General features: G+C 34.4%; 9 protein-coding genes across 13 annotated transcripts; 5 read left to right on the top strand and 4 right to left on the bottom strand.

The window, feature by feature from the left end:
- Positions 1–16,926: 16,926 nt before the first annotated feature.
- Positions 16,927–19,354, bottom strand: LOC132314434 (beta-amyrin 28-monooxygenase-like). The gene is made up of 3 exons (XM_059813302.1): positions 18,391–19,354; positions 17,538–17,725; positions 16,927–17,220 (listed from the first exon to the last, which is right to left on the bottom strand). Exons 1-3 carry the CDS (start codon positions 19,352–19,354, stop codon positions 16,927–16,929), a joined length of 1,446 nt encoding a protein of 481 aa, XP_059669285.1.
- Positions 19,355–39,923: 20,569 nt separating this feature from the next.
- LOC132312334 (protein PAT1 homolog) lies at positions 39,924–54,388 on the bottom strand. The gene is made up of 6 exons (XM_059810669.1): positions 54,259–54,388; positions 53,889–53,983; positions 52,987–53,132; positions 50,787–50,843; positions 48,747–48,810; positions 39,924–42,981 (listed from the first exon to the last, which is right to left on the bottom strand). Exons 2-6 carry the CDS (start codon positions 53,968–53,970, stop codon positions 40,802–40,804), a joined length of 2,529 nt encoding a protein of 842 aa, XP_059666652.1. The 5' UTR covers positions 53,971–53,983; positions 54,259–54,388; the 3' UTR covers positions 39,924–40,801.
- Positions 54,389–62,012: 7,624 nt separating this feature from the next.
- Positions 62,013–71,065, top strand: LOC132312335 (protein NARROW LEAF 1-like). Of its 4 annotated transcripts, none has more exons than XM_059810670.1 (7): positions 62,013–62,154; positions 63,516–63,620; positions 65,519–66,021; positions 66,299–66,442; positions 68,223–68,463; positions 69,316–69,816; positions 70,394–71,065. In XM_059810670.1, exons 3-7 carry the CDS (start codon positions 65,527–65,529, stop codon positions 70,789–70,791), a joined length of 1,779 nt encoding a protein of 592 aa, XP_059666653.1. In that variant the 5' UTR covers positions 62,013–62,154; positions 63,516–63,620; positions 65,519–65,526; the 3' UTR covers positions 70,792–71,065. The 4 variants fall into 4 exon arrangements, with proteins under 4 accessions (XP_059666653.1, XP_059666656.1, XP_059666654.1 ...); XM_059810673.1 differs by having other exon boundaries at positions 63,516–63,570; XM_059810671.1 differs by having other exon boundaries at positions 62,013–62,138.
- Positions 71,066–72,095: 1,030 nt separating this feature from the next.
- On the bottom strand, positions 72,096–78,984 carry LOC132312336 (uncharacterized). 2 transcript variants are annotated; one of them, XM_059810675.1, is made up of 2 exons: positions 74,186–78,984; positions 72,096–72,470 (listed from the first exon to the last, which is right to left on the bottom strand). In XM_059810675.1, exon 1 carries the CDS (start codon positions 75,783–75,785, stop codon positions 74,577–74,579), a length of 1,209 nt encoding a protein of 402 aa, XP_059666658.1. In that variant the 5' UTR covers positions 75,786–78,984; the 3' UTR covers positions 72,096–72,470; positions 74,186–74,576. The 2 variants fall into 2 exon arrangements, 1 of the variants encoding a protein (XP_059666658.1); XR_009483246.1 differs by lacking the exon at positions 74,186–78,984 and adding an exon at positions 72,597–74,179 and having other exon boundaries at positions 72,224–72,470.
- A 12,697-nt stretch (positions 78,985–91,681) lies between these two features.
- Positions 91,682–98,944, bottom strand: LOC132312337 (protein Iojap, chloroplastic). Its single transcript, XM_059810676.1, has 5 exons — positions 98,693–98,944; positions 95,918–96,044; positions 92,642–92,780; positions 92,452–92,540; positions 91,682–92,147 (listed from the first exon to the last, which is right to left on the bottom strand). The coding sequence occupies exons 1-5, from the start codon at positions 98,891–98,893 to the stop codon at positions 92,026–92,028; spliced, it is 678 nt and encodes a 225-aa protein (XP_059666659.1). The 5' UTR covers positions 98,894–98,944; the 3' UTR covers positions 91,682–92,025.
- A 622-nt stretch (positions 98,945–99,566) lies between these two features.
- Positions 99,567–100,201, top strand: LOC132312338 (large ribosomal subunit protein eL27x-like). Its single transcript, XM_059810677.1, has one exon. It carries the CDS (start codon positions 99,652–99,654, stop codon positions 100,057–100,059), a length of 408 nt encoding a protein of 135 aa, XP_059666660.1. The 5' UTR covers positions 99,567–99,651; the 3' UTR covers positions 100,060–100,201.
- Positions 100,202–104,536: 4,335 nt separating this feature from the next.
- Positions 104,537–105,352, top strand: LOC132314969 (auxin-responsive protein SAUR78). The gene has a single exon (XM_059813732.1). The coding sequence runs from the start codon at positions 104,573–104,575 to the stop codon at positions 105,017–105,019; it is 447 nt and encodes a 148-aa protein (XP_059669715.1). The 5' UTR covers positions 104,537–104,572; the 3' UTR covers positions 105,020–105,352.
- A 14,324-nt stretch (positions 105,353–119,676) lies between these two features.
- LOC132312339 (large ribosomal subunit protein eL27) lies at positions 119,677–120,365 on the top strand. Its single transcript, XM_059810678.1, has one exon. It carries the CDS (start codon positions 119,754–119,756, stop codon positions 120,159–120,161), a length of 408 nt encoding a protein of 135 aa, XP_059666661.1. The 5' UTR covers positions 119,677–119,753; the 3' UTR covers positions 120,162–120,365.
- Positions 120,366–131,312: 10,947 nt separating this feature from the next.
- Positions 131,313–132,892, top strand: LOC132312340 (probable BOI-related E3 ubiquitin-protein ligase 3). The gene is made up of 3 exons (XM_059810679.1): positions 131,313–131,610; positions 131,726–132,056; positions 132,160–132,892. The coding sequence occupies exons 1-3, from the start codon at positions 131,552–131,554 to the stop codon at positions 132,793–132,795; spliced, it is 1,026 nt and encodes a 341-aa protein (XP_059666662.1). The 5' UTR covers positions 131,313–131,551; the 3' UTR covers positions 132,796–132,892.
- The last annotated feature ends 11,287 nt before the right edge of the window (positions 132,893–144,179 follow it).

Genomic DNA, 144,179 nt, shown 5'->3' on the forward strand with positions numbered 1-144,179 from the left:
CATTCATTTGTGGGATACATGCTTTGTTGATTATTGAATTGGTTATATCCCAATTGAGCTAGTAGTGCATTGAAAGCTTTCATTTTGATAAAGGTGGATAACAACCCCTTTTCACTAAGTAGCCGGGATTCTAGCCTCATCAAGTACTGAATTTCTCGCGCCAAAAGGTGAAAGGCCCAAACTCTAGGTTAATAATTGAATTAAAAAAATAAAATAAAATAAAAAGTTGCAAAAGTAATAAAAAGTGAGGACTTCTCCCAAAAGGTGAGAAGTGGGAAATGATTAGATGGAGGTTGTCTTGATTTGTAGCCTAGTTGATTTGAGCTTGTAAGTCCGTAGGGGTGTTTGAACACCTAGTGCCCTAAAGTCGTCTGGTTTAGGAGTCATTGACCTAACTCTCGACCTCATGGATCGCTAGAAAGCTTAATAGATCAACACATTGCACCATGTTTCCATCTTTGATCCTAAAAAAAAAAAAAAAAAAAATCGAATGAAAAGAATAAGCGCATCTAGAACAATAAAGCTTTAATAAAATGTCCACTTTTTGTCTTAATGATCGGTACTAGATTTGTGTGCTAGTTTGAGGGTAAGGATGTGATTAATTCTTTAGTTAGCTTAGATAGCAACACATTTGATGCTGGTCCACTCAAAAAGGATTCTAGAGTTGTTTTGATTTGTATGATCATTGTCTTGATGTGTGGAGGACCATACTTGCTTACTTGATGTTGAGATTTTAGGAGATTGCTTATAAATGTTTGAAAAATTGCATACTTGAAGTAGTTTTCTCCCAATACTTGTTTGCAATATTAGTACCTCTTTTGAAAGAATGAGCTTAATGTTTGTGGGTATCATTTCTGAAAACCCTCACGAGACTTTACTCGTCCACTAAGGGTAACTTAGGGGATTAAAAGGCTTGTTGCATATGCTAAATGTAATCGTATTCCCTACGAAAGTGGCGTTATCCAATTATTGCTTTCTAGTTTATAGTTGTATAGTTGTTCATTTCATTCCTTTACTTTCTAGTTCATTACTAAGTACTAGCAATATTTCAGTTTGGGGGTATGATGAGGGCTGAAAAGTGCGTATTTAAACCCCTTAAACTTAGGTATTCTAGAACCTTTATCTATCTTATTTTACCGTTTTGTATTGATTTTGTATTATTTTGATTTTCAGGTACTTATCCCCAAAATAAGCTAACTCAGCCAAATAAGAGCATAATTGAAGCAATTCTGGGATGAATCAAAGAAATGAGCAAAGTAGAGCAAAATGAAGCAAATGATGGAATTTCAGCAACTTCGATCGATCTCAAGAAAAGTTCGATCAATCCAACTTTCATCGATATCAACACTTCAAGATGGATATGAGCCATGTTTGTCCCTGTTCAAAGATCTCAAAAGTTCAATCGATCCAACTTCCTTCTCTAATCGATCGAACATTCTTGTCCTTATCCAAATGATTGATCTTATTCAGTTGTACCACCCTACCAACCACTTTTGTCCTTTTCCCAAAAATATCTTCAAAATATCTCAGATTTATTTTTATCCAAAAAGGCACTGCCATTGAGGATCGATCCAACTTAAATTCGATTGATCTCAGCCATATTCGATCAATCCAAGTCCAAGGTTCAATGGATCGAACTTCCTCCAGTGCGAAAAAGTTAAATTTTCACCTCACAAAAGTTATCCTTTATCCAATCTTTGGGGAATAATTATTGTACGACCCCAATTCATTTTGGGTATCATTTGACCTATCTATATAAGGATAAGGATTACTTTTTGTATCATATCACATCATATCATATCATACCTTGCAGAACTCTTAGGGAGGAAGAAAAGAAGAAGAGGAGGCTAGAGACACCATTGGAGACTCTTTATCAACCAAGGAGCAGATTTCTTCCATGGAGCTTGCCCTTAAGGGTTAGAGGACATCATCCATAAGTAGCTAGACAGCCTCTTGGGGCTAGAGTTAGCCCTAAGCATGCTTTTTACTTCTTGATTTATGTATTTTTGAGGGGATTTGTATTATGATTCATGTCTTGACACTTTTATATATATATATATATATATATATATATATATATATATATATATATCTTGTTTATTCAATGATTTATGTGGTTTAATACTTCCAATTGACCATTTCATTCTATCCATATGTCTATGTATGCTAGAATAGATGTTCATGTATTTGTCTCAATTTCTTGTGTTATTGATGCATGTCTATGTTTGTTAATGCTATAAATCTAGAGATTGTCAAGACATAGTGCTTAATGTCATGTTCTTGTGGTTTATTTGATAGTTCATACTCATTACTTGATGGATTGTACCTCTTCCTGAGTTTAATTAGTTTAATTTCATGTCATTAGCTTAGTTGTGGAGTAGTTGTTAAATGGGAGGACAATCCATGCTTATTGTTGATGTTCCATACTTATGAAAAGCAAGTAACATGTATCTCTAACCTTGTGATGTGTTTAAATTGTGAGCTTAAAGAAAGGATTCATGGCTTAATTTGATATGTTGTGCTATCCACCATGTTGTTTAGACAATATATGCTTAATTTGTCATTCATGCTTGTTGAAACAACCACACACACACACTTTGTTACAATACATTTTTTTTTCCCTCATTAATCATTCATTAAAGGTGTAGAAAAGTTATGCTTAGTGGTGATCTCTAAACCCCAAGATCTCTCTCTCTTTTATTGGCTTTATTGCATTATTGTTTACTTTAATTTAATTTGCATCTAATTTAATTCAACCAACCAACCACAATTTTGATCACTCGACCTATTAACCCTAATCTTGATTCCTCAACCTAGTACGACACTCAATCCCTTGGGACGATCCCTTCTCACTCATACTACATAGTATAGGTGTTAAGCGGTTTATAAATTTAAATTATGGTGCCCACTTGACACTAATTTCCAAACTCAAAGTTTTATGCATTGTTTTGTGCACCGCCCGAGAAGACACCAGAGCATGCTCTGTTCTGAAAGGAGTAGGCTCTATCCAAAAGGAGCAGGCTCTGCCCACAGTGGAGCCACCTCTATTCCCAATGAAGCTACCTCCATTCGAATAGAGCCGCCTCCACTTCAAATGGAGCCGCCTCCATTCCTATTACTCTCTGTCTTCTTCATCTCCGGCGTTCTTTGATCATTCTAATCATCTTCCTTAAGGTTCCTAACCTTCTGTTCCAAGCCACAGATGATCCCAATAAATTTATAAAGTCCATACACATCTTAAACACGAATTAAAACAAGGTTTCATATAAGAATTTTCAATATCAAGCAAGAACACCTTAAACATATAAACTCAGTTTTAATTCTAATTAAACATGCATAAAAGATCAATTTATTATCATACTCCTGGAATTAACCTAGGCATGCATAGAATAGGAATCTAAGGGAAAGAGTAAGAGAAGAACTTGCCTCTAAGTTTCGGATTGAAACCTTAACCTCTTTTTCCTAGCTTTTCCGGTGATCCTTGGCCGCCGTCGAAGCCTCCTACTATTCTGGTTCCAACCCCCAAACAACCCTCAATCTTCCTCCTTGGTCTGGCCTTAAGTCCTCGGCCGAAACCCTAGTTTCTTTTCTCTAAAAAACTATAAGTTTTCTCTCAAACCTTCTCTACCTCCAATAGTATGCAAATAGGGTTCTAAACCCTTGACAGACACATATCCTATGTATATATAAGTTAAATTCCAACCCTAATCCTATATAAAAACCAATTTTTCTAATAAAAGGAAAATAAAAGAAAAAGAGAATATAATAAAATAATACATATATATAGCACACTAACGTGATTTATAGATAGATATATATAATATATATAATTATCTTAATATTACTATTAAAAATAAATAAATAATAATAGTGATAATAACTATCCCAATATACACATATATACCCATATATATATGTACACCATCCATGGATAAATATCCGTACCCATTAATAATCATATCCAAATAGTCCATGTGACCCATTTACTTGATCCATTACTACTATCCAAATTCGTTCCTTTTACAAATATAAAATAACATTTAAATTAATAAATAACTACTCATCATCAAACAACACTTAAACAAATAAATACAACCAAATAAACACATAAATAAAGTAAGCACACCAGATAACAATTTAATTCAAATAATCCATTTAAGCACACCCAATTTAAATTAAACAACTAAGTCAATTAAACATATAACAAATAGCCAAATAATCAATTAATCAAATGAAAATACAATTAAAATAATTAAATAAATACCAAGACTATCCTTTTAAAATTAAGGGTATTACAATTTCTGATCGAGGGCTGACGAAGCTTGATCTCGAACAGTATTGTTTGGTGATTCTTCAAACTTGTTGAATCGTAAGGAAAGAACAACATAACTTTGATGTGTTTGTTGTTCTTTGTTGAATTTGAGGAAGAACGGTACAATGGATCTGCTTGTTATTCTTCGTCTTCAGAGAATTTGTTGAATTTGTGGAAAAATGGCACTACTTTTGATGTGCTTGTTAGTCTTCTTCTTCAAAGATTCGGTGTTGGGGATGGATGTCGGCAGAGCTTTTATATTTTACTCTGGAATTCTAAACCCTCTGGATTTCTAGATCCCTCTCAATTTCTACACACCTTCCTCCATGCCCCTACTTATATAGGCTTCTTGGATTAATAAGATAACAACATGTATTTTCTCCTGATAAAGACATAATTATAACTGGACCGTGCCAGTTATATTGTGATAATTATCCATAAAAAAATTATTCCAAATATATTTTATTAGGAATAATTATCATTTTATTTAATCATCTGGACTGGACTATTTAAATAATTTAAGTAGACCAAGTTTAGGCTAATTAAATAATTTAATTAAACATGATACTCGTATTTGATAGGTCAATTTGTCAAAACAAAAGTCCATCAAAATTTTAGTTTCTACACTTATCACTTTGGTTATTATAAATTTTTAAAGAAATATAATAATTAATATATTATATTTTAAAAAATTTATCAAGTTATCTTTTAGTTTAAATATGTATAATTAAGAAGTTTGGAAATTTTTTTTTAAATAATGGACAATTATGAAAAGATGGTATTTTTTGCTTTGATTTTTTAAATGAGACAATTTAGTTTAGAACATCTTTAAATGAAAAGTAGGAATATAAGACTTGTATTATTAGTACTGTTAGTTGTGAAAAGAAAGGAGACGAGGACTTTTGTAAAATTGATCAAACGTCCTAACTTAATCTAACCATGCCAACATTAAATTAAAAAATATACATAAATTGTTATACAAGCTTAAATTATTAATTAGGTTTCAAATATGTCACAATGTCCATTCAAATCCTTGATGATGGATATATGAAAACTAAGTTAAACTCACTTCAAACAAATTAGGGGGACTCGAATACAGGTACACACTGTTTAAGACAATTGAGCGCCCAACCAAATTACATCACTAAAAATGTGACATGACATTGTACCACCTGGCTTTCTGTCCTCCGGTTATGACCATAAGAGCAGCTCCGATGGCTCTTATGTTTATTTTTATTTTTATTTTTTATGATTTTGCGCCTTTCTAGCGTTTTGGGTAGTCCAATGGGATCTCCAAAATGTGGATCCAATTTTTTGGGTCGCGGAATGGGTCGCCAAAAACGGCGACCCTGTTAGCGATTGTGAGCCAGCCTTGCGCTGGCCTGCTTCCTTTTTTCTTTATTTTTTAAAGCCCATATCACTGTAGCCCTTAGCTTAGAATTGGGTTAAGAGCGTGTTTGGCTGCAATAAATTATTTGAGAGTATTTTTGGCCTCTTTTTTTCTTATTCTTTTTCTGTTCCGTTTTTTTTTCCCAAAACAAATGAACCAAACAGTGCCTCAAAGATTTTAATGGGTAAAAAAAATTAAAAATTTTATTTAGTGATAAAATAAGAGAAAGTAGACTTAAGTGGTATGAATATATACAAATAAGGCCTTATATATGTAACCTAATATATACAATAAGAAGAAGATTTAGGTAGATTAATTTGCATATAAGGTTGGAGATGGAGAGGTTACCAAAATCAATACAGACTGAAATATTGGGAATGACTTTAAAAACTTAAATATTATTGAATATATATGACTTGTAATAAAATAGAATGAAAAATCAATAGTCCACAAAGTATCAAATGTTGTGAATATACTTTTGATGATTCGTTCATGGGATTTTATTTAATTATGATGCATATATCAGATGTTGATGTTGCAAACGTTCTCATCTCCCAAGGTTGCAAGTATTGCCGTCACTAGAAGGTGTACGAGTTTTTAATTATTAATTAATTTTTATTTATTTATTACAATTATAATTATTTTTTTATTATTTTTGGGCAATTCAGGTTAATGTATTAAATGTAAAAGTCTATGGGGCAGTCGAACAATTTTTTTTTTTTTTTTTTTTTGAAAGGTAACTTGATTGTATAAATGAAAAGTTAATGTACAGCTCAAAAATAGGCGACCCCCGGCAACAATACAAGAGAAACCCAAGTTTGAAGGCCAATATAGAGAAGCCCCTAAAAGAGAAAAAACCCCAAACCAAAGTTGATAGCCCAAGGCCCAAAACCAATAAACAAAACAAAGGCACTAACAGACCCAAGCCCATAAGGGAGCACTGAATTGGCCCAAGCCTAGTCTTCAAAAGACTGTTAGCAACAACGACCCAAAAAACAAAAGTTGGCATGTAATTAGGGGTTCTATTTCAACAAACAATACCTAGTTAGCACGAAGTAGGGGTGGCGATTCTTGTTCGTGGATCGTATTCGGGTGTTATACTAAATAGGTAAACCTAACCCATTTAAGAATTGTGTCAAGAATTTTCAATACTAATCCAACCTATTTATTAAACAGGTAAACGTGTTAACCCATTTAATGACCTGTTTATCAAATAAGATATTTAATATTTAATCAAATATTAAATAATAGAAAAAAAAAATTGTCATAATTAACCCAAATATTCACAATAAAAAGAAAAATCGTAAGGCATAGAAAAGGTTTATATTGAAATGACTTAATTATCCATATTAATTGGGTTTAAACAAGTAATATATTATATAGGTCATATTCACGATTATAACATGTTGAGTTAATGGGTCATAAACGGGTTATACAGGTTGAATCCATTAATCCTAACCCGACACAGTTAAGTAAACGGGTTAATCGTGTCGACCCTTTTATGATCCAAACTCATTTATACCAAATTCAAACCCTTTTAATTCGTGTTGTGTCGTGTTGTCTTATCGTATCGTAATTTGTCACCCCTAAACTAAACCTTGGGGCCCGTTTGGGAAGTGTTGTGTGGTGTTATGTTTTGTTTTAGCCTAGAACAGAACAAGTGTTTTATGATGTGATGTTCTGAAATGAGAACAAAACATTTTTGACAACGAAAATTTGTGGTGAGAACTTTGGAACAAATACATGATAGAACATGTTTGGCAAGGTATTTCGTTCCAAGAAATATGATAACAAAACATGTTTAGCATAGTGAAAATGTAACCAAAATCAATAAATAAATAATAAAATATGCTGAGTAAAAAGTGTTTTTAAATAATGTTTTCATCAATACTCTTTTTATAACTTTATTAGTTATAAAGTAAAAATTAATTATTATATAATTTTAATATACAATTGATATAACTTTTAATATATATATAACCATGTTGGTAAACTTTGATCATGAAAGTAACTCTTTGGTGTTTAGTAGTAATGATAGCTACGAACAACAATAAGTAGGACACAGTGAATGTGTGCTTGAAGGTATGAGATTGAAATATTGAGCCATAGTGATTGAAATATATATATAAATGTATGCGTGCACACAATACATGTGTGTGTATATATGTGTTGGTCATAATTAAGAACATTCTGCTGACATTAGATAATTTGGATGAATCAAATTGTGAAATAGAGATAGACAGCTGGGGAGAGAGGCGATGAACACAGAGCTCTTCAGATCTAAGGTTCCAGTCGTCGATTTGAGTTTGAATCTAGCCAAATCTTCGAAATTTTAGAGACAGATGAAAGATTGTATGTTAGACATGAAACCAACTCAGATTAAGAAGAGCTCACCACGAATCGCCTCGCTGTAGTGGAGTCGCCACGCGCTGCAAGACAACCTTCTAGCCCTAGAACATGTCTGAATTTTTTGTTTATAGTTGTTCTCAAATCAAAACAAGTGGGTGCATTTGTTGCACCTGCTACAGTTAATGTTGGGCCTGAAATAAAGTCGGAACAAGCAAGAACACCAATTTGGTGTTCCAAGATTTGGCCCTTTATTACAGAATATTCCGTCACTGTTCAAACCAACACAGCCCGGCCCAAATGTATTTTGTTCTGAAAATGGCCTACTGTTCACATCCTGGAGCATTACAGCACACTACATCACATTTACCAAACAGGGCCTTAATGATCAGTTTAACAAGAATATTTTTAAGTGCGAGGAATATTGAAACCTTAATAATAATAAATAAATTAGAAATACAGTGGACGATCATCAAATGTTGTGAATATACTTTTGATGATTGGTTCATGGAATTTTATTTAATTTTGATACATATATCACATGTTGTAAAAGTTGTAGATGCCAAGGTTGCATGCAAGTATTGCCATCACTGGGAGGTGTAGGATTTTTAAATTTTTAGGCAATTAAAGTTAATGTATTAATTGTAAAAATCTATGGGGCCAGTCAAACTATTATTATTATTATTATTATTTTTTGAAAGGGGACTTAATTGTATAAATGAAAAGTTAACGTACAGCCCAAAAATAGGCGAGCCCAATAAGGCAACAACACAAGAGAAACCCAAGTTCGAAGGCCCAATATTGAGAAGCCCCTATAAGAGCAAGAACCCCGAACCAAACTTGAGAGCCCAAGGCCCAAAACAAGGGCACTAACAGACCCAAGCCCATAAGGGATTGGCCCAAGCCTAGTCTTCGAAAGACCGTTAGCAACGACACTAAAAACAAAATTTGGCCTGTAATTAGGGTTCTATTTCAACCAAGACTACTTGGTTAGCACCGAGAAGAGTAAGGATAGTGAAGTGGAGAAGAATATGAGAGCTCCATAATACTCTCTGCAGTACTAGAAGATTTGCAAGTAATATTAACTGGGAATTTGCTCCTTTAAATAGAGACTTCATGGGGGCATTTAAGTCTTCTTTTTTTCAAAGTCTTGATGCTGCAATTTAGTCATGCGCAGGTTTGTGTCTTTAAAACAACAACAGTTTATAAGCAAACCTTTTCTCCTAATTTCATTTCTTTCAAAAACACAAGTTGATTTTGACCAAAATGCTAGCCCATAATCGAAGGATACAAGTTTCTTATTCCACTACCATTTTAATCCATATATATAAGAAAAAAACATGTCCAAGTAATAAATAAAATAAAATAAAATAAATGACTATAATTTTTTTTTTTTTTGAATTTATAAATGACTATAACTAAATTAAACTATTCCAAAACAAAACTAATATAAATTGGATTCGAAAGAATATCCTCTTTTTGTGTAGATTTCTTTTCTTAAATTCACGTGTGAGCACAAATTCTCTTTTCGTTTGTCAATCAAGTCCCACTCGATTGTTTCCCTCTTTTTCATCTCTCATTCCCTCTTTCTCTCTTTTATTGTCTAAAAGAAATTGCTCTAATTGGAGACTAGTAAATTGCTCTAACTACATGAATCTACTAATATATATATATATATATATATATATATATATATAAAAGTAAGCCCCACTCGTTTGTAACATACACAAGGTTGTTGAAAATACTATAATTTAATAATATCTTTGTCTCATATTAATTGTCTATTTTAAAAACTTTGACTTACAATTTTTATCAGTCAAAATTACTAAAGTAGACATCTAATATGAGGAATAGATAGTATATAAAGAAGAGATTATATATTTCATTCTTTTTGTTCGGTTGGATAGAATAAAAGAAATACGTTCATAATTTACTATATTCGTTTTGAGAGAATAAAAAAAAATTAATTATTTTCATTATTATAATCAATAATATTTATAATATTATAATTTATAAAGGATAATACTGTAAATTAAAATTTGTATAGTTTAAGATATTATTTAATTTAAAACTTGTATAATGGTCCGCTTGTCTTATCTCATTTCTTCGGTCTACTTTTTGGGGATGAAAATTTACAAAGGAGGAGGGATGGGTTATCCTTTCTATTCTTGTATCATTTATATTATTTCTCTCCACACCTCTTCTTTCTTCCTTACCAAACACAACATTAGAGAGCAATTAAATTAAAAACAAAATACCAATCGGAGCAAAGGGGTGTCCAATGCAAGTAGGGACGGAGCCAGAAAAAAATTTCAGGGGGGGCATGTTATAGGTCCCACTCGACTGTTTCCCTCTTTTTCATCTCTCTTTCCCTCTTTCTCTCTTTTATTGTCTAAAAGAAAATTGCTCCAATTGGAGACTAGAAAATTGCTCTAACTACATGAATCTACTAATATATATATAAGTACACCCCACTCGTTTGTGACATACACGAGGATGTTGAAAATGCTATAATTTAATAATATTTCTGTCTCATATTAGTTGTCTACTTTAAAAAATTTGACTTACAAATTTTATCAGTCAAAGTTATCAAAGTATACATCTAATATAGGGTATATGTAGTATATAAAGAAGAGATAAGCTCGACTTACCCTTTTACTTGATTTTTGTAAAATATTAATTTTACTGAAGTAAAGTAAATGTAGGGTTGGAGCTTGACATCAGAACTTTAGCAAGTAAACCCTAATTGGAGAAAATCATTCAATTATGATGAAAAATCTCGAAAACTATCTCGAACGAAAAGATCTAGTATAGTTGAAGGAAAGTATAATAAACTTCGACTCAAACTGACACACATTCACTCTACCAAGAACCAATTGCTGAATGTCTTTGGCTTTGGATTCCCTATCCAAACATGCTTAACGTTCGGCTTAACTCAGTTGATCCCTGTAGAAGGATAGTTAATTGATCACGAATAATTCGCGAATGTTTTGACCCCTTCAAAATGTGATATCTTCCTTATTTTCTTCAAATTTGAACTGTTGAAGTTGAAAGAATAAATCTGCTTTAACAGCTGGTAGTAATAGATATTCGATTGGTACGAACTCTGATCATTAAGAACACCACATCATGAATCACTCGTGTGTGTAGTACATGTATTCTCAATGTGAAAAATAAATAATCCCTGCAAAATCTCACTCTAGATGTTTAGAGAGACCTAATAAGTTTTGAAAAACTAACCAATTTCATATACCAAAGCTACTCTCTAAAACCTGATAACTTTCATTTTCTATTCGAATAAGTGCAACTGGTATGTTCTGTTTGTAAATGCAACCAATTGTACTTCTACTCTGAGCTATTTTTTAACCTATGAAAAGTGCAACTGAGTGTTCTAAAATAAAACCGGTCGGTTGAACTTTAGTTGAGGGCTAAAATAACATGTGTTTTAATTTAAAATTTTCAAAGCTCTCAATCCAACATAAAATATAATATGTGCAATGCGTGTCCTCACTCCCTTATAATGATGTTCTCATTTATTCAAAATAGACTTGCATATATAATTCCCCTACCGAAATCGAAACTTAAAAAGAAACTAAATATTAGATGGGACATGTTTTGACAATAAAATATGTCAATTACAAAATATATACTTCACACATGCAACCGTCAAAACTTCTAAGTTGCATTACAAATTCAAAGATCCATATTACACCTAGGTGGCGTTGTGTAAGTTTAATGCGTCGACAGCCCCTTCAAATAGACATGGATATTGATCTAATCCCTGTGAAAGGAGTATCATCTTCTCAAAAGTTCAGATCATGGAGCATATTCACCAAAAATGAAAATTCGTATGCAACCCATGATTTCTGTTGCATATCGCAATGACTATTCAATAGTTGAGCCCTTTAGCAAATAATGTACTGTTTTCATAAAAATATAATGGTGAAAATTGATGGAGATTTTGTGTCAAACCAAACCGACAAGGATATAAAAGATTCATAAGAATTAGTTCACAAGAAGTGCATGAAAGTGAGAGACAAAAATATTGAGTGTAATTTATGCAAATGAATAATATTTTTTTATGTCTACGTCAAACTTTCAAAAAAATACGCGTTTGAAGTTTGACTCTATAAACTTTAAAATTGCCTTGCCAACCCGCTGAACTATACTCTGTTCTCATCGGTCTTTGTTGGCAGCCTCTTTGGAGAAAGAAAAAGGGTTAAAAGAGAAGAGAAAAGAGAAAATGAGAGTAGGGGCATTTTTGGAAGCATAAAAGGGTAAAATAGGTATTATATTAATTGAGGGATGTTTTCGCACAAATTGAAAAGAACAGAGGTGTTTTTTGCACTTTTTTTTTTTTTAACTAGGGGATAAAAGTGCTATGAAATGTATACTTTATGGGTGTTTCTTGTATTTCCCCATTTTTTAATCTATGAAAAGTGTAACCGATTGTATTCTAAAATAAAACCGGTCCGATTGAACTTTAGTTGAGGGCTAAAATAACAAGTGTTTTAATTTAAAATTATCAAAGCTCTCAATCAAACATAAAATATAATATGTGCAATGTGTGTCCTCACTCCCTTATAATAATGTTCTCATTTATTCAGAGTAGACTTGCATATATAATTCCCCTACCGAAATCCAAACTTAAAAAGAAACTAAAAATTAGATGGGACACGTTTTGACAATTAAATTTATCAATTACAAAATATATGCTTCACACATGCAACCGTCAAAACTTCTAAGTTGCACTACAAATTTAAAGATCCATATTACACCTAGTTGGAGTTGTGTAACTTTAATGTGTCGACAGCCCCTTCAAATAGACATGGATATTGATCTAATCCCTGTGAAAGGAGTATCATCTTCTCAAAAGTTCAGATCATGGAGCAAATCCAATTGTATGCACCCCATGATTTCTGCTGCAGATCGCAATGACTATTCAATAGTTGACCCCCTTTAGCAAATAAAATACTGTTTTCATAAAAATATAATGGTGAAAATTGATGGAGATTTTGTGTCAAACCAACCCCACATGGATATAAAAGATTCATAAGAATTAGTTCACAAGAAGTGCACGAAAGTGAGAGATAAAAATATTGTGTGTAATTTAAGCAAATGAATAATATTTTTTTATGTCTGCATCGAACTTTCAGAAAAATATGCGTTTGAAGTTTGACTCTATAAACTTAAAAATTGCCGGAACTTTCAAGTATTTGTAAATACATCCCAAAAGCTAAACCAATTAAATATTTATTCCAACAGCAATCTGGTATACATCATAGTAACATGATTCTAACAAACAAAGAAACAGAGACTTTAGCTTCCACATTAGTTCTATTCGGAGGCATACACAGATATCATTGAACCATAGCAACCGTGTATGGTTAAAATATTAAAGCTGCATACATTCTACTAGCGTCATGAAAAGTACTATGGCTACCATAAAACACCATTGCGTCGAATTTCATGTAGTTGTGGATTTTCTTATGTTGACAGAGGATGGAGGAGGACGGGGAACCCTTTTTTCCGGCATAGGTATGATGGTGCCAATCATGTTCACGAGATTGTGGAGAACTAGTATATTCTTTTCCTAGGACTGGTGAATCCTGACATAACTAAGCCTGAGGCCATGATTGCGATTTCGCTCTCAGACCCGAACCAGGCAGCCTCTGAGTTGCTGCTGAGGATAGCATATGACAGAATGTCATGTGTTTGTATTCCACTAGACGTGGCAGCTTTCTTCTCCCTAATCAGTTGCTGAACCTCCTTCCTCATTGTGTCCGCGGCTTGCTTCCTATGATAAAACACAGTTTAAGGAAACGTGTTAAATCGTTTAATGACGTGTTTATAGACATTTAATATTTAATCAAATAAATAATAATAAAAAATTATCACAATTAACTTAAATATTCAAAATAAGAAAACAAGGTTTATGTTAAAATGACTTAAATATATATAATAATTGAATTTAAATAGGTAACATATTACATATGTCATATTCACGATTATAACATGTTAAATTAAATAGGTTACACGAATTGAACCACTCAACCCTAACCCGGCACGCTTAAGTAAATAGGTTAATCGTGTCGATCCGTTTTTTATCCGAACCAGTTTAAAGTCAATGAAAATCCTCTTATCCTGTACTGTATTCGAGTCGTGTTGGCAGGTCGTTTCGTAATTTGCCATTCCTAATTACTAGATTGCGATCAGAGGCCAACCCCCAACCATAAGCCGTCTCAACAAGAATTTGCTCCCCCTGTTGTGGGGTCGGAAGATTTAGCGGCTACAGCTACCTTTTCAAGTTCTTTTCAAGTGTGTGAGTTCAAGACTTTACCGAAATGTTGAGGGGACGAATATTATCGACCCCCTTTATTTTATTCTACAATTATCATATTCATCAACTTTTCTTAATCTACTAATTTATATATGTATATTAAAAATGGTATTGAATTGTCTTCATGAGTTGTACATATGGAAGAATGAAGATCCATTCATTAAGGGACTTGTGGCCTAGTGGTATTTATTCTACCTCTTAAAGTGATGGTGAGGTTCGAATTTTCAAAAGAACAAATTGAGTGTGCGAATGATCTGTGTAAGTTATGCCAATGACAAAAAATAATAATAAAAATAATAAAATAAAATAATATTCATTCCTTTTTCCTCTAGATCAATCTAGACATATTTTTTTTTGGTATTTGGTTTTTTTTTTTTTTCTTTTCTAAATAGTAAAATAATTCTCACACACATGATCTCCATTAAAACTTGAACCCACAAGTCTCTTCAAAAAAATATGATTGTGGTTGGTACTTCAATTTAGGGACACACACACACACATTGGATTGAGATACATTAGAGCCCCCTTAGCAGCATTGTTCGAGTGAAAAAAAAGATGATACTCATCAAACTAATTTTTTCCCCTGATACAGATGAAATAAAATAAAATGAAAATTTAATGGCTGTACATAATTTTATCTTATCACGTGAACGTGTGGATTGAAATAGACTTATTGAATCACATGATTTAATTTAAATCATGGCAGCTTTCTTCTCCTTAATCAGTTGCTGAACCCCCATCAATCTCTCTTAGGATTGGGCTCATAATTGAAAAACACCCATCTCTAAAATAATGTCACATTTCATTTTTTAAAATTATTTCTCACCGATCAAAAAAATTAAAAGAATATGACCGTCCAAATGGTCTAATATCGCTGCTCCAGTGTAGTACACGCAACCCCTTTCCATCTACCACACATCACCTCCACAACTGTAACTATATAATTATGGGTCAGGGTTACTTCTTATGGTCCATTTAATTGAGCTTACCTAACAAACAATTTTAAATTCTCTTTGTTATCATTCAATTTTAGTGTGGTCAAGTGTACAAACCATTCTTTACACCACTTATATATTGATTCTTTTTTCTTTTCTTTTTTTTTTTTTTTGGTAAATCACTTATATATTGATTCTCCTAATTTGTGGACTAGAGAAACCATGTAGAATTTGAAAAGAACACTACTTGTATGTCTCATTTTTTTATTTGACGCGTATATACTCTTTAGGTCGATCAGAATAATCTACTTCAAAAATACCATTTGGATAGTCACAGACGATACGATTCTAGTTACGGTTAAAAAGTTATTGACATTTATATATATATAAATGGTGCACGAAAAAATATCATGAAATAGCATTAACAACTTGTTCACTGACCATTTATATCAAAAGAGTCTGCTTCAAAAATAGTGACAGTTACATGGGCACGGACAATATGATTCAAACCACTCTGACCTTGAAAATTTTCAAGTTATGGTCTGAAATTTATTGACGTTTATATAAAAAGTGTATAAACAAACATCAAAAGATAAGGCAGTATTAGCAACTTGTTTATTTATATCAAAAAAAATCTGCTTCAATAATAGTTACAATTAGCCGGATAGACTAGAAAATATGATTCAAACCACACCAGCATTGAAAATTTCCGAGTTATGATTAGAAAGTTATTAAGGAAAAACATCAGAAGATGAGATAGTATTAGCAACTTGTTCACTGACAATTTATATCAGAAAAACCTACTTAAAAAATAGTGACATGCAGTGCGGAAGATACGATTAAAACCGTTTCGGTCTTGAAAAATTCCAAATTACAGTTAGAAAGTTAATGAAGTTTATAAGTCTATATAAAAAGTGCACCAAAAAACAACAAAATTGAGGCAACATTGGCAACTTGTTCACTGAAGATTTGTATTAGAAGAATCTGTTTTGAAAATAGTCACAGCGTGGGCCTTAAAAAAATTCGGAGTTATGGTTAAATATACTATCAATCGTAAAATAAGCGTTAATTAACTTTTTTTTGTTTATTCACACAATTCATTTTATTTTATTATTTAAATCACACACAAATGACAGCTTAATCAAATCAGTAATTTAAAAATCTCACTCTGAAATATAACCGCATCTGAACTTTTATTCCACTTAAACGTACATTAAATATATATATATATATATATGCATGAATATTAATACTGCCTATTAGCTTATACACCAGTTCAACAAGATCCGTATACATCATAACATACTTTTAGTATTATTATTATTATTTTTCATTAAGATTTGAACCCTTTACCTATCTTTAGAAAAAAAAAGAAGGAATTAAGTACTACCACGCCACTAGCATGGGTTAATCATAAAATACTTCTAACAAAGAAAGACTTAGCTTTCACATTATTTTTATTCGGTGGCTTACCGATATATGAGTACTGGATAATAACAACAATAGTTACAGTACTACATCTGCATGTATACCATTGTTGATCTAGATACATATATATTATACTACGTTCACGAATAGTACTGGCTAGCATAAACACCATTGCTTATGTTGAGAGAGGTTGGAGAAGGATTGGGAACCCTTTTCCCGGCATAGGGATGACAGTGCCAATCATGTTCTCGTTAGGAGCCAACACCTCCCATTTGAATTTTTTGACAAGATTGTGGAGAAAAATGAGCATCACTAGTCGACTGTACTCTTTTCCTGGACACACTCGTAGACCACCGCCAAATGGGACGAAGGTGTAAGGTGGAGGAGTCTCAAACCTCGTCGGAGATAACTTTTCTGGTTCTGGAAAGCATTCCGGGTTCTTGTTTGTGGTAGTCACGCTCCAATACACCTTCATGTTAAGATAGAGACAGATTAATTTATTACCGCATACACGCCCCAACTCTTCAAAATTTATGTTAAAAAACCAAAGAGATTTTCATGGGCAGGTAATTTCAATCACATGATGTGACGAACTGATGGTGATTATGATTCGACGGTCACATGCAATAGCCAATAATATATACGAGATTAGGTTTATGTTGAAAAAAAATTTAAATTTCTTAAGATGATTGTTACTGAAGGACACATGAATTGATCAAGAATCGAGATGGTGTAAATAACAAATCATATGAAGAATTTTAATAACGGAGGTTTAGTTTTACTTACTTTCCAACCCTTTGGGATGGTGTAACCTTCATATGTGAAGTCCCTTAAGGCCTCCCTGAATCCTCCTTGAAAAGGTGGTATGATTCTCATCACTTCCAGTGATGTGTGCCATGTGTATTTCATCTTCTGTATGTCCTCCCAATTAAGCAACTCGCCTAATTTCTTGGAGCTGCTAATCTCCATTTGTTCTGATATTGAAAATTCCACCGCTCAATCAATGTCAATGCCAATTTCAATTTCAATTTGTAAAGGATAAAGAAAAGAAGGTTTGAAACCAGAGAACCAAGATTCTCTGTTGTTATTTTTGTCATATGTCTATTATGTGCCTAATACAGCACCTTTACATCTTCAACATAAAAACTTTAAATGAACAATGCAACAAATACCTAAATGTGTTAAAATTTTAATTTAATAGTAATATAACAACGCAACACAGTGTGATATGTTATATGATTCAAGTTAAAATCAAGATTGTTTCATTTATATATGATGGGTTGTTTAGAGGGATTATTACAAATACATGATATTATAAACTCATATTTACTGATAGAATCAAAGTCATGATGTTCCAAAAATATATTTAAAGGAATTATTATGAATGCATAATATTATAGACCCATATTTACTATTTACTATTTTATGTATATAGATATATACAATTTTTTTGTATATACCATGTCATCTTATACCACTTTCTCCACAAAAGTGGTACTGAAAATAGTAAGAGTAGTTTGGACAATGAATAATATTTTTTCATCTCCACAGTTCAGTATTTTGATCATAATTTTCACTCCATGCCAAATGGTAAATATAGGTCCATAAGTCCATCTTAAAATTATTGTCAATGACATACCTGCACGAATTTTATCATATATGTCGGGTCTTTCTGCCAGGTATTTCATGATAATGGCTAGAGCAGTGGCAGGTGTGGTGAATCCAGACACGACTAAGGCCGAGGAAAGGGTTGCTATTTCTTTCTCCGACTTGAACCGGCCAGCAGCAGGGTTGCTGCTGAGGATCATATGTGACAGAATGTCCTGAGTTTGTATTCCACTGGACATGGCAGCTCTCTTCTCCATAATCAGTTGCTGAACCTCCATCCTCATCGCGTCCGCGGCTTTCTTGGCGCGGTAAAACACAGTTCCAGGAATATTTATAGGGAAAGAATGGAGCCCGACCGTCATTCCATCTGATAGCCTAGCAAACTTTTCGATACGAGGATCATTCTCTTCGAACCCTAAGAAGAACCGGCTCGATAGAGTCGCGGTCATTCTGTGCATGAGCTCATAGGCCTGCACTTTTTGTTTTCCCTCCCAGTGCAAGTTGAAATGTTGTTGAATCATGGTGTCCATTTTCCCCAAGTACCCGATAAGTGCCTCCGTCTTGATGAAACCCGGGGCACGGGTGACATTGACCATGGTTTCCCGTGGGATGGAGGCCGAGGCATTGGGGAGGAATGGGGCGCGGAAGAGCTTTTGGAGGGAATGTGGGCGCCACACCCTGAAAAGCTTCTCCTCGTTAGCGGTGATGAATTTGTGGCCGGCAACGCCACAGAGGACGGCGGTGGGCTCACCGTACACTTTTGTCTTGAACACTTTGGGAGAGTACTTCTTCATTCTGTCACCTATGAATTTCTCAGAGTTCCCGTAGAGGAATTCATAGGTTTCTCCAATAATTGGCCACCCAAAATTACCCGGTGGATAGTTCGTTTTTCGCCGGTTAGTTTGGTGATAGATAAAAATATAGAGGAAGACACTAACAGCAAGAGTAAAGACAGTGAAGAATATTTGTGGTGAAGAAAGGAAAGAGAGCTCCATGTTTGATGATAGTTATGCATGGAAATGAGTTTGAGATTTGCTCCTTTTTATAGAGACTTCTGGTGGCATTTATGTCTTTTTGTTGGGGTGAATTGATGCTGCAATTTAGTCAATATATGATGCAACATATATACTTGATCATCTCATAATATATAAAAGAGTATCTTTGAATTTTTTTGCACTCGGAAAGAAAATTCAGATTGTTGAACCATTATAAAAGCAAAATGTTTTTCATTTCTTAATAATGTCTTGATGCAATTTTAAGATAGAAACTTCAGTTCATTTAACCTTTATAATATACATTAATGATTAGTCTGCTGAATTATTTAGGTACATAACGCATGTCATTAATTCCTTTATTTAATTGGCACACATGTCTTGTTGTAATATGAGACTTCTTTTTCTTTTACTTGCTAGCAAAGATTTTAGAAAGTGGTGCTCGCATGACATGTTTGATTGCAATTTATGGGTGGGGCCGCGGGGCGCGGGGCTAGAGAGAGAGTTATATATATATATATAGGGGCAAAGGTAATTTTTACCTTACACAGGCTATATATATATATATATATTTGAAACTTTTTTATTAGTATAGGTTCAAAACAAAAAATTAGTATAGCCTGTGTAAGGTAAAAACCTACCTTATATTATATATATTTTAAAAACATTTATTTGTTTATAGGTTCAAAAAAAATTTAGTATAGCCGGTGTGAGTTAAAAAGTATCTTATATTAGTTATATTTTTTTAAAAAAAATTTATTAGTATATAGGTTCAAAAAAAATGCCTCATTGATGGTTTGTTTGTTTATATATATTATATATTATTTTATTTAATGTTTTGATCATTTTTTTGTTTGTTTCCTTCCTGGATCTACTCCACCCCCACTTTTTCTTTCCTTTGAAATATGGCTCAATTTTGGGGCTTTTTTTATTTTATTTTTTATGTTTTTTTACAAAATGCGAACGCGATTCTCTGACTCAGTTATGTCCTCAATTAAAGTTTAATATTAATTGAATAATTTCTAATATTATATATATATATATATATATATATATATATCAAATTGTACTCTTTCATAATTCATTTGTTTTTTGTTTCAAGCTAAAGTTTGTGATTCAACTGTTACTATTGATTTCCCGATGGGGACGACAAGTGGAAAAGATCCAACGATGGAGACTATCAAATTGATTTCCCAACGATGGTGACGACAAGTGGAAAAAATCTAACAATGGAAACCATCAGATTTAGACCAGACAAACACCGGTTCTGATCTATGATTTTGAGCACACTGCATCTAAAAGTATAGTGTCTCTCTTTATTTTTCAATCACTCAAAGTGTAATATTATTTTCCAAAAATAATAAAAATCAAACTGCTCTCTCTCAAGGACCGGATAGCGGAATATGCAATCAATTTTTACCAATTTTTGAAAATATAATTTTGTTTGACGATTCTGGTATTTTTTTTTCATAAGCAAGTATTAAATCGTGCTATTAGTACATGAATTCATAAACTAAAGTGTTTATTTTTTTAAATTGAATGTTCTTTGAATTTTGATCTTATTTGTGTTTTTAACGGGTTAGTGCTTTTTAAAAAAAAATAATAAAAAAATCTTCTTGAAAAAATTTTGCGTTATTTATATTTTTGTATGAATATAATGAATAGTAATATCGATCCCCCCCCTCCCCCCAATCACAAGATTCTGGCTCCGCCCGTGATTATATATGATAGCATTTGTTTGGGGGCTTGATGAGTCCATGCAAATATAATTGAATACTTCTTCTATGATAATTTACGCAAGTAGAAAATTAAATCGTTTTTGTACCATATTAGTTATTCATTTTTGTTATTATAAATTTTTAAAGAAATATATAATTAATATATTATTTTTTTGCTTTAATTTTTTAAAGAGTAAACTACACTCAAACTACCGATGTTAGGTCATTTTTTAACTAAATTAATATTTTGATTTTAGATTTCATTTATATTTGAATTAGTAGTTTAACATTTCACTTACACCCCAGATGTCAATTTTTGGTGGGGTCATGGTACTTTTGAGGTGTTAAATGACTACGATACCCTTTGACCTCATGTTGACTATTATTGTGACCAAACTACGTACTCCTAACATACACCTTTCCTCGACTATCATCATCCCCAATTAACCCATCAATCTTGCCATATACACACAAATACAAAACAACCATATATATAGATATATATACACACACACACGTACAAAACAGCCATATATATATATATATATATATATATATATATATATATATATAAATGTATACACACACATACAAAACATCAATTCCAAATTAAAGAAATTCCATTTTTTTAATATCATATCTTGTAAATCCGTCATTCCAAACATACCATTAAGACTCCATTATTGCAATGTTAGGTGGGTTTATTCAATCAGCTTAAAATAAAGTTGATATTTAGATACAAACACAATTGATTTCAACATAAAGTCAATTTATTTTTAACAATCACAATATTTATTATTTCACTATATATATATATATATATAACCTATATGAAAAGGTATTAATTATATATAAATAAACAATTATAAAAAAATGTGTTTATTTAAATTTGGAAAATGAGAAAAAAAATTATAAAATAAAATAAAATAGCACGTAAAATGTCAAAAAAAAAATACCTAAGCCATTTCATGATGAAAAGGGATCTTCTGATCAAGAGGAGACTCATTGGCAGTGAAAACCCGACCAACAACATTGGTCGAAGGGGCAGCGTCACCCATATAACGACGTTGGTCGAAGGGGCAGCGTCACCCACATATAACAGTTCATCGAAGCCGAAAGCTTCGACGACGTCGTAAAGTGAGAAACTGTTGTTAACAGAAATCCTCTGTGGAAAAAACCCCATGTTTTGTGAAGAATAGAGTCCAACCATGACTTCTGAGCTTTGATTTCTTCTACAACAATAGAGAGATTGATTAGGACTGTGTTGGGGTTTCGAGATAGAACTGTAGGGAAGAGAATTGTATTCTTGTAGGTCTTTTGCTAAGGTATTCTAATTGTATTCTAATTTCTGTGAAGAAAGTATTTTCTGGCATTTTGCTTATACGGAATCCTCTCTCTCTCTCTCCAAAATTCTGATATATATATATATCTCCTAATTCAAGTTATTATGTTCATATTATATGTGTAAGAGATATAAATATAAATAAAGGAGGAAGATGTGTGGTGGTTGAGTTGTGGCGGTGGTGTGTTGGTTGTTGTGGGATGAGGATTGTGGTGGTAGTTGAAGGGGGTGGGTGACAGAGACCGCAGACGAAATACATGAAACTCAAAATTGTAAAGGGGGAATTTATTTCGTTTAAGATTAAAGATATTTTGTGTTAAAATTTTGATGGTAAAAGGGTCTAAAGACACCGAGTACGGCGTGGATCGGATACGGCCCACCTGACAGAAAATGGGCCAAGTAGGTGATCCTGATCCGAACCAACCAGTCTCAAGCTAGGCCCAAGATTGAATAGTGATGCTGAAGGCCTGCTAAAAATGATCGAGCCCATGTCAAGGGAGGCCCGGAACATGGCCCAGTGTGAGAAATTAGTTAAGAAACCTCTAGGACCATTGTAACAGTCTATAAATAGACTGAAAGTAGAGGGGAAAAGGAGGAGGAAAAATTATTGAAGTGTAATAAAACTCTGTCAAAATTAAGAGAGAAATTTCTTGTATCTTCAATTGGTGCCATCTTTGGGAATCGATGAAGATTGATTGATGATCGGTCAAGAGTGATTCGATCGCGAGTGATTCGCAAGGAAGAAGCTGAACCAAGGTCGGCAAAATCATTATCTTTTATGCGGAACTTCGATTCTGGTTGTTTATGAGATATTTGCGTTCGATTTACGTAAATCTGATCCGTGTCTGTTCAGTCGATCAATACGATTGTGTTTTGTTTAGCGGAAATAAACCTGACTAGTTCACGGTGGAAGAAGTTCGGATCTGGCCTAGAGAGATCGGAATTCAGCTGATTTGAGTCTAGATCTAGTGCGATCGCATTAGCGAAACTCATATTTGATTAGAAATTTGCAGTTAATGACTTTGCTCCGATCAGGAATGATGATAGGAGATGAGAGCTCAAATCCATTGGATAATGGCCAGCAGTCGAAGCTCGATGAGTTGATGAGTGTAATCGAAGCACTAAGAAGAGAGAATGCAGAATTGCGAGCTGGAATGGAGCGTCGTGAGCCTCTGCTATTCCAAGGCCACCTCTAATAGGAAAAGGGAGTTGTGCCATCCAGTGCTGCTCATCACGATGATCCAGAAGGAAACAATTGTATGGATCTTCATCGCGAGGAGATTGTGCCAAACGATTTACCTCCAAACGTCCGTCAGATGGAGGAGAGGGAAGAATCTATCCACTTGGATCCGCATCGCGAATGGATCATACAAGAAAAAGACGCCGTTTTTTATCCAACTCATGGAAGGTTACGGCGTGATGAAGCAATAGAGTTTGACCATTATAGAGATCCATCACCGTGGCATAGGGGATTCACGGATGATAGATCATTTGATCCACCCTACCGGCCTTCAATGGCGACGTATGATTACAAGAGTTCAGAAGGAAAATCTGCAGATCCAAAGATTCCACCACGATTTTCAAGGGAGAATGAAGCACTCCATTCCTCTGCAAAAACGGTTGCATCACCGTTCACTAGCGAAATCCTGAACGCTCCGAATCCGAGGAAGTTTTCCATGCCAGTATTCATTCTATTCGATGGAACAACCGACCCGATCGATCACATTTACCACATTCAGTTGAAAATGGCTTTGAATACGAACAATGACCCTTTGATGTGCAAATGCTTCCCTACAAACTTGGCAGGGCCAGCCCTCAACTGGTTCAAGAATTTGACTGAAAGCTCAATCGTTAGCTTCCAAGACTTGTGTGATAAGTTCATCAGCCAGTACTACGGGAATAAGCGCCCAGCAAAAGATGTTTTAAACCTTTTTACTATGAAGCAGCATGAACATGAACGATTTCAAGCTTTCCTCACCAGGTTCAATCTTGTCAAGAGCATAGTAATGGAATGTCACCCGTCCACGACGGTTCAAGATTTTAAGCTAGCCATGAACCGAGGGAACCATTCCACACAAGTCTGGTAGTGGATATGCCGAAGACCATGCATGAGCTGAATGAACGAGCTAATGGTTTCGTGCGTTTAGAAGAAGAGGAAGCAGCTAATGCGAGAAAAACGTCGATTATTTCAACAAAGGAGAAGTCTAAAGCTAAGATTCGACAAAAACAAGCTCCACCACAGCGTCAGACCTCCTAAAAGGCAGAGAAAATGCCTAGGGAAGAAGTGTTGGTTACTCCCTTCAAAGTCACTCTAGCACGACTGTATCAAGAGAACAAAGATAAGTTTCGTCCTCCATTACCAATCAGACAACCTCTTGAACAGAGGGACCAATCTAAACATTGTGCTTTTCATAGTAACTTTGGTCATCAGACTAATGGATGCAGGAACTTAAGGAGGCAAGTGGAGATGCTGATCGCAAGGGGAGACTTTGCAAGATATGTTGAAGGGCCAACACAGGAGCAGAACAGACCAGCTGAGCAAGTCAAGAGAAATTAGAAGCCGAATCACCATAACACTCAGCCCGTTTGGATTATAAATACAATTCATGGCCGACCTGAACAGACAGCAGAGTCTGAAGAGTTACTCCGAACGAGTCTCCATCAAGCACAAATGAAGAAGAGGATAGGCAGCGTGAACGTTCTGCACCAGCAGCATGCATCAATACAAATAAAGTTCGACAGAACGGATTTGCTGCGAGTTCTAGTTCCTCATGAAGATCCTTTGGTTATTAGCTTGACAGTCGCAGAATGTCTGGTGTAAAGGGTGCTAATTGATCCAGGGAGTATTGCGAATGTTATGTCAAGGGTCACTTTTGATCTGCTAGAGATCAAGCCGGAGGTGCTTAAATACACTGGAAATCTCCTGTTGGGATTCGATGGAAAATGAGTAGAATTGATTGTCACAGTAGAATTGCTTGTCCGAGCTGCCGAGAGAGAACTTGTTGAAAGCTTTGTGGTAGTTGAAATCTATCCATCGTACAATCTGTTAATGGGAAAATGGTGGATTCATAGGGTCCAGGGCGTCCCATTGACCGTGTACCAGGTAATGCGGCCCGATGATGAGTACTGAAAAAAGCGCATTTAAACCCGTTAAGCTTAAGCATTCTAGTACCTTTATCTATCTTACTTTGCCGTTTTAGACTTATTACGTGTTATTTATATTTTCAGGCACTAATCCCAAAATTGAGCTAACTCAGCCAAATAAGAGCTTGATTGAAGCAATCCTGAGATAAACCAAAGGAGGGAGCAAAGTGGAGAAAGAAAGGAGCAAAAAGGAAATAAGTTGTGCAGCTGAAAAGTTTAATCGATCCAACTTAGAGTTCGATCGATTGAACATCTATGATCGATCACAGTACTTCTCGATAGATCCAACCTTGGCCTTTGCTGAAATTCCAAGTTCGATCGATCCAACATCACCTTCGATCGATCGAACCCTATTTTGTCCTATTCAAATGATTGATCTTATCCACAGCTGTACGCCTACCAACCACTTTTGTCCTTTTCCCCATAAATATCTTCGAAATATCTCAGCCTTGTCCTTATCCGGAGGAGTCAGACCACTTCGATCGATCCAAGATGCAGTTCGATCGATCGAACCCATCTTCTATCGATCCAAGTTAAGGTTCGATCGATCGAACTTCCTCCAGCGAGAAAAAGTTAAAGTCCAGCTCATTTATTCCATCCTTCACCCAATCATTGGAGAATATGCCTTGCACGACCACAGCTCATCATAGGGTGTATTTGACCTACCTATATAAGGAATATGATACACTTTTTGGAGAGGAGCCTAGAGTCTCTTGTCACACATTGAAAATCATTTTGGAGGCTCTTCTTGGAGAGGAGGAAGGAGGGAAGCTAGAGCACCATTGGAGGAGATCTTCACCAACAAAGAGCAGCCATGGAGTTAGCCCTTGAGGGTTGGATCATCACTACCATGAGTGTCTAGACATCCTCTTGGGGCTAGAGTTAGCCCCAAGCATGCTTTCTATACTCTAATCTTGTGTATTATTGAGGGATTAGTGTTGTATGATACATCTTGATATTCATGTATATATAAATCTTGATTATTTCATGGTTTGTATGGTTTAATGCTTCCAATTGACTATTCTATTCTACCCATATGTCTATGTATGCTAGAGTAGGATATTCATGTGCTTATCTCTAGATTTAGTATTTTTGATGCATGTCTATGTGTATTGATGCTATAGATCTAGAGATTATCAAGATGATATGCTTAATGAATGCTATTTTGGTTCATTTGATGGTTTATGTCTATTCTTGATTGCTTGTGCCTCTCCCCTAGTCTAGATAGCTTTATTTTCATGCTAGTAGTGTAGATTTAGTGTAGTGGTAGTATAATGTTAGATGGGAGGACAATCTACTCTTGATGTTTGATGTTCCATGCTTGTGAGTCCAAATGGCATATTCCTCTAATATTGTGTTGTATGTGGATTGTGAGCTTAATGAAGGATTAATGACTAGTTATAATATGTTGTATCTTTCACATGTGTTTAGACAATTTGTTCCTCTCCCAATAGATAAATTGTGGCCTCTCACATGATGTTTAGATAATGCATGTTTAACTAAGTCATCCTTATGGATTGCTTGGACTATGAGCTTAATGAAAGGTTCAATGACTTGATTTGATATTTTGTTCTCTTCACATGATGTCTAGACAATATATTCCTCTACCAATAGATGTATTGTGGCCTCACACATGTTGATTGAGACAATTTGCACTTGTTGAGTCACCCTTACCAATTGAATGTCTTTTATACACACAACATTGTTGCAACACATTCATTTCCCTAATTAGTCACTTGATTATGGTTTGGAATAGTATTGTTTGGTGGTGATCTCTACACCCCAAGACCTTTCCTTCTTACTTACTCTTTATCTTATTGCATTTTAATTAATTATTTTCTAGAAGTAAGCAACCAACCCAATTCTCTTTTGCAATCATTTGGTACGCTAGAGTCGAAGTTGAAATTCCAACACGTATAATCCCTTGGGATGATCCCTACTCACTCTTGCTACGTTAGTAGTAGTGTTGGTAGTGGTTTTTATAAATTTAAATTTGACATAAAAGGCTTTTCTTGAACCACACATTCACTACATTCAGTTTGGCGTATTGGAACGGCCGTCGTCACCCGAATGAAAGCAAGGTGATTGATATCCATGGGAATCAATTTGCTGCCAAGGAATGTTACTCAGTAACTCTAAAAGCCGCAGGGAAGGGAAAAGCTCTCGTTCGCTCTGCTAGCCCATGATAGCAATTACAAAAGCCTCCCCCCAGCAGGAACGAGGAGGAGGAGCCTCCGGTGTTGACCGATGAGCCTTTAATTGATGTCCAGATTGATCATTTGAGGCCAAACCGAACCACAAAAGTAGGTTCAGGGCTTGCAGAGGAAGAAAAGCGCCAGTTAGTTGATTTTCTCTCTTAAAACGCAGATGTGTTCGCTTGAAGCCATTCGGACATACCGGGGATCAACCCCTCTGTCTCTTGTCATTCCCTTAATATAGATCCGAGCGTTAAGCCCGTACGGCAGAAGCAAAGAAGGTTCACCCCGGAACGCAACCAGATCATCACTGATGAAGTTGATAGATTGTTAGAAGTTGAGTTCATCAGAGAGATTCAATATCTGTCATGGCTGTCGAACGTGGTTGTAGAGCAAAAAAAGAATGAAAAGTGGTGAGTTTGCATTGACTTCACCAATCTGAATAAAGCCTACCCGAAGGATAGCTTTTCACTTCTAAAGATTGATCAAATGGTGGATGCTACGACTGGATATAAACGACTAACCTTTCTGGATACCTATTCAGGCTACAATCAAATCCCAATGGATCCAAACGATGAGGAAAAGACCTCTTTTGTCACTGAACGAGGGATTTATTGTTATAAGGTCATGCCGTTCGGTCTAAAGAATGTCGGAGCTACGTACCAAAGGTTAGTCAGCAAGATTTTCAAGAATCAAATGGGCAAGACTGTGGAGGCTTACATCAATGACATGGTAGTAAAGAGCAAACAGAAGGACCATCATTTGCAACATTTGCAAGAGGTGTTCGGAATATTGAGAAAATATGGAATGAGGTTAAACCCAACCAAGTGCTTGTTCGGCATAGGATCTGGGCAATTTCTTAGCCACGTAGTCAATAACAGAGAGATTGAAGTTAACCCAACCCAAGCAGAAGTTCTACTAAAAAATACAGAACTAAGTACTGTTAAGGAAGTATAAGCTCCCACCGGACGCATAGCGGCATTAAGTAGATTTATCTTTAAGTTGTCAGACCGATGCAAGCCATTCTTGGATACAATAAGAGGTCACGAAAAGCAATCTTGGGGGGATGAGCAGAGGCAACCATTGACCAGGTTGAAAGAATATATGCAAAACCCACCAGTCCTGACTGCCCCAAAACCAGGAGAGAATCTTTTCCTATACCTTGGAGTTTCAAACATTGCAACTAGCGGCGTTCTGATATGATGTGAAGAGGGTAAGCAGTTCCCAGTTTTATATGTCAGCAAAACACTGACCGAACCGGAACGAAGGTACTCAAAGGCCGAACGAATAATCTTGTCTTTAGTAAATGCAAAGAGGAAACTCAGGCATTACTTCGAATCCCATCCTATAGTTGTTCTGACCACATTCCCCATAAGGGTGATCCTGCATAAACCAGATTTGTTCGAACGGATGACAAAGTGGGCAATAGAGCTGAGCTCCTTTGACATAATGTATGAACCCTGAACGGCCATCAAAGGGCAAGCGATGGCTAATTTCTTACTAGAGTGTGATGTGGCAGAGCCAGAGGAAAAATCTTGAAGACTATTCATGGAAGCTTTTCGTCGATGGTTCTTCGAATCAGATGGGGCAGGAATTGGGGTCAAGTTACAGACACCAGAAGGCACCACGCTAAGCTAAGCAATCAGACTTGAGTTCAGGGTGACCAATAATGAAGCAGAATATGAAACACTACTGGCTAAATTGAAGTTGGCCAAGGAGCTAAAGGTCAAAAGCTTAGTCATTTTTAGTAATTCGCAGCTGCTCGTTCGGCAAGTGACTGGGGAGTATGGAACTAAAGATGAAGCAATTGAGGCATACCATTCAACCGTTATACAGGAGGCAAAGAGTTTTGATCAGATCAAGTTCATCCAATTATCGAGGGAGCGTAACGAGGACGCCGATTGGTTGGCATGCAGTGCATATAGTTCCGGGGAAACACTGACAAGGGTGATTCCGATTGGTGTGTTGTGCCAGTCATCTATCCTTGAAGAGCCATAAAGCTCGGATCCTTGGCAAGTGAATGTCATACCATATGAGTCGAGCTGGATAGATCCAATTATGACATACATACGAGATGGAGTTTTACCCGAACAGAGGGATGAAGCAAGAAAGGTCGGATCAAATGCTGCAAAGTATGCCATAGTACACAACCAGTTGTATAAAAGGTCTTTCTTGGGACTTTACTTGAAATATGTTACCCCCACGGAAGCTCGGCAGATACTGCGAACCATCTACGAAGAAGTTTGTGATAATCATTCCGGGGGGAGATCTTTAGCGCACAAAGCGATGACACAGGGGTATTTTTGGCTGAACATGTCACGAGATGCGGAGGAATTCTCAAGAAGGTGTGATAAGTGCCAAAGGTTCGGACCACTAATCCACCAACCACCAGAAGACTTGCACGTAATGGCCAAACCATGGCTTTTCACGCAATGGGGGATGGATGTGGTTAACCCGCTACCGACCGCCAGATCGCAGAATAACTTCGTTCTATTTACAACAAACTACTTTACCAAATGGGTGGAGTCAGAACCATATCCCAGCATGACTCAGACACAAGTGAGGCGCTTCATTTGGAGTAATATCATCTGTCGATTTGGTGTGCCGAGGTCGATTGTTATGGATAATGGGATAAATCTTGATAGCAAGCAAGTGAGGGAGTTGTTGGAAGAATACGGAATCAATCAAAAGTTAACAGCAGTCAGCCATCCACAAGCAAATGGTTAAGTTGAGATCACGAACAAAACGATCTTTGCTTGTACAAAGAAGAAACCTAAAGAAGAAAAAGAAAATGGTTGGATGAGTTCCCGAACGTCCTGTGGGCCTACAGAATAACTCCGAGAAGACCGACCGGAGAGAACCCATTCGCCATGGTGTATGGTACTGAGGCAGTAATACCGGTCGAGCACCTAATTCCCTCCATTTGAAGCCTAGCATGGAATCAAGAGCAGAATGATCACATGTTGAAATTCAACCTCGATCTGCTTGAAGAGAAGAGGGATGCAGCAGTAGTAAGGCTTGCATCATATTAGCAGACACTTATGAACAGTCACAACAGAAAGGTGAGGCATAAGGACTTTGCACCTGGTGATTTGGTTCTAAAAAGAAAGGTTGGAATTGTCAAAAAAATTGTGCCACCTTGGGAAGGACCGTATAGAGTTGCAGAAGTCATAGGAAAGAGGGCATATGTCCTACAGACCATGGCTGGAAGGCTGGTAAATAAGCCATGGAACGCCACATCTTTGAAAAGGTATTACCAATAGAAAATTAAGTATTGAGTTGCAGTCTGGGCAGTGTTTATTTCCAATTATGTGCTTACAAATGTATAAAACCTGAAAAGATCTATAGAAAGTATTATTTTCTTCCAAAAAGGTGACCGAACGCCGGGCACTTAAGCAAAGTAAGTGGCAGCTGGCATAATGAGCCGAACGCCAAACAGTTGCTAAAAATAAAAAACCCAGTGGCAAGTGGCATTCTAACCGAGCGCCAGACACTTAAGCAAAGTAAGTGGCAGCTGGCACAATGAGCCGAACGCCAAACACTTGCTAAAAATAAAAAGCCAAGTGGCAAGTGGCATTCTAGCCGAATACCAGGCATTTAAGCAAAGTAAGTGGCAGCTGGCACAATGAGCTGAATGCCAAATACTTGCTAAAAATAAAAAGCCAAGTGGCATTCTAGCCGAGCGCCAGGCATTTAAGCAAAGTAAGTGGCAGTTGGCACAATGAGCCGAACGTCAATAAAAAGCCAATTGGCAAGTGGCATTCTAGCCGAGCGTTAGGCACTTAAGCAAAGTAAGTGGCAGCTGGCACAATGAGCCGAACACCAAACACTTGTTAAAAATAAAAAACCAAGTGGCAAGTGGCAAGTGGCATTCAGGCCGAACGCCAAACACTTGTTTAAAAAGATATTAAGAGGCAACAATGAGATGTTAAAAGCACTATAAGACAAATTGGTCAAAAAACATCCATTTCATTAAATTCATAACCAGTTTACATTTACAAGAACTGTTTTGACAAAACAAGTACAATGCAAAAGGAAAGTGATATACTTGCAAGATGTTAGTCAGTCCTGCCTGTTCCCTCGGTCTCTTGACCCCGCTCAGAGTTTCCTTCAATTTTATTGACTGTACTCTCCCCGCAGGAGGAGAGTCAAGTTAGATAATCGTTCCATCCTGTTGGGTTCCGCCCTCGGCAGCAGGTGCAGGGGGAATCACGGAGGTCAAAGGGGGAACGTCTAGAGGTTGGACAGCCGAGGGGATAGGAATGACCCCATAAGCAATAATCTCTTGGCACTCATCAAAGATATGTTCGACATGAGTAGGTTCTAGTTCAGCGTAAACTCTTGGAGGGCTAATATTCAGCTCCTTGTCAACGTCATCAGGACCTGCATAAGAGCTTGTCTAACCTTCAGGAGGAGAACGGTCGGTATAGCTGTATCTGTACCCTTGTGCATACCTAAGGGCTCCAGTCTAAGAAAAATGAGTATGAAAAGCCCTCATCCCACCATCAACCCTGCCAATGATACCAAGCAGGGTGTTGCATTCATCCAGAGCCCTCTTTTCAAAAGCCATCCGTTCGGTCTGTTCGTCAGCCAACAAGCGCTGAAGATTTTCTTTTTCAGCTCTCAAAGCTTCCCGCTCGGTCTATAGGATGCTCTTCTCAAGCTGGAGAACGTTCTTCTCATCCTGAAGAGAGTCTACATCTTTTTTCAAAACGTCTATCTCTTTCTCGACATTATGCAGCTGCACCATCAGTTCGGCATTCTGGGTGCTGATGATCTTGCTTACTTTGTTGGCCACCTCAAGCCCACTAGCAAGCCTGCGTGCTCAAGCGTTAGCCGATTCAATATGTTTTTGCATCGTCATCATGCCGAACAGAGTCTACAGACAGATGCACGAATACTAATTAAGTCGAACGTATATTTAGATAAGTTAAAGTATGAAAGCATTCTGAAATTAGCTAAGTGAAGAAAGAGAATTACCTCCATTGCTGCCAGAGGAAAATGGCTGAACACCTCATTCTGAGTCAAAGCCTTGGCCACTTCAATATCTTTAGGGGACCATAAATGTTTGTAGTAAGCCATAGCGGTTTGCCCCTCGTTGAACATCATGTCGTTCGATTAGACGATCGATCTATCCGAGCGAATGAATCAGGGGGTCCATGGAACTGATCCTGAAGGAAAAGCGTTAGTTCCACTAAACCCAGGAGGAACGGTTGTCCTGTTCTGGGAAGATGTGGGCACGCTCGGCCCAGAAGTTCGAACCCTCCTTGAGAGAGGAACATCATCGAGATTGGGTTCATTGTCAGGTAGGGGTCTTTTTCCTCGCTCTTTGTCCTGGGTAGATACAGTGATGGTCGAGGGGTTGCTAGCCGTGGGAGCAATGTTCGGATTGACAGGCGAGGCATTGGAGATTGGATTAGTGGCAATCACCACATCCGGAGTATTGTTAGATATAGTGGCAGAAGAGGATGCCGAGGCTGGAGAAGGAGCCGGGGTAGAAGCAGCAATATTTCTAGGAGGGTCCTTCCTCCTACTGAAGGAAGGAATCCGAAGTTGACTCATGGTGCTGCCGAGGAGTGAGATGTCAGCAAGGTTCTCGGACACAAGAAGATCAGAACAAGAAGGAACATCGTTCAGAATGTATTCCTTCAGGTGATTGATCATATCCCTGCAAATACCATAGCTTAATTCGTTATAAGGAATACCCAGGGAACGGCATAGAAAAGTGCAGAAACGGGGAGTGCAAACTTCACAAGGGCAATCACTTTTGTGGGTTTTGAATTTTTGATACGAGGGAACAGAACATTCACCGAAGGCGATCGGGATAGGGTAATCCCTAGCAGCTGGAGCAAACCAGGCCCCTCTAACCCCAATTATGTTGTCTTTCCAACCTTTCGCCGAGTCAAGTTTGTCCTTACAGATTGACCTCTTTTCGATAGGGTAAAAATGATAATACATGTCGTTCAGCCTGATCTTACTGACCTTGTAACAGAGGAGAAGATTTATAATATCCAGATCCAGACCCCTGTCACGGTTCAGAGTAGCAGAACGGACAAAACCCTAAGAAAATTAAGGTTCACCTAAAGAGGGGAAAGCCCCAACCTATTAAAGACATAACTGAAGAAGGGATGCAGAGGGAATCTAATAACATTTAGATGAAGGAGAGAAAACAAGATCTCGCCGGGAAGAAGGCCGATGCCAGTCCTAATATCCACGCTACTAGGGCACTCCCTAATGTGAATGTCATTGGGAAGTTGAAGTTTCATGCGAAGAACATCTAAATCAATGGGCATAGCGAAAGCGAGTAGAGATCACAAGAAAGTATGTAAAGTTTTAAAGAAGATGAAGGAAAGAGAAACTAACCTCGACAAAATTGAAGATTGCAAAAGCGCTGCAGGACAACTGAAAAGGGAAAATCTTGTGCAAGAATTCACCGATGAGGATTTGATTTGCTTGGAAGGGCCAAACAGTAGAGTTGATTGATAGCGATGTGTGATAGAGACAATAAAGAGATGTAGGAGTACGAGTTCCTTGGTTTATAAAGAGAAAGTGGACCCAAAAGCCGTGACATCAGGAGACTGAAGAGTTTTTGAAATTCAAAACATTGATTCTTGAGCCGACCACTCACTCCCCCCACGTGATCATCTTGAGCCGGCAAGTCATGATTGATTGCCATTAATAATCACACCCTAATTTATTGGGGAGTGATTATGGGGGCAATTGAGGACACCAAGTACGGCGCGGATCGGATACGGCCCACATGACACAAAATGGGCCAAGTAGGTGATCCTGATCCGAACCAACCAGTCTCAAGCTAGGCCCAAGATTGAATAGTGATGTTGAAGGCCTGCTAAAAATGATCGAGCCCATGTCAAGTGAGGCCCGGAACACAGCCCAGCGCGAGAAATTAGTTAGGAAACCTCTAGGATCATTGTAATAATCTATAAATAGATTGAAAATAGAGGGAAAAATGAGGAGAAAAAATTATTGAAGTGTAATAAAACTCTGTAAAAATTAAGAGAGAAATTTCTTGCATCTTCAAGGTCAATTCGCATGCGTTTGAGGCCAAAAAAATAAATTGAGGTGCAAGTGAATTAAAGTTAAAACCAAAATTTTCATTTAGTTGAAAAATGACCTAATTTATTATTTTTAAAATGAGACAATTTAGTTTATAACATCTTTAAATGCAAAGTAGGACTACAAATATGTGACTTGTATTATTAGTACTGTCAGGTGTGAAAAGAAAGGAGACGAGGACTTTGGTAAAATTGATCAATGTTCTAACTTAATCTAATTACGCCAACATTTAAACTAGAAAATATACATACATTGTTCTACAAGCTTAAATTATTAATTGGGATGTAAATATGTCACAATGTCCATTCAAATTCTTGATGATGGATATATGAAAAGTGAAAACTAAGTTAAACTCACTAGGGGAACTCGAACACGGGTACTCTTTGTTTAAGACAACTGGGCGCTCGACCAAATTACGCCACCAAAATGTGACATGACATTGTACCACTTGGCTTCCTGTCTTCCAATTTATGACCATAAGAGCAGCTCCGATGGCCCTTTTTTTTTATAACGATTTTGGGCTTTTCTAGCAATTTGGACAGTCCAATGGGATCTCTAAAATGTAGGCCCAATTTTTGTTTCGCGGAATGGGTCGCCAAAAACGGTGACCCTATTAGCGATTGCGAGTTTGCTTTACGCGAGCCCACTTCCTTTTTTCTTTATTTTTTAAAGCCCAAATCACTGTAACTCTTAGTTTATAATTAGGTTAAGAGCGTGTTTGGCTAGAATAAATTATAGAAACCACTTTTGGGAGTATTTTTGGCCTCTTTTTTTTCTTTTCTTTTTTTTTTGGTTCCTTTTTTTCCCTCAAAACAAATGAACCAAACGGTGCCTTAAAGTTTTTGTTGGGTAAAAAAAGTAAAAAAAAAAAAAAAAAATTAGAAAATTTAATTTTTTTTTTTTTTAAAAAAAAATTGAAGATTACTATTAACATTATAGCCGTTTTAGAGGAGTGATAGATCTTCCGACCTTAATTGCCAACACTTCTTCTGAATATAACGTGGTTGGGAATCAGTCGAAGAGAAAGAGATATTTACGAAAAAAATTTTAACTGTTCCAACGGAATCCAACCGCGTTGTATTCGGAAGAAGAGTCGGCAATTAAGGTCAAAAGACCTATCATTTTTCGCCGTTTTATGCATTGTTTTTGGCTAACTCCAATAGTGCCTTAATGGCTATATTGGTCCAAAATTATATTTTTTTACATTTTTTTTTTGTTTTTCCCTAAATGAAATTTATTTTTAACAATGCTTTTTTTTAAAAAAAAATTACCTTTGTTTTTACCATAGTTATCAAAATCGCGATTCTCAGAACTCAAAATCGATCCAAATCTTAACAAAATCGCTCAATTGGTAGAATCGGGATAGAATCGTTGTTAGAATTGTAGAATCGTGCGACTCTACACGATCCCAGCGATTCTGAATTACTCCATATTTGTGGTCCTGTTTTGGGTATAAGAAGCCCTAGATTTATTATAGACTCTACGGTTCTTCTCTTTCACGATCGACAAAGCAACTCCGATGAAGAGATAAGATGCCTGAGGAAAAAAAAAAAAAAAAAAGGTTGCTACGGTTTCAGGTGAAGAAGAAGAAGAAGAAGCAGAGGAGGAAGAGGAGAGAGAGGGAACAAGATCAAGAATTCGAGACTAAGTGACCTTACCTGAGAGAGACGAGAAGAGATGTCGTTTATCTTTGGATGTCGGCTGATTTCCTAGACTCGGCCCATACAGATAGACAAAAGATGTATATTGTATACTTGACCTAAAATCTGTAAAATTACCATATTACCCTTCTTGATATATTAGAGGCACTATGTTATGTAGCAGGGTCTATTATAACTATTATGCAACCAATCATATTTTAACCTGCAAAGGAAAATAAAAAAATAAAATTTTAAATTATGAATTTAAAAGAAGTTTGAATATTTTTATATGAACTTATCCCTTATATAATGTACTTTATATATATATATACTGTGCTTTGGCTTATTCTCTATGTATTTTAAAGATAATTTTTGTTTACAAAGCAGGTTTGAGTTATATTTTTATTAGTTTGGTAGAATCTTACGATTCACGATCCGATTCTACGAAATTCAAAACGATTCCGCGTAGGATCCCGATTTTCACAATCTTGGTTTTTACCTTTATTAAATACATCAAATTATAATGGATATAACTGTTAGAAAAAAGTTTTTTAAAAAAAAAAATTATGAAAAACATTAATATTTTTAGAAAGCAAAAATAAATGAAACTCTTCAAAATGCTAGCGTGACTTTTAAAAAATATTAATGTAACAAATTTAGATACCCAAATTTTAGATACTCCATTATAAATGCTCTAATACCAATACAAGCTGGCAACTCTATCCGTATTAATTTAGTTTCTTATACACATGACGGTCCAATCGTTGATTTGACGAAAATTCTCCCTTGCTTGAGAAATTATTAGGTGGTCCGGCACCCACCACTTCTAATGTGGTCTGAAACACCTACATAATGCCATGTGTTAATTTTTGTTAATAAAAAATACTCCTGGCAGCGGCACCACCACTTCTCCATAACCACCGACAACCACCAGCACAGTGGTTTGAGAAATGATTAGGTGGTCCAGTACCTACCACCTCTAATGTGGTCTGGAACACCTACAGAATGCCATGTGTTAATTTTTGTTAATAAAAAATACTACTGGCGGTGGCACCACCACGGTCTCCATAACCGCAACCACCAGCATAACCAGTGGCGGCGGCACCACCACTATCTCCATAACCACCGCCACTGACAACCACCAGCACAACTAGCGGCGGCACCACCTCCACACCCATAACCGCGGATCTGTTAAGCGCGAGTGTCCTCAGATTGTGAAAACAGAGAATAGACCTTAGATACTTCCGACAATGAACCGGCAGATCATCTTTCATCAACCCAGATCGGCGCCGTTGATGGGTGTGGTTGAGGACACTCGTGGCGGCGAGATCGTCCTCCACGGCAATTTGGGGTGGCGGGAGGATTGGGTTTCGTTCAGCAGATCGTCTTCATCGGAATCGATCTTTAGCAGCGACGACCATCTGCGGCAGATGCGGGACGCAATTTATGGCGACAGTGGCAGCGTTGAGAGGGGAAAAGAGAGTTTGATGACGTGGAGCGGGAAGGTCAACCGACTTGGATTGGTCAATGCTTAATTGTATTTTTTGCTAACGTGGATTTCTATAATTGGCGCATGGCTTCTTAAAAGTGACACCACATTTGAGGTGGTGGATACTGCACCACCGAATAATTTCTTGAATTGCTTATGCAAAATTAGAAACCTCAATCCTCAAAGATTCGACACTGACTCTGTCATATTATTCAAATTTTTTTTCTTTTTCACCCCTCTAAAGAAAAAAAAAAAAAAAAAAAAAAAAAAAAACTATTAAAAAAATTAAATGGGCCATAGCTTGGTACAAAATCACTACCCTTTTTTGGGAAAGTACGTATGAATTTCTTGCCTAGTTAATATAATAAATTCAAATTGTGTCCTTATTCCCATCCCCACACTCATTTCCATCCCCACCCTCTTTAAAATAGTCACTTCCATTCCTGTTCCAAAATCGTTTATCAAATGGGCAGGAGTAATTTTTTCGTAATTTCAATATAAATGAAATGAAAGTAATTAATAATAATAAATAAATAAAAATTCAACTACTATAATAATTTTTTTCTCTTATGTGGATAAAAATAAAATTTAACTTCTTAATTGAAATTTAAGACTAAAATTATTGTTGGAACATCAAAATAATATATAGAAATTCTCAAATAAGAATAATACAAAAGATAAATTAATATTTACTTAATATATACCAAATATTATTGAACATGAAATAAAGTATAAGGACAAAATTATAATTTATCACTATAAACAGGATAGGGCGGGGTGAACTTTTCCCATCCCCGACCCATAACCATGGGAGTTTTCAATCATAATTTTCATTCTCATCCCAAAACCATTTAATCAGCCCCATAATTGTTCTAAGCGGAGCAGATATCCGACGGGACATGATATTTTGCCAACCCATACGAATATTTATGTATTTACATGAATTGAGCCTATAGTTTCTAAACTCGAGCTAAATGTAACAAATGAGTGAATTAGTTGAGACTCGATCCACCATAATTTCATTATCATGCATGAATAAATTATAAATCCTAGCTAAATCTTTAATGAGTCAATTTCCAACTGTTTGTGAAAGTGAAAGCAAACTAATTAATAATGTCTTAACATGTGAGATGTAATCAAAATGCCGTTTTTACCACGCTGTGTGTTTTGACCATGACTCGCCCGGTTTACTCACCACTCTAAATCAAAAAACAAATCTTTACATAACATGGATCGGGTTGGTAAAACAGTTGAGCAAACATTAATTTTACAAGCTGAAAAATTGGAAGCCCTTTTTTTCTATTGGCCACACATTATGAGGAAATACTATCAATTGGATTGAGAAAATTATAAGAATTTTGGCATTATATGGACGTGCATATAGTGAAACGGTTTTTTGATTGTTAAGTGAAAGAAATTCCTAAATTTATTAATAGATATGTTTTAAATTTTATACATTAAAATATTGCTTTAAAAATTCTAAAAGAGTAAACATTTCAACTACATAATGTAAATAAACACACAATTCATTCTTGAACTATTATAATATTCTTTTAATTGACCAAGAACATCAAAATAGCAAGACTGAGTACAGTTATTTTTGTTCCTATCAATTTGTATGTCATGCAATGATATAATATAAAAATTCAAAGATTCGCAAGATGAAATTAGAAGGTTTAACAAACGAAATTAAAGAATTGAAAATTTTGCCATTGGAGAAACAATTCGAGCTCAGATTTGGTGAAGGGACAACCGTCATCAGAAAAATTGTGACTTATACCATTCCACTTAAGATGTAACACAGATACACATGTTAATTTCTCCTTCACAAATATCAACCGACAACAATTCTGAGAGCATCAACAGCAATCAGGTTGTCCCTCCCTTTGTTCCTAGTCCTCAGTAAAAGACTCTGTTGGTAGAATGTAATTCACGACCTTGGAACCTAAATTCAATACCATATCAAGTACAGACTAAAAAATAACTTGCATCGATTTTCAAGTGATGCCAGGAACAAGCAACATACAGCCAAGTCATTGAACCTAGTTACATTGGGCATTCAGTAGCTAATAATAATAGCAGACTTTTATAGCCTCGTCCGCTAAAATTACAATACACGACACATTCACCTCACCCAGAAACCAAATCACACAAATATTAGCAGAACCGTCAGCAACAATTTTTTGCAATATAGATACCTAGACAAGGGTTAAGGCAATATAATCAATTCTATCTATTGTCTCAGGTTTTACAGTCAGCCTTCAGGGGTGATAGAAAACACATGATCAACCTGAGTTCAAACTGAGCTAGAAAAACTATTATCAAATATTTTCATTGTCCCAGAACCTAACACAGGAGAAGAAGAATTGGATTGACTTACCAGATTTGAAACAGAATACTTCCCACGTCCTTGACGTAAATAATAAAGGGATGTGGGAAGTATTTCGAATGAACAACATTAACCCCATGCCTTCACTAATACCACGAAGTCCATAACAGAGCATTAAAACAAGCTCCCATATCGAAAGAAAAGGAGACCAAAGCTTCAATATAATACACAGATAGCCCTGCTTACAGGTTCTTCCAAGGAAGCAGAACGGATGGCGAGGAAGAAAATATGTAAAACCTAAATGACTGAACTTACGTCTAGGGCTAATGCTCTACTCCCTTCACTTCAACTCCATGCAATCCCATGACCTGTTTTCTGACAAGACCAAACACGGAAGCATGCTGAGAACATAGATACTTCTTTAACATTATCACGGGTCCGCATTTCCCATACATTCATCAGTAATTAGCTTCTACGTGCATTGCAGTAACACAACAGAATTGATCAACTAAGAATTCATGTGCCACCACTCTCCCTGCTATGACCGTTAAATCCAAGCACAGGCATGGATCGCTGTGCAAAATCCAGTAACAGCTTCCTCTGATGCTCATCAGTATGAGGAAGACTAGCACGCAAGAGTTCAATTGGCATTTCCTTACTAATAGCAGCTGCTGCATCTGACCCAATAACAGGTGTGTCGGCCGGGGCCTGCATGAGCAATGACTGCATAATAGTATCATACTTATTAAAGCAGTACTTGATGAGCAGATTAAAGAATGCATCAAAAGAGGCCTGCCAAAAGGCCCGGTTGGGCATGCTGCAGTTGCCAGCAGCATGGGGATCTGTTAAGAGTTCAGTTGCCCTCTCGAGAACAGATTTCAAAACGACAGATGCTCCATCACCAGCAGAGCTCCCAAGGGGGCGGAGCGGAGGATGCTCAGAGGAACAAACCACAGATGCAAGACAAGCACCTAGTGCTTTAATATCCATGCCTCGGACACAAGTTGAAACCATCCTCGCAAGATTGGTAGCAGTTTCGGCAGATCCTGGATCAGAAGGGAGTCCCCCAAATAAGAACCTTAAATGACGGAAAATGGCCATGCAGACTACTCGGACGAGCTCACCACCTGGAAACAGGAGCTGAAGGTACCTTGAAAGGAGCTTCCGCCCCTTGGGAAGGGACACTAACCGCAAAAAAATAAGATCATCCTCGGGAGCCAGTTCAACCGTGTGGCCCTTTTTGCCAAGTGGGTCAAACAGGTGAAGCGACGTTGCTAGTCCTTCCAACAGTACCTGCCGCCTCCGTCTCAACTGGCCCCCACCATCTTGTAGCTGATTGAATTGTAAGAACCGGTCAATATCATCTACATCCAGAAGAAGGCAAAGGCCATCTTCAATAGTTACTCTAGCCGCAAGCATTGGCTCCTGTTCCAAGGGTTTCTCAGACACTTTCTGTTCGGTGCTCCCAGCACCAGGTGAATTTGGAGGTTCGACTTCAAGAAGCGGTCGAGGCCTACGAATGGAAGGGAAGGAGACTCTACCAAGAGCATCAACCTGGAGATAAGCACGTGGCTCGGTATTAGCACGAGCTCGGGAAGGAAGATCCCTAAGCTGAGTTGGACAGAAATGGTGTTTCAACTTCGCACCAGCAGAATTTTTTGCAAGACAAGCCTGGTGATAATAATCGTCCACATAGGGATCATTACTGTGAGTTGCAGCAAGCTGCATTCTAAGAATACTCTCAATTTCATCAGCTGTCATGTACTTAGATCTGAACTGTGGCCACCCACTATCACTCTTCTGACTACCAGTATCAGAGCCCTGGTGAGAATAACGGAAGTTCTGTCTACTTTTTGACATTGTCTTAGGTCTTTGATCTCTCATATCACTCAACCCAAGCATTTCAAGCTTGTTCAGTATTTGTGGGGCTGGAGAAAGATGAGGGTTAAATAGTTGCGACTGCAGCCCTGGTAAATGGCCAAATGATGGCTGAAATTGGTGATGCAGTCTATGTTGCTGTGTTTGTTGTTGCAGCATTAACTGCGGAGGCCTTAAACCATTTTGATGAGGTAACTGCTGCATCATATTGTTCAAAAGGATAGAATTATCTCCAGGAAATAAACCAGTCTGATTGACCCATTGATTATTGGGCCTGTTATTAACAGAGAGACCGGGAGAAGTAAATTGAGGCAAATTTCCACCAAATTGTGAACCGTGAGATAAGGCAGTCAATTGAAGCTGTGGGTTAGAGAAGGGAGAGACATTGGACAAAGATAGCGGCATCTGATGACCACCTGGATGGTATGGAATATTAGAATGGCGTGAATGATGATTCGGTGAAGCTTGCTGTGATCTGCCACCAGGGGGAGGATATGATGTGAAAGAAGATCTTGGTACAATAATTGGCTCACTAGAGAAATGCTGGCGTTGGTGTTGTTGCTGTTGTTCTGGATATGAAGATGTTCTATACAAATGCTTTGATTCCTCTGGATGACCAGCAGGAGGATATGGCTGTTGCTGCTGCAATGGATATGAAGATGTTCTGTACAAAGGCTTTGATTCCTCAACATGAGCAGAAGAAGAATGTGGTTGTGATGACCATCTTTTGCCTTCCTGAGTGCTTTCACCATCAAATATATGCTGCTCAAACCAGTTAGGAAATTCTGCATCTTGTGCCCACTCAGCAGCAGATGAACCTGGAAGAAATAAATTGTCGTTAAAAGATTAGCAACTAGGTACTACTAACAAGAAGAAAGTTTCATCGCATTTGTAGGTTACAATGACACTATAATTGACAGCTCCTCCCCCACAAGATATCCTCAGAGTTATATGACACACAAGCTGAAATGTTTGCTACATACTGTAATCTTTTACATGGCCAGATTATGGTGTAAAGAATGAAAAGGAGTCAAGAGCATTAAATACTTCTCCATATGGAAAATCTCATTAGCAGCAAAACTCTTATAGGGCAGCCTACACACATCATGTCCTCGTCACCAATCAAATGCCAATTAGCGTTTCCCTCGACAACATGCATGCCTAGATAATACGCTTAAGTGTTCTGTAACCAAAAGAAACGAACAAAATAGATCCAAAATAATCTAAGCAAAACAAAGAATTCGAATTAAGTTCTGTTAGCTGTTTCTGGTTATTAATGAGTCATAGTAACAAAACTTTGCAAGTGGGTTATTGAGCACTGACTATGATGGACACTATTTATTTACTGAGTAGATTAAAGGAAAGACCTAAAGATAAGGTAAAAGATCTCAATATGAATTATATAAATTTGGAGAAGCGTACAATAGGGGCTAGAGGTATTATCAACTCGAGATGTTAGAAGAATAGAGATATAATATAGTTACCTACCAAAAACAAAAGATATAATATAGTTTATTTTAGTTAACAAAGGAGTTACATATAAAAATATGATTTGTTAAAGGACATATATGATGAGACTACGACCTCGGTAAGAACAGCTTTTGAGGGAAAAGTGAGTTTTCAATTACTATAAGCATGCATCAAGGATCAACATCAGCCCAAAATTTCTTGCCTTAATGAACTAACAAAACATATTAAGAGTGAGATTCCATATTGTATACAATTTGCTGATGATATCATTTTGCTTGATGAAAATTGAGTAGGGATAAGTTAAATTAGAGGTGGTGAGAAGCTCTAGACCCAAGAGAATATAAGTAGAAAAAAACTGAACATATGCAATGTAACTTTGGTAAAATACAAGTGCAATATGGTGAAGATAGAAGATCAAAAAATACCAACCAAAAAAATATCATTTTCATTACCTATACTTGGTTAGGCCATCCTTAATTCACAGCAGAAAATGTTGGTTAGCTAAAAAAAAAAAAACATAGCCATAAAACGATTGTAATATAGATTCTGATGCTGAGTAGATGTGTGGCAAGATAAAAATGCCAGTATATTCGCAAAATGATTGACGTGTTGCAAATAAAATAAAGAAAATTGATTAAGATAGTTTGGATATTTACAACAACTGCCAATGACTGCACCAGTCAAAAAAAATGAGTGTGATTATTTGACATAATGCTATGAGAAGAATAAGACCAAAGCTAAAATGGGGAGAAAAAGTTAGACAAGACATAAGACCGTGTGCTTTAGCTAAGTTTATGTCTTCATGTAGCCAGCTCAGAATAGTTGTAAAAGAGATTTGCTCTTCAGAGTTTTTTTTTTTTTTTTTCTCTTTAAATACACATAGGGTCTGTTTGGTTAGACGGGAAATTATGATAGAAAATGAAAGTGAAAGAAAGGAAAATCAAGTTTCTAGTATGCACATGGTTAGTAGGAAAAATTTTCAAGAAAGTTGTGAGAAATATTATTTTGTTAGTTTGGATACCAAGAAAATGAAAAGAAAATGATTTACTGGCCAAAATTACCCATATTATTTCAAATACTAAAAAAATGAATTTGTGTTAGATAAACCTCTTTTTATAGGCAACAAAAATAGTAAAATGATATATTATTAAAAATAATAATATAATTGCTTTTATATATTTTTAAATTATTTATACTTAAAATAAGGCTTGATAATATTTTTTTAAGGTGGAACTCATTTCTTGTGCAAATTTATTGTTATTATTATCCCTATGCGAAAGATAGTTCTTTATAATTTTTCGTGTAAGCTCTTAATTGCCCGCATAACTATCTAAAACTATTCATTATTAGTTACAAAGTGAGATCAGCCGTGGAGATTGGCACAAAAATTTTGATGTTCAAATATTGTACAAGAGTACAAAATTATAAGACTAACAGAGATTGTGATAATAAAGAGAGATATTTTAAGGTGTTTGGATTCTGGAACAATAATTTATTGAGTTGTATGTGTCATATAATTTTAAACTATTTGTGTTTGCATATAATTCTACAACAATAGGATATGTGCATAATTCGAAATTAAGAAATAAATGCATCACTCTTGTGAGAAAGTAAAACTTTCCCGTGTTTTATGCTAGAATCATTTTGGGGAAAATTAACCAGTTACAGGAATCCTATTTTACCTAAAATTTTCTTTTTCACTCTAACCAAACACTTACAAAATTTTAAAAAAATTATGTTTCTTTTCTGTACTTCACGCTAACCAAATGAACCCCTAAAGTCAACTCTTTGATAAAACATGAGTTAACTAGTAAGAAAAGCCATTTTAACATGTAGTTTAAGCGAAAGTGGGACTCATGACAGATTGAAATGGTAAAACAAAACTCATGTAGCTAACACTAATTAGTTGGGAGAAAGCTTTGTCGAGTTAAGCTAAGTAGAGTACCCACTCTTTGGTTACTAGCCTGCCTTCGGATTTAATTTGTTCAGAAGCAGGAAAATTATCAAAGATCATAAATATTCAGTTGGACTTGGGGGGGGGCTGACTTTGCTACACCCTGGCATTCATCTCTCTAATTATATCCATGTCCGTTTCAATCCACTTTTCACATGATGTACATTAATTTTAATTGATTATATATATTTACTTGTTCAATTATCTTTATTCAATCCAAAAAATATATTAGATATATGTAAGAAATATGTTTATTTGATAGTTTAATGAATCAAATTTTATAATAGGATAAATAAATAAGTGGTGATGATAAGTTTTCAGAAACACTGAATGGCTTTTTCATACACATGGCTTTGATTCTTCCTGTGTCACTTTCACATTTTACATACAGAAGCAGCACGAGCTAACTTGAAATGCGTGTCTACGCATCCTTATACAAAGTACAAACACATAAGCAATGCTCTTTGTAAATACACATGCATGAAGCCGTAAAATACATGATAAATTGACAAGGTTAAATCCATGAATCGCAATAAGAAAAACAATTATATGACAACAATAAAATCAAAACAGTGGGAAAAGAATGCATTAAACCAACCCGTGTAACTGGGTTAAGCCATGTTAATTTCAGTTGTAGGCCCATTGACATAATCAACTTCAACTAAAATGTAACGATAAAAAAGCTATTGCATTTCTAAGAGGCCCCACATCCCACTACGTAAAATAGGATTCTTCAGATTTAAGTGTCTTTTATCAAACACCCATGGAACACGTGATCTTAGGTGCTAGTTACCAAGCAGTTACTGAAGTGATACAATCTCACCCTCATCACGAATATCCAGATAATTTGCCTCGACCAAAAGATTGAACTTATCTTCTATTTTGCAAAATTAAGTCAACTCACTAGAGCAAAATATAAAAAGAACCCCCCAATAATCATATAAGTTTGAATTAACATAAAAGATCAGAGCACAATTAGAAACAATTATAGCAGCTGAGAATAGTTAAAGGACAAGATACAAACACCGTAGTAAAAGTTATGTTGTTTTATGTGGTGCAAATAAACCGACTTTTGGCTTGAAGTTAAGCAGAAAATAAATTAAGAGAGATCCTCTCACCATCCAAATCTTAGAAAAGGATGAAGAAATTCAGTATTACGCAAGGCAATCAAAATTACATGTACAGGACTTTAGTGCATCATTACATTAAAATCTACAAATTATTGAAAAACTGGCCCTTAGACTGTCCTATTTTAATAACTTTCAACTAATTACATCAGCGGTTTGTAGGAGAATGATTGATTATTCCATCATAAAGCCTATGCAGCTATAATAACACATGTAGGACATAATTATCTAAAAAACCGAAAGTAACACAAGTAGAACATGATCTTCCAAATTGAAGGATCAATCACCCTGAACCCTAATGAACTAAATGTCAACATACTTAAGCTTAATATGATGGCACCTGAATTCCGGCAAACTCAGAAATCGTGAATTGAAGGGTTCTTTTTCCCCTTCACGGCAAGTCACAACAAATTAAAACCCAATGATTTGCCAGAGGATAAAAAGACAAAGTAACTGTATAATGTTATTATTGGTGCATGCAAATTTTGAATTCCTACGAGACATTATAATCATATTAAATAACGATTCTAGTAACACCAAGGGCATATCTGCACAAGTTTGAAATTAGCATATGGGAAGTGGGGTAAAGGACAACCTTTGGTCTTTTTTTTGGGCGCATTAAACTTCTCAAATAGGGTTGGCAGAGGAAAATTACAGAATAGAACTCCTTTTTAGCTGTCACGAGTTATAATCTTCTTATTGTACATACCAAGAAGACATAGGGTCTCCTACACACCTACTTTGCCAGCCTGCCATCTCTACAACCATAGTTTTTTCATTTTACAGTAGGCCATGGAATAATCCTACCCATAAACGATGGATACTAGGCGCTGTGCGTATCGACCAGCGCATAGCATAACTGTTTTGCCAATCTGCCATATCTATGATCATATTTTTTTTCATTATACAGTAGGCCATGAGATCTTAACAGCAAATCCGCTGGACTCATGAAAATGCTCCACTTCTACTTCTTGACTATTCTCAACGTATAAGCATGGGGTTTCATGGTATTATCATAATCCCCTACAATAATAACTAACAATATCAGGTTTACACTATTTTTTGCCTAGATTATGAAATATCTAACACTTATAGAAGACCATGTCAAGTTATAACAACACAAAAGAAGGGCTCCATAACAAGTTAAAGAAAACAATTTCCAATGGACTCATCTACATACTTCCTAATCATTCATTCATATCGTTTTCTTTATTTTTTATATGAACATGAATCTACGTACTTTACATCAAATCATGATCAATTCGATGGACCATATTATTTTATCTTATGTATGTTTTACAAAATCCATGAACTTTGTGAATACTTACATTAAATTTGTCCCATGTTTGATCTTAACTTTCATCATAATATAATACATGTTTAAGATTACATGATTATTGTTTTTTATTGCAACATAAAGCCGTTAACCCCGCATACGTTATACTCACAATAAAAAATCAAGTGCATATTTTAATTACAATAATCCAGATTATACTGATTATACAAGAATCTATAAGCGCACACACCTTGCACTGCTATTGCGTTGAATTAATTCCATGAAATAACCACAAATCTTAGTCTAACTACCCCAAAAAAATGGAAAATCTAAAATTCAATTTTGGTTCTAATTTAGAAATTTCCTTCTAATCCCATAGGATTAGTAACCCTTCCAGCATCCCACCTCACCAAACAAAAGGAGAGAAAAGGGAAGGGACAGATAAGTAGCCCCTCTAGCATATTTTCACATTAATGCTCACAATAGAGCTCATATCCATACCATTGGCCTGATTGACATCCTTATCAACATCTATAATGATATAGCCATAGGGGTACCTAACCCATATTCAAAACAGTGGCATAAGTTTATGCAAAAGATTTATGTTTATAGGGCCTGAAACTACAAACCATAACAGCATAACCTTATACCATAATGGTAACAGCATAAACTTTTAACTAAAAACTTGAACAAAAAGTCAATAAATTAATAATGAAAATGTCAGTTCCATGTATAATATGCTATTGGTATACTTACTTTCTCTGGATCCCCTATCACCGATCACTCCTGCACTTCTTGGTCCACTAACAACCTTGTTCAACTGTGGAGGGGGGAAAAAGGAAAAACAGAACTCAAAATTTGCTGTAAAACAATTACAAATTAAACAGCCATTAATAAATATAACAACCCTTCGCCGTCTTCATCCCTACCACAGTAGACGTGCAATCAAATAAGCAATGACACAAAATCGAGTTTGAGAAATTATATATATTATTTTTACTAGCAATGAGTTGCCAGCAAGATACCATGTTTATGAAGTTTTGAAGAATGAAATAGTAAGTCTGCGTTCTTTTAGGCAGTTTCCTCTTCCAAGTTACCTTACAATTGCTTTCTTGTAATGTATACTATCACGAGAATTAGCAAATAACAACAATTCACAATCTCACAATTTTCACATATTCAGAAAGCTGATAATTTCCATTTTGGAACTTTCTATATGAAAGCATCTTTTCAGACCCAGAGAAAATGGTTGTACTAGTATTTAAGTTTGGTATTCTGTAACATTTACAACCCATTTGATATAAACAAAGAGTGTTAAGAAAGAAAGAGGGGAGGGGAGAAAAAGAAAAAGGAAATAATAAAGAAAGTATTAATAGTATGGTAGAAAGGAAAGGGAAAAGAACAATGTTATTTCCTCGCAAAAATGTCACAGAAGAATGAAAATATGGGCCCAACTCCTCTGCTTCAAAGACAACAATCCTCTAATAAGTAACAGTACGATAGCAAAATCATGCAAAAAGCATTTCCTTCTTTTCTTGCTCCTCCACCAAAAGAAATGTAGGAAAGATCCTTTCCCATCATAGTGAAAAACTCAGAATTAAGGAATTATCTGCTATTGGAACAATTACCAATCTAGGAGCTATTTGGGCAAATATTGAGACTTATCGGAGAAATTCTCAATAATAAAAATAATAATAAATAGAAAAAATAATAATAATTTGACCAACAAAAGCAGTACATGTTAAAAATATTGAATATATGAGACACTTAGATCACATTTCCATTAACATTTCTGAATAATTTCAGAATTTCAAAACTAATCAGGAATTATTTTAAAATTACATGAAGCATTTTGGGAGTAAATGAAATATGCAAGATAAATAAAGAAGTGCATTGTTCGACAAAAACATCAGGATTGATTTCAAGGAATGTAGAAGGTAAAAGAATCTTGTCCTTCTGTCTTCCATCACTCCTACATACCCTCCCCTCCAATTTTCCAACTCTCATAAAAAACACAGAAATGATGAGAAGCTCCAAAAACATTATCCAAACTATATTAAGCAAATAATCATCAGCATGTACAGGTATCAAAAAAATATAAAGCATAACTCAGATACACCCAGTGCATAACTCAGATACACCCAGTGCATTTGGTGCTGATAAGTCTAGAAAAGCAAAACAAAACAAAAAACTTTTTATGCAGAAAATCAATTCTTATCTAATTGCGATAATTAAAAGCATAATACAAGTTCACTATTTAATATTACTTTTGCAATGCTCCCAAAAAAAAAAAATACACATATACGAGAAAACTTGCACACTCGCTAAAACCACTAAAGTAATATATAGAATTTTCAGATCCAATTTTTAGAAGAAAAACGTTAACCCAATCAAAAACCAGATTAATTGTACTTTTAAGTACCATCCAGACCCATAACGCAATAAAAGAGAAGGTCAAATTAAAAATAATAGTAGCTACCTAAAATCGCTCATATATGTAAAGTATTACTCCCATCAACCTTGTCGTAGGTAAACAATGACTCAAATTGGACTTGAGGTCTTACAAAATTAACAAAAAGAATTATGATTCTAAAGGCACATTTACCCAAAGCAAGTACAATTATGGAATGCTGTGGCGTAAATGGATGCATCAAATTTATATAGAACTTCATCAAAAGTTTTCTAAGAACTCACCAATGAATTGCTAACCATATTTAAAATGCCAACACCACACTAAAAAATATAGTGAACTCTCAACACCGAAACAAAATGGCGGGAATAGACATAAAGACCAACCTTTGAAAAAGTGCTGTTTATATCATCTATTTCAGATAAGGATCCTAAAATTTCACCCTGCAAATGAGGAAAAAAAAGCAGTTAGTTACACAGCCATATGTTCTATAATACAATTAAATCTCAGAATGTAACCCATTCATAAGGTAAACAACACATTTGCCTCTGTGCTCATGCACATGGGCTGCATGCATGCACAAAGAGAATAATGCATTTAAGATCTATCGAATGTGCTTGCAAACCTAAGTTTGGAAATTCATTGAGTTGTTTTATGGTTCGTTTGTAGGAAAGAATAGTAAGAGGAAGGAAACGAGAGGGAGCGATGAAAAACAAAAAAATTAATATCATTGAGACTAAAATGTTTTAAGGTTCATTTGTAGGAGGGAAAGTAGGAGGAAGAACAAGAAGGGGAGGGATGATAAATGGTAAGAAGTGGAGCATGAACTGGAATGGAGAGGTGAAACACTTACCCACTGGATGAGGAATGAAATTTTGGCAAGTGAAACACTTTCCCACCACCATATTATTGCTGTGAACCAAAACAGAGGGAAAAAGAAGGAAGAAAAAGGATCTTTTTTTCCCTTGATATTGTTCCACATTTTAAACAACATACTTCCTTTAACATGTAAGGAAGAAAAAGGATCTTTTTTCCCTTAACATTGTCCCACATTTTAAACAACACACTTCCTTTACCATGTAAGAAAGAAAAAGGATCTTTTTTCCCTTAACATTGTCCCACATTTTAAACAACACACTTCCTTTAATATGTAAATCATGTGATAGAAAAAACAAGCAACAGAATTTTTTTTTTCTGCCTCTCCTTCTTACTCACTGAAAGCACAACTTCATTTCTCTAGGATGGCTTTTCCATCCATCTATTTTCCCTTCCTTCCAAACATTATCCATCATACAAAACAAAGTATTAGGCCATCAAAATCGCAAGCTTTCCGTTCAGATATGGAATGCACAGTACTAAGAACTTCACGGGAGAATTATGTCCACCAAACTCCAAACAAAATTGCTACTGTGTTCATTCAATGTGTTCCCTAGAGAAAGCATAAGAAGGTTCCTAAAAATATTTCACCAACAACTATTTAAATAAACTATAGAACACCCAACAGTATAACTTTTAGAACTCTACATGAATAAATGGAACAGAAACTGTATATATAATGGTGGGCATTCAGAACAATGACCTAAAATTAAGAAACTGTCCAAAATCAACAATAGAACCCAGGGGGATAGAAACAATGGCAAACATTATTTCAATAATGTTTAACAAAAAAATTCTCCCCTCATCAAGTGCTTTGCAAGTTGCAACTCAACCCATTCAACTCCCCAGACAAAATTTACCATCATATCATTTTGAAGCAATCGCATTGCAAATTAGAATATGAAGCTGCCTTAATGACAGTTCAACCTAAAACCAAAGCTATCCCCACAACCACTTAAGAAAATAAAAGCAGTACAGGGAAAAAGAAAAGGAGAAAAACCACTGAACCCAGAATTAGCTTGCTGACATTATTCTGAAGACAGCATATAAAAAATTAGATTCCAGAACAAGCTTAAGGTAAATATATTCAAAGTAGACGCCAATGTGAAGCACCTGAGAAACAAAGCATGCAGTAAACTATCATGCATACCTTCTCCACACCCCAATGCAGTGAAAGTAAAAACCAACAGGCAAGAGCTTTAACAGAATTAAAAAATAAAAATAAAAATATATATTAAAAAGAAGAAGAAAAAGAAGAAGAAGTTAATCCAATTTCTATTCATTTACAAAGAGACTAAACACATTAACACCCCCCCAAGAATCAACCACACCCATATGGAGAAGTATTAACAAAGTGCAACTCAAAAGTGGGAAAATTAAAAACCTTAGGTTGTGATGGAAAAAGATTAAGAAGACAACCATACTTGAACTTGATCAACATATATGACCAATAATTAAACCTATAAAAAAAACATAAACGAAAAAGAAGACCATGCCTGAACTTAATCAACAAATGGTCAATATATGACTAAATGTTCAACTCAACCACAACCAAATTACAAGGCTTAAACATAAATGTATGATTGAAAGAATCCCAACAAAGGGCAAACATGTGAAACCAAATATACAAATAATCCAAATTGCATTGGTAACAGGTGATGCAAACAAACATAGTATCCTAAAATTGAAGGTCAACAACAAAACAATAACCTCTTCTAAATCGAACTGATACTCTTCATCTTCAAACCCAGCAGCCGGAAAATCATCCACTTCTTCTTCTAGTCCCCCTAACTCAACTTCTTCAACAACATCGTTGCCGAAAAACGCATACTGTGATGCATCAAATACTGCATCTCCTGCATAACATGAAAATTCCGTTAAAGAATGATGCCATCAAATGCTAAGATAGTCAATGAAAAGCATATCAGTCTTTTGTGCATAACAAGGAATCCAGACACATGCAGTGAAGCTAAGCATACATATTCACGAATTGACTGGAGGGGGGGACACTATAGCTGTTTGAATATCTTACTGCAGCAATCTCGAAACCTAAGTCGACATAATTGAAACCCAGGATGCATGTAATGTTCCCCGGATCCTAAACCGCCCTATACAGACACTAAAAGAATAAATGGCCTGCCACGAATTTGTAATTAGATAAACAAATCTTCAAGAACTCTCGGGAAAAACCCATACAGTTCATGATAAGATATTAGATGGAACCATTAAATGCAATCAACAATTAGAAAATCAATTAACCAGTAGTCCAAATAAAAGAAAAGCTCCTAGACATTTCAATATCTTAACCGAAGACAACTGAGCCCTATGCAACTACCTAACTCACTCTCTCTCTCATTCTCTTAATATCCCAATAAAAATAAATAAATAAATAACCCTAATGAGGACCAGTATTTTCGTTTATTTTCTCCTCTATTTTCTCAGAAACCAAGCAGATGGTGAAATTGAAATTAAAAATAAGTGTGACCCAAACAAAAGGGGAAAAAAGAAAAGCTCAGAAGTTGAAAGTCAACTTGAACCAGATCTTGTGAACATGATTAGAAGCAAAGTCCGAAGCTGAAAGTAAAGAAGGAGCATATTATATCTAAGCGAACCTGTGGAATTCGACCCCAATTGCTTGAGATCCTGAGGCTTGAGAGTCTCTTGAATACTACTCCCACCTCCAAATCCTTCCATATCTACACTCGCACTAAAATAAGAAAACCCAGAAATTCAAAACCCTAGAAACAAACAAACTCAAAAGAAGATATAAATCTAGATAGCGAAAATAGAAAAAGGAAAATTGAGAAAAGGGTGTATACGAGAAAACCCCAGAAATAAATTCCTAGGGTTTCTTAAGAAAGAAGATCTGTACAGTGAATTGGGTACGAAAATTCATGGCAGAGATTTGATTTTGTTCAACGAGAAAAAAATAAATAAATAAAAGAAAATTTAACAGAGATCTTTTGGTGGAAGAGAGAGAACCTAGAAAGAGGTATGACGACTACTATTCATTTGAAGAGAGAGAGAGAAGACGGTGATGATAGACAGAGATCGTCAAAACCTAACTCGGATTAAGTGATTTATTGGGTTGGCTTTGCTTTTTATGCCCAATAGAGAAAATATATATATACACACACACAATCTTATATAAAATGTGGACAGAAAGGTGTGGCATGTAACTATGACCTGTATCTAAAATATTAATTTACTGTAATACGTGTTTTCCCCAAAAAAAAATAATAATAATAATAAATACTACTAATTAGTTGTAAGCTTAGTGGGAAAAAAAAAAGAAAAAAAAGAAGTGGATCCACATCAATCATAAATCAAAAGGTGGTGAGGGTGGTCCAATGTTATTTTGTTAAATTAAATTTTGTATTTTTTAGTTCCAATTTTATGTTGTTAAATTCTTTTTTTTTTCAGATATAAAAAAAATTACTGGCATGAATAATTATAGAAAAATGACCCATTGGCTTAAAGAATAGATCAATTAAACAAATCAAATAATTAGTCCATTGGATACACTCATGTGAAGTCCACTCTATGTTTTTTCTTTCTTTTCATTTCATTACTTTTCAAGTCTCATTTACTTCTTTTGGCTACCTTGTTGTCTTATTATTGAGTTGAGTTAAGTTGATCTAAACAAATATTTAAGTCTTTTAAAACTAAAATTACCTCTGAATTAGTAGGGGAAAATGGAATTCGTATTATTGCATTTAGCTTTCCCATAAAGGAAAAAAAAAATATGAAAACTTTGACCTCTTTATTTTGTTTAGGTGATTAAATTTTGTATTTTATTTTGTACTTTTAAAATTAAAGTAAACACACACACTCATTATTCACAATATAATTCATTCGCATTTTTAAGATTATATCATTGGATTAAAAAATATATATTATTAAATTACGTCTTATTTCACAAAGATGGGGAAAAAGCCAAATAAAATATATGTTTTATCGTATGAGTGGAAAAAATTGTAGAATAAGAATTAGCATATCAGAATATTGAAAGATAAATAGGAAATTATTAGTTATCATAAATTATTACATTATTTTTATAAAAGATGATACTTTGTGCAGCTAAAAACGACAGGAACAATGTAACCAAAAGAAGTCGATGAAAGTAAAGAAAATAAAAATCAATCATGTGGGCTCCACATGATAGATTAATTTCCTTTATATATATATATATCATTTTAGGACTTATTATATTGATATCAATGTAAGAATATTTAGAATGAAGGTATATACCATGTCTGGTGATCATGACCACATGTTATATTTGATCATGCTTCTAAAGGTGTGATCTTTCTTTTTTCAAGCCACTGAGCAAAATTCCACATTCCTCAAACAAAATTCTAAATTTTTTATATATTTTTTTTTTTGTGAATTATGCACGGTAACACGAAATAATATACTGTATACATTATCAAGGTTTATCCATTTGCATAAATTACTTTACCTTCTTTTCTTTTTTGTTTCTTTTTTTTTTTGACATAATTACTTTACTTATTGAACTTAGAGGTGTTCAAAAAATTCGATAAACCGAAAAATTAGATCGGATCGGACTGAACCGGACAGTTTGGACTAATTGTATAGCGGTTTGGTCTGATCCTGGGCCCAAAATTATGAAATCGTAATTTTTCGGTTCGGTCCTGATTTAGGGTCCTGTTAAATCGGACTGGCCTGATTCGAACCGTTACTATATAATATAATATATATTATATAACTTATATTATATTATATATATGTGTGTGTATATCACTGTACCGTACCCTAAACCTAAATTAAATAAAGTTTCCACGCCTCACATAATTTCTCTATCTAAGTAAAGTTCCCACAATTTAACCGTTGCCATGAAACCTTAAATCCCTTGGACATTCTCACGATCTCCATCACCACAAACCCATTGCCCTCCATCAATGATTAACTAAATTCTTTTTACTTTTCGGTGAACTTTTAATCATTGGATTGAGGAAATGTCATTATGCTGGCTTGGAGCTTGGGCATTTACTTTTGTTCTTCCAAGATTTTTAATTGTTAAACAATTTGTTTTTGGATAGTTTCCTGAATTATGTATGGATTGTTGTTGGCATGTTATATTTTTTTATGTTGGTTAACTTAGTCTACTGGATTTACTGAATTTGTTTGTTGTTTTATAAATTAAGTCTATACTGTCAGTTTCGGTTGATGTATTATATATAGGGAAAAATAAGAAATTTTGTTTTTAAAAAATAAAATAAAATAAAAAAATTTAACTGAAACCGACAAACCAAACTAGACCAGTTTTTCGCGGTTTAGTTTGGTTTGATTTCATGAACATTATTGTTCGGTTTGATTTCAACAATAGTAGAACCATTATAAATGGTTTGGTCCAAAAAAAACTTCCAATCTGGTTCAAACCAGACTGTGTGCATCCCTAATTTTGAACTAACATGACACGTATAAGTTAATTGTGGAATCAACCAAATCAAAATATAAATAATAATAAAAATAAAAATAAAAAACGTAAAGAAGCCAATATTTACATTAAAAAAAAATTAATAAGAAAATAAGGGTTTGTTTAATTCACTTTTTTCAAAATAGTTCTTGAAAATTAAAAATATATAAAATTATTTTTAGAACACTGAAAATAAATCTTTCTATAAATGAGTTTTCATAAAACTTGATCAAACTGAACTTTTGTACTGAAATTCTAGTTTTCTCATAATATAAATAATTTGGTTAGTTTAGTTTAATTTTTTGTAAATAATTTTTTAAAAATTCATAAAATAGAAAATTATAAAAACAGTTCTCTAACAACAAATTTTTTTTTCTTTTTAACTAACCCTTTAGAAAATAATTTTATAAAATTGTAAACATGCGGCTTTCTGAAATAAAAAAATACTGTACCAATGGGGACCAACGTTTTGGGTGTAACTATATCTACTTAAGTCCGATTAAAAAAAGGAAAAGGAAAAAATAATAATAATATACGCATAATACTTTATGTTACCTCCATCTTTTATTGCAAACAACTTTCTCATAAATCTCTCAATGATGCGTTTATATTTTCGAGAGCAAGGGATTGCAAAAAACACCTCAGTAGCCTATGTGCTGAAAAATTAATGTTTTAATTGAAATTTTGGAATTTTTTTTTTTAAGGGTAAATGGTGCAGTTCAATAAAAATAACTTAAGCAAAAACTTAAAACATACCATCACCGATCATATTCAATATTTTTTAATTAAAATTTTTTCAATTTCAATTATAATACTCCAATATTAATGTTATCGGATAGAACTTAAAAAAAGTTATATTCACTTGAAATTTGAATTTTTTTTTTTATCAGGCACATTTTGACTTAATTGTTGAATTAAATTGAAATAGCTATAATATTATCGCTATAAATAATCAGTAGTTTGACAATTTCACTATCAATACCAAGATGAATGCAAAAGAAAAGCCGAATTGGTTAGCTAGATAACTGACCATAAAATTATGTTAAATTTCTATGATAAGTTTCTCATTACAGAGGGCAGTTAAAAAATAATAATAATGTCTTGGTACGAATGAAGAAAGATGGGTGAAGGGGATGATTGATCGCTTCCCCTTCACAAATTGTCATATCTCTAAATATTGAGAAGATGGGAGATAAATACAACTATTATACAAGTTTTGAATTCTAATATTATCATTCATAAATTACAAGTTTATAGAAAAGTAATGAGTATAATAGTAAAATCAATTTAAAGCTCTCCATTCCCTTCCCTCTTAACCAACATAGTAAGTTGTCAGTTTTTTATCTTATTTTTTATCCAATCAAACAAAAAGAGGGAATGACTATTTGCTTGAAAGTTTCATCCCTCCCATCTTATCCCCTTCCATCTAACTTTTTTTTTTCTTACAATCCAACGAAACATAAAAACTGGTATAAACTTACAAATACAATGAAATAGATAAAAATTAACATGTGTTATGTTTATTAGTTTGAATTAAATTTTCTTCAATTCTAAATACCAATTTTAATAAGTGTTGAATGTTGCACATTCAAGCCCTTAAAGTTGCTTATGTTAGCACTTTAGTAATGCTTTTAAATATTGATACTTATGATAATTACTTGGTTTCGGATGTTTTTAGGTGTTCATTGTCAAAACCAGTCAATTATGCCTATTTCAAGCCTTTAATGGTGTTTCCTATGACCTGAAGGAGCATTGACATGTTTGGGGACGATTACGGGCTTAAAAGGATGAAAAGATGATATCCATTATCCTAGCTCCTCTATGATCGATCCTACTCACTCCAACAAATTTAATACAAATGATACGAGCTTAATATATATTTGTCAAGGTTACAATCAATCCTGATAGTTGCAGGATTTGCATGTTTTTATCTCTCATTTCCAAACACGAGCCAGAGTTCAGCAAAAGCTTATGGCCAACATTTAGGGCCCATTCTAGAGTTAATTTAGGATATGATTACCACAATTATAAGGAAGTTAGACAAGTTCTAGAGAGGGAGAGATTGGTGACTAAGGGCTTCTCTCCATTGTTGCTAAGTTCTAAGGCTCAGTTTGGTAGAGTGGGTTTGAAGGGAAAGGGAAGGGAAGGTAATGGAGGGTTATAAAAAAATTGTGTTTGGGTAAGGTGAGTGGAGGTAAAGGGAAAGAGAGGGATGGGTTTGGAGGGGTTCTTCATAACAAAAATGTACAGTAATTTCTTTAACCTTCAAAAAATGGGAGGATAAGGATGGAAAGGGAAGGCAATGGCGGGTAATGGCTCATATAATATTTGTCATGCCACTTTTACCCTCAAAATTGCACTTGATATTGGGCATGTATTCAGCTCGGGAAGCTTGCAAACGGCGGACGGCGAACCCGAACTGGAACAGCGATGGAAACTGAAAGATGTGGGTTTTGATTTTTTGAGGTGGACGGCGAACCCGAACTGGAACAGCGATGGAAACTAAAAGATGTGGGTTTTGATTTGAGAGAGAGAGAGGGGGGGGAGAAGAGAGAAGGCAAGTTCAGATTTGAGAACGAGATTAGAGATGGAGGTGCTTTGAGAACGAGATTATAAATGGAGGTTGAAATGATTTGCCCTAATCTTCTTCTTCTTCTTCTTCTTCTTCTTTTTTTTTTTTTTAGCAAAATATAAGAGATTATATATGTATATATATATATATATATATATATATATATATATATTTTAAAATATAATAAGGGTATAATAGTAAATTTATTATTATCATTCCCTTTCCTTTTTTTCCCAAACATAATTATTATCCTTTCCTTTCTTTTCCTTCATTAACCAACCAAGCACAATGGATGGTTAAAATTATCCTTCCCTTCCCTTCCTTTTCATTTCCCTCATAACTAATCTTATCCTCCCCCTTCAAACCCACCGTACCAAACATAGCCTAAAGGTTGAAGAATGTGGTTGCGATCGAAAATTGCAGTCCATAGAGATGACGTTTATCACATCATTGAAGATTTCTTATTTCTTAATGAGTATTTAAATTCCTTCCCTAGCCAAGTAATACGGTTTAATTGTTCTTATTTTTTTGGGATCTTTTATGGATTATGTATATTGATTGCATGGTTAATAGCAATTAACTTAATTGTACTAAGCAATTGGGATTTAATGATTATAATTAGTTTTAATGAAATCTTTATCATGTCTTAAAATTGACTTTGTTTATATCGAATTCAAACTTCTCTTATTTTATATGATCATAAGAGTAGTGATCATGCAATTGTGCTTCACAAATATATGACTGAGTAGTTTCATAATTCATGCCTAGGGAAGACGAGTTGTACCGCACCGTATATTAAAGTAATTAGGTAGACAATTCGTGCCAACAAAAAATGAATTATGCTTAGTGTTTGTTCATATACATCTTTCTAATTGAATTGGAGTAAGTGTTTAGCTACTTGATTCCCGAATATACTTAAATATGAATTTCCCTATAAATTACTACATCTGACTATGTTATGAAGTTAGTGGTGAAGTCAATCCCTAAGTCTTCTCTTGACACATACTATCTCATAACTTAGTTTAATTTTTTACATTCCTTGCAAGTAAAAATAGCAAACAACAAATCAAAATTTCTCTTGAATCAAAATCAAAAGTAATTTTATACTTAACAATTTCAACATGGTTCTTGAGATTCGGCCCCCTCTATATAGTTCTATCATATAATGATTCGTTTTATTACAAGTGGTTTATCATTGAATAAAACACACATCAAGTTCTATGCAAACATAACAATAACTTATTTGTTATACGTTAAATGTATTTAAATTTAGCATAAGAACTATCATATATACATTTTTCATAGTTTAGAGGATTTTATGCTATTAAACCAAATAATTAAGTGTGTTTAGATAAAGCGGTGCTACATCTCAAGGCTAACTCATCTTAAAAGCATCACAGTTCTCGCAAAATACCATGAAACAACTAAAGTATTTTAATTCTATTTTGAGTATTATTTTGTGTAAAAATAATTTCTCGCACACTAATAAGCAAGCACACCAAGCATAATCAAATATGATTCAAGTGTAAAAGAACAGTGATGAATGGTTATTTATAGTGGATAAATTTATTACTCACCAGATGTGCAAGAGATCATTATTGTTATTTTGGGAAGGACATAAAGTTATCAAACACGCCTTAACATTGCTAGAACAAACAAAAAAAAATTTAAACGAACTCTGCGGAGATAAGTTTATGGGAGGAGAATCAAACTCAAAACTTTCATCTTGTCTTGATCAACATTTCCAGCATCTTAATGCAGATGCTTACATTCACAAACAATTGAATTAATTCTAATCAAAGTCTTACAGATACCTGGAATAGAAATTGAAAGAATTATCAATTAAAATATTTTGGTGACGCGCAAATAAATAAGGGCGTGTCATCATATACAGCTTTATTAAATTCATTCAAATTTATTTATTTATTTTCGCAAACAGAACCATAACATTAAGAAGAAAGAGAAATACAGTCGAAGAGAACAGCGTCTAGAAGCCACTTGGGCCAAACATTCCACTCCACATCATTACATTCCTAAAGCCTTCTTGCTCAACAAGTGATTCAAATTCAAATAAGTAAAAACTTAACTTAAATCAAGATGCAATAAAATAGATTGATAGAATGACGAAACATAATTAATGTAACAAAAATGGATTGATTAGTTGTAATAGAAATGCTTTTTGCTGTGATTGAACTCAGATCGTTAGGAGTTAAACCAGACACATCTTAAAAGCTATGAAGTTATTGGATGTCCAAATTTTGTTACATGAACCTTGCACAAGAATATAATAATCACATGCCAAGGCATTGTACCCTAAGTCATATAAAGCGGGAGCGAAAGCGAGAACGAGATCGGGAGCGTGAGAACAACACCTATTGAGAATGATTGTGTGACCTAGTAATATGTTATCTATTTATCAAAGTGGATGCCTAGTGATATATTCTTTATTTATCAAAGTGGATGGTGAAAATTCCAATCTCCGAAAGAACAAAATCGTTGTCCCGTAAACACGTATTCCACGTGATTATGCTTGAATGCATGATGAGAAAATACTTAAAATTATTATTATTATTATTATTATTATTATTATTATTATTGTTTTTTTCAAATTGAATACGATTGTGGACATTTTTGGAAAACGAATGGATGCGGCTAAATTTGTAAAGATTTTTAAAAATAAGGTCTGATCGTAATAAAAGAAAAACTTTATAGGTTAAAAGAAAATAAAACAAAAAGCTTAAGGGTCCAACTCGATACACTCGGTCGGCACACCCATCGACGCAGAATCGCACAGAGAGAAAAAGAAGAAGATGGAAATCCGGCGACCGGCGTCTCCCCATCTACAAACATGTATGCATTATTTTAGGTATTTCAAGTTATAGGGCTTGTCATGCCTTTTCTTCCTCTATCCTTTTCCACTCAATTTAGGATTAGGGCTTTAATATTTTACTCTTTATTTTCTTTGTGATCGGGACTACTAATTAAGTTTCAATTACACTTTGGACTAATTTTAACTTAGTGTAAGCGACTGATGTATATGTATAACACACATACGGATGTAATATATATATATGTATATACACACACACACGGCTCTCTATACATGCTTGACTTGATAGTTCTTATATTTATTTTTTCATTTTAACTAAAATATGTTGTTTTTTCTGATCTGTTATTGATGCTCACCTGATTGTTCTTTGGAAAATGAGTGATGTGGAGGGTTTGAATATGATGACAATGCTTGATTGTGTGTGTCATGAAATGAAGTCTGTATTTGATCTAATTATACCTCTTTATTTATGAATATACTGTGGTTGCATTTACATCCATAATATCACAGAAAACTAACTGATTTTATCTTTTTTTTTTGGGAGGGGGGGAGTGATCAAAGATTTTTATTTTAATTTTTTTCCAATTAAAAGTGCAACAAAACAAGACTAGAAATAGAATTTCAATAATGAAGATTCAAGTATTTTTTCATTATTAATTTTTTTTTTTAAATATGAACATTAAGTTCATAAAATTGCTATGAAATTTAAAGAACAAGAGAGAGAGAGAGAAAGGTTTTTGCACGGACGTCATATATGAGTGCAAGAATAAAAAAAAATTAAGAAAAGAAAAAAAATAAAGGGGGAAGAAGAAAATTTAAATGAAAGAACTTTGTTTAGGAGGATTAGGGTTTGATTGAAGAAAGTGAATGCAAAAAAAATATATATATATATATATTGTTGAAGGGGTCAAAGAAACTTGAAAAACCAAAAAAAGTAAAAGAGAAAAGAAGAAACAGTTAGAGAAATTTTTAGAATGAGAGAATTTTATAGGGACAATTTTGTAAAATTTCAGAAAATTACATACACTAAAATCTCTCTCTCTCTATATATATATTGAAGAGCCACATTAGGCTCAAGGGCAGCTTTAGAAATGGAGAATTTTGTTTTTTGGGGGGGGGGGGGGGGGGGGGGGGGGGGGGTGTTAACATTTTATATATATTTTTTAATAAAAAATTAGATACAATAAGTAAAAATATGTATATATATTAAGTAGCCACATTGGGCCCCGGGGGGCACGCTTCCCCTTGACCAATGTGGCTCCGTTCTGTGTGTAATTTCATATTGGTATCCCTTCATTAAGCTTAGCACACAGTCCACGTAGTCCTAATCTTTCCTCCTTCATGCATGCAGTACTTAATATTTGGCTTTTATGACATGTGTTGCTCAAATTCGACAGGTGGGCAATGTTGGATAAGCTTTGTTAGGGCATGAAAACGCTTGAAAGGAGTGGGGTTCGTAATTTCATACCTCTCTTCATTACTCTCTCTGCTTTTGTTGATCAGTGAGTGCCTTTTTGATTTATTGACATCTCTATGCCTGAATTTGTTGCTTTTCCGTCTTGGGTTTGCAAGTTTACATGCTTTTGCTTCATGGTTTACTGCTTACCTTATTTGTTTTTGTTTGTTGTCATGGGCTGTTTGATCTGTAAATGTTCTTCACTCATATACTTATTTTGTGATAAATTTATAATCTTTGATTAATTTTAGATATCGAATTCAATTGATTAACGTTATCTTTCCTGGCAAGCATTTTTTCTTCTTCTTCTTCTTCTTGTAAGTACAGTTGTCCTCATAACTTTCTTTTGCAGATCTATGTGCTTCATTTTTGGCATTCTTATCATGGTTTTAAATGTAGAATTTGCTACAAAGTTCTTACTGTTGTGGAATTTTTCAAATTTGTTTTGGATTTATGCAGTTTAAGATATAAATATTTTGGTTATTTGTTATTATTTTCTGATTTTAAAGCTTGTTTCCTTGCAGTCTTAATTGGGGGATTGTATTGCTACTACCCATCACCTATCAACACTTGCATGCTAACTTTATATTTTGAATTACCAAGAGGAAGAGTAAAACAACATCCAGCTTTCTCTTCAAATAATTTCCAGGGGAAACCCTAGTTCTAGGAGTAGTGACAAATGTGTAAGATTTGAAATAGTTTTATATTTTATTTTCGTGCTTGGAGTTATTTGGAACTTCACAATAGAAGGGCAAGTTTCTGTGAATAATTTGGGGTGCCAAAATAAAGGAATCTTAATGAAGCTAAGCAATGTAGAATATGAGAATGAAGCATTTGTATCATTTGAAATCATCTGGAACAATTCCGGATTTGCATAAATAATATTAAATTATCAGAATTATCTTGGGTATGCGCTGATATAATAAAATACACGACTTGTAATAGGGAAGAATGGAAAAAGAAAATTTATGTGGCCGATCTCATTTATATGGAATAAAGGCAACGATGATGATGATTATGGATATCCGTTTATAATGTGCAACTTGTTGTATCGTATGAGACAAATTTAATCACACACTTGATGAAATTACTGCATTTACTTCTAGTTTTTGCTACATGATATATTTTGTTATGATTTTAGGGAAAAAATTAAACGGGCTCCTACTTTGTCACATTTATGATGTTTATGTATTTTTTTTTTTTTTGTTTTCCGGGTCAATACCTTATTGCTTTAAAAGAAAGGACATAGTTAAATGACATGCTGTCTAAGTTCTGCAGTTGCAGAATTCCAGTTTATGGGCAGAACATGGGGGCATTTGGTTGATTTGTATATCATTCATTTGTTTCTTTAATTTCTGTTTTGAGGTTCAAGCATCTTGGTTTATAAACGGACTCCATACACCGGTCCTATAATTTTACGTGTTCACTAGTCATGGGTAGTGTAGCTCTTCTTCCAGCTTTAAGGTAAGACCATTTTTTTTTCCCCCAACTACGACAGTTATACCATCTGTTTTCCTACTCACATTTGTTTCTTTTACCATTATTACTCACGTCTGTTTTCTTATTCATATTCAACCTCCTATTTCCTTGTTTCTGGTTTCACCATTCATAGTTTTCTTCATAAAAAAATCACATGGATTGTTATTTATTGAATGTTCCACTATATATTGTTTACTGCAATTTTAATTTTATAGCTTTACGTTGCATCCAAAATATTTTGTTCCTTTAAGGTAGAATGGATTTATTAATTTTCATTTTTATTAAGAACGTTGTTACAAATATAATATTTGGATCTCCTATTATCTGTTTTTTGATGGTTAAAATGGAATTAAGAAAAGAAACAAGACCCCAAGAAAAGTGTAATTGTTTTTCTTTTGAAATATTTTTGTGATTGTTCTTGGAGTATATGAACCATTACTAACAAATTAAATTACTGCCCGGTAGAGGGAAAAATGGAGCAGGCAAGGCTGAATTTGAGGATTCGTTGCTCTGGCTCAACACCATCAGATGAATCGGCTTTGGATCTTGAAAAAAACTGTTGTAGTCATCCTAATCTGCCTTCGTTAAGTCCGCCAACTCTTCAACCATATGCATCAGCTGGACAACACTCCGAGAGCAATGCTGCTTACTTTTCATGGCCTACCTCCAGCCGATTAAATGATGCTGCCGAAGAGAGGGCAAACTATTTTGCTAACCTACAGAAAGGGGTGCTACCTGAAACTCTTGGTCGGTTACCGAAAGGACAACAAGCCGCCACCTTGCTTGAGCTAATGACTATTAGGGCATTTCATAGTAAAATCTTGCGATGTTATAGTCTTGGAACGGCAATTGGGTTTCGTATACGACGGGGTGTTTTGACAGATATACCAGCTATTCTAGTTTTTGTTTCCCGCAAAGTTCACAAGCAGTGGCTCAGCCCCATTCAGTGTCTCCCCACTGCCCTAGAGGTGAGGAAAGAGTGTAATATATTTATCTTCTCTTCCTTTTGTTTTTTTCTTTGCTTTGTGGGACTTGGGAGGGATTTGAAAGTAAATAAACTTTGAATCATTATTAGATGAAGTGGTTTTTTTTTTTTTGTTTTGTTTTTTCTTTCTTTCTTTTTTTTTTTTTTTTACCCTCTGTGGGAAGGGGGACGAAGAGGTGGGTAGCATCTTGATTGTTGTTCCGTTTGAATCTTCTTTTGTTATGCTTTGTGAAGTTGAAATGGCTTTTACATCTGCACAGGGACCAGGAGGTGTGTGGTGCGATGTAGATGTGGTGGAATTCTCGTATTTTGGTGCACCTGAGCCAACTCCCAAGGAACAGTTGTACACAGAGATTGTGGACGACCTGCGTGGGAGTGGTGTATGTATTGGTTCAGGGTCTCAGGTATTCTGAAGTTCTCTTGCAGCCTCCCTGGTTTATTTTGTTAATTTATGGGAATGTGTGTGTTTTTATCTCTGCACAATTTATTTTGATAAATTAAATTATGAGTAATGATAATTATTGCCTAAGATTAGTGAGGTATTACTCACCTTTCTCGACTTGATTGAATTTAATTTGATTTTCCAAGGATTAATTTTTTGAAGCAATCTTCGCATATAGAATACTGAATTTGGTTTCTCTCACTACTTGCTTTGAAATGTCAAAAAGTTTTTCCTGGCACCTCTATGATTTACCACCAAAAGGCACTAGGTTTCTATGTACTACATTATCACCAGAAAGAAACTAGTTATGGATAGCCTCTCATCGATAGAGTTCATCAGCTCATGCTTGCCATCAAACTTAGGATTGATGAAGATTTTGCCCATAGAGTCACAGCAAGATGGACGAAGTGGAATGTGCCTTTAAGGTGGTATGTGTTTGTTAAATACCAGTAAAGTTAAAGGAATTTACTAGAAAGATTGAGATGAGGATTTTGCCAATAGTTCACATCAAGATGGACGAAATGGAATATGCCTTTACGGTGGCCTGTGTTTGCTGAACACCGATAATGTTAAAGGGAATATTGTTAAAAGATTGAGGTCAGTTATATTTAATGTTACAAGCTAGACTGTCAATAAATCGCATGGTAATAGGAGCATTGCTAAAAAATTAGGATCTTGGGATAAATAAGCGATCAAACAAGGAGTATAATTAACAATGAATGCCTCCATGAGACAGTAGAGGTAGTACTGGAAAAAAGGCTCATGATGGAATGCCATTTAAGATGGTTTACGTGTGATGACTACTAACAATTTTGCAAAAAGGAGCTTCAAGAACAAGAGTATGGCCATTAACAATGTTAGTTGAGGTAGTGAGAGGAGATGATGGCCAGTTTTTAGTATGAAGACATGGCCTTAGTAGATCAAGATTTCCATTAGGATTCATGTAGCCAATGTCACGTAGTTAAATGTGAGCCTTTGTTGGTATTTTTCTACTTTTGCTTGGTATCAAGTCGATTGAATTGTCTGCTCTACGCAGAGACCCTCCTGAGGAAGCATGAGAATTTTAAAAGGGAAAGATTGATTAAATTAAGGAATGCATTTGGAATATTGTGTAATTGGTGTATCCTTCTAAGATTGAAAGGGAAGTTGTATAAAACAACTATTGGCCACCTAAGAAACAACATATGAACAAATTGATCGTGAAAGGATATAATTAGAAATGAGCACATTCGTGAGATGGTTGAAATAGTTCTCATTGGATATAAAGTGAGAAAATCGATTAACGTGGTTTGGACTTGTGCAAAGAAGATAACTAAGTGCACTAATAAGAAAGAGTGACATGGTCTACGCTGAGGGTGATACTAGGAGAATGAGAAGATCAAAATCAATAGGAGTAGAAATAGTAAAGGAAGATATGATAACATGTGATTTGATTGAGTCTACACCATAGATAGAGTAGCATAGAAAAATAGGATTCATGTGAGACTTTGTTTGTTGTATAAATTCACAGAGAAAGCCTATTGGTAAAACTAGTATGGTATCTTTTTTTTTTTTTTTTTGATAAGTAAAATCTATTATGGTATATCATTAGTTAAATCTTCTATTTAGTTCTTTTATAATATCATTTTTTCAGTTCTCTCTCTCTCTCTCTGTCAAAGTAATACTCTTAGTTGAGGTCGTTATGCTTCCAATTTTGATGTATTTATTTGATAATTGCACCAAGTTCTATTGCTTGTGTTCAGGTTGCAAGTCAAGAGACTTATGGAACTTTGGGTGCCATTGTGAAGAGCCAAACAGGCAGTCGACAAGTTGGTTTCCTCACAAACAGGCATGTTGCAGTTGATCTGGATTATCCAAATCAGAAAATGTTTCATCCTTTGCCACCAAACCTTGGACCTGGGGTATATCTTGGTGCAGTTGAGCGAGCTACTTCATTCATCACAGATGACCTGTGGTATGGCATCTTTGCTGGCATAAACCCAGGTAAGAAGGTTCCAAAAAATGGGTCAGATTAATGCAAACAATTTAGCTTTTTATTACAGATGTCAATTTACACCAAGAGGTCCAAGGGTGCTCACAAAACCTATGTACAATGGTTTGAACTTGGTCTTGAAATGATTGATCATCACAGCTTCACTTAGCCATGTCAAGAAAACTATTGCTAAAACAACTTCAAAAGTTGTTACAGGGGAAGTTTAAGGATGGCAAATTAGCAATGGGGCATTATCTGTCGAGTTAGTTCCAATCATAGCCCAACCATTCTTGGACCCATAACTCCAACTAAACCGGGTTCATAATTCAAGTTATATCTACCCTGATTATCGGAGTATCAAAATCATCAATATTTTCTGGTGCAGTTACAAGTACCTGAGTGAATTTTATAAAACAGCAATCCTATCAAAATTTTAACCAGAGTTTTCCAACCCTGGTCGACCCAATTCTAGTCGATGTTATAAGGAGCATGGCCTTTGAACATGGATGGGCAGTGGATACCCTTTTTGCTTTTGATCCATGTTGTTGTCATACGTACTGTAATATTATTGCCTGACAATATATTTGTGCAGCAAATGTAACACACAGGATTGGATCAGATGCCAAAGTAATGTCTCACACCTACGAACCTCTTTTTCGTACTTAACTTCTTAATTATAAGTACTGTATACTTTTTGATCTTCTGAGTAGAGTTTTTGAATGTTCTAACCAAGTTTTACCTTTTACTTGCTTTATGTTCTCTGCTGGTAAATAAAATGGCTTTTTATAAATGGGGATTTAAATGTTTTGTGTTAATTATTTTCTGACCCCCAGTCATGTTCATAAAAATTTGTTCACATGCAGAGACATTTGTGAGGGCAGATGGGGCATTCATCCCTTTCTCCGATGATTTTGACATGTCCACTGTAACTACATCTGTGAAAGGTGTAGGAGAGATTGGAGATGTTAAAATCATAGATTTGCAGTCTCCAATCCATAGCCTAATCGGAAAGCAAGTGACGAAGGTTGGAAGAAGTTCTGGATTGACAACTGGGACTATATTGGCTTATGCCCTTGAATATAATGACGAGAAAGGAATATGTTTTTTAACTGATTTTCTTGTCGTCGGTGAGAACCAACAGACATTTGATCTTGAAGGAGACAGTGGGAGCCTCATCATATTAAAGGGCGAAAATGGGGAGAAGCCAAGGCCAATTGGGATCATATGGGGTGGAACTGCTAACAGGGGCCGACTTAAGTTGAAAGTCGGCCAACCTCCTGAGAATTGGACTAGTGGAGTTGATCTTGGGCGCCTGCTCAATCTCCTTGAACTTGATCTCATCACATCTTGCGAAGCTCTTAAAGGTTCTTTACTTTAACTTAAATGTTTTGTTCTCTAATTACCTGATGTTTTAGTATAATAATTCGGTTTTACATTTCTTCCCCTTTGCTCCAAGCATGAACAATATATACTTGGTTTCCTTAGCAGTATAAATATTCATAATACCTTGTCCATATTGTGAAGATTTTTATTATTTCAGTACTTTAGTTGTTTTAAGAGACAGAGATGTGACTATAGAATTAATTTTTCTGACTATTGTAGATAAAAAGAAGTCGGTGTCACCATGCCAGAAAAAATATAAAGTGATTTTGTAATTTACTAATTTGGGTTTTTTACCAGCTCGGTATAAGCTTGGGTACTAAAAATGGAGAAAATATGTATAACTTGGATAAATGAAAAGCAAGCACATGGGTATTATAGAAGTGTGGTAAATGTAGATCTGGTAAAATGATCAACTAATCACATGGGGACCTTATACAAGTATAATAGTAAATGTAGATCTGGTCAATGATCAACTAATATTCACTTTACATTGTTTTTCTTTTTACTCATCTGAGATATTATACTGATTTTAAGGGTGTATGTTGTTGTTATGTACAGTGGCAGTGCAGGAACAGAGAGCCGCTTCAGCAACAGCTGTTGGCTCTACAGTTGGTGATTCTTCACCCCCTGATGTTGTGCTCCCAAAGGACAAAGTGGAGCCTCTTGGTCTTCACATCCAGCATATCCCTTTGGATGATGGAGCTGGAGGCCTAGATATGAACTCCTCGCCTATTGAGACCGAGTTTGATGGGGTCACGATGGGTCCAAGTGTTGAACATCAGTTTATCCCGAACTTCATCAACCGCTCGCCCCAACACCAAAACCGACGGGATAGGGTGGTGTCCGAAACTCTCTCTCCATTGTGCCGTGGTTCCGATGAGGATATATCTTTGCAATTGGGAGACAATGAGGCCAAGAGAAGGCGTTCAGATCCCTCAACAAGCACAGAAGAGTGAAAGTGAATGTGGCTTGTGGGTCGAGTTGGGAGAAATGCTCCATTTTGTGTATGGATAGTACCATGTTGTTGTAAGTTTGTAAGGAATATTTGCGTCAAGTTACCTCAGTGACTAGGAAGTTGGATAGTTAATTGTATTGGCAATCCAATTTAGTCCAGGCTAACTGAGTTGCCTTTGGCAGTTGTTTTAAAAACACTGTTACTAAGGGCCCGTTTGGATCGCGATAACGTTATATGTTATGGTTTGGTATGATATGAAAACAACCGTTTTGGTATTGGTATGTTTTTAGTAGAAATCGGATCCATATTTGATAATGACTGTTTTGTTTTTGATAATTGTATATCAAAAACATGAAAACGCGTTTGGTAATGTCATGCGTTTTAAGGAATCCGAAAACAAAACGCGTTTGGTAATGTCATGCGTTTTAAGGAATCCGAAAACAAAATACGTTTGGGAAGTTAGTTTTGTTTTCAAAAATTCTGAATCAATAACAGAATATCTGTTTGGTAAAGACTATTTTACTTTTGTTTTGAATAATTATATATATGAATACAATTATAAGTTCACATATAATAGTCCATTTTTCTTCTTGATTTGAGATAATTTGTTAAAATAAAAAAAAATATATGCATATATTCTACATTAAAGAGTTGGGAAAAAAAATTATGAATAAATTTACATGTATAAATAAGATCATGTGGGATGTTTATGAGGCATAAACATGATTAAAAGCAACCAAACTACAGATCTTAATTTTGTAATAATCTTTCAATGAGAGTAGATCTTTGCACTCCATTTATTTTTTCTTTTGGCTTGCACTCCATTTAACTTTGTTTTGTTTCGTATATATATATATATATTATAAATTCATTATGAATGAGAGAGAATGAGAGATCTTTGTAGTTGAAACTAACAAAAAGTAAAGCCAAAACGTTGATCTTCTTAAATTGGTCAGAGTTGAGGTTTGGTGGACATTAAAGCTTGTGAATGGTTTTACTTCACTGAGATTAGTTTGAAATTTTCTGTTGGAGATCCTTAAAATTGCTAATATTTTTATTGTTAACTCATGAGACCATTTCCCCTTTTCTTGAGTATTTATTTTGATAACCAACTTCTGAATATTTCATACAATCTCCAACCATAAACAGAATTGATAAATAGGAAGAAAGATTAAAAACAAACAATAAAGGAAGATCCATCTCTTACAAGACTGAACAATAAATCACCTCGACAAAAATAAAAAAATAAAAAGTGAGGCATGCCATTAAACAACCTGCTAGAAAAATTATTGCCATCCAAACAAGTACTTGAAAATATTTTGTAGGATTTTAATCAATCATAAATAATACAGCGAACCACAAGTTTGGCTTTGTTCATCGTCATATTAATAAATTGTTGTTGTACCATTCACATATAGGGAGCTAGACATTCCTTAAAATTAATATGTGTGTACACACACAGTTTATTATACTTGCATAAAATGTACACACAACTGGAGATCGTTAAAATTCATTACATAAAATGTACACACACTTCTTTATACTTGCATAGGCCTCCATTTGTTTAACTTAGAGATCACTAGCTTTCTGGAGTTGCAGCAACTGGAAAATGCTTCCTATAAATCCCACTGGTGCCACTGCCCACAACTTACTGCCATGTCCTTCAATGTAGTGCCAGTTCTTCCAAGAGCATATATGGATTATATGGTTTTAGGTTGACAATAGTTTATGATTCATCAAGAAAGGATATAAGGAAGCATTAAGAAAAAAGAAAAAAATGAATTTTAATCTAAGGCAAGACATTACCTATAATAGCAAAATATAAAGCATCGTTAGGTTTTCCCATGAAAGGCTTCATTCTACTAAGCCTTGAAACAACACAGAGAACTTTATTCAACTCCACCACGAAAATCAATAAAAAATTGTCACTAATCATAGGTTCAAAAAATTGTTACATATTTCATAGTTATATATTTCACAGTTTTTCTATTGTTATATATTTCAAAAATCCATTTCAAGTTTAAAAAATCAACCACATGCCTTTTTCGAATCAAAGTTTAAATTATTGTTATTATTATTTTTTTTTCAAAAATCCGGTATGGTTTCTCCTTAAAAATGGACATTTCCAAAATTTCAAAACACAATAAACACAAGGGACACCGCCCACAAAATTCATTAAATCAATTCAACAAGGGACACCGTCCACAAAATTCATTCAATCAATTCAATAAGGGACACCGCCCACAAAATTATTCCACAAATCCAAGTAAAATTGCCCGTCCTCCTTCTAAACTACACCAAAATGTAAGCAAGATATATCTAACCTTTTTTCAGGCTAAGTTACGTTGCAAATTTGGAGTGTAAATGATCTTATGCAAAACCAAACACATGAACAACATTAGAGAAAAACAAAATAACACATGGTAGGAATGAAGTAATAAGAAGTAGAAGCAAGATATATCTAACCTTTTTTCAGGCTAAGTTGCAAATTTGGAGTGTAAATGACCTCATGCAAAACCAAACACGTGAACAACATTAGAGAAAAATAAAATAACACATGGTAGGAATGAAGTAATAAGAAGTAGAAGCAAGATATATCTAACCTTTTTTCAGGCTAAGTTGCAAATTTGGAGTGTAAATGACCTCATGCAAAACCAAACACATGAACAACATTAGAGAAAAATAAAATAACACATGGTAGGAATGAAATAATTAGAAGTAGAAGCAAGATATATCTAACATTTTTTCAGGCTAAGTTGCAAATTTGGAGTGTAAATGACCTCATGCAAAACCAAACACATGAACAACATTAGAGAAAAACAAAGTAACACATGGTAGGAATGAAAGAATTAGAAGTACTAAGCAAGATATATGTAACATTTTTTCAGGCTAAGTTGCAAATTTGGAGCGTATATAATCTCATGCAACACTAAACACATTTATACCATTTAATATGCAGTTCAAAATATAGCATTTATAGTTCTCAGCAGCAAGGTCATCCAAATATAGAAAATTAAGTATATATTACATACCAAATGAAACACAGAAAATTAACTAAATACCTATTACATGTCATATATTATAAAACATGGAAGTTTATCTAATTTCATCTTTTAATAACAGCGATAATGAGTAAGAAGAAGACAATCACAGTAAACATGATTGTGATAGTAAGACATCCACAACCTAGGAAGAGCATGTACTTTTGTCTACATTGTTCATTTTGAATCATTGCAATGACTCTATCCAAGTCAGATTGAACCTGTTCTTCAACTTGTGCACCTTGGTGCAACTCATCCACCCACATAAATGCATTCATATGTGATTACAAGAAATATAAATTATACAATTAGGAAACAGTAACAGAAATAACATCTAAAAGATTAAAGCCATACCTCCCAAGCTGGACGTTGTGGTCGCTTAACTTCAAGCCTATACATAAGTCCCCCTGCAAGTACTAAAGCATTTAATATTTGATGTCATAATATAATTAGTTATTACAGTTATCCATATTGTATGCATGTGAGTTTAATTTACGTAATATAATTAGTTATTACAGTTATCCATATTAAAATCCTACACACTATTACACACTATTATAATTAGTGATTACAGTCCTCCCAAATTAGGTTGGCAATACGATCACGCTAAATATCCATCTGTCGCATCTGTGTATTAGTAGCACTGACGACCTCAACAATGTCATCCACATCAGGTTCATTTTGTGAAGATTCAGGGGTTTCACAATAAAAAATTTCATCATATTCACCTTGGGATCTTATGAAATTATGCAATGTACAACAGGCAATGACAATAAGAACTTAGAGTGTCAAAGTGACAAGGGGGCATTTGCTTCAATATAGCGAATTTAATCTTTACCAACCCAAAACATCGCTCTATGATATTCCTAAATCTTGAGTGCCTAAAATTGTACACCTCTTCTCTATCACGTGGTCTTCTAGTATGTCTACGATATTCCTGAATGTGGTAACGTTGACCCCAAAAAGGGGCCAAAAACCCTGGTTGATTGGCGTACCCAGAGTCCACTAAATAAAACTTACCTGTTATGTTAAGGATTAAAATTAATGTATTTTTAATGTTAAATGCATAAATATAGAAAGGTAATTTTCTTACCTTCGGGTGGTGATGGAAAATTGAAACCTCATTCTGAATGCACTCATTTAAAATCTTCGAATCATTAGTAGACCCTTCCCACCCTGCTAGAATGTATATGAATTTCATATCAAAAGAACACACGGCCATGACATTTTGGGTCGTATCACCCTTTCTATCACGAAAGGGTATTTGTTGTCCAACTGGCACTACAGCATGGATATGAGTACCATCTATGGCTCCTATACAATTCTTAAAGTATGGGTAAAACTTTGGATTGTTCTTTATCTGTTTAGGAATTTCATTCAAATCCGGGGGAACAATAATCTTAGTCCCTAACTCACAAATTAACTTTAACACAGAATAAAAGTGATATAAAATTGTGGATGTAGAGTGTTGGAATCTTTCAGCAACGACACGATTCCTTTCATTGTAAGACACGGTAAGTAGGAAAATTGCAACTTGTTCTTTTACTGTTACAAATGTTGAATCTTTCAATCCTAACAATTTCAGCTCACGACACAAAGCCCTAAAGGTATTAGGGTACATCCGAAAATTTTCATAACACTTATCTTCATGTCCATTTAAAATCCCGAATACGTAATCTTCCTTTTGTAACATGGAATCCCTACAACGTTGCTTATCAAAATGTTTATGATAGTACTCATATACGGCTGCGATCAATACAATAATTTCCTCCTTATCATCATCATCATACATGGTTAATATTGTTCTTATATCCATATCTACTATCCTATTTAAGAATAAACAGAAGTAGTTATTGTAATAAAAATTAAACAACTTCATGATATAAGCAAAATGAAAAAATATATAGCAAATAATATAGTTATTCATCAATAATACAAAAATGATAAAAGACATACCAAATCATACAATTATCCAGCAAAAATGTAAAAGCGATAGATATAGCACATAAATAGTCATCCGACATTAATTTAAAAGCAGTAGATAGAGGAATTAAATACAGTCTTCCAACAGTAATGTAAAAGCAGTAGATAAGAAAAATTAAATATAGTCATCCAACAAAAATATAAAAGCAGTTATAAAACAGTCATCTAAAAGTACATAAAAGTAAGATAGCGAACATATCACATAGGCTGATTCATCACCCACCCAACCTTCCTCTCATCAGGAATGCAAAGAAATATGTCCCTCCACACCTTGTTCTCACCAAACATCTTTATGATCTTAGCATAATGGGTATCATCAATCCCCACTAATGTGTTGACGATCCCAAGGCACTCCTTAAGTTGGGGATCCATTTCTTTTTCTTTTTCTTTTTTACTGGGAGATGTCACTTCAGGCATTTCATTAACACGAGATGGTTGACAACTAGAAGATGATTCAGTTATGGCTTTGGCAATTTTATTAGCTTTCGCATTCCCAATATTAGTTAAACATGCCATCACTTGAGACACTGTGGAGGCAAAACTTTCTTTCCTAGGTTTCTTAGCTACATAAATGGGAGTAGGATTGAGGTCAATAGGTCCTTTTACATTAAGTCGTTCTACATCAGTCATGTCCGCATTACCCTCAATGTTATGAATTACAGCTTCATGTGTTGCCACTTGAGACATTGTTTGCACTTAATGAGGTTTGGGTGGTTTTGTAGAAGGATGAACATGCTGACCAGTAGCATGTGTATCCCCAAAAATCCTTACTATCTGCTCATAATTCTTACACCCCTGTATTTTTTTTTTTTGCCATACTTGAGAAGCTACACGTTATAGCTTACAATTATTATTCATCAAACCCTTTTAATACTAAATCACTAATTATTAACTGTATGTATGGTAAATAGACACGTATTGAAATACTAACCTTGCATAATCGAACCCATCTTTCAACTTCCAACTTAATCATCACAGTTTCACTGTTGTACCCTACACCAGTCTCGGATAATATTTGTTTGCAATCTTTGTACAATGCTCTGATAGTATTGAATTTTTGTCTACATTGGTCCTTCGTGTACTTCTTTCCAGTTTCCACCAACATTGCGTCCACAATATGTGTCCACCCAATTGAATTAAAAGTCGTGCATGTACGATTTCCTTTTCCAACCTTTTCCTTCATCAAGAGTATGAATTTCTCTTGATGGGCATCACACCAAACAGCGGCATCAGCCTATTCAATAACTACAGCGTCCTCACCATTCTCACCATCAAGAGAATGAATGTCTCTTGATGGGTATTGGTTAACATTGTCATAGTTCATGTCCATCTGATTATTATTAAGTAAATTTAACATTTTAGTAAATTGTTTATATAATTTTAAATTTAAAGTGAAAATTCAATTAAATTTATAATTTCAAGAAATTAATACAGTAATCACGATCCAAACCTACGTTGTTCTTAAATTTTCTACCTTCAAATTACACACAAGAGAATTATTATATTACATCTGTCAAAGTATATGATTTCAAATCTTAAAACTCTCTTAAAAATACCAAAAAATTGATTTCAAATCTTTTGAAAACTCTAGTCAAATTTTTTTATTTTTTATTTTATCAGATTCAAGGTTATGCAACTTATATCAAAGGCTCACAAAATTACAAATTTCCCTATCAACCTAAATTTTGGAAATCCAACCATTTCAAGATATGCACAAGCAGTACATTTGTAATAATTAAAAATATTTGAAGGTTATATTTGTAATCTTATTTGAATTTTCAAGGGTACTTCGGTCCAACTTGTCTTCTGTGTATGTATGGTATTCTTTGCATAAGGTACGTTGCATCAGTTATTATTTTTCTATACCTTAATAATGATTTCTCTAATAGTGCTGATATGTGGCAAACCAATGGCATTTCTAGGACTACATGTACAATTATACTAATGAGAATGTGTAATGCTTCTACCGCTAATCTTGAGAGAGATTGTGGTGACAACCTTGCACTTCTTTGTACTAAGTCAAACGGAAATAATTTCTGGGGTGATTGTGTAATGTCCTGAATTTTTCATACATCGTTTTACATGCCATGAAATGAAAAAATATACTATATATTCCTGGTAATTGCATAATTGTGCCTTTGAAACCCCACAAACTTGCAAAAAAACTGTGTTTAACAAATTTGACTTTCATCCTAATTGTGCCTGGATTCACAAACTGTGTTATTTAGTATTGTTTTGAAAGGGAAATAATTCAAAAACAGAACGTAGTTGCATCAATTTCCAGTTTCCAGTTTCTAATTTCTGATTTTCATATCTCTGAAAATTAATTAAATTAAAATTTTAATTTCAAAAAATTTATTTCTGATTTTAAAAAGGGAAAAAAAATTTGCCACATACATCAGAGAATCGAGAATACCAATAACATAATTAAAAAAAATCCCACATACATCTGAGAATCGAGAATACATACAAAGACCTGCTTGCGCATAAATAAATAGAGTCGTAATTAGGGTTAGGGTTTGGTAATGGTGTTACCTACAGCGACTTCAAAAACCTACTTGCACAAAAGCCTTGAACTACCTCGCACAACGACTGAACTGAAGGGTTGAAGTTGAAACCCCAAAATCGCGTTAGACAGATGCGTGAAAACAGAGACAAATGAGACAACAGAGAGGTACGAGAGCCACAACTGAGGAACAGATCGCACAATGACTGAATTGAAGGGTTGAAGTTGAAACCTCAAAATCGCGTCAAAGAGATGTGTGAAAACAGAGAGAAATCAGACAACAGAGAGGTACGACAGCCAGACTAATGTTGGATCTACAAACTCTCGAAGAACAGCAAGCACAACTGAAGGGTTGAAGTGAATCGGCCCAAATCGCCTCTAAGATACATGCGGGAAAAGAGAGAGAAACGAGAGGCACAAATGCCCTAAAATGAGAAAATTTTGATTTGGATATACAAACTCTCGAAGAACAGCAAGCACAAGTGAAGGGTTGAAGTGAATCGGCCCAAATCGCCTCTCAGATACATGCGGGAGAAGAGAGAGAAACGAGAGGCACAAATGCCCTAAAATGAGAAAATTTTGATTTCGATCTACAAACTCTCGAAGAACAACAAGTGACATACGGGAGAAGAGAAAGAAACGAGAGGCACAAATGCCCTAAAATGAGAAAAATTTGATTATATACCTGATATCAGCGCTACAGTGTCTCAAATCACTTGATACTAGCGCTACAGTGTTTGGCCCAAGTCTGATATCGCCGCTACAGTGTAAAAACGACCAATATCACCAAATTCCTGATATGGGTTTTGACTCAAATCTGATAATGTTTTGACACTATTCAATACCACATTAGTCCACTCCAAACATGATATTGGCCCAAAATACAAACCAAAATATGAAAATAATAACAGATTTGGGCTTCCAAACAGGCCCTAAGCTGTTGAGTTAAAGATTAGCCATATCCATGTCAGTCGCTGTTGAGTTAAAGATTAACCATATCCATGTCAGTCAGGTTACTTATAATTGTTTTTTTTTTTTTTTTTTGGTTCAAGTTTGTGAAATTCTTGTTAAAATGTTAAATTTTTTTCTCTTAATTTTTCATCGAGTTAATAATGACATACATTTCTCAAATTAGAATCAAAGTAATTAATTTTAAATATTTTTTAATTTTTGTTTTTGAAAATTAAAACAATTGTTAAATACGTAAAATTTAATTCTTGAACCAAAAAAAAATGTCTCCAAACTCATTATTGCATAATTTCTTATTTTAGTATAAAGGCTAGTTATAATATAATAAAATAAGAAATGATGCAATAATGAGTTTGGAGACTTTTTTTTTTTTGGTTCAAGAATTAAATTTTACGTATTTAACAATTGTTTTAAATTTTCAAAAACAAAAAAGAAAAAATATTTAAAATTCACGACTTTGATTCTAATTTGAGAAATGTATGTCATTATTAACATGATGAAAAATTAAAAGAAAAAATTTAACATTTTAAGAAGAATTTCACAAACTTGAACATATAAAAAACAATTATAAGTAACAAAATATAGAAGTGCTTTAATAAGTAATACAAAATATAATTATAGGTCTTGCTTTAGTCTGGGTATGTTTCGGGCCTGGGTAGTGCTTATTCAGGTTTGCCTTTTGTACATATTATAAATCCTTCTTTAAATCTATAAAATTGCTTGAATTTCCCAACTCGCATGGAGATTGAATATAATTGTTATAAATATATTTTTTTTTGTAAACATAATTTAACGAAGATGATTGTCAAGTAGGTTTATGCATTTTATTAAATATGAGGAGACATTAGTGTAATTTTTCTTTTGTGTAAGCAATCTACCAAATTAAAATTTTTATGAGTTTTGAGTAGACACAAGTTGTATTTAGAGTTTTGTGACGTTTCGCTAATCAACTAAATGAAGAACAAACATAATAAGAACAACGTCATAACATCCATTCCGCCCAATAAAACTTACTAACACTCTCCTAAAGGATTCTAAATTTTTCTAAAAGTCCCAATGAAACTAATAACCTCTCCTAAAGCATTCTATTTTTTTTTTTCTAACCTCATTAATATAATTCTACAAAAATTAATGAAGGATAATATTGTCAATTCCACAACATAGCACCTTTATTATTTTCTTCGGTCTAGTGAGGAGAAGGCTTGGACAACCATCTAATTTTCTCTAGCTCATTTCCATCCTCGCCTTTCACCTCTCCTAACAAATATACCCTAAATTGCCAATTAAAGTTATAAAAACTCATGAATAAATTTAAAAATATCTAATATTTTTATTGATTTTTCACATGATACATCACTTTAAAAAAAAAAAGAAAAAGAAAAAGAATACATACAACTCTTTTTTGATGCAACGACTAGAACTATACGCACATCAAAGTGATGGTGGGAGTAGCCCTGTCTCCTCCTAGGACATCCCTGGGCCGTTGAGATTCATCACAATCAACAAGTTTAGAGTTAGATTTTGGTTGATGATAATGATAAAGAAAATTGTTCTCTTCAGGAGAAAGGGTGGGACGGCTCCTGTATGAAACATTTGGGTAGATAAGCGCGGACCAGTAAAAGTCAGTGGGGCATTGTTTTTAATTTTTTTAGTATTATATATTTATTATTGTCCACACTGAAATAATTAAAAAATTCCACTATTGGCCCTCACATGATTTTATTGGCATGACTAGTACCATGCACGAATGCATCAAGGTGGTGGGAGCAGCGTTATCTCCTCTTGGGGGTGAGTTGGGAGTGAGTTTCGGACTGCTGCAATTCATCACAATCAACAAGTTTAGAGTTAGAATCGTTAACATTAAGAATCGTTAATTGGGTGACAGGGCTTGTGTATAAAACATGTGGGTAGATATTGCTTGTTTCGAGTGGAGTGTATAAAATATGTGGGTAGATGTTGGGTGTTTCGAGTGGGGTGTATAAAACATGGGGATAGATGTTGCATGTTTTGAGTGGGGGAAATATTGAGAGTGCGGAGAGGATAGATGTTACAAAATTTTATTTTTACTCCACCTCTTATTTCTCCGTGTGTGTGTGTATATATATATATATATATATATATATATATATATGATGTTGTGCGATTAACGTGGTGATTGAGGTGAGTAACGTGTGCAGTGTGCAAGTAACGTGATTAAGTCCCGGTTCGGTTCGGTACTATGGTTTATGGTTCTTTTGTGCTCGTCTACGTGCAATTAGTGTGACAATCGGCGTTATATTGTCATGTAATTAACGTGGCGACGGACGTTATATTACCTTGTAATTAGCGTGACGGCAGGTTATATTGTCGTGCAATTAGTGTGACAACACATGGGTTATTTTTTTTTTTTTTTCATTAGCTCTATGTTGATACACTTCACGAATGTGGCTCCTACTTATACATAGACATCATCTCTAATGCACAGACTCTAAAGTTGAGATATTCTTTATATTTTTGGACCCAAATATTTACATATTTAAATTTTTTACAAAACTCTCTACTATTCTAACAACTTTTTCAGTCTACCAACTCATGCAACCACTTGGAAATCTTCAATTCCCATTTCTTAGCTAAGTGATTAAGTTATGATTTTGTTTTAGGGGTAATAAAACATTGTATTTTTTTCCAATTAATAATGCTAGTAATGGGAGAGTAATAAAAATCCATATAGTTTGTAATATTTGAAGAAAAAAATTGCTCTAAAAAAATTTAAAAATATAAAATATAGACATTAGGAATCTTTTAGACAACAATTTATATTTTTGCATTTTAAATTTTTATGAAAAGAAAAGAGTAACGTTTTATTATAGTTATTATTATTATTTTGTGGTGCGATTTATTCCGAAACAAAAATATATTTGGTAACTAATTTGTTGCACACTGTTTTATAAAAAAATTATTTAAATTATTATTTTTAAAAATGGTATTTATATTATATTATATTTAATTATTTATTTATTTTTAAAAATCTCATTATAGCCGTTCAAATGCAATATTGTGCAAAAGGTGACAACCGTTATAGTTTGTCTAACAAAAAGTACCAATCGAAAAACGAGTGCTAACAGCCTTACTTGTATAAAATTACAGTAATAAATTCATAGAATAAGAAAAAAAAAAAAAAATAAATAAGAAGAGAGAAAAGAAGGTTATTGCACATGCATCATACATGATTTTTAAAAAGAAATATAAAGAAGAAGGATATATATATATATATATATATATATATATATATATATATATATATGAGAGAACTTTGAAGGGGAAAACTTTGGATTTGTTTGAAGAAAGGGAATAAAGCAATTTTTTGAAAAGAAAAAGAAAAAGAAAAAGAGGAAGAATGAGTATAAAGAAAGAATTAGAGAGGTTTTAGAAAAGAAAATTTAGGAGAGATATTTTGTAAAATTTTGAGAATTAATGTGTAAACATCTCCTAGTTATATTGACTCTCAAAATACGAAGTGAATAATATCTACAAAGAGGCGTGATAGAAGAAGTTTGAAAAGTCCCAATCTACTCAGCATTGCTCACGTGTACTGGTTTGACCATAGACATGATAATAGGATATCACGATTAATTTAAAGGGTTTTGTGTCCTTTCAGGGGACAACTAAACGAGTAGATGGGATAAGACTAACATTAGTTTCGATCAATAAAACTTACTAACCACTTCTAGAGGCTTCTCTAAAAAATGAGCTATGAATCCATCCTTGCAGTACAATACTGATTTCATAATGAGTTGTTTTAAGTTCTTTTTTCAAAACTTCAAAATTTCAAAATTTCAAGCTTTATCAAATGTGTTTTTTATTTTCTGCTTTAAAAAATCTAACCATTAATGTACGACGTTACCAAACGATTTGGCTTTTGACAAAAATGACAAAACAACAAATCACACCTTTCGTCTTTTCACAAAAATGATAGCACAACAAAAATAAAAAGTAAATTGTGAAAGCAGAGTTACGTGGAGTATCATCAATTTATCATCCTATCTCAAGATCTCAATGTTGAATATAATTAAAAAGAGAAGTAGCCATTGAGATTTGTGTAACATGTAGGCCGTAATAACATAATGAGGTTATATTTTTTTTGTTATTCATGTATAATTTTTTTCTACAATTTTTTTTTTCTTAACGAGGTATCAGAGTTAGTTTATCATATTTTACTCTAAACATGTTCGGCTCTCCTTGTCTCAATATTCCAATTTTGTGATCAGATCTACTCGTCTCATATATCAATATAGTTGGTTATTTGTCACATTTTGATCAAGTGTTCAGGGTCGTGCTTCGCTCTTGTAGACTTAAGTATGAAGTATAATTCTTTCAACAACAATTTGTCTCGACAACTTCCTATTAGTTTTCAAGTTGATACACTTCAGTTAAAATCTGTGTGCAAATTTGAGGGGGGTATTAAAGAATATCAATATATGAGTGATTTAAGAATTTCATTGAATATTGATGGGACTGATTTATAGGATTAATTTTAGGAATTCTCCATCAATATATTTTTCATATTTATCACATGCTTGCATTCTTTCACTTACAAATAAAGATGATCATGGTAAACATAGCTAAAAAAATATAAAATGAAATAAAAATAGCCCATTGGATTTCGTGTACCGTGGATATAAGACGTCGTGGCCGAATTACATTATATTATTGTGTTGTTCACTAAGTCACATAGAGCGGGAGCGCGAGAGCGACATATCCCAAAAAATCTTAGAGCGGGATCGCCGCTAGAGCGCCGCATTATAAATATATAAAATATTAATTTATAATAGTAAATATATGTTTTAAATAAATTTCATGCAAATAAAAAGATAAAATAGTGAATCAAATATGAGTCCATTACAACCAATATAACATGCTTTATAAAAATGCATAAATTAACAAATATGACAATCAAACAAGTTGCTTTATAAAAATAAAAACATAACAGTGAATAGGGCATAACAGAAAAAACAATGTTCAAAAACATTATCTTTTATACATTTGACTTGCTTTAAACTCTCAAGATGACAATCATTATCTTTGAAATAGCAATGTTTAAAAGCATATGAAAAGTATATGAAATAGCAAAAAGAATATGAAATGAGGGAACGAGAATATGACTATAAGAGTGAATCAAGAGTCAATTACTAGTGAAAGAAGTTAAAAAACCACGAACCCAACACTTGATAGCAGAGAGAAAATTGAGAAATCACAATCAGAATATAAAAAATAATTCATTCATTTATTTCTTTACTAATAAATAAGTATTAGGGTTAAATGCAAAAAATCCCCTGAACTATTGCCATATTGCAACAAACCCCCCTGAACTACAAAAAACTCCCCTAAACTACGAATTTGTTGCATTTCAGTCCATTCTGGCCCGAAAAAATGAAAAGTCTTATTTACTCTTTTTAAAACGACATAGTTTTGAGAGTGTTTAAGCTGAGCGAATCAAATGACACATATACCTTTATTATTATTTAGTCCAGGAATAGTGCTCAAGCTGTAACCAAACAAGGCCAAATATATATGTATGTATCTGTTGTATATATTGTAAAGCCCAAACAAAATATACAGATCCAAAAATTGATAAAAAATAAAAAAAATAAATATGGATCCAAAATCGAGCAAGAGAGGCGGATAAAGCACGGACAGCGGTGAGCTCGGCTATGGGTGAACTGATATGGATCTCTGGCGCAACGATGGAGGGCTCGGGGGTGAGAGGAACGGCCGGCAAGGATGAATACGGGCTCGGCGGTTTCGGCTTTGGATGATGTCGAGGACTCAGCCGCGATTGAGGGGTCGGCTGTGAAGAGGTCGGCCGGTGAGGGCTCGGGCGACTGAGCAGATAATTGAAGCGGAAGGACGGCGGTGGGGAAAGGACGGCAGTGAAGCTGTGGCAGGCACGGTCGGCGGAGAGGGTCAAATTGCGAAATCTGGATAGAGAAAGTTGGGATTTTCTCGAGAAAAAATTGGATATATTTTCCTTTTTTGCGGGTCGATTTATGGGTAAACAGGGATTTGGGGTACGAATCGAGGGATCGGAATGAAGACTTGGAAACTTTGTTCATCGAAGTTTGGAAACTCTGATTTCACTTGGCGATTCAGTTCATCGTAGTTTGCTACGTCGCCGGTGGAACAGCTTGTGGGTTTGGTTTGGTATGGTTTTGTTCGTCGGAAGTCGCAGAGTTGAAACTTCATTGCTATTTGTTATTGGCTGAAAGTTGAAGAGTTCAGCTCATCGGAGTTTGCTACGCCGTCGCCGGCGAGCCTGCAATCAAGACCGAACAACCCCGACATGTCTTAGTTAAGATGAACAGAGGTTCCGGTGACAGAGCTATAGTAGAGAAACAATTTGGCAATAGTGCAATTTCAGCGAAACCTAGAACAACGAGGCTGAGACCCAGTCCCGGTGACCATCCAGCGAGCTCCAAGACATGCGTGCGACTTTGGTGAACAAAAGACGAGCTCTGTTCATCTTCTTCCGGTGAACTTGGTCTTACCCAATAGTGAGTTCCGGTCCGGCAGCCGAACACTTTGTTCGTCGTCTTACTCCTTTCTCTCTCGAGAGTCTCTACCCCTTTCTTTATATTATTATATACATACAGCGACCCGGGGACGGGTTTGATGGAGACGAAGGGTGTGTTTGGCTATCCCATTTATAACCTATTTACAGGCTCAAATAGGACTGTTTGGTTATAACGGTAACAAGGGTATTTTTGTCCTTTTATGTGAATAAGGGCATTTTGGTCCTTTACTATAAACATCTGTATCACGTGATGGCACATGCCATCAAAACCTGCCAGGTTCTAGCCCGATGGAGTCATCTGTAACAAAATTGAATACTTTAGGGGGTTAGTTGCAATTTTTGTAATTCAGGGGGGTTAGTTGTTGATATGCTAATAGTTCAGGGTTTTTTTTTTGCATTTAACCCTAAGTATTATTAAATATTAAGTATATTGTTATATTATTTGATTTTTATTTATAAAGGACAAAGTTTAAATTGATTACTTTTTGACACAATTAACCTTATTTGGTCTATTTAAGTTGGGGTAAAATTTAAATTTCTCAAGATTCACACTAAATTTGTGAATTTATTGTCAAAATTCGTCGAATTCTTGAATAAAATACGCGATTTTACCTTACACAATTCGTCGAATTGAACTTTAAAAACTGGCGAATTCTTAAATTGAATTCACGAATTCAAAATTATGAATTCGCGAATTCAAAAACATAAGAGCGTGAATTTTTGGCGAATTTATTCTCAAAACGCCAATTTGCGTGCGGAGCGATAAAGCGACAATGGTGTGAACAAATTATGTGACTTAGGTACTTATTCATGTTCTATTTCTTTCTTTAATTTTATTTTTTCTTAACACTAAAAGATAGCATAGTAAGCATAGAAATTCACACATTTTGTTTGCATGCCATGGTTATTTATAACAATTGGATATGGAGAGTATTTGTAGATCTCAAGAAATTTAAACTTTCTCATCAATGCATTCCACGTAATAATATGGTCCTAAAATGTTATAGAAAAAAAGGAAAAGATGGCATGACTTTAACCATACCATTTAAAAATAGACATCAATTGAAGATTGAGAGAGTATTTCAAGATTTCAAGAAATTATTTGAACTTTCTCAACAATGCATTCCACATTGCAACTTTGTTGTAAAATGATATGGAAACAAAAAAGTTGACTCGTATGATTTTCTCTAAGGTTTTCAGTTGGTCATCAAACTCAAACTATAAAGGAAAAACGTAACCTTTTTTGTATCAGGTAGAATTCCTTCATGGTCCAACGGTTTTGAGACATCTGATTAAAGGAGGTTCCATGTAGGTTGTCAACCCAACATAACCCTCTTTCTTATATATATATATATATATATATATATATAACTATAAGTTCATTAATATAATTCTACAAAAAATAATGAAAGATAATATCATCCATTCCATAATATACCCATCTTTATTTTTTCTTCCATCAAAAACACAAAAGATACGACTGCAACCATGCAACTAGCCATGAACTAGTGATAAGTTAGTGGGGGCAATTGTCCCCACTATTTTTTATTTATTTTTAGTATTATACTCTACTAATTTCTTCATTTTGATATATACACTTATAAAATTCCACTATTGCTCCCTTTGAAATTATTAAAAAAAATTCACTATTGCCCCCTCATATAATTTTCTCGGTATGTTCCTAGATGTAATGGCTAGCACTATGCATGAATGCATTAAGTGTTGAGGATAAATTAACTTCCTCCAACCCACTCAACGGTCGGCTATTGTTGAGAGTTAAATTCCTCCTTCATCACACATAGTGGAAGCATCATCACATCACATCAACACAAGCATGTATGGAGATAACAATCAAACACATCTATGCATAACACAATATTTTACATGGTTCACCCAACTCTAGGGATACGTCCATAGGAGAGAGAGATTTCACTATTATGTATCAAGGAAAAGAATATACAACCACATGTCAAAACCACACTCACTCACTCATCATTTATTTTGAGGCTACATGTATACACTCGAGAATTTCATATACTTTCACATCTCCTACAACACTGATCACCTTTAAACTACTTACATCTTTTCTCTCTAAACCTCTCATATCCATCTCAATTTATAAAGTCTTCAAAACCCAATTTCTTATTGGACAAGTATTTCCTAACTTGCCTACAAGAAGTTATCATATCCGTCTTTAACTCTAAAATAGCATGTACAACCTTTTTCCCAAATTTTTAGCTTTCTTTCCAAGTCTTCTGGCTTCCAAAACTGATTAGGAAACTATTTCTTGCAACTTCTATTAACTCACTATCCAAGATGAACCGATTCAGCCCCATCTGAACCGATTCAACTTTGGCAGTAGCCAAAAGTTAATGCCACACTTGAACTGGTTCAGCCCCAATTGAACAAGTTCAACTTTGGGAGTAGCCAAAATCAAGACACCAAAATTTACAAATTTGACCCTACCAGATATTCCACGTGATCAGACCATGTCTTCATGTGCTCCTCCATTGCTCCACCTCGAACAAATGATCTTTTTATAGCTTCACCTTAACTGAAGATATCTCCACCTAAAATAAAACACTATGATGAACTTGAGAAACACCCTAACGGACTTAAAAAGCCACCTACAGACGCTTTACGCCCAATCATTCCGGATAACGCTTGCATCCTCTGTATTACCGCGGCTGCTGGCGGTGGGAGCAGTGGTGTCTCTTATTTGGGGTGAGCCACGGGTTGCTGCAATTTATCACAATCAACAAGTTTAGAGTTTCTTCATGAGAAAAAGGGTGGGAGGGCTTATGTATAAAACATATGGGTAAATGTACGTGTTTTGAGTGGGGTGTATAAAACATGTGGTAAATGTTGCATATTTCCAGTGAGCTGTATAAACATGTGGGTAGAGATGTTGTGTGTTTCGAATGGAGGTATATTGATAGTGCTGAAATGAATCAATTCAAAGTCGTCAATCTTATCTTTTTGACTAAGCTGCTCAAACTTTCATTTTCTTCTGATAGTTTTCTGTTCTACTCTTCCACGCTTCTTCTCCATTTGCAAATTTTTTTTTACTCACTCTCTTTTTTTCTTCATGCTGTGTTGTATTTGTGTGTATGTAAATGTACTTGTGGATTGTCAAATCATCTTGCAGGTAATCTTATGCCAAGTAACGTTATAAACATGACAACCCCTCGCGATTAAGGTGACAAAATCAGATTGTGTCAAGTAACATCGTAACGCTGGCATGCGAGTAACGTGACAACCCCTCGCAATTAAGTTCACAAAACACGTTATATATATATATATATATATATATATATATATATAATAAAGACGTGTATTTTCGAATCAAAATGGTGGCATGGGAGTAACGTTACAATCCCTTGCGATCAGGCCGGTCCTGGGCAAGGCGACCAAGGCGGTCGTCTAGGGTCTCCAATTTGGAAAGGTCTCAAATTTAATACTACCATAATGTAATATAGTAGTATATGTATGAAATATTATTATTTTTCATAATTGAACGTAATTAGCCTTTTAATCCATTAAAAGGCATCCATTTTAGGCCATAATTTGCATAATTAAAAGACAATACACAATCATATATCATGTAAATTTATGACAATAAATAACTTTAAAAAAAAAATTATGACAATAAAAAGGTACTCAATTATAATATCAATTTATATATGTAATTCAATAATTTATATGGTAAAATAATTTGTTTCTATCCCTTTCCTTCAAAAGAAAGGATTTTTTATATTTAAACAAGAAACTGATTTATTTTATTATTATATTAGTTCTGGGCTCATGTGCATGCATGATAGTTAAATCCAGTTCCAACAACCGTCAAAATTTTAAGTTAGCCTAGTTCAAACAACAAAATTATGATCGTGATTGGAGTACTCTAATTTATAAATTTGCATCTCAAAATATAAGACGAAGTTGAATTTTGATTTTTGTTACTAAGTTCTGTTGAATATTTTTAAATTTTTTAATCTAAATTGGATTGTGCTCTTTATAAAGCACAAAGATCAATTTTTGATTCGTGTGTTTTCAACTTTTATATATTTTATGTGCTTATCGTGTGATTTTAATGAAACCTTATGTATAAAGGTCTCGCATTTGAAAATTCGTCTAGAGACTCTCAAAATTTTTGAATTCTCATAAGTAGCCTGCTCGCAATTAAGGTGACAAAAACATGCCTTAATTTTTTTAAAAAAGAAAAACAGCAGTTATACTCATAGGAAAAAAATTTCAACATGGCATGACAACACAGTTACACAGACATTTTACCCTTGCAATATGGGGAAAAAATTTCAATGCCCTTTTGCTAAAAAATTCTTCATGGCTATTGTTGCACTTATACAACGAGCACATTTAATCGTTCATTAACATATGTGTATTACAAGCATGGATGTATAATACCATATGCTCTCATACAATTAACATGACAGCACATACATTATACCCTCGCGGCATGGGAAAAAATATTCATTAGCTGTTAATACTTATAATACGTTCCAAAGAATGTGACTCCTCGCCATCCTCTCTAATGCACGTAACCCAAAGATAAGATGGTCTTTATATTTTTTCACCTAAATATCAACCTATTTAATTTTTTTTTATAAAACTCTCCTCTCTTCTAAATTCTTCTTCAATCTACCAACTCATTCTGAGTCGCCTAGCCAACGACGAAGCCACGATTTTGTTTCAAGGGGCAATAAAACATTATATATATATATATATATATATATATATATATATATATATATATTTCCAATTAATAATGCAGCAAGCCAACAAAACGAAAAATAAAAGTTTAGTAATGGGGGAGTAATCAAAATTCATCTAGTTTGTGATATCTGAAGGAAAAAATTACTCTAAAAAAATTCAAATATAAAAAATACAGACATTAAGAATCTTTTTGACAACATTTTCTATTTTTGCATTTTTAATTTTTATGAAAAGGAAAGAGTAATGTTTATTATTATTATTATTATTATTATTATTGTCGTGTGAATTATTTTGAAACAAAAACATATTGGTAACTAATTTGTTGCACAATGTTTTATTTAAAAAAAATGTTTGAATTATTTTTTTTAAATGGTATTTATAGTTTATATATTTAAAAAAAAATCTCATTACAGTCGTTCAAATGCAACATTATGCAAATCGTTACAAAATGTTATTAAATGTGTTTTTCATGACTTATTTATTATTTTCACCAATTTTCCAACAAAAACACAAAACAAAAAACGAGTTCCAGACAAGCCCTAATGGTATAAAATTAGGGTAATAAATTAAAAGAATAATGAAAAAAAATAAAAAGAGAGAAAATAAGGTTATTGCACATACACCATACACATGGTGCAACAAAAAGAAAATTTAAAAAATGAAAAACAAAGAAGAAGGAAATAGAAAGAAAAAATATATATATATGAGAGAACTTTGAAGGGGAAAACTTAGGATTTGATTGATGAAAGGGACTACAATATTTTTTGGAAAAAGAAAAAAAGATGAGTAAGAAGAAGAATAAAGACAAAATTAAAGATTTTTGTGCCCTTATTTGGAATAACAAAAAGGGTAGATAGGATAAGAATAACATCAGTTCGATGCAACTTCCTACCTCTTCTAATGATTCTTTAAAAAACAAGCTATTGATCCGTTGTTGCATTACCGTACTGATTCCATAAAAGAGTTGTTTTAAGGTCTCTTTTTTTAATTTCAAAACTGCAAGCCCTTATTTGGAATAACAAAAGGGGTAGATAGGAGGCATGCAATATTGTCGCGGGTGGTTCCTGTAAAAGTGAACCTTTAAGTTGTCACGCATCCAGGAGAAGAAACAGAGAAACAAAAGGGAACATCTCAAGCTTCTTTCTTTTGAAGTGGTGACGATTTTTGCATATACAAGCAAAGAAATAAGTAGGGTTCTTCACTGCAAAGAATAACACAACCTCAATGCTTATGCAACTACTGCTTCATCTGATTAACAATGCTTCACTTTGCGCAAGCAGGCTGGGCATGGAAATTTCAACCTATCTAATCTTCAGCTCCCTAATCATCATGATGATATTGATAGTAGACAAACCAAAAGAAGCAGAGATGGATTTGCCTCCTCTTCCATGTTGATTCATCAAGATCCCATTGCCATTAGCCTTTAATATCTCTCGGGGACTTTGGAAACTGATTTCAACTGCGAAATGGTTGTTGGTTTTCGAAAGGCAGTTCAATGAGTGTTGCATTGCCATAAAACTCTTCCAAGTTGTAGAAAGCTCGCTGTGGAGGGAGAAATATGTGGACCACTACATCACCTGAAATCAGATTGAAAAATAAACAGTTCTTATATTAAAACATACATAGAACTACCGAGTGTCCTTCCCGGGAACACCATTGGTACTGGATTCGATAATAGTATATGGCACAGTTTCAAATTTGAGCCACTCAAGCATCACAGATGGCTGTCACATACGTTAAGGCCACTTCAAGTGGTTTCATTCAAACAAGGATACAACTGACGATCACAGCAGAAGTCAGCACTTCATTTTCCCTTTTTTTTCTTCCCAAAATAAATCTATAATTGAGTGTGTGAGCATATTATCAAATAACAACACTTACCAAAGTCCAATAAGGTCCAGGAGTTGGGTTTTGAGTCCCCAGATGCAACTTTTCCATATTTTTCCTCAGCTAGATCTCTTATTTTGGACCTATATCAGAAATAGATTCAGCATTGTTGAAAGCGCTAACGTATAGCAAATGCACCCATCCAATTTAACAAAGATCATGAAGTTAGAATAGTAATCCGTACCCAATAGCATCAATCTGAGGGCGTGAAAATGCAGTGGCAATGATAAAAAACCGAGTCCAATATACTAAAGGCTTCACAAAGAGGACCTTAATGTCTGCAGCCTTCACATCACTTGCAACCTTAGCCGCTGCCACAGCAACTACGCAAGTTGCACAAAAACATCGACACAATAAGCTTAACTTTTATAAAGGTCTCTTGAGCTCCCTATTAAGCTTAACTTTTTCTAGTAGGCGTCAAATTTTACAAGTACAGTACTTGTTTAGGAAGTAAAAGAGAAATAAATAGGAAATAACATGTACAAGACACAATAAGTTTATAAAGAATACTAAAAACACATCATGGGTTTCCTACAAAAGAAAGCAGAGATTTCAGAAACCATGAAAAACCATAAATTTTAAATAGAGGAATTTGACACTAAATGTCATGTTAGACTCATTATTTTATATATATATTTTTATAGGTATACATTACATGCCACACGTGCACACATCATGCTGCCCCTTGTGGGGCTCGAACCACTCACCTCTAGGGCTGCAAACGCGAACGGCTCGGGCTTGGCTCGTGAATTACTCGGCTCGATTCATAAACGAACCGAGTCTGACCATCAGTAGGCTCGATTCGTTTGTTCATGAACCGTTCACGAACTGAGCTTGATAAAGCATTTGCGAACATACTCGATTATAATATATATACACACACACACACACACATATCCAATTATAATATGTAATTTTATGTTATGAAGGCTTAGTCCATGGGCCATTAAATTTTTTAGTCCTTTTTGTTTTAGACCCAATTTTATCATTTATTCATTTTAAAACAAAAACCAAGTCTATATGTACAATCAAACCCAAGCCCATGTCTTATGTCTAATCCTAATCATCTCCCTTTTTTCTAAAATTATCAGCAGCCCAAGCAGCAGCGGCAACACACTCATCAATCTACTTTATTATGTTATGGAATCTTACTTCTCTCCCTTTCTCTTCTTATATTTTATCATCTCATCAAGCAGCAGCGACAACACACTTATGTATTAATCGTCTTTCATCCAAACTGATTTTTAGTATAGATTTTGGGGTTTACTATTTAATCTGTGCATCTCTCAACTTCTTCCATCAAAATCAACTCTGGTAAGTTTAATTTTCGATCAAATTTATCACTTCCTTTCTCTTTTTCTCTCAAACTTCTCTCTTTTTCTTTTAAACTTCTCTCTTTTTATTGCTGCAAATCTATTTCTCTCTCAATTTACTTTTTTTTTTTTATTTATTTTTTATTTTTTATTTTTCCAAATCTGTTTGATGCGAAGTACCACCAAAAAAAAAAAAGAGAGCTATTGAGCTAGGCTTGAGGCTCGTCGAACATAGCCGAGCCGAGCTTGAACCAAATTTTCTCGGCTTGGCTCGGCTCGAGCTCAAGCCGAGCTTGAACATTCTATCACCTGATCGAGCCGAGCTCGAGCACACCATTACTTGGCTCAGCTCAGCTCAACTCGGCTCATTTGCAGCCCTACTCACCTCCCCTTTGGGGAGGAGAGCTTATACCACCTGGCCAATGGCCTGGTGGTAGACTCATCCATTTTTTTATCTTTCAGCATCGAGCATAAAATTGTAAAAGTAGAGTAATGTGGAGTACCATAATCTTATCTCAATGTTGAATATAATGAAAGAGAAGTAGCCCTTGGGCTTTGTGAGCCATGGATGTAGGTCGTAGTGGCAGAATAACGTTATACCCTACACTAAACACGTTCGGGTCTCCTTGTCTCGCTCCAATTATGTGGACAGATCTACTCGTCTCGGATATCAATATTGTTGGTTATTTGCCACAGTCTGATCAAGTGTTTGGGGTCGTGCTTCACTCTTGCAGACTCAAGTATAGTTCATTCAACAACAATTTGTCTCGACAACTTCATATTTATTTTCAAGTTGGTACACTTGAGTTAAAATCTTTGTGTACAAACTTGAGGGGGAGTGTTAAAGACTATCACTTAAAGAGTAAATTAAGCCTTTGATAGAATATTGATTGGAGTTATTCATGGGATTTATTTTAGGGATCCACCATCAATATATTTTTCATATTTATCACATATTTGTATTCTTTCACCTACAAATAGAGATGATCATTGTAAACAAAATTAAAAGAGAATATAATGAAAGAGAAGTAGCACTTTGGGTATTGTGTACCGTGGATATAGGCTGTCGGAGCCGAACCACGTTATATTCCTATGTTGTTCATTTTCAATTTCTTTCTTCAATTTTATTTCTTCTTAACACTGAAAGATAGCATAGTAAGCATAGTAATTCACACATTTTGTTCGCATGTCATGAGAAATTAAAATTCCCTTGTTTCACCTTATTTTCCCCCATAGCATTTAAAAGTAGTGCATATTATTCATATAACAATTGGATATGGGGAGTATTTAAAGATCTCAAGAATTTGAACTTTCTCATCAATGCATTCCACATAATAACTTGGCCCTAAAATGCTATAGAAAAAAGAAAAGAAAAGATATCTTGCATGACTTTTCCCTCATACCATTTAAAAATAGATATCAATTGGAGATTGAGAGAGTATTTCAAGATCTCCAGAAATTATTTGAACTTTCTTACCAATGCATTCCACATAATAACTTTGTCGTCAAATGATATAGGAAAAAAGGTTGACTAGCATGATTTTCTGTAAGGTTTTCAGTTGGACAGTTGGCCATCAAACTCAAGCTGTAAAGGAAAAACCTAACCATTTTTGTATCAGGGAGAATTCCTTTAGCCACTGGAAAGATTCGTGTTCCAAAGGTTTTGAGACATCTGATCAAATGAGGTTCCATGCAGGTTGTCAACCCAGCATAACCCTCCCTCTTTTGTAGAGGGAATAGAAACATCAGCATAAGGATATAAAAATGGTCCAACAGAAGATAACAAACATCATATAATAGTAAGCATGATATTTGCAGAGTTGCATTATTAATAATAGAAAGAAGCATGTCATCAGCAACAACAACAATAATTCAAGGCCATTACCAAGAGTACGTGTAGGAGCAGTATAATAATAATTTATTAATAATATTAACAACAATAATAACAGAAAAGTAGATTCATAACAGTAAGATGTGCATAGCACTATCATCTTGGAAGGCAAAAGAGAAAAATGAAAACATAGATAACAGATATCATCCAAAACAAGACAGAATCCAAATATAATGAGAGGAGGAAGATAAACATTGTGCATTTCAACAACACTAGATAGTATATAATCCTCTTAATAACTATGAGACAAACTTACAGGACAAGCTTTCAGCATCATCAGCAACCTCTGCACTTGAAGGCTTTTGGTCATTTCTGGTAAAGATCACTTTTCCATATCTTTCAAATAAGTTATCGAACATATCATCAGTATCTTCACTTAAATTCTGCAAATTATACCACTCACGTTAACAACTTAGACAACACTCCGTTGGAAAAAGAAAAAAACCAAATAACATGAAAATGATTATGGACACCACGAATGCTTTAAAAACAATTTATGGACAGCAAAAGGCTATACGCAATATTTTTTTTTGATAAATAATAATTGATTAAAAAGCGTTCAAAAGGGGAACGCGTCCCTTATACAAAAGCGGAACCGGGATCTAAGGACCCAGAGAATCCAACGATTAACTAAGTCATCGGGAGAGGAGCAAGAACTTCTCTTCACGTAACTAAAGATAGAGCGAATAATATGAAGTTTCAGCGTTGCCATGACGACTCCTTCCCTTCGAACATTTTGATGTTCCTCTCCTTCCAAATGCACCACCAAACGCAATGTGAAATTGTCCTCCAATAGTCACGTACGCTACTTCTCACGCGACATCCCCTCCACAAGTTAATCAGACCCTTAGAAGATCGCTGCATGCCCCCTCCCTGAAAAGGCTGTACGCAATATAAAAACGCCTTTCTTTTAAGTGAAATTCCTCTCCTCATTATCCAAAGTTAGCGGGCGAAACGAGGGTTTTTGTCAGGGTCAGAGAGTCCCCAATTGCTTTGTTGTTGTAACTGAATTGCAAAATTCTCTATAAACCAAATCATTTATATTCAGTAAAAGATAATACCCAAAACCACATGTTGGGGTAAGGCTGCGTACATTTGACCTTCCTTAGACCCCGTAATGGCTGGAGCCTTGTGCACTGGGCTAGACCATTAAAAGAGTTCTTAGATTAGGAATTGAGTTCTTGTGAAAGAAAAGAGAGATTCACTATATGTAGTATACTTGTAGAGAGAATGAGAGAGATTCTGAATGCCCATACTTGTAGTTAAAGAACATTTGGATAGAGAAATCAGTTGGATTTATCCCCCGAATAAAAAATTTTCTTGTGTCTATTTCAAATACCAACTGGGAAGGGTTGTGTCTATATTAGATTCAAATTGTCATCTCGGACCCCATATGTACATCTTTTCCAAAAAAATTATCAGTTTCAAAATTAATTTGAAAATATCTATTCTTATATTTATGTTCTTATTATTATTTCTATACTTATATTTATGTTATTACTATTATTTTTTCTTTTGGAAGTTAAATATTTATGTTATTTCTTCAGCACCTTCAAACCAAAAAAAGAATGTGTACGTATGAAAGATGCAGATCCCCTTAGTATACATAAACCGATGCAATAATACAGTTTATTAAACATAATTAATGAAAAAGCACTATTGCCTGCAAAAAATGCACATCAGGGCAACATATAGATTGCCTAAACATGGAGATTTCAATAAGGATGATTGTTTTAGAGTTAGCGTACTTCTCATCCATTTCTGTTACACATAAAATAAGTACTGGAACTGCAGAACCTCACCCCGTGCATGCGAAGGCACGTGGTAGGAAGAACTTGTAAAAAAGGGAATTTCATGTCAAATTTCTAAAAAAGGGAAATGGAATGGAAATATTTACTATCCATACCAAACATAAATTAAATGATTCATTTATGCTGCGTTTGATGTGCAGGAATGGAATGGAATGGAATGCACATTCCAACCATTCCTTTGTTTGATATGCAATTTAAAGTGGGAATGGTCATTCCATTGGAATGAAACTATCCATACCAAACATAATTAGAGTCCTATGAAATGCAAATTCAATCTATACGAAAATAACTGGAAAGAATCATTTTCTATAGAATGACCAAGTGTCCTACCAGTCTAACCAAAAGATCAATTCCCTCAGGATTCAATGATAACTTAAGCGGTCTAGTTTCCAGTGTTAATGTGAAGGATTCAAGAAGAGCATTATAAACGTCTCATACATTTTATTAAATGAAGAATCTGGGTTTGCATCCTGTATCAATTTGATAAAACGGGAAAGAAATTGACAGAATTAATATGAAGAGAAAAAAATACAGTGCAGCAATTCTACTGACATTTGCTGAACTTTGGCCAAATTATTAAATCATACTGAATGTTCAAAAGTGAGCTAAAATTTTGAAAAATTCGAAAATGACAAACTCTGGCACAGTTATACACACAAATATAAATTGCTATCTCACTTATCAAATAACTGACAACAACAACAACATCAACAACAACAATTGAGAACCAGGAGATCTCACTGCTCACTTGTAGTCACGAGGACGACACAGCGTAAAAAAATTGGATCCTTATACAATTATGAAATCCCAAATTTCAGTTTTACTGCCCACGTTTTTTTCCCACAAATGCAAGGAAAGGAATTTCAAATCAAAAGCTCTAAACCCTAAAGTCATGAATCCAAAATTAAAATTTCTACACACTACAGAAAACCACAAAGTCTAAACTTAACCCCAAATCCTAACTGAGAAATTATGCAACAACAATGGAAAAAAGAAAAACTAATGAGTGCTTTACACAATGCCAATTTCAACATTACATGTTCAGTAACTACAAAAAGTTAATCTAAATGATTTACTTATTAAAAAAAAAAAAAAAAAAAAAAAGTTAATCTAAATGATTCAAAAGTATTGGGACTAAGTCAGCTAGAATAACACAAAATCAATAACAACAGCTACATACGCATATAAATATATATATATGAAGAAGTGCAAGTTGATACCGAGCCAAGAGCCATCCGAGAAGACATCGAAGAGTCCCTCAAAGACCGCGAAACATTTCTGGTTCTCAGAGAAACATTGAATACTCCACGACCCAGATGCCGGAGTTCGCCGGAAATTCGATTTCCAGCATGAATCCCGGCGAAGGAAACATGAGGAAGAGAGCCGGAAACGATGATAGAGACGGTAGAGTACACTTCCATTGCTTTGTTAGAACAATACCCTTTGAGATTTTTTTTTTTATGCAGTACAGAGAGAGGATGGATGTGTTATCCACTGGTACTTGGAGTGGTGCGGGTATGAATCTGATTTGATTTTCAGTTCGCCCCGGTAAAATGGGTTTGCCTCCGGGTTCTACCCGACTCGATGCACTTACTTTTATTTTCCCTATCAATGTCATTTGAAAGGGTTACGATTCATGCACCTTTCAAAAATTGGTAAATTCACACAATTAGGAGAATGATGAATGTTTATTGGATAGGTATATCAACGTCCATTCAATATCTTATATTATTATTAAAATATGGAGGTTGATCCGGATGAAAATAAAATTCAACCTTTAAAAAGAAAAATTTTGTAACTTGCTATCCTCTCGCTTAGGAGACCCAATTTTTATTTTTTATTTTTAAAGATAAAGAAAAAAATACTATGTTCTTCTCTTTTCAATTTAACTCCCCTTGACAACTAAAATAATAGAGAATTGTTTTAAAAATTGTTTGACACGGAGAGAATTGTTGTACTATATATAAAAATATATATGAATGGGTCTCTCTCTCGTGGGCTTCACTTAAGAAAATTGCTTTTTGAAGCCCAAAAGTGTTGGACTATATATGCAAGCATTAGGGTTTGGCTCCATACGCTCTATCTATATATATATATATATATCAAATCTCATTCTTCCCTAGAGTCTAGGGTTTTAGTTCGGCCGCCGAGAGACGGGAGAGAGAGAAAGCAGAGCACCATGGTGAAGTTTCTCAAGCCCAACAAAGCTGTGATTGTCCTCCAAGGCCGATTCGCCGGCCGGAAGGCAGTGATTGTTCGGTCCTTTGACGATGGCACACGCGATCGCCCCTACGGGCACTGCCTGGTGGCCGGAATCGCCAAGTACCCGAAGAAGGTGATTCGCAAGGACTCGGCCAAGAAGACCGCCAAGAAGTCGCGCGTGAAGGCATTCATCAAGCTCGTGAACTACAACCACATCATGCCCACTCGCTACACTCTCGACGTCGATCTCAAGGATGTGGTCAGTGCTGATGCGCTCCAGTCCCGTGACAAGAAGGTCACCGCCGCCAAGGAGATCAAGTCCAGATTTGAGGAGCGCTTCAAGACCGGCAAGAACAGGTGGTTCTTTTCCAAGCTTCGATTTTGAGCGCTATGGGTTGGTTTGTTTCTATCCGCGTTCTGTTTCTTATCGTATGTAGTTATGGCACATTTCAGTTAAATTTGAATTTGGAGATTTTGTTGGATTATTTTTGGTGATGAACTATAATATGTCGTTTGAATTTTTCCTATTTCTAGAAATATGAATTTGAGATATCACTTATTATGATAGAAAATGGTTTGATGTAGCTTATTGATTTATGGGATAAGGATTTCATGATCTCTTTTGATGTTGAAGTTCAAAAATTAAAAAAAAATTCTACATATGATACATGCTGAACGTATACACCTACCTAATACACACATAGATATATGCATATATATGGGGTGTAGAGGAGAATTAGTTTGTGGTTTGCAGTTGAGTTGCCTTTTAACATTATGAAGAAGTATATGAACGCTACGATATGTAGTGTGCAATGGACTAGTTTGGAATTATGGATAAAATATAGGTACTGAGATAGTTTTTGCTGATTGTTGGATTAAGTTTGTGGGAATTCTTTTTGATGGTGATTATCTCTTGATCAATCCCTCCTCTATGTGTAGGGAAATGTTTATTTGAAGGATATTTCAACAATCCTATTTTTGATATGAGATTTGGAACTTGAAGTAGGGTAAAACAAGTATGGATTTAGAAATATGCTTAAAATATTAGAATTGAATGTACTGACATAGTTTTTGATTTTGTAGGGAGCATCAAAACAACACTCAAAAAAAAAAAAAACCTCTTGTCCAATTGATTTTTTGTTGTTATTTGTTATTCTGCCTTATTCATTTTCTTTCATCTCACATTGCTGCAATTATGGCGTTCATCGTACATAGGTATTTCGCTTTGATTTTATATATTACTATTTTACGTACTTGAGTGCCTTGACACTCGTCTATTTCGCATTTGGGGACACTCAGTTTATGAATATGTAGTTCATAAACATTGAACATTGTGTCTCATAAAGTATAGCTGGTCTAGTGGATTGTCTTATATAATTTATTTTTAATATTTAAAAGTAGCTGTTCGAAACAGAATATGTTAGCACTCCCATTAATTAATCTTGTTTTAATTCTGCTATTAACATTCTGGCTCTTTGTTAATACTCGAGATAGTGTAACATAAATGTTTGCTTTTTTGGTATCCTTTGATTTCACTAAAGCTAAAGCTATTTTTTATATGGCAAAAATGTAAACAAAAAAACCCTTCCAACTATTTCACATTTGTGAATGAGCCCCTGCACTATCAATTGGCAAATAGTACACTGCATTATGTAAGACACTCCAAATTGCCTCCTGCCTTATTTAAATGGGTTATATTTTGACCAGTATGCCTTATTTCAAACCAAATTACTCGTAAAGGAAAATTATTTGGGTTATTTCAAATTAGATCCTAGGGTCTTAACTCAAAGTTGAATACATCTTTAATTTATTATCAATTTTCAACTATTTTTTTCATACACAAATTATTAAGAATAGCAATGTAATTTCATCAATGGAGAAAAGGAACTGTATTTTTATTTATTATTATTATTTTTAATAGTTTAGGGTTTTATTTTTGAAGTTCAGGGGGTTAGTTAGTTGTAAATGCAGAATAATTCAAGGAGGATTTTTGCCTTTTTAAGCCTTTTTCATATAAATTGTTTGTCTTCATCTTAAATAATTTGGATTCTAAAGCCTTCTGTTCATATCTTTAATTTATGACTGTTACTAGTTTCATTAATTAAAATATTATCCCCAGCAACGAGGATACGCACTTTCTTGTCAGCATCATCCTACTCATCCATAGCATCCTTTGGCTGATCCTTTGCCTGCTTAGTGCAACCCTCTATTCCATTATCCAGGCCTTAATTTACTCAAATTTCAACTCAATTGAAATGCCAATACTTGCTGGTATATCTTCTTCCTGAATATCTTTTATAAACTGTATGTTTTGGATCCGAGATCAAATTAGCAGCATTATCTGTATAATCATCTGTCAAGAGACAGAACAAAGTGAAAAGCAATGAAAGTTGGGATTTAAGGTTGAAGAGATGGAACAAAGTGAAAAACAATGATAGTTGGGATTTAAGGTTGTAGCTACATGGTATGACTAAATATAGATTTGTTTTAATCCCCTTATGTCATTAAGTCATTTTGGCATTTATGAATTTTTGACTTGGTTGTGTAAATTTACTCACATCCTCAACATCACAATGATGGCATACAGTATTTGCAAACATGGTGATGGTTGAGGGTGTTGTCTATTTGTTCAGGGGAGTTTTTCACATAGGGTGATGGTTCAGTTTTTTTCTAACCCTATTATCTATTGTCGAACTAGTTAGGAACCGTCATAATGTAATGTAAATCCTGGTTAATCTGTGTACTTTTTTTACAACTATTCTCCATGCTTGTTCCTAGATATTTAAGATAGCCTGGTCAATGTGAGCTGTTTAGGTGTATGCGGTTTAGTTCTTGGGTGGGGAATCTACAATGTTCTGTTTTACAGAAGAAATCATACACAGACTTGTTCTTCTTCCTGTTTCTTGTCAGATATATCATATATAACTAATTATTTTCAAGAAAAAGAAATGCTACAAAATATACTAAATTTTATTTTTCAAGAAAAAGATGTGAAACAGGAACAGATTTTTGCAAGAAATAATCTACAGAGTAAAACAGAATCAAGAATTTTTTTTACTGAGGCATTAATGCAATTAGCTTATAATACAGTTATACAATGACATACATACAGTTCATTATTTCAAAAGCCTTATCTAAATTAGTAGAGGTTGAAGAAGAGAGGCTGAAGATGAGATATCACTGTCTGTAAGTGAAAGAATCATTTTGTGCCCTAAAAGGGGGTCTCTCTTGGCTCTGTCGTAAATTAATTTTCATTGATTTGATGGCTGATGCTTTTGCTTCTAAGGAAACACAATATGGGTTGCTCTCACTTTCAAGCTAAGCTGCAAACAACCTTCAGTCTAATCCACCCACTTGACAATGAATGCTAGTTTTGTAATTGATACTTTTGGTTACCAGTTTATTTAAGAAAATGATTACCCTTGTCTTTGACAAGCTTTTCACGGAGGGCAATGTGTCCTTAGTGAGACTCGAACTCTCAAGTTTCTTATCGAGGAGGAGTATACCATCAGACCTTCGGGATGCCAATGTAGATATGGTTTTTATATATAACAATACTTGATGAATATAAACATGTATTGTTATACTTGATGATAAAAATAAGAAAGGTAATCAACAAGCCCGTGGTGTAGCGGTACAAGACTCCTACTTTTCAAAAGGAGGTCAGAGGTTCAATTCTCGGTGGAGGCATGTGTGTGTGAGTATTAACTAAGAAGAAAAAAAAAAAAAAACAAGAAAGGTTAAGGTCATAGAATAGTTTTTCTGTGATTGTGATGTAAATTAATTCCTAATGATGTTTGGCTGAAAAGAAGATTAAAGGAAAATGCCTTTGGATTTTGAAGTGAAATGGGTGACACCAGTCGCACTATCTTGAGGCAGATTGCTATTGTGTATTTGTTACTTTAGGTCTATGATATCCCTTTTGCCATTTATGGTTTGATCTTAAGAATTGTGTTTACAAACTAGGTTGGCAACAAACTAAGTAGCCGATGCCTTCTGCCTTCTGCCTAAATTAATCACCACACTTAATTTTGGTTTAATATTTATTCGAATAAATTCAAATGCACAGTGCGTTTGAGAGTTAAAATTTAGTCAATTGAATTTCACATAAATTCGATGTTTTCATATTACATATGGTGGAGATTAATGACATACATTTAGTACCATTTCCACTTTCTCACACACGCACAACTACTAGAGAGAGATTTTGCGGGCAATCGGAGGGCACGCAGGCAAGTGGCTGTGTGGTTAGACTAATTTATAGACTCTGTGACAAAATGTGCACGTGAAAAGATTGTCGTCTTACTAATAAAAGCAGAACAGTGAGTCGAGCTTCCATTCCTGTGGGACACATTGCCCATGGGATTTAAGGAATGGACCCTCTGCATTCTGGAGTCGTGATACCGAGTTTCATAGTCGAACAATCCTGATTGTTTGACGTGAGTGGAGGTCTAATTGTCGGACTCTAAATTATTTATTTATTATTTTTTTTTTTCGACAATCGAACAATTCTGATTGTTTGACGTAAGTGTATTCTAATTATTTAATGTAAGTGTAGGTCTTGATTGTTGAACTCTAAATCATTTTTCTTTTTTCCGTTATCTTAATGACGACACTATTCCTAATATAACATTCATATTTCTACTCACGGAATTTCATGGAATTATTTCCAGAAACATGAATGGAACCTATGTGAGTACGCCACTATGTTGTTTGTGTAAAAGCCCCCACCATGAATTGGAAAAGAAGAAGATAATATGCTTTATGTCATTTGCTTTTTGGTTGCTAGTAGGTCCCAAGCACCCCCAAGCACCAGAAAACAGTGACCCTGTACCCACCTCACCCTCTCCCCTTCAGTTACACTATCCATGTGAGAGTATATATCAAGTCACCTATATATGTCACCCTCCTCTGTGAAATCCTTGTATCTCTCTCTCTCTCTCTCTCGAGTGTGTGTGTGCGTGCGTTGGAAGATGAAGAAGATCAATTTGATGCTAAGGAAGTGCAAGACCTTGTCAAGGCAACTGGGTAGGTCTTCATCATATAGTAGTCTAAGGTCCAAATCTACTAGGGAGGAAATATGGGGTGGTGATCTGCAAGATGGTGAACATTGTGAAACGATATTCGTCGGGAGCTCAAGAAAGCGATACGTGATCAGTTCAAAGTACTTGAATCATCCTCTGCTTAATGCTCTCATCCAAAGATCGAAACAGAAGTTTGGGGAGGATATCTCTGTCAAGTGTGAGGTAGTGCTCTTCGACCACCTCTTGTGGATGCTCGAAAACGCTGATCTGAACCTCACCGCAGATTCTTTGGAAGAACTGGCTGAGCTCTATGTGTTCTAAAACTCCAAGAGATCCAGCATCTTATTCTTATATATATATAGTCATGTTAGCCAGGCTGTGACTGCAGGCTCAAAAGTTGAGAGGTGTTCTCAGTCTGTTTGAATGCATTTTGGTTTCATTCTATTGAATGGTAATTTGTTTCTCCAACTCAATGGGGGTTTGAAGGATCAACAATTTGGTAAAAACCATGTACTGGTCTTTTAATATACCCTTATATATTCTTGTGATCTTGTTTACTATATAATGAGTTTTGATCTTGTTTACTATCAATTTAAAACAAATCATATACTACATACATAAGATTGAGGCGAGTCTCAGTAATTTTTTTGAACCATATAATTGTACTTGGATTTTCTAACCGGCTGTATCCTAGTAGAAGATTGAGTGTACAATGGGTGTGAGTTTTTTGTCAAGATTTAAAAAAATTAAATTAAATTAAATATTGAGTTGATAAATATATGGGGGCAATAGAAGAGTACATCTTAAAAATAATCAAGGCTAATTGCTCAAAGTTCCCTGAACTATAACTCTTGTTTGCTCTCTTGGATACAAAAATGGTAATAGTATACATTTGCGAAGGAAGTATACTATTTCATGTATAACATAAGCTAATACTCATTTCTATATGACAAAAATCACTACAGATTTAAATTATTTGAATTCTATCAAGGAAACAAAATTTGACATTTTTCTCAATCGCAATTGATTGTAGTTTAAACTTTAGAGCATTCGCACTGGACCCTTTTTGTGAGGGGCAGCCCAAATGCGCCCGCAGTGGGCTGGCGGTAATTAGGCGGGCCCACATGGGCCCACGAGCCCAAACCCAATCGGTGTATTTTATTTATTTATTATTTTTTATCTTTTTCTTTGCCAAAACGCCGTCGTTTTGGACGAAGCATATCTCAGCACTCAAGAACAGTGCGCATCATGGGTTTTTTTTGGGAAAAAAGAAAAAAGAAAAAAAATAAGTTATTTTGAGCTCATTTATTTTTAAAAAAATAAAATAAAATTCATTAAAATATATATATATTGTTTAGGCACTGTTTGTCCAATTTTTTTTTGATTTCGGTCAAAAATAAATTTAAAACTTTTTTTTCCCCCTTAAAAATTGATTTTTTTAAAAAACTTTTTTTGCTTTAAATTTTAAATTTCTGCCATAAACAGTGCATTTGGCCATTATGGCACAGTTTAGCTGACAAACATAGTGCCTTAATGGCTATAATTTAAATTAAAAAAAAAAAAAAGTTTTAAAAAATCAATTTTTTAAAATTTTTTCAAAAAAAAAAAATTAAAATTAAAAATTCATTTTCTTATTTCCATAGGATTTTGTAATCCTTAGTCTATTTATTTTCTTATTCCGATTCAGGATATTGTATTGTTTAAGTTATTTTTAATTATTTTGTTTAATTTGTTTTTTTGTCTCTTTTTTTTTTTTTTTTAATCCATAATGGATAATGTATTGTTTAAAGTTATAACATCAATCCTAAATTTTTTAATAATTTGCAAAGATATTGTTTAATTGAAAAATATTGCTGTTGAAAAACAATTTCATTATTTTTCATCTTAAAAAACCATTATATAATAAAAGTTCTAGTACACGAAATGTCAAAACATCTTAAAATCAAATAAAATGCAACATAAATTAAACGTCTTCATCACCATAGTAGTTTCACAAATTTTCTATCAAATCATTCCTCAACCGCGTATTTGTCTCTCTGCTGCGAATATGAAGTTGGCGAGAGAATATGTGTGCCGTTAAAACCGATGGCCATTGACTTAAAGTGGGAATTAGGATTGCTTACTCCGGTGACAGAGTGTAACGACCTGGACCCGTAGGTCCGAATCGTTAACTAGGTCCTTACCCGAATCCGAGGTCAACTAAGTCATACCATCCATTTCCTATGTCCATAACCGCCACACGAATCAATCTAGGGTCCAATATACTCCAAGGACACTACTTTACAAGGATGGTCAAATTTATAAGTTAAAGGGAAAGAATTAGCCGGCTGAAAGCCCTTGGTCGGTTGGCTAACTAGGCAGGGTTGATCGACTGACCTACATGGTCGGCCGGCTGAAACGGTTTTGAAACATGCATGCTCTCGGGACTTTCCAAAATAGCCTGTTGGTCGACTGGTGAAGGGGGTTCGATCGGCCGAACCTGGGGTTTCAGTCGGCTAATGGTGAGGTTTAGCCGGTCGAAACAAGACTCCTCATAATCTAGCTCTCTGGAATGGTTCCTGATTATACTCATTTCAGGCCAAACTATGCTGGACCTATTGTGCAATCAAATTCTGAATTCACGGTAATAGTTTATAGTGTAATGCCGTTAGAAAGGCATCTATAATTAGTCAAAACATAACTTCATTTCCCATTTTCATTATGAGGTATTTACATAGTCTAACTCCATTTTAAAATACTGTTAAGTGTTATAGTTACAATACATGGCCATGGCTTGCTAAATGAATATACTTTAATATGGTTTGAGACTTTACAAAAGAATGACAATTACACAAAAGATGACAAAAAAAGATTTCTAGTCCTCCTCATGCTTGTGAAAGGTCAGCGTCCACCACTTCCTTTTCCCGTTTTGAAAAATGTTCAATATAATGGGGTGAGCAAATTGCTCAGTAAGTGGTGCCTAAGACACACCTCTTGTGACCCTGTGAATCCAAACAATGAGTAGAACAATAGGGAACGGGATCATGCTAAGTCGGGAAAAAATATAATACAAGCTCAAGTCATAATGAAACAATTTCATACCATGAAATGCGATGCCATGTATGTCGCTCCCCAGTTTCAAAATCCAAATCCATCACTTTCGAAACTATTAATATAACCCGTCCATTGGTGACTCCGCAGCAACACGAGAGAAGGATTGACTACTGTCCCTAACCCTTGGTACCTCCGCGGCGTCATTTGGGGCCCAGATAGCTCAACCACGCTAGGGTAATTCCCCTAATTCCCTCTAGGTTACATTAACACCACGGCCCTTTGGTAACTCCGCGGTGACCGGGTTTTTCATAAAATTACTTTAATCAAAACTTTTCCCCAAAATCTCTTTTTCATTTGCTTCAAATCATTTCTCTTCATTCATACCCTATAATGTGCATGTATGTCTCATGCTTTCAATGCTATGGCAATAAGGGATTTTCGTACTACACAAATAAGCATGCCTTATAAAAAATTCTAAAAAAATTACATATACTTTCATATATCATTTCTAGCAAGTTAACAACACAATAGGCATAGAAAATCAACACTTAGGCATGCTTTTCATACAAATCAACTAATATATATAATTATGAACTTTACAAACCACAATTAAATCATTTTAGGGGTAACTAACACCAATTAAACATGTTAGCAACAATTAACAAGGAATTGACTCACAAAGGCACAAGAAAACATGAATTAGAGACCCCTACCTCAAGAATTGCAAAAACACCCAAATTTGTGCCCTAGATCTCGAATTTTCTAGAATGCACCAAATAAGGAATTGCTCCGATCAAATCGTAGATCTCGCCGTGATCTTTAATTTGCCGCAAACAGCTTTCAAAAATACCAAGAATTGAGGGAGAAATCAAAACTTGAAGTTTTGATGCAAAAAGAAAAAGAAAATGAGGGAAAGAGAGAACCTGCGGGGAGGGAGAGAGAATGAGACCAAATTGTGGTCTCTTGGCCATCAAATAAGCTAGTGGTGGGTCCTACCACTTCCTCTAATCTTTTCCTTTTTAATTTTATTTTCAATTCTTATTTTGCACCACACAATTAAATATACATACACACTTAATAATCCACAACCACATATAACACATTAAATAAAAATGTATGTGATGCAAATGGACCAAACCAAAATTCCCGTATGTAACAATTCCGGTAGCCGGTCCTACACGGGATCGTCAAACGAAAAAATGCAAAAATGACAAACGTTACATTTCAAAGAGTCCTGAACTCAATGAAATGCCCCAACCAACTCTCGGACACAACCGGCACACTCTACAGTGTCTGATAAGCAAAACAGCAAAAGACGAAAATGCCCTTGCAACGACAAAAATTCCAGAAAAATGAAAAATGGCAAAAAATAGAAACATCACACGGAGTCCATCTTCTAACATTTGTATGACGCTCATCTTCAATGATTATATTGTGAAGGATGATGTATGTTTTCATTATGAGGCGCAAGTCACTTTTCTCCTAGTAACGCACTTGTCCCTGCGTTATTGCTCACTTGATCTGTAATACCCCAAAAGCCCGCTCCACATCTTTCCTGCATGCCTCTTGTCGTTGAGCAAATAATTTTTCTTTTCCAGTGGTTGGGCGCGGGATGGTCTGTATCAAAGTTACCCACTTAGAGTATATACCATCAGACATGTAATACCCCATTCTATATTGATATTTATTCACCACATAATTAGTCGGAGATAATTGGTCATTGACGATATCGTTGAATACTAGGGAATGATCCAACACATTTATATCATTGTGTGAATTGGCATTCCAAAGAATGCATGCCAGATCCACAAATCTTGTGAGACAACTGCTTCCAATATGAAAGTATTCTTACTAGAGTTTCCTCTGTGTGTGCAATGCAACTCCACTGGGCAATTCTTGTTGGGTTTTATTTCAATAATTCATGTAGAAATCAAATATACTGTAATTAATTAAAGAGTAATTTAGACTCATACCTGATTGATGATTACGCACATATACCTTTAGAATGTCCATGTAATCCTCTGCAAAACACATTAGAGCGCTTTACCCCCTTCTGAGAGTTGTCAATACGATAGGACTGAATAAGGGTTTTAAAACCCCTATATATAACAACAACAGAGGGGACGACTTCTCTACAAACAAGCATACCTAAATCCCCCTTCCTATCATGGAAACTTAGATGTCAATGGTTAGAAATAAATCACACCAAATAAGTTGGAAAATCACAATCCAACGGTATAAAATCATACTCTCAATTAGACCACCAAATTGGAAAGTACAAACCAAATCCATTAAGTATCAATAATCACATTGCAATCCTACTTTAGAAAACGTAGTGCATAGGACCATAAAATAATTTTTATTATATATATATATATATATATATATATATAAAAATTCCAACAATTCTTCCACTCTCAGTTCATATAGTCGATAGAACCAAGCATACCCGGGAATTCTCTCTGCTTCCCTTCTTGAAGCAACCGTGTTATGTTGGTTTCGTTGGGTAGGCGCATATACTCCTCTGCATACACAACAATAATAACATTACAAAATGCTTTCAAGCATTTAATGGTAGTGCTCTCGCCGATTTTAATATACTCATCATAGTGATTGGCTGCATAACTATATGCGAGTATACGAACAACAATTGTCATCTTCTGTATAGAAGACAACCCCAGACGACCAGTCACATCCCTTTTTTGGACAAAGTAGTCATCATAAGCTTTGACATCATTAAAGATACAAAGAAAAAGTTTTCGTCGTATCTTGAATCGCCTATGAAAGTACTCCGGTGGATCTATGCAATTCTCGTCGAAGTAATCTTTAGTGGCTTCCCTCTCGGTCACGATGAATATACCACTTCTTATTAGACTTGAAATACTTGTTCAACTATCTCTGGCCTCATTAAATTCATAATCTTATAGAATTCGTCTTGATCCTGTTGAATCAATGCGGCAATAGAGTCATTTTTCGAAGAGTATGACTAGGAAGATGAAGAATTAGAGTCCGCCAAATGAAAAGTTTATGATGACGAAACCATTGGAATTTCAAAATTAAAAAAGATGGATAATGATATTTTGTTACAATGGAGAGAGATGAATGTAGTGATGATTTTCAGATTAACAAATGAGTATTCATTATATAAGATGAAAAATATAACCGTTAGAAATATAACGGTTAGAAATATAGCCGTTAGGAAAAAGTTTTAAAAAATAATAATAATAATATATATATAATTTTTAGAGCAAAAATCCGAAGAGCCTAATGGAGTGCATGTTTCTGGAGAGCAAAAGCCGCTAACGTGGCTCTTGGAATTGCTGATGTAATTCTTGGAAAAGTTGAAGTGACATTTTTGGAGAGCCAAAATCCGAAGAGGCTAGTGCAGATGCTCTTAAAGTGCTATCTTGGGCAATTTGTAATGGAGATAGAATGTACCTTTGTACACATCCTAGTGAATCACACACACACACAACAATGTCTTTTTTCTATTGGTCCACACTTGAACTCTCCATTAGAGAATTTCAAATGACATCTCCAAACTTTGACAATCCAAATTTGCCATGTCCCCATTTGTCAGGAGTCGTATCATTATTTCCAAGAGTTGCGTAAGCGTTTTCGATTCTCCAAATTTTAGCTATCGCATGTGCTCCAATGGTGCTTTTTCGCTCTCTAAAAATGTTAATTTTTTTTAAAAAAAATGTTAATTTTTTTTTTTTAAATTAATTTTTCCGAACGGCTATTTATAAAAACAAATTAAATAATACAATATCTATTATAAATTAAAACAATACAATATCATATGAATTTTTTTTTTAAAAAAATAAACAATACAATATAGTAGCAGTATTAAGTAATATATATATATTTGAATTTCTTCGCCCAAACACACCCTTGAACCCAATTATGGGCTGCTACAGTGGATTGGGCCTTTTTTCTAAAATATATACATATTGCAGGCAGGCTGGGGATCGCCAAAAAGGGCAAGCCATATAACATTTATAATTAAGGACTGCTAAACACAATTGCACTTGCGAATGTGGATCTGTAGTCGCAGTTCATATTGAATAGTTTTAAATGAATTTGACTTCCTCTTTTTTTACAGTTGTTTTAAGTCATGTGTTTACAACCAACGTGTTGGTTTTTCACTTTTTTAGTGACTCTTCATTAATCGTTGTTTTTCCCACTATTTTTCTCTCATTATCTTACAGACTAAAACGCTTTTAGACTCTGTTTGGAGAGGCCTCAAAGCCACCCATATTATTGATCGACCAGAGTCATATTTTGTTGTTAAACAAAATCCATAGAGTTTGAATGTTAACACTTTTAACTCATTTTTATACCAAAACAGTTGTGACAAAGAATGGTAACCAATAAATACAGAAATTTTGAATAATCTCATTTTTTAAAACCCAATAAATCATGAAAAGTATTTAATAATATTAGTGTCATTAGTCAATTCAGTTACAAAAGAGTAAAATTTATCTACACCCATAATAAAATCTAATCTTACCCCAGAAGATTAAAACATGATCAAAAGTTATATATAAGTGTAAATTTCATCCAATCATATCCCAAAAAATCATGACCAAAAATAAATTTCCTTCTTCATAAACCAAGTATGGTTCTTTTTCGCTGGGAATAAAATTCGTTTCATCAGACCTGAAAATTTTCAAATCATTAGAAAATCATATACAATTTTTCATCACTTTAATTAATAAAAGACTGTTTTATGAACTATGAAAAAAAAAATGAGACTATTTTTATGGTATACAAGTAAAAAGTAAATTAAAATTAATAATTTAATATATACCTCAAAATGTTGTGTAGAGGGTGGTGTTACTCAAAACTCCAATATTGTGTAAGTTCGTTAGAAGCAAACATATGACAATGATTATTTTTCTGTTACATATATCAAATATACATATTATATATACTATGATAAAAAATAAAATAAAAATAAATATAAAAATATTTGTATACATTAGAATAAGATTAGCTACCATCAAGTGTGTATCTTGCTCAACGCCATAACAATCGTCAATGTCCAAATCTATTGCCTTGAAATGAACCTATAAAATTCAAAATAAAAGTCAAATTTTCTCAATTTAAAATGAGCATCATCACCTATTACATCATACCATATATTGTTCTTCAGGATTATACATATTATAAAAACTTTCGGGTCGTGAGTTTACATGTCCTTGAAAGAAATGATAAGGAAATATTATTCCATTTCATACTATTATTTGAGAGCTTAAAGAAAAGTATTGACAAACCTCTCTTTTTATGAATTTTTTGTTCCTACCTTTAGGCACTTGATGCTTTAGAACCTAAAACAATACAAGCAATTTTTGTTTTCTTAGTTAGTACTTACACATACATGCCTCCACTGAGGCCCGAACTCCTGACCTCCCTTTAGGAAGTAGGGCTTGGTACTACTAGACCACTGGCTTGTTGATAAAATAATGCAAGCATTAATAATTAGTAACTAAGAAATATATCACAAAAATGGTATAGTAAGTATGTAAGGCAACTAAAATTCTAACCTCTTTTGGTTTGTTGCATCTTCTTTTGCTCTTTTTCTCAATCCCATTTTTGAGCCTTTTAGGAGCTCATTTCGTATTTGACACTTGTGGATCAAACACTGACATATCAAGCATCACATTACTATCAACATTCTCTTTATCAAGTTCATGAGAACTATTAGGCTCTTTAAAGCCGTTAAAAGAATTATTAATCATTGCACATTTTTTTAAAGCTTGCTTTAATGCATCATATGCAATGTTATAACATTTATCCCTTCCTCACTTAACTTGGTGGCTTCTTGAAGTAGCTTATTAAAACGCTGTTTCTTCGAACAAACATCTTTTGGAATGTGTCTTATAGTGTTAAGACTTTTTGCATCTTTAGTCCATCTATTTAACATCTATTGAGATGGGATGTCAAAAATACCAAAAGATTGGAGTACCGCCAATGCATATCTACAAAGATAACCATTGTATTCGAATAGACGACATACACAAAAAACCTCTTTCTTGCTTGCATCCCATGCAACTATGCAATTTTCATTCTTTTTAAATTCTTGAACTTCTAAACTCTTAATCGTACCATCATCCAATTCTTTTTGGGGATAGCATCTAAATGCTCCTAAAACCTCAACTTGAAATTTCTTGAAGACTTCATGTGTATAAACTGTTTCCATTTGTTTCTCAAAAGGCGAAGCAGACTTTAAAACGGTTTTTTTGTACAATGTACAAAAATTAGCATACGCCTCATTTTCTTCTTTATCTTGTAAAGCCACCATCTATTGTTTAACAAACTCCTTCAATGAAGTCTTGCTCACATATTTATCAAAGAAAGAATGTTTACGATCCTCAAATAACGCTTCAATCCATTCATTTTTTGAAAGTTCAAATCTTTCAACCATATTCCTCTATTTATTCTCAAAGTCCTCTTCAGTCCATGAATTCTAAATACATCTATTGAATATTTTCATAAATTTTTCATGTTTTCTTATTACATGACCAAGTTTTTCGGGAATCTTTTTCAATATATGCCACAAACAAAAGAGATGGCAATACATTTGAAATAGCTGCTTTCAGAGCCTTGTCTTGATCAGTTAGGATAACAGTTGGAGAATTTCTACCCATTGCTCTAATCCATATTTGCATTAGTCAAATAAATGTTGATGTAGTCTCATCTGCAAGTAATGCACATACAAGAAGTGTAGTTTGAAAGTGATTATTCACACCAACAAATGGAGCAAATGGCATTTTCTATTTGTTTGTGATGTATGTAGTATCAAAAGAAACAACATCTTAAAAAACTTATAATCTTCTCGTCCTTTTGCATCAACCTAGAAAACATTTCTTAAATGTTGTTCTTCATCTAAATCCAATGCGTAAAAGAAATTAGCATTCTCTTCTTGCATGTGCATTAAATGTTCCAACATTGCTCGAGCATCCCCTGACGCTAACTCCAAACGCCTTTCCCTTATCAAAATGGTTTCTAATATCTTTTTCCAAAAACCTAATGTTTTCATACCCAGCATTTTGTTTGGCCATTGCAGCAAAAATCTTACTTGTCTTTACCCCAAGTGCATGCAAAGTATTAAACTATTAATGCTATGCCTGATAGTAGGAGTGATACTCCTATGACACGGCAAATACTGTGTATAGCTAGGAAAAAGTTCATGGTTACGTTCCCTGATTAAATCATGAATAAATCATTTTCCATCTTGTTTTCTCTTTACATGTAAAATTGCTTTACAATCGATCCTCAAAGAAGGTTTTGCATTAAAAGCACCATACTCTCATCTAAGCCCATGCCTTGTAAATGCAAGCTATACATCAATAGATCCCCCACTTGTCCTCGACTTGCGGCTAGCTTTTGTTGAGACACCAAATCCCGTAGACTTTGCATACTTTAAGTAAAATGAGTATGCTTCTTGATGTGAATCAAATTCCATACCACCATAAGGTTGTAATTCTTGTTCCATTTCCTTATCTTTTTCACCATCTATGATATTTTCACCTCCACATGGAAACTTCTCATTGTCACATTCTTCATGGGTTAAATTCAAATAAATATTTAGACCCATGTTTACCTCATATAAGAGAAAATATATATAATTATAAACAACCTTTCAAAGTATAAAATATTTATATATATATATAAAAAGAATTGTCTTCAAATGATAAAACATAACCAAATCAAATCACTCAAAATTAATAACAAATAAGAAGATGAGCATTACATTGTGGCCAACTGGTTTCTAAATAACCATGCATTGTTTTCAATATCATAGGTGTGTATATGGGTCTTCTAATTCTATAATTTTAATTCATAGACACAATTAAACATAACAGCCAAAATGAAATAACTCCAATCTGGTATACATATATTACATTGTTGCAAATTTGCAATGGACAACTGGTTCACTAATGTCAAAGCTTAATAACTTGAACAAAAAATATAACACTCTACTAATTAATTGCACGGACAATCACAGGCACAGACATAAATAAATAAATATATATATACAGAGAGAAATCACCCAAAAAAAAAATTCAGGACCTAATAAAACTTTATGGTGGATAAATAATTTTATTATATATATGGTATATTTTGAGCTCTTGGTGTTAAAGCACTTCGATAAGCAAATATGAGAAAATCAACTAGCCAAAAACTCTAACAACAATTGAAAAATTGTAAAATTATGCATACCCAAAACATTGATTAAATCGACACTTTCACATGAGAAAAAATCCAAATTAGACGCTAACCAAGAGCAAAATAAAAAAATTTAGAATTAGAATTCTTACCGGAAACAAATCTGAGTTGTTTTCGCCTGAGAAGAAGGAAGAATCAAGCATCAAGGCATCTCCGAACAAAGTCGTAAAAGGGCTGTAGCCTTTTAGGTAATGGTTACGGTGTAGTTCCTTTAAGAGAAAGAGTTGGGGATAACTAGCGCGTAATGAAAAGTCTCTAAAATATTTTTCGGCGCCTTTTTTTTAAACAAAGGCAAATCAACACATTGTTTGTAAACACGTGACTTGAAATAGCGGTAAAAAAATAGGAAGTTAAATCCATTTAAAACTATCCAATAAGAGCTGCATTTGCGGATCCACAGTCGCACTTGTAACTGTGTTTAGCAATCTTCTTTATAATTTGGTGGCCTAATTTTGATGACCGACAATGGAGCGGATTAGGTGGCCAAATTGGACTAGGCTCGCCTAAAAACTAGGCTTGGAGCTGCTCTTATTCCGTTGGCCAAGATGCCCTTTGGTAAATTTGGGTTAGAAAAGGTGAGAAAGTCACATATCTTTTCATTTTATGATAAAGGCCAAATTGTAATCTTATATATGAGTATTGGGTTTTTAAGTCTTTTCAAACGAGTAAATGTAAATTTGTTAATCAAGAAATAATTTTGAAAGCTAGATAATAGGATGGACAGTTTGAAATCACATGCCCAACTTCAGATAAATTAGTGTATGTTTTAGCAAAAAATTGGCCATATAATAAGCGTACAATTCAATGATGTCAGCATAATCAATCCTTTTTTTTTATTATTAATTTTCACAATATTCTTAAAAAGACTTAATCCTCCTCCATCTTTTACTTTGAAGAAAAAAAAAAAAAAAAAATAGGTTATTAGTTGTTAAAATAGCATGCACTAAACATTTTTAAAATGCCCTAATTCTTCTTCTTCTATATATACCAATCCTCGAATTGAGGTTGGTCTGGCCACACAAACCAATTCCTAAGCCAAACAGGACACAAGAAAACCGGTAAAAAATGCCCTAATTTAATTTATCTTAATTCTTGTTAACAATTTTTTTCTTCTTCTCAATAATTTGATTTATACATAATCAAACCAAATAACACTTGGGCTCCTTTATTTTCTAGTGTTTGATTGTCGTAAAATATTTACTAAGAAATTTTTTTTAAAAATTTAACAAAAATAACTTATTCATCAATTTTTGACAAGTTATTTTACATGTCCCGCCCGATGGACTAGACATTAATCTCAACATAGACTTTTGTCAAATACCAATAAAGTAAAAATAAAAAAATATTTTAGTTAAAAAAGAAAAATATTTTTCAAAAATAATATTTTACGTCAAAACAAACAGATCTTGATGTTCATTTTGAAGTTCAAATGAACATGGTGGAGCCAAAAAATTTCAAAAGGCCAAAGTAGTAATATAAAATTATATATTTTTTTTTTTAAAAAGAAAATAATTGTAACAAAATTTTTTTGAATGCATTTTTAACGTATATTTTTTAAAGGGTAATTTATACCGACCCCCCCTATAGTTTGCCCTAATTACAGGGAACACCTTTCCTGTTTCAGAAATTACACGGACCTCCCCTACTTTTGAAAATATCCTACACGAACCTACCCTACTTTTGAAAATATTTTACACGGACCTCCCTTATGTGTGATGGACTGTTAAATACACTAACGGACTTGGTTAATTTACTGAAATACCCTTAATTTTCTATGGTAAATTACTGAAGGATATATATATATATATATATATATATAGAGAGAGAGAGAGAGAGAGAGAGAGAGAGAGAAAAAATTAAATTAAATTAAATTAAATCTTAAACTGTTTAGGGCCACCACCACCAATCACTATGGGCGCCACCGCGACCACCACCACCAACATCTCAGTTTTCCTCTATCTTTGTGTGTGTGTGTATGTGTGTGTGTGTATACATATATATATATATATATATATATATATATATATATATATATATTTGTAGTGTATGCGCAAAGTTAGAAAGTGAGGAGAGAAAGAGAGATAAACAGTGCGTGAGGTGGAGGAAGAGGTTGCCGGAATGATTCGCCGGTGGGTGAAGGTTGGCAGCGTCAACGACGGTTCATGAATTGGGTTTTCTTTAAGGTAAGCCAATTCATGAACACAGACCTCCCCAACTACGGTAATTTGCAGAAGTCAATGGTTGAAAATTTCTATAACAACAAATCACACACACAATACATTAGTATACATTAGCATTGTGTTCAAGTATAACCTCTCTCTCTATCAATTTTATGTATTACAGAACCTCAAGTAAAATGCTATGAAAAGTGCAAGGTAAGTCCAAATAGTATATATACTTCATTATCATCATCACTATGTCTTTAAATAGTGTATTGGGGTGATGGAATATGTGATGAGTAAAACAAAAATCAAAATAAAATTTGATTGTCGTGTTTGTATAATTTTTGTTTCCAAAGATGAAGCATTCCAATTGAGCCAAATAAGGCTCAATTGGAAAATTCCCTTATTTGTTTATTTGGAAAATTCCTTTATTTGTTAGTCCATTTTCTACAACTTCAAATAATTTATTTGTTTTGGATGACAGATCAGCTATCATCCTTCTTGACAAAGCAATTCTCAATAAAGACCCAATTTGTTATTCCCCCTTAAATAATTGGGCAATTCCAATCAGAAAAATTCTTAAAACTAATCACTTTTCGATTTTGGCCACTAAGCAGTTCCGATCTCTGATCTCTGATATATATATATATATATATATATATATATATCTTTTAAATATAAAATAAAATTATATAGACAAGGGTATTTTAGAAATTTTAGTAAAAATAGTAGATGACGTCATCAATTTCTGTCGTTGACTGGCGTTGACCGTAACGGAAGGGAGGTCCGTGTAAGATATTTTTAAAAATGAGGGAGGTCCACATAATTTCCGAAACAGGAAAGGTGCTCCCTATAATTAGGACAAACTATAGGGGAGGTCTATGTAAATTACCCTTTTTAAAAATATATCTATAAATAATACAAGAAAAATAAAAAGAAAAAATTATTTAAGATAAATGAGTTTTTTTTTTTTTTTGGCTGGCACCGGAACTCACCTAGGCAGGCCCTTCGGGACCCACCCCATGCTATAAACTGAGAATGCTGTCAACGACTCCACACCTCAGCAACAATTTCAATTGAAAGTTATAATAGCGATGGACAAATTCGAATCTAGGACATGAGCATTCCCAACTCGATCAACCCCGAGAGACGGATAAATGAGTTTGTCAATTTGTCTACAACTCATGTTTCTTCTCTTTAATCATAAAAAAATAATTTATATAAGTGTCAATTGTAGCAGGGATTGCAAGGCGTTTTCTATTAAATTTTAAAATTTAAAAGGGTAAAAACTTTGAAAAGATTACAACAAGTATTTCATTCACAAACAATCTTCGATCAACATAGATAGGTAAGTACAAATGGAAACTATATATATCATTGAAAAAAAAATAATTAAGTGAAAATAGTTCGTCCAAGCAAAAACATAATAATAATTATTGTTATTTTTTATCTAAAAAAAGTGAGGCATTTAGGCATTTCTGTGGGGGCATTTAGGCCAAACTAGTCCACTTATACGAAGCCCTAGCGAAATTCATCCCAGCCACTTTATATAACACACCACAAAGCCTAGGGTTTTCATTCTGCCACAAAGAGACGCCAAACCAGAGAGCTCTAAGGAGGAGAAGATGGTTAAGTTTCTTAAGCCGAACAAGGCAGTCATCGTCCTTCAAGGCCGATACGCGGGCCGGAAGGCCGTGATCGTCCGATCCTTTGATGACGGCACACGCGATCGCCCGTACGGTCACTGCCTGGTGGCCGGAATATCCAAGTACCCGAAGAAGGTGATTCGCAAGGACTCGGCCAAGAAGACCGCCAAGAAGTCGCGCGTGAAGGCGTTCATCAAGCTGGTGAACTACAACCACATCATGCCCACTCGCTACACTCTCGATGTGGATCTGAAGGATGCGGTCTCCGTCGAGGTGCTCCAGTCCCGCGACAAGAAGGTCACGGCTGCAAAGGAGATCAAGTCCAGGTTCGAGGAGCGCTTCAAGACTGGCAAGAACAGGTGGTTCTTCTCCAAGCTCAGGTTTTGAGCATTAAGGGTTTGTTTCTTTCTGTTTCCAATCATATGTAGTGGCTACCCATTTCATGGTTAATTTGAATTTAGAAATTTTGTTGGATGTTGTGGTGTTGACCTGAAATATGTCGTTTGAGTTTTTATCCAGTGTTCTAGAAATATGAATTTGAAATATCCTGTTTTTATTTTGGATTTAAGAAATTGGGTTCTGTTGTGTGGATATGATGCTTCTTAGCATGCTAATTTAACTGAGAATTGTGGTTTTTGTTTGAGTTTCAATGGAATAGGACCAACTTAATAGTTGGGAATCTAGGAGCAGAGGCACTTGGGTATCCATGCCATACTCATTTGGTGGACTGTTTATTATTATTAGCAATTGTTGCTTGGAGTCTGAGATTTTCATCACAAGTAATATGATGATTTCACTTAGAAACCAAAAGATTATTTAAAATGGCCACTTTTGATACATAGGATTGAAAAGAAACCATAGAAATGCCTTCATGTTACCCGTAGATGCATTGGTGAGAAGAGGTAGATTAGTTTAGTTTGCATGGAAGAATGGAGTCGGCTGGCAACTAAAATTATCGTGGAATGATTTGAAAAAAATTAAATAATAAGGGTAATTCATGTGGAGTGATTTGTGTGTGATTTGCAGTTAAATTGCTTTTTAAAATAAGTATAGTAAATTGATATGTTTGTTGAAATTGACTGCAAACAATAGACCGACTTTAATTATGTTGGGCTTGTATCTTTTCAATGAACTATGGACAAGTAGAGTTACTGAGCTAGTTTTGGCTGATTGTTGGTCTACCATGTTTGTGGGAAGCGTTTTTTTTATGTTGATCATCTAGATCAGTTTGCACTTTGTGGATTGAAATGTTTATCTGGAGATTTTTGCAACAATCTTATGTTTGAATGAGAGACGAGTTTGGTATTTTTGGCGACTTACAAGTATTTGAAGTAGAGTAAAGCAAGTTCAGGTTTAGAAATATCTAAGATTAGGGATCTCAAAAAGTGGTACACTTTTTTATTTTGTAGTGAACTAGAAGTCTAGAAGGATTTGTCATCTCGATCTATGTATCTCTGTAACTCTCTCTTCCTTCAGCATATTGCCCTTTATCCGAACACACCATTTTTCAGAAGTGCAGCTATGGCCTTTCATTGAACACTGTCAAATGATCTTTTTCATCCCCTGGTCCCAAAATTCATAGTCATTTAATGAATGCTTACATTTTTAATGTATGTTACTCCTAGATTAGTATTTTGGAGACACGCATGCTTTGTATTAATCTTATTATAATTCAGTGATGTTATAATTCTATGATTAACATCATTTCATGGCTCTTTGTCAATAGGCAGGCAATGTAATGGAAATGCTCACCTTTTGGTAATCCTTGACCTTTGATTTCATTGCATCTCTACTTTTCTTTTTAGTTTTGCTAAAGTTATTTTTCATATGAATAATTTTAGACTTTTACCTTGAATCCTTTTGATTGCAAATCTTAAATATTTAATTTATCTGTTTTTCTCCCTAGTTTCATTAGAATATATTATCATCACAGACAATAGCACAAAAATTTCTTGTCAAGGCTCTTTCTTCATCAACGCTCTGGTCCTTTATCTGGGCCCTATTCTGCTCCTTTTCAGCATCATGTTTGCAAATTACATCCTCTCATCAGTATTGCAATTGTGGGTTTCTTGAATGTTTCTAAACGCACTGTCATGAATCTTCTGATGTGAATGCCTTGTGAGGGTCATATACATTCTTAAAGGATTAGCTGCTCTAACAAGTAAATTTCACCATAATGCATGGCCAACCGTGTGTGTGTGTGTGTGTGTGTGTTTTTAGCACAGTTGATTTGTGTGCTGGGAAATATCTATGTACTTCTCAATTCTGCTGTAGCATTGTTTTTAGATGCTCGAGTGCGCCAAGTCGCTAAGACTTTTTGTACGTGAAGAATTTTTTTTTTTTTTGTCAAAATCAAACAAAATCAAAGAATTTTTAGCATATCAATTCGATAGATTAGTAAAATAGTGTATACTGAACATGATCAAGAGGTAACTATCATCCCATAACTTTTAAAAAGTAAAAATAAAATGAAATTTACATGACTTTGACTTGAGTTTTGTTCATGAAATTTGTCAACACAAGTCCTATTGACCTTTAGAATTAGTTTTTACTAGACCTACTCAATTCATAAGAGTTACGTGAACCGACTAAAAAAAGGCAAATAGAAGTTCACTAATTGTGCGGTTTCAAGCTGCAACGACACTAGACTATGGCAAGTTACAAGACAATAATGAAATAGTTTGTTTTCATGAGTAAATTTCCACAATTCATAGATTTCTTAAGCTATTTGGTTTCATAGATTTCTTAAGCCATTTGGTCTGCAACAACACTGGACTTTCATGGGTAAATTTCCACAATTCATAGATTTCTTAAGCTATTTGGTTTCATAGATTTCTTAAGCTATTTTGGTTGAGAGCGGTTATGGAGCTTGTGAAGGACATTGGAATTTTTATATTGCTATTTGAATTTCGCAAGAACAATTTTGTGCCAAGGTATTTATTATATTTGAAAAGCCCTCCAATCATTTGTAACAATATATATATATATTTTTAATAAAAAAAAAAAATACAAGATAAAAACACTTGTGACGTTAGTGGGTCACTCCTTTGAATTATATATCTTTTAAACTCTCAATATATTTGTTAAATGGTTGTAGAAAACTCTTTACATATTTTACAATTTAACACATAGACGAGAGCAAAACATCTCACAACAAACAATTCACCCTATAATCTATACATCTTATTATCAAGTCACACTTCTATTACGCTCAGTTGATAGACTACAGAGGACAAATCCATTCTCCATAATGGACGGTTAGAACGCATCACAATCCATGACTACAATTTACCCTCTAGAAATTTCTAAGTATCTAGATATTTACCATCTCAACAAAATTTTCTAATATTCTATAATATTATCTAATCTACCCTACAAACTTTCTAAAATCCCAACTCTGCTTATTTGTTAGTGTCTTTTGGTGTTTATTATCTTTTGATCAATGGTATTTGGGGGTTATTGTAACATGCCCTAATTTGAATAAATTCGGATCGGATGGTGCGGTGACTTGAAATAGAACAAAGGCACATGGTTACAAGGTACTTGATGTAAACGACCATATGATGAAATTAGACATGTATGGTTGCTCTGTTTTTGACCAAGAGGGGTAACTTTAGAATCAGTGTGTATGAATTGTTTTGATTTGGAAAGGCGGGTTCGGGTTGATAATCCATCCGTCCAACCCCAACTCAAATTAAGGCCCGGTTGAGTATCTAATCCAAGTCCAACCCAAGTAGGGAATGAAGCGGGCCAAGCCTAATCAAAAAGTGGGCTGAGCTTGGGCTTGCGGCCCCAAGTAAATCAAGATATTAGTTGTTTGGATCAAATCTTAAACTATAGTAGAGTCAATGAGAATGTACAAGTCCCTATTTCCCTAGTTAATGAGCTTTGCGGGCACACACACACACACTGACACACATATATATAAAAACACATAGATTTACACATATTTATGTATATGAGGGTATTCAAAGCCAGGCTGCCAAGTCTTGCTAGCAAACACTGTCTGCGTTCTGCAATATCAAAAAATAATGATGGCAATTTTCAGGACTTGCATTTAAGGATATGGTTGAAGGAGGACTCATTGACCCTCTTTCTTCTTTGTAAAGCTTGGATTGAAGTACACCATTTGCGTACATATATTGCACAGTGTGTGCTTTTCAAGTGGCAAATTCAAAGTTTCTACTACTAGCTAGCTGTCAAGTAATAAACAGGTCTTCAATTATCAATATAAAATAAAGAACTTGATTCCATATAAATAATATATTTCTTTGAAACTTTACATGATCAAATTTAAAAAATATCTTGATTTTTATTTTTGGGTTTCCTTGTGATGGTTTGGATAAGATTAGTCTATACAATTGTGGGAAATAACAAAAATCTTATTGAGAAAGGGGTGTTCCTTTCCACTCTTATCATCTTAACAAAAATAAGAAAGAAAATCACCCGAAGAAAATAAAAAAAATTTGTGTCTGCATTCTCTAATATCAAAAAATAATGATGACCCTTTGCAGGACTTGTAAAATAACTTTTATTTTATATCGGAACAAAAAACTCTTTCAATTTGATGACCTTTAATACTACGCAACGAAGTTAAAGTTAAACTCGTATAATCAACCATATACCACACATCATTTAAATTCAAGTGTCTTTAGACCCCTGCAAGTGTTAAACTTATAACGTACAGTTTGCCTAAACGTGCTCTTGTTAACCCTACCTAAAAGTTAGACTGCAACATTTTGTGCCTGTTTATCTACCTTAATGAAGAAGTGAGAATATAAGAAAAATAACAAATATTATATATATGCATGTATGTATGTATGTATGTATGTATAAGGGGAGTGTACCATGAATGTAGTAGACCGAGGCAAACATTATCTTCCCCTGGTGATGGGAGTGGCCCAAGGCCTTTGAATGCAGTTCCCTTATTGTCTATGAACCTAACGGTCAAATTTGGCAGACATGTAAAGCTAATAATATCTTTCAAAGTGTCCTAAGCACAAGTAAGGTATGTTTCCAATACAAGAAATAATGATAGCTACTCACCACTCCGACCCCAGGAAACATCACTGTGAATTGTCACAGACAACTTTAAGAAATATATATATATATATAAATAAAATTAGTTTTCTTTCATTTCATGTTAGCTTTTGCTTTTTTGAGTCCATTTTCATTATCAACACATACACACTTCTCTTTTTCCTGCAAACTATTATTATAGTAGGAATCTCATTCATCACATTCACAAAGTTATGAGACCAATCTTTGAAAGTGTCAGACTCACTCACTCTTCTTTGTTTTACATATTTGAGAGAGAGAGAGAGATTCTCTCCAAGCAGGAGTAAAAAAGGGGCTAAATCACATGTACAATACAATCACTAATTGCCCATAGAACTTTTAGTTGAAAAGAAAAAAAGAGAGAAAAAAAGAAAAAAGAAAAAAAAAGGTAACTCCACAAGTCAAGGTGCTTCAATTGCCCTTAAAAGAGGGGGAACACATACATGATCCTTTTATTTTTTATATATATATATATATATATAATTGAAAAAAATAAACTTGACTATTAGTATTGTGTTACCAATTGATGTGTCCGGCTATAATTGAGATAAATATTTGGAAAAGAGATTTTATTCTTTTTATATATGATTCGCTGTCGCGGTATCAGTTACGGTTTCAGTATAACAAATTCGGACAAATATCAATATAAATCGGTTGAGTCGGACGATTTATGAGAGTGCATAACGATATCGAACTCTTAAAAAATAATTACGAATCAAACGATTCGGTTGATACAGCTAATTATGTTTTTAAATACGTTCTTGTTAGACTCTATCATTCCAAAATGGTATATTTTTATCTTTAAAATAAACCAAATGCAATATGTGTTGTGACACATTAACCTTTTTCTTTTCTTTTTTTGGCCTTTCTTTCACTTTACTTTTATGTTCTTTAGATTTTGGTGGTGGTTAATTAAAGTTAAGTGTGTTTGATGCGGTTGGGTTGACAGGAGCAATAATAGAGCTTGGGAAGATTGCAAACAATCAAAGTGTGCTCATTGGGGAATCCACCCATCTACCTTTCATCTACCCTTCTTTGGTGAGGAATCTCTCTCTCTCTCTCTCTATATATATATATATATATACACAAAAATATATAATCACTTTGAATGCTTATAAGAAAACAAGATTTGGTCTTAGATTTTGCGTAAAGTAAAATAAAAATGAATAGCCTACATAACTCTCCTCTTTTGGGGGTTGGTTATGAATTGCAAATGCATTTTCCTAGAATATATATATATATACACACACACATACATATATGTATTTCTCGAGAAAATGCATGTGAATGGCATCTTAATACCTTGTGACCCCTTGTCTGTACGGCCTGAATCATGTTGCTTGATCTCTTAGACCATTGAATTAATTTGCTAACCTACTAATGGGGCATATTATTTTAAAACATATCTTAAGTTTGTTCTCATGAATAACATATTTCTAGTGATGTAAGTTCATGCTTTGGATACTAATTAACCTATTGATGCATTTATCTTGTTTAATGGAGCTTATCGGCCTAACCAAGGATGAGTTGACCATTAGGTCATCAGGTTGGACTTGTTAGGTTTTAATCAAATAATTTATATGTAGAAATTAAGAATATTATAATTAATTAAAGAAATAATTTAGTCTCGTACCTAATTGATGATCAACGCATATATATCTTTAGAATATCCATATAATCATTTGTGAGTTCCTGCAAACATTAGAATGTTTTGCCCCCTTCTAATAGTTGTCCTTTGATAAGCCTAAAACCCTTATATATAACAACAACATGGGGGAACGGCTTCTATACAAATAAACATACCTACGTCTTCATTCCTATCATGGAAACTTAGATATAAATGATTAGAATTAAATCATACCAAATAAATTGAAAAATCACAATCTAACAGTATAAAACCATATTCCTAATTAGACCACCAAATTGGAAAGTACAACCCAATCCATCAATTATCAATAATCACATTACAATCCTATTTGAAAACGTAGTGCATAGGATCATAAATAATTTTTATTATATATATATATATAAATTTCCAACAGGACTCACTTAGAAGATATTGTCTGTTTTTCACTATCTTCTGTCCAACGAAGAAAACTATCTTCTGTCAAACGATATGGGATATCTGATATCATCACATTCTTATTGTTACAAAAGGTATTTGTCTCACATTGGATTTGGATAGAGAGTGAAGGAGATAAAAATTGGTGGGTATGCAGTATTACCCAACAATTTAAGTTTTTGAATAAATGGGCAAGTATCCACCCGTTACAGTTGATATCAGAGTCAGACCTAATCATTAATCCAGTGTCACACCAAGCGCCCGGTCCGGAAGGTGTCTAGGTGAGCCACCCGGGTAGGCAGGATGGCCGACCGCAATTAGGGCATTGCGAGTTCGGGTGCAAGGGGTACTTGTCTCATATCGAATCCAGATGAAGAGTGAAAGGAGTATAAATGGGTGAAAATGCACAGTATTACCCAACAATTTAAACTTTTAAATAAATGAGACAAACGCCTACCATTCGTGCGGGTCGAAACTTACCTGATAAGGAATTTCGTTACCTTAAGACCGTTATAGTTACGGTCGCCGTTCACCGGGGCTTCGGTCGCCGACTTCTCTGTCATCAGGTCATCAACTTCTTTGACCTTCCGACACTAGGCAAACGTCAATCCCTATACATGGTCTTATGACTTTGCGAAAACTAATATTTTTGATAAATAATCACTCAGACCAGGTCAGTGCGACCCCCTTTGTGAGGGGCCTAACCGTTCACACTTTCGAGTCATGTAAGGTGAGTCTATTTGGATACACGTTCACTTTTGGGGCATGTGTGGGTAAGTCCAACGAAATTGTTGGACACTGATCTTGAAAGAAAGGAGTCAAAAACAAAATTCTAATTAACTTTATGAAGTGTAGTTTCCAACCAATTGTTGTACATGCAATTTTCAGATTTTAATTAGGGAAAGTTGCCTTGGAAGCATCACTTACAGTAAAATTTGTAGCTGATACAAAATGTGCATCTACTTGTCCTTTTGCCTCACATTATAAGAAAGGAAAATCCAAGTTGCGGTACGATGATGATTTCGAAGCAGTGACAGCACACCTCAAGGGCTTGATTGAGAGTGAGAAATGGGAGACAAATGCTTGTTTTATAGAACACTTTTGGAATAAATAAAAAAAAGAAAAAGAAGTTGCCAAAAGCATATAAATCATATTCTTCTTCGGCTTAGGATAGTGGTGTCAAACAATGTCATGAGCAACCAGCATGGGACACTGAGACACGGGCGACCATAAAACATTGGTTTCATAAATAATTTAAGGATGAATTTGGCATTTGATATGTTTTAGCTGTTATGTTTGTTATAGAAGTGTTTTGAGTAAAAATCGAAATCATATTTAATAATAAAAATTTATTTTGAGAAATTCAAAATTTTGTGTACTTCCTCCACTATAATGCAAAAACATACAATATTAACAATTTTGTGATATGAGTTTAGGCCAAAAAATCTGATATGTTATGAATTATTTCAAACCAATATTAGCAGTTTCAGATATGATATGAATCAAATTTAAATATCAATATGAAAAAAATAATATCACATGCCAAACGGACCCATAGTAGCATCAAACCATATGCTTTTACTATGGTAACTAAGAATTTGTTTGGTTTATCACTTAGAATCTCCGTCATATGAAAACATATTTTTTTAAAATTGAAATTTAAGAAAAATTGTCAATCAAAAAAAAAAAAAAAATTCTTTCTATTTTCTAGTTATTATTTCTAGGAAAACTGTTCCTAAAAAGTTGAACCAAATATACCCTAAATAACTAACACACATTCTTATTTTTGTACTTGATGAAGCTTAACACTCAATTTTTTACTTACTATATAATTTATAATATTATTTTCACAAATAATATCTATTGTAATATAACTTAAAATAAGTCAACAGTTGCATATTAAATTTTTTTATAAGGATTGTTGGAAAAACAAACTTCTAATAATACATTGGTAGAGTTGGAGGAGTATATTTGTAATTTTGTTTTAAGTAATTGATTAGAAAAGGAAAGGAAAAGAGAGCGGGAAAAAACAAGAGAGATGTGAACCGGTACAAATTTGTTTGCATTCCTATACAGAAATTTGACCACGTGGCAGCAACGCTTTCACGTACCTTAGGTAACAGTTCCCATGCGCCCATCACGCATTAACCTGTCCTCTAATGAAGATGCTGCCACATGAAAAGTGTGATGATGTTAAGTTAAGGTACACCCTACCCATCCAACGGCCATTGCCCTTATTCTTTACACGCTCACCGGGTCCCACGTGTTTCCATGGCACATTAGGCTCACACGTGCTTTCATGTTGCACGTGCGGTTAACATTCGTTTTAAACAACACATGTAAGGTTTTATTTATTTTAACTAAAAAAAAAAAGGTTTTATTTATTTATTCAATTACTTATGGCGGATGATGGTGGTTTTAGGTTTTAATTCATTTACTAGACACATGTAGTCATCCTGTTAGGCTTGGCTTATGAACATTTGTGTAAGTTTTATATAGGTTCATGAATGTTCACGAGTATATTATATAAACATGAATTTGTGAGCTATATTTTTGTGATTAGCATATTTAGGTAACAAAACGAGTTGTAGTCGAGTTATAATTTTAGTTACCATATGAGACTCGACATTAACTGTGAAATTGGAAGTTTGTTCAGAAGAGTAAAGTATTATTGATCACTAAAAAGGCAAGAACAACACATTAGGATATCGTTTCCACTTAAAACATTAGTCCATTTCAGAAGCTAACCGGTTCCAAGTATCCTGATTGCAAAAGGATTCCAATTTCCTTCTGTCTGATTCATTTTTAATCTAACTTTCCTTCCAAATCCTATACACAAAATTTCCTTTATTTTAGAAGGAATAGGACTTTGCAAATTTGTTTATTTACGGATTTATTTCCTTAAGAAATTTATTTCCCTCAGAAAATCAAAGTTAATTTTTTTGTTATCTTCCTAGAACACACACATATTCACTCAGAGTTGTGGTATTCAAATTCTGATCATGATCATATAGTTGCATATACATCGATCAGACGAAAACAAATTTTCTTCTACATCAATTTTAGACGATTGAATAATATAAGTAAAAGCGATCACATTTTGAAAGGATTGAAGCATTCGAGGAGTGTTGTCTAATCTACCTGCTACTCTTTTACAAATATCAAGTATAAGTCTGGGTCAAGTTGTTGTTACACGAGCAGTCGCAAAGCCAGAATGATAGGGTGTGAGTCAGAGTCAAAATTCCTTTATTTCAAGCATAGTAGATTGGTTTATTTTGGACTGCACCGTTTACGAGATTTTTTCCCATAACAGTTGACGGATTTTATCAACTGGATTTTCTCGCTAAAATCTTGGTATCATCCTTAACTTTATACTTTACTTTATTTTATTCGCATGTAATTAATTATTTAATTACTAAAATAAATAAAGTTAATAAAAACACATATCTTTCCACTGTGTAAACTCGTATAATTTCATAGATGAGCCAAAGCTATCATAAATACGGATTCAAATCAAACCCAAACAAATTTTGTTATTAAAAGAGTCGAAGCGAAGTTATCAGTTATCTTTAGTTTATTACCATCTTGAATTAATTAAGTTCACAAATAAATGAGTAATAGACTGATAGTCGACTTGGGTTAATTCATTTTGTAGTTCTATTAGTCCCAAGTGTACTAAATAATTAATTAAAAAAAATTTAAAAAAAAAAATCAGAAAGATAATGTTAAAAAGATTCGAACTCCTAACCTGAAAAAAAAAAACAAGATATTAAATTGAACGTTAAAGGAGGATAAAAGTTGAAACTCTTAATTTGACTTGCAACTTGGTTGAGTTGATTTTGAACTCAGGCTAGATTGGAGTTAATCATATTAATTTTTATTCTAGATTAATATATTTAAATTTGAGACATTAAATTAACTTACCAAAAATGAGAACTTTTCAATCATTCACTCATTTTGTAATGATAAGAATAATAATAAAAGAAGTCAGTTTAAGATTAGGATTGAATTGTCTAAAACACATTAATTAGTGAATTAAATTCTTTGCGGTATAAATCGCATTAAATATCACAAAAATGTGATATTGATTAAGATTAAAATCTGATTTGAATTGTCAAGTTTAATTCGGGTTGGACACTATCACACAGGTTGAAGGTGCATACGTGTCCGATGCATCCACTGTCAGTTAAGCAAAATAAATCCCTAATTTGTCTGCTTAAAGTTAAAAGATAAAAAAAAGTTTGGATAAAAATGTTCTACTCTTCCGTAATTGCCTCTAAAATTTCGCAAAAATTACGGACTGACCAGATCTATGTTGGTTACGCTATAGGAGTCAGGTCAGAAGGGCCTTTCTGGTAAACGGGATCTCAAAAATAGACAAAACCGAAACAAACAAACAAACAGATCTCTCTCTCTCTCTCTCTCTCCCCCTAAAGCAGTCGTATTTATAGTACCTTTTTCTCTCTCTAGACAAAAGCCCTAAATAAAACCCGCCATACAGCCTACCCATTTCCATTTCATGCTCTTCTTCATTCGTTTCCTCCATCGCTGTTCTGTATGCAATATATAGAGACCGAAAGTAGAGAGAGAATCAAGAAACTCAACGAAGAACACATATATAGAGGGAGAATCAATAAGTTAAACCTGGTTGAATTTCATGGCTGTTGAAGCTCGGCATCTGAATCTCTTCCCTCCTCCTCAACTCATAGCAAACAGGTACGTGTATTCATCCTCTCTCCCTCCCTCCCTCCCTCCCTCCCTCCACTATCTTCTTTCTTGACTTTCTCTCTCTAGTCTGACGCTGTATATTGGTATTTGGATCTGTCTACAGCGAGCTGATGAGCGCCATTGAAGGCTACAGCGCTCCAATCGGATACGGAATGCCTCCGCTGTCAGGAACAACGACGGAGACTCATCTTCCGATGTATGGCTCTGCGATTACCGAGTCGGTTCCGGCGAAGGTCACCGCAACGAAAGCAGAAAGCGGTCTCACCTACAATCTTCCGATCTCCAGAAAGCGTCCAAGAGATTCAATCAATCCATATCAGAATCTGAATCAGAATTACAACAACCGGTCCGGTTCTTATACGTTTCTCGGCGAAGACATTTCGTTACAGATCCAACTACAGCAATTAGAGATCGATCGCTTCATCGCTCAACATGTACGAGTCTAGCCAATCTCTCTTTCTCATTCTATCTATGTCTCTGGTTTATTGTGAATGTGAGTTTGATTTTTTCTGCTCGTGTGTGTATTTGTATATGTAGACGGAGAAGGTGAGATTGGAGATTGAAGAGCGGCGAAAGAGATATTCGAGAAAGATTATGGCGGCGGTGGAGGAAGGGATAATGAAGAAATTGAGAGCGAAGGAAGAAGAGATAGAGAAGATCGGAAGATTGAATTGGGCGCTTGAAGAGAAAGTGAAGTCTCTGTGTGTAGAAAACCAGATATGGAGAGAATTGGCTCAGTCCAACGAAGCCACCGCCAATGCTCTGCGGAGCAACCTCGAGCAAGTACTGGCTCAGGTCGAAGTCGACGACCACCACCACCACCACAACCGCGGCGCTGGTTTGGACGAGGCTGCTGCTGCTCTGGCGGACGATGCTCAATCTTGCTGTGACAGTAATCGCGGTGTCAACGACGGCGACGATGAGGAGGATCGGATGTGCACGTTAGCAGGGAATGGAGGAGAGAGGAAGGTGGTGAACGATAAGAGAGATTGTGATGGCGCGAACAGCGGCGGCAGAAGGTGGTGCAGGAGCTGCGGAAAGGAGGAGTCTTGCGTGTTGCTGTTGCCGTGCAGGCATCTCTGTCTCTGTACTGTTTGTGGGTCGTCGGTCCACACTTGCCCTATCTGTAAATCCAACAAAAACGCCAGTGTCCATGTTAACTTGTCCTCTTGAAAAAAGAAAAAAAAGAAAAAAATGGAAAAGAAAAAAAATTATTCAAAATTTTTCAGTAAAAAAACGAAAAAGAAAAATCAGTATCCATTTTCGTCCAGTGAGTTTGTTTGTTTTTGTATTTGTGTAGTTTATTCTTTTTATTTGTTTTATACGATTCGAAATAATTATACTTATTAACTAGTTTATAAAAATAGTCACAATGCAGATGCATAACGAAAAATAGAGAAAAAAAAAATTGAAGATTATATTTTTTAATAGATATATACTAGTCTTATCAGTATCCAGATGGAAATGAATTCTGTTTCTTTCTATCTCACATGGAGTTTAATTACAAGATAGGTGTATTACAAATTATCACGTTTCATTTAAAATATTTATTCGAATTGATAAATTTAAAAAAGAATCTATTATTAACATATATAGAAATGCATATAGGCTTGTTATATCCAATTATAGTGTAATTTAGCATTGGCATTATAGAAAGGTGGTTCGATGTTTGCAATCTCAGTAATGGGGTTGAGAATATGAGTGTTGAGAGTGGGGACCATTTTAGGTGGGTCCCACCAGATTACTTGTTTTCTGGGATTTCATGAGAAAGGCCAAAGGGGCGTAGCGTATTGGTATTATTAGATAGATAGAACGCGCCTGGAAGAGCGTGAAAGCAGATACGTACAGTGGGCGAGGCTGACACGTTGGACTCGCGCAAATGTCGCTGTTTGGTCAGAGGGTAACCACTTTTTTTATTTATTTTTATTGTTATTATTTTTTTAACCCAAACACAGCACTAACCCCACCACCTCAGTGTGCAGTGCGCACCAGGGCGCACGGCTTTACAGTTCAGAACGGACGTGAGGATCGGTAGTTGTGGAGTCCCGCCAAAACTGGGGTAGAGAGAGAGAGTTAAAAAGTCCGTGTAACGTATTTTCCGCATCATTGCGTATTTTAGACGGAGTCAGTAAATGGTATTATGTGGTCTAAAAAAAGGAAAGGGAGAGGACAAAAACGTGAAGCAGGCATCATCATCATCCTCCTCTGAAATATCTTACCTATGATCTGCATATAAAGAACAGCGTAGGATAGCATGATGGTTTGTTTGATGAAAGTCATTCACAGGTCTAGTTGGTTTCATGGAGTCCACATCATTTAACACACGGGCCTCCTTTTCCATAAAATGCTGAGATTATTAGATCAAACATATATATCTTTGTTGCAGTAAAAAGGATAATTTAAGTGGTACCTCTTATTAGTGTGATTTACTCCTAAAAATGACATTAGTGCGTATAAGAGTTTACGATAAGCTTATCTTAGACTTTCGAAAAAGGTCTTATGTATGCATCATTATCTTCACTTAGAATTATTTTTCATTTCAAATTTGTAACCCACAAAATACAAAGAAATAATCTTTACCGTTACATGAGAGTACTAAGGATTAGACTATATGTTATACTGTAATAAAAATAATATATATAGATGATGTGGGGGGTGGGGGGGTTAAAAGAGGAAAAGAGAATAGGGGGAGTGGTAAAAGCGTGGGCAAAGGTTGGGGCCAAGTTTGGAAGGGATGCAGTTGTGCGGTTTTCAAAGGAAACGGTCCCCCTTTGAAATTGATTGATGGTGGATTAGTGGGGGCCTGTCAATGTCAGAAAAGTACTACTTTTTTGACACCAAATCAGGAGTAAAGTGAATAATAATAATATATCATTTTTATTTCACCAAACTGTTAAAAATTGTAGGTTTTTTTTATTTGTTTTTATTTTTTTACTGGAAATGTGGACTGTGACTGTGTGGGCAGTTCAAGAAATTGGGGTGGGTCTCACGTGATGGGCAAGTCACCATGTACTACCATGTCATTTGCTTTGCTGGTGTGAGTGGCAGGAGTCATGACACAAGGCATACAACGGAGTACTTTTATATATATATATATATATATATATATATATTTTAACTCGTATTTTGTTTTCACAGAAAAAAATAAAAATTGTTTGAAACTTTCTATGAAAACAAAGCTAAAGAAATACCCCATTTGATTTGATGATCAAGAACTATATTGTATTATACGTAGTAGTTAGTTATCTATAAGATATTATTTATTCTTTCAATAAATTTTAAAATATTTTTGCTAGAAAAATATAAGTCAAACAAGACATAAAGGCATGGAAAGCCATGAGATTTATGTGATCCTACTACCTATTTTTGTTGGTTAGCAATAAATATTGCATGTTCCTCTACTCTTCTACATTTTTCAACTTTGATTAGAGATAGAGATTAGAGATAATTTAATTTTGTTTTTATAGTAATTGATATGGGTTTGTAATCACCGTCAATTAACATCATACGCGATCCACATGCAATAATGGACGGCAATCTGTTAAATCAAATCACCTATGCTTAGCTCTAATTTTGACCAAATTGCCAATAATTCTGTCCCAATTATTATTATTATTATTATTATTATTATTAATTAGGTTTGAGAAAACTGAAACTTACATTGTTGTCAAGAAACCATCGTTGTTTACATTTCATTTCTTGCCAATTTCAATAATATTCTACCAGTAACAATAATATTCTCAATAATATATATATATATATATAGGTCTCGTTTTCATAAAACACATATTTTTATTTTTGCTATGATGGTAACGGATCAATTAGGGCACCTCTTAATTCACTAGCAGACACATTCTGCAAAAAAATAAATCAAAATCAAAATGTGAAGTAGTAAATATTGTGTTGCCTAAGTGATTGAGTTGATCTCCGTATTTAGGAGCCCGTATTCGAGCCTTGCATTACTAAACCTTCTAACAACTAAACACTAACCCTTAACATTTTTATGATTAAAAAAAAAAGTGAAACAAAAGACTGATTTACTGTTTATGGACAACCTACCATGACTAAACTAAAGGGAAAGAAAAAACACATATATATACTACATGATTGGATTGTAATTATGCAAGTCATTTGTGGAAAACACCGATTAAGCATTGTCTCGTTTATACACTAATTGTGGTGGTCCCCCCACTTTGTACGAAGGATTTATTCGATCACAACCATGTAACATTTAATAATATATTTTAATCTAGATTTTATAATAATAAGCTTTTGTTTAAAAAATGGTATCTTTGGGAGATAATTGGGATTGTCAAAAGGGTAATCAAGTACTTATTTGTCAACAGGCACATATCATGGTGTGTTTTGGTTGAGTGGTGCATTGCACATTGGAATCCCCATCCCTCTTTTTTCTATTTTTTTATTGAAAAAAAAGAATTAGCTTTTTCTTTACCAAAATCATCACACTCCAAACACACATTTAATAAATGCCAAAGAAAGCCAACCAACGACACTCACAATCCAATGTCACCATCCCTTGATTAAATATGAGAAAGGCATATCTGTGAATAAACCAACCCAACTTCTTTTCCTTGGTCCCCTTGCATAGAATCACAAATCCATGTCAATTTTCATGTGGGTCATTAAATGCCCCCACCATGTATTTACGAGCATAATCAAAACTCATCGTCACGTACACACCACGTACTCTAGTCATCCAACGATGTGCCGACAACAAAGACATTGACACTCGACCCAATGGTTTATTTTCTTTTGCTTTTTTTTTTTTTTTTAATTTTGTTTTTCTGAGGACATAAAAGTAAACACCACAAAGCATCTAGGCCCATGCTTGTGCCCTTTCTATCTTTATTTATTATGTTTAGGGTACGAGGCATACTAGAGAGAAATAGTAATGAGTGTCACATGAGGGGGTCATCTTTGGTGGTACAAATCCATATATTCCAAAATCAAGTTGGGGTGGGGGTCGGGGCAGACGAAGGGATTGGACATTACAAAGCATGGAATATGGATGCAATCAAAGTAGTGTGGGCCCCATGATGGGTACCCTCAACTATCTTCCCTTGTGAAAGGGGGCACTCATGTACCATTCCATCATCTTCGAATTGATTTTTTTTATTATTATTCTAATTTTTTTTCCCTCTCTCATAATAAACACATTCACCTTTTCAAAATGACCCCACATGTATATATTGGGAGACCTCAACCAGTCAACTTAGGTTTATGATGGCTCCAAAGTACCCCCATTTCCATGTCGGTGAGTCACAAACATTGTATATTCACAGACAAGTAAATAATAATAATAAATAAAAAATTACAACTTAACTTTTTATCTTAAAAGATGATTAAATATTACTAGTTAAATATTATCAAAAATTGGAGATTGAAAATGGTAAAATAATTGTGAGTCAGAGTTTTCAAGATGAACATCTAATATAAGACAGAGATAATACTAATTAAATACTATCAAAATTTAAGGTTTATAATGGCGTCAAAAAATTAAACACTTTGCTGAATTAGTAATGTCCTCCTAATTTACAAGTGACTTCGTATGAATCAATGGATTGACCTTGGTGAAATCCTAGTCAAATTTGAAGAATTTTAGGCATGCACTCTCATAAAAGGAAAATACTATATTTAGCACTATCTAATTGCTTGAAATCTCTTCCTACTATGTGAAGGTACTCTAATTGTGTTTAGGAAGACACATTGGGGCTGAAGATAAGAATCCACAACTCCCAAAAAGAAAGAGAGCATAAATAAACCATTCACCCAAAAAAAAAAAAAAAAAAAACAAACAAAACAAAACCACACACACACTGAATTTCCTTTATGTGGGAATTTGAATGACCCTGCCATGACTCTACTTTAGATGGATGGATTTGGTGGGTGATAGGTTGGAGTAAGGCTAAAGATAAGAGGACATAATTTATTGCATATTGAATCCAAAAGCCCCCACTATTAGATGAAGAAGCATTGGAAAGAACAATAATAAAAAAAAAGAAGAATCATAGAGAAAAAAGATGGAACTGTTCCAACTATTCTTTTTTCCAAGATTGTGACAGGATGTGCTCAAGTGTAAACATCAGCTTCTCCCACTACCTTTATAATCCATGTGCTTAGACTATCCCATTAATGGGGATCTTGGTGATTGTGGTTGCAAACCCAACCTCCCCCCATTTTGGGTATTTTCATCTCTCTCTCTCTCTATATCTCTCTCTCTCTCTCTCTCTCTCTCTCTCTCTCACACACACACTAGTGGGCACTTGATAAAAGTGCCTCATAAATTAGGCACCACTGTGAAAGCTAACCTCCAAAATCATTCATGTTGTTTGGTTGAGGTAAGTGGGAAAGAGTGGGCACACATGATATCTAGCAGAGAGAAGAATGGACTTTCTAGGTGGATTGATGAGATGTGCAGGAATTGGATTGGTCTTCTCCATATAAAAAAATGAAAATAAAAAGAAAAGTGATTCTATTCTATGGTAATAATTTCCTATATAAGAAGAGATGGGGGATGTACTATGTTCTAAATCTTATATCCTCTCTCACTCCTTTTCTGAAAGTTGCACATTCCTATAGTGAAATAGGCAAGGGCTTGAAAATGACACAACAAAAGATCAGCAGTCACTATAAAGCAAAGTAAAATTTGAGGACATGTTTGGCATCATCACCAATTGGGAGTGGCACAACCGCTGAGATGTGTGGACAATTCCACCAGTGAATGCTGGAATTTTTGGGTCCACCATTAATGTACCATAAAGATTTGTCAATGGGAATCAATCCCAAGTTGCATGATTATGACCATGAACTGCTCAATCCTATAATTTTTACATCAGTTAGGGGTAATTTTTTTTTTTTTCTCAGGTTTGTCAAATTGGGTTTTTTTTGTTTGTTTGTTTTGAACAAGGACAGGCACGTTTAAAATTTCACCAAATTTGAAGTTACCCCACCATTTTTTGCTAATGTAGATGCACTATTGGCATGTCTAATCAATACTTAGTGCAGAAATCAGCTGAGGAATCAATTCATATAAAAGAATATCACATCTAGAATAACTTAAACATTCAAACAATCACAAATTGGATGGTCCCCATTAACTTAGAAACATCTATGCTCCATTTATGTGATTAGCAATTTGAAATTGACTTAAAAATTTGATGCTTAATCAAACAAAGACTTATGCTAATGGTATATGTTCAGTGAACCTAAGACCTGTACAGTTCTTGGGATGCCCAGTTAATCCTAGTAGAATATACATATATATATTTTGATAAGTAAAGTTAATCCTAGTAGAATATAAGCATAATTATACCTCAAACAATGATCCATGTCAATAAAAGCACCAAAACGACTTTAAAATGTAAATAGCTTTCATTTCTTCGTATCAAACTATCCTAGTGTGAAGCAAAAAATTGTGCAGGTTCTAGCTAGTCGATCAAAATGCACAAGATTCCAATTTGATCAAAGAGTAGTGATAAGCTCTCCGATTTGGGAAGTCCGAAGTTTAACCTATCCTATTCACAGTCACCTATTCACAGAGTCACATATTTTACAGTTTAGAACACAATCTTTGCAGTCCTGCAATCAAAAGTAATTTGACTAAACCCAAAGTATTTTACATTGAAGAAGAAGCCAAACCCAAAGGATTAAGACACTAAGACAATCACATCATATTGACTTATAATGCCAGAAAATGTGCTGTACAGCACTGAATCCCTAACTCACAACTAACAACCCTCCTTTGCCATTATAATGGCCATAAGGACCCAAAGGTACTCATGTTACTATCTCAAACCTGAACCTGTCAGAAGAAAGGGCCACACCATGCAACAAGAAGACACAAATGAGTTAACACCACTGGGCCAGATAGCAGACTCAATCATGAACTGCAACTCTGTTTCACCTCCTCCTAAAGGACCATTGGATTTGTTTAACAGACCTTACTTTCTTTGACCTAATAATGGATAGTGATTGCAGAGGCTAGGCTTGTCCCTACCATGCCATCACATGATATATATGAGGTCTAGGCTGTCTAGGCCTTTATATCTAGAATTATAAAAAATAAAAATTAAAAAGTTGATACAGGTATTCCAAACAATCAATGTCCATTTGTGCCACTAGCAATAAGCTAGTGCACATTTTGTCTGTGTCCTATTCTAGAATTTAATCTAAAATAAAGATGTTATCTACCATTATAACTCATTAAATTTTTACTGAAGTTATCAAAAAGTATATATATTACCAAGACAGAAAAACACAAGTATATATATTACTAGCAGAACAGTTTACCAGTTAACTTGGCATCATTCATTCATCTCACCAACAACTGTCCACATTCACAAAGATGCTTACAGAGTGTCAGTCTCCATGCTGCAACTAAGATCAGAAATATGTATGTCAATGCCCATATAGTGTCTGAAACACATACAGCATACATGTCAGTGTATCCAACACAAACAATCTAAAAATATCATACACTAGCCAGATAGTATGACCGTTACTAGTGACAATATTGTAGATATGTGTGCGTTTGCTTGAACTTTCGGGAAAAAAAAATATCATACACAAGGTATGTGTGCGTTTGCGGAACTATCATATATATTGAGTGATAACAATAAGTGGTGACAACTGACTATTTTAAACAATAAAATAAACTGCAAATAATTCAATAATCATGATGTAATTTATGTATTGATGACAATCTAATGTGCATGTGTAGCTATAAATAGAAGTAGATAATACGTTCCTCATTAATCCCAGAACTGTTCCAACCGAAAGGTACTGATGAGATAAAGCCAATTTCTTTTTAGCAATCTAGTTGACCATAAAAGTTTGCAGATTATAAATAAGATACCCACTTTTTTTAGAGGAATTTTTTCATGATGCTAAAGCAGAGAGAAGCATTAAAGATGTATTATGGTCCCATCAAAGATAAAGAGGTTTTGATGAAGCAAAAGTCGCCGCCTTGTTAGAGGGTCTAACATTTCTTGTCAATTTTTTTGTTGTGGTCCCAAAGGAAGTGGAGGATGAAATTTTATGTGCAATTGAATGGATATCGTAAACTTTGATGAAATATGGTACATAAATAAGCATATATAGACAATAGTGTGGAAACAAACAAATAACAGATTCTAAATTGAGCTAGCAAAACCACATAGTAAAAGGGGACCTATTCTCCCAAAAAAACCAAAATATTCACATATAGTTATCTGGAATGAAAAACAACAAGAAAGTAAAACAAGCAAAGGGTTGGAAAATCAGGGATCTTCATTGTCAAAAAGTTCGAGAATTAGCTGTGTTTGTATGTGTGTATGCATGTCTGTGTGTGAGTGAGAGAGAGAGAGAGAGTAGTCCCTATTGATCAAGGGTCCTGCCCCACGCTACATGCAAAACCTAATCTTCAGCATTATTTGTACAAAGTGAGAGTTATGATACACGAACCTGCTTTCACATGTGAGCCTTACACAAGCATAGGCTCCGAGATTCCTCAAGTTTCAGTGGGGGACAGATCCATTGAGAGGACCAGATACTAATTCTCCTGTCCAAATATCAAGTCTTCACCCGCATGCTAATATTCAATCACTTATATTGTAGAATTAAGCTAATTTTCAAATCTTTGAATAAACAAACAAAATTGGTAAAATAATGACAAAGTGAATGCATTTAACACATTGTTTTTAATGTTTAGCATTCAATTACCAACACTATAATTTATCATTGAGCTTCTCTGATGGGTCCCCAAATCAATTCAAGTATCATAATATTGCACCCAAATAGTTACCTAACCATTGGTCCACAACTTTATATGCACATACCCCAGTCAACAAGCTAGGGTTATGTATGTCTAAGTAGATATATCTAGTATATGAATAGTGAATACTGATTGACAATCCTGGATGAGATAAAATTGCGTAGGAGAAATTTGTATTGATTATGAGATAAAATAAGCTTAACTTGAGAAATTTATGAAAATAGTACATTTAGAAGACTACAGGAACAAACTGAATACACAATGATTTACCATCAACTGAGATGATTAAACATATGCCAGGAATGAAAAATTCGATGACACCAAAAACTGAAAGGGTCAAGGGGCCAAAAGGAACATGTACATAATCATTAAATACGGATTTTCATTTTTATCTTTAACGAAAAAACAGCAAGGGTCAATAAAAAAAAATATACAAAATATATATATATATATATATATATCCTATAGGAGATAATGCTACCCTTGGGAGAAAGAAGAAAAGGAAAAAAAGAAAAGAAACTTATGCTATAGTGCCTACTAATTACTGATAGACCTACACTGAGCAAAGTGATTAAAGAGTTAATGAAGGTGAACAAAGAAAAGCCCAAAAATAGTCCTTATATTAAAATTCAGAAGTTATAAGAGTTGTCAGAAGATAAATTCAAGAAGACACTGACAACTTTATAATTTTGCCAGATTTTTCAAAACTAGGGATGAGTGACAATGGGAAGTTATTAAATTCTATTCCCATTATCTAGCACTATATTATACTTAAGCATTGTGTTACAAATTTACCAACTTTTAGTAATCCCAAATTATATACTCCGTGTAAGGAATTATTTATTTTATATATGAAACAAAATCATCTAACTCATTTACATAATGTAAAAAGTCAACAAAAAATTCAAGTCTTTTTGAAATTTTGGAGAATATAATTAAGATGTTAACATGTTTAGTATGAATAGAATTCCACAAATTTGGGTTGTAAACAGTATTATGATACTGAACCGACATACAATTTCAGCATCTAGCTAGTTTTCATCTAAGTAGCACACATTAGGATTCATTATATGAAATAAGAGAGAAAAGAGCCTAACTGATACAATGTTTTTTTTTTTCTCTCCTGCAGTATAGGATAGTCCCACTTTTCCCCGTTATAACTAAGTCTTAATCACAGTTGTTATAGTTTCATTGTATGTGTGAGTTCCCTCAAAATGAATAAAATGATACAATCTTGACATTTGATGTTTCATCCTATTTGAAAAATGATTTTTTTTGGCAATTCTATTGGTATGGAAAACACAATACCAAGGGGCCATTGCCTAGTGCAGTGCTAAAATGCTCGGACTGTCAAGCGTGAAAACTTTCAAGTGAGACCAGCCACTTTGTGCAAATTAACGTCTAAGTTTAGTTTTGTATCCAGTGCGTCTCTCCCATGATTGATGGGGATCATACTGGGTCAATATGCTAAATTCATTGTGGTCCATGTTTCTTTGTCTTATAGACTTATACTACTTCAACCCAATAAATACAATGACTTTCCAAATCAATCTCTCACACTTCTTTCTTATTATTAATGAGACAGTTGACAATTATCATGGCGGCCCCTGGTTTTTCTTCAACTTGTTCTGCTAATGCTTGACTAATGCAGACAACAAAACTTTTTTTTTTCTTCTTTGTTTAGGACTTTCATGTCTGTAGATGACTTCTCAACCAAATAGCATCATAATGGAAGTTTCATCAGAGCCAATTCTTAACTGCTTGTAGACTAACATCTTCCTAGTCTAGATAAGCTACTCGTAGATTGTCAACGTCCTAGTCTGCAAATACCTTTTAGTTATGCAGCATTGTCATAAAATGCCCAAAGGACTGATAATTAAGCACATCTAATCGTTTCCATTGTAAACTAACCTTGTGAAGCAAGGTATACATGTTTTCTCAGAAACACTTAAGCACCATAGCTGACCAATTTTGCACACAAAAAGTATTTCAATTTTCACCCTTTTTCTTCTTACCATCCTCGTATGATTACCTTTTCCTACATTTGGATATGATATATTGTTACCTACAGAGGAGGTTGAATGCTCTAACGTTCTCTTTTGTAGTCTAAATTCATAATTCATGTATTGTTTATCTAAAATAAATTAAAGATGAAATGCACAATGTATAGAAGTGTATCCCAAGAAGTCACACAGCCCAATACAACATCAATAATTTAAGCTGAAAGTAAAGAACAAATTAAAAAAAAAAATCGCCAGCATTGCTATGGTACAATATGTAATTAATGCAAGGATCTAACACCGAACCATAAGAGCAAAATATCAATTGAGTCCACAGGTAGTGTTGTCTTCTTGATTCTACATCTCTACTGTATATAGCATCATTTTCATATTTTGACATCTTGTAATCACAATAAACTGAAATCTCTACTGTACAAACAATATCACAACTATCTCTGAAAAAATCGGCACAGGAGTTATGTTTCTTGATTCTAAATATATGTATAATACACACACACACACACACACACACATGTATAAGTGACCGGTGTCTACACCTGAGCCAATGCACAAGGAAAACACCTTGAAGCTATGTAAGAAGGCAGTCTGGAGACTGTCCATTCACTGTTGAGACTCGCCATAGGAGAAGACTCAAGACAGGCATAACCTTTGACATTATTTTGTACACAGTGACTGCTTTAACACCTCTTACTTTTAGTGCTGACTAAAAAACTTTTGTTTCTAATCTTATTTAATGATCAAATTAGAAGAAACAGTTACATGTA

Source organism: Cornus florida, unplaced genomic scaffold (genome assembly GCF_030987335.1).
Source record: "Cornus florida cultivar Cherokee Brave unplaced genomic scaffold, ASM3098733v1 CherokeeBrave_3.0.0_Hap2_Chr06, whole genome shotgun sequence".
NCBI lineage: Eukaryota > Viridiplantae > Streptophyta > Magnoliopsida > Cornales > Cornaceae > Cornus > Cornus florida.

Bases quoted from the DNA above. Each gene is read 5' to 3' on its own strand.
- LOC132312335 (XM_059810670.1), top strand. From the start codon at position 65,527: ATGGAGCAGGCAAGGCTGAATTTGAGGATTCGTTGCTCTGGCTCAACA. The intron at 66,022-66,298 runs GTGAGGAAAGAG...ACATCTGCACAG, and splicing joins GTCTCCCCACTGCCCTAGAG to GGACCAGGAGGTGTGTGGTG. The intron at 68,464-69,315 runs GTAAGAAGGTTC...GTTCACATGCAG, and splicing joins CTTTGCTGGCATAAACCCAG to AGACATTTGTGAGGGCAGAT.
- LOC132312334 (XM_059810669.1), bottom strand. From the start codon at position 53,970: ATGGAAGGATTTGGAGGTGGGAGTAGTATTCAAGAGACTCTCAAGCCT. The intron at 53,133-53,888 runs GTTCGCTTAGAT...CATGTTATGCAG, and splicing joins ATTGGGGTCGAATTCCACAG to GAGATGCAGTATTTGATGCA. The intron at 42,982-48,746 runs GTAAGTATACCA...TATTTCTTCCAG, and splicing joins TGATAGGGGATCCAGAGAAA to GTTCATCTGCTGCTGAGTGG.
- LOC132312336 (XM_059810675.1), bottom strand. From the start codon at position 75,785: ATGTCTTTTATCATTTTTGTATTATTGATGAATAACTATATTATTTGC.
- LOC132314969 (XM_059813732.1), top strand. From the start codon at position 104,573: ATGTCACCCTCCTCTGTGAAATCCTTGTATCTCTCTCTCTCTCTCTCT.
- LOC132312337 (XM_059810676.1), bottom strand. From the start codon at position 98,893: ATGGAAGTGTACTCTACCGTCTCTATCATCGTTTCCGGCTCTCTTCCT. The intron at 92,781-95,917 runs GTAAGTTTGTCT...CAACTTGCGTAG, and splicing joins TGATGCTGAAAGCTTGTCCT to TTGCTGTGGCAGCGGCTAAG. The intron at 92,541-92,641 runs GTACGGATTACT...TTTCTGATATAG, and splicing joins CCTCAGATTGATGCTATTGG to GTCCAAAATAAGAGATCTAG.
- LOC132312339 (XM_059810678.1), top strand. From the start codon at position 119,754: ATGGTTAAGTTTCTTAAGCCGAACAAGGCAGTCATCGTCCTTCAAGGC.
- LOC132312340 (XM_059810679.1), top strand. From the start codon at position 131,552: ATGGCTGTTGAAGCTCGGCATCTGAATCTCTTCCCTCCTCCTCAACTC. The intron at 131,611-131,725 runs GTACGTGTATTC...ATCTGTCTACAG, and splicing joins CCTCAACTCATAGCAAACAG to CGAGCTGATGAGCGCCATTG. The intron at 132,057-132,159 runs GTACGAGTCTAG...TTGTATATGTAG, and splicing joins ATCGCTTCATCGCTCAACAT to ACGGAGAAGGTGAGATTGGA.
- LOC132312338 (XM_059810677.1), top strand. From the start codon at position 99,652: ATGGTGAAGTTTCTCAAGCCCAACAAAGCTGTGATTGTCCTCCAAGGC.
- LOC132314434 (XM_059813302.1), bottom strand. From the start codon at position 19,354: ATGGAGCTCTCTTTCCTTTCTTCACCACAAATATTCTTCACTGTCTTT. The intron at 17,726-18,390 runs GTATGTCATTGA...TTTCAATATCAG, and splicing joins ATATGATAAAATTCGTGCAG to AACAAATGGAGATTAGCAGC. The intron at 17,221-17,537 runs GTAAGTAAAACT...CTTAACATGAAG, and splicing joins CCATCCCAAAGGGTTGGAAA to GTGTATTGGAGCGTGACTAC.